Here is a 124,209-nt window from a genome sequence, read left to right on the forward strand (position 1 = left end):
TCAGTGAAACTGTGTATTGCCTTTTCAATACATCAGATTTTATGCCTTTTGATTTAAAACACTTGCTCCTGTGTTAAAAGTACATAGAAGTGCAAGATTTCTCTTCGGGTCTCTAAGCACATCCCCTGCATCCCCTCTTACCTGTACACTCCCTGCCTGCCATTTGTCTGGCTTATCTCTTACCTGCTTCTCTCAGTAGCTTTTATTTTAAAAATCCTTCTGCAAACAGAATTGAATGTTGTGCTGCAGGTGAGGCTGTGATGTGGATCTCTAATAGGACATGATTACATTTGCCATGGCATTTATCTGGATCATTATCTGTCTTCTCACATTTTATGACACGGCCACACTCTGATCAGCTTCCTTTAATTTCATCCTGGCAGGTTTACAGATGCTTCAGGTTTCTTTTCCATTGTGGGTTCTTTTTATCAGCCTTAAATTTTATCTATATTGTGGCTTGGTTGGTTAGGTTCATCTGAAATCTTTAGGTTCTATCTTTTAACTAAATTTCTCCTTGAAAACTGTGATATGAGTCATTCACATTTATTTCCTTGCCCTCTTTGCTTTAATGCCTTCTGTAATTTCTTCTGTTACAGAGGTGAGAATAATTAGTAACCAGCCTTAATTTTATAGCTTTGGAGTGTACTATTTTTGTTAGAATGAATATTCCCCTTCTTCTGAAAGCATTTTAAGACAGCTGGAGGTAGGTGAATTGATCTGAATAAATTAACAACTAAACTTCCCTGAAGAACAGACCAAGATGTACTCTGAAGTTCAGGGAGTTAATTCATTCTTTCCCATTCTTTCTGGAAGCTGGTTTTGACCCCCTCAGTGGAAACAGAAATATTTAACAATAATCACACAGGTCACCTTCCTTAAACTGCTGAAATCTCAAGGACACTTGAGATGGACTCCTCTCCCTGGCAGCAGGCACAGCCATCCTCGACCTTACCTGGGGACAAGCCCTCCCCACCAGACACAGAATTCCCTTTGCCCAGGTCCCACCATCCAGGCAACCAGCTGGAACTCGGCAAATGCACCTTGTCCTTTTGTTAGAGGATCTCTCTCTACATTTTTCACTTGGGTGGTTCAAACACCTTCTCTGGGGAAAACACATCGCACAGAAGAAGCTCCCAGCAGAACAGCAGAGGCATTTTCCTCATTAAAGCAAATAGTATTTTGAGACCCCCAAGACCTTAACAGCTATAATAAAAACAAGCATGATAACCCAACACTGTCATACCTGTGCACTTGGGATAAAATTTACAGTCTCTCACCACAAAAGGACAGAAAGGAAACGCTACCCAAATTCCTGTCAGTCCTGCAGTGGGTGTATCCTTCACTGACCCAGGCTCACCACAGCAGTGTGCAGGAGATGGCCTGCTTGAAGCAGGCTCTGACCCTCGGTGACTAGCTGGTTCCTCACTCTCATGAACCAGCAGCTATGGGAAGATCTGTCAGGTCTGGCCACCTTTCTGCCAGGTTTAGATATTTCGCAGGGAAACAGGCTAATTCCAGCTGCTCATTCTGGAGGTGAAGTTAATGAACTTAACAGCAGTTAGAGACAGAGAAAAACAAGGAAAGACAGCAGGGAAACACTTATGTGGAGCTAAAAAAGCTTTGGGCAAGCTTTTTACTGGGGCATTATTTCTGCTGTCAAAGAGGACATACCTTACCAAAGAGAGACAGTTGGAGTGTGACTGCAGAGAGCTGTTGTTTTCTGCTGGATAAGAACTCACACCATCCAAAAACAATTCATGATCCCCATAACACAAACACAGTACATAGTGCACCACACTTTCAACAGCCTCCTGCTTTCAACAGTTCTCCAACTGGCTGTATGTTTTCATTAGGGCTTCATTGGCAGGCCACTCTCTTCATAACTCATGTTCACTTTCATCAGACCTTCCCTCTGCAGAAAAAGAGATTCTTCCTTCCTTGAACATGGCAACCCAATGGCATAGCTTCATGGACCAGGTTATCAGAGAGCAATCCCTGTCATATATCACAGCTAATCTGTGAGGGAAGCCTGGCTGGAGGATATTTCAGGGAGCTGTGCTTCCTCTTCCTGCATATTCCCTTCAACATGTCCTGAAACAGCTAAACATGTCCCTAAAACAGCTGGGTAAGACATGTGCATGTCAGAGATGAGGGTGCTGCATGTGTGGAGTGGCACATATGTCACATATATGGTTCACATCTCAGCTCCCTTGCCTCTTCTGGGTGCTGGGATACTTACACAGAATCTGAGACAGACCTGGAAAACCCTATTAAAAAAAAACATGATAGAAAAAGAATATCCAAATACAAATATGGATATTCTTGTCTAGATTATATATAAATACATATATATATATATATATATAATATCCAAAAAATCACAGTTTGATGGTAGTGGTTGCACAGTTCTGTGACTCGGGCTGAAAATGAAGATGGAGGCTGGAACTAGATGATGTTTAAGGCCCCTTCCAACCCAAACCATTCTGTGATTTTATGATTCTATGTCTTTTGTCACAGTTGTAACCAATAAAATCAAGTATCATGACACTAACCAGTTAACTGCTGATAGAGTCAATTTTAAGAATATTCTCTTCTTTATTATTAAAAGAAGACTGTATTAGTATGCACGAGGTAGTAAAGCAAAGCTGTCTTTATTAAAAACTAAGCAAGTATTTTCTTTTACTATATTTAGATGAGAGAGGGAGGGAGAGACAGAGAGAGAGAGTTTCTGCCTATTTTCATTACATTATTTTACACTGACTGCATTTTTAACAACAATGGGATACCCCAGGAAGGATATGAAGAGCTGTCAGCAGTTTTCACTGAATGCTGTGAGATTTCCACAGTACTCCAAATGATTTAAATAATCAAGGAATGTAACAACTTCTGGATAAAAACCCTGTTGGACAGTTACTAGCTGAACATTGCTTAAGAGAAACACCTTTTGGGGGTTAAATTGCCTCAGAAGGGAAGAAGAGAGCAGTGATTTTGCTACATTCCAACCCTGCCCAGACAAGGACTGGATCTGCTTGGAGAAAAAAAAAAATCCAAAAAAAAAGGGGAAAAGAAAAAGCATTTGGATCATTGATTCTGATGTACCATAACTTAATAGGGTCCATTCAAATCAGTCAGAATGTACTGAAACAAGCCACAGCTGTAACAGCACAGCATCCACCACTTCAGGTGTTGCATTTCCCAAGCAAATTAAGGCCCCACCAAGCTCTAGCTGGATCCATCATTCTAAGAATCCAAAGGGTCGTACATCGAATTAATTTTATTTTAATTTTAATTAAAATTTTAATGCAAGTTTCTCCTTATCATTTCTTAAAGTCAAACACATTGCATCTTTCGTGCAAACTCAGAAGGTTCTGAAGGTGTGGGACAGATTTAAAGAATTGCACCAGGCTTTCCTAGAGGCCTGAACTCAGGTTAATTTTCCAGATCCGGATCAACTCTTTTAAAGTTGTTAAATGAGAGGTTCAAAAGGAATTTAAGCAGATGGATCATCCTCCTGGAACCCAGCTGTATACCTTTGTCTTCTCTTTGTGTGTCCTGCATTCCAAGACCCCTTGATGGGTCTCCAAGTGTTCTCCAACAGGTCTCCAAGCTTGGAGCGTGGGCTTTTGGAGCACAGTGCCATGGGAACAGCACATGGGCTTTCCTCCTCTGTGCTCCCACTGGAGCTGCCTGTCCTCGCCGGCTCTGCAGTCTTCCCCTGGGGTCTGAGCCAACCTCCACGTCTCTATTTTCTCACAGACAAAGATAGAAAAAAATGACTTTTGGGGGCAAAACTTCAGAACTAGCTGGAGACGTTGCTTAGCTACGCACAGGCATTTACATTTGTGTTGCCTGTCAAGCAAGGGAAAAAGACAACTCTGTTGGAGTAGCAGGGATATAAAAGCACTTCAGAGAGGTCATCCAGCCCAGCCCAATGGGCTCCTCAGAGCACACACCGCTCCTGCCAAGTTACATGTTGTTCCAGCTTGCTTTTGACAGACCTCCAGTGGTGCATAATCCACGTCTCACAATGCAGGCCAGTGGCCAGGGCCGGTGGAGGATCCTTCTCTCACACCAACAATGGTCCTTTTTATGCTGTTTTGGCAAAGGCAGAAAGGGATTTCTTGTATCTCATATATCAGGCTAATTCCCTTGCTTGGTTGGTTTCTGTCAGCTGAGCTTTAAAGATGCCCAGTAATCCCACTCCTAGGAGAGTGTTACGAGCTGTTCTCTGATGAGCACATCATCAAGGACAACACTCTAATGGGTTTTTAAATTGTTTCTCTTAGTCATAGGCTTAAAATAAAAATTAAAAAGAGGTGGAAGAAACAGTACAAGCTTCAGACAAGTGTAACAGGAATGCTTAGACAGTGTGAAAACCAAGGGAGAACATAATTACAGATCATGTTTTGCTGAGAGCGTGACTCACTAGACAAGACTAAAAAAATGCTTTAAACATATATATATTTAACTGCTTGGCCAACAGTAATAATGATAATTAAAAACAAGAAGCCCAAACACTTCGGGGCTCCTTGAATCCCTCCAGAAATACAAATCAGAGCACAGGCTCAGATGGTGCATGGAGTGTGATGATTCCCCCCAGCTGCCAGCCTGCTGCTGCAGCTGCAGAGTGTCCACACCGAGCACAAAACACACCTGCAAACCCAAGGAGTGGTGGGAAAGGTGAGCATGTTGGACATATGGCTGATTTTTGAGTGGTGCATGACATCCATTGAGCTGGGCTGGCTGTGAACAGCCACACGCTCCAGCAATGCTGGCTGTGCTGGTGATCTTAGCAGTCAGCACAGGTACTGCCAGTGAAACCATATTTGAAAAGACCATTTTTACCCCCAGTACAATTGTCTGCACCTGTATGAAATCACTGTAAGCTCAGTATGTCACAGCACATCATAACCACATCACATAACATCATAACCACTTCAACTGCAGAAGTGGTTTAGGCCTGAGTTCCCAGCAACTTATCACAAAGATTGCAAGGAGCAGTGTTATTCCAGACATGCACAAAGATACAACAGCAGCATGCTCTGGGGTTTTTTTTTTGCCCAACTCCCCAGTAATGGGAGAGAAGAGCAAAACATGACATTTCTTCACCAAAAGAGTGGTCAAGTATTGGAACAGGCTGCCCAGGAGCAGCACAGCACCAGGGGTTCACCCCTGAGAAATGGGTTGTGCAGAAGAGCTGGTACAGGCAGAGCTTTCAGACATCTGTTTACTTTGGTCACAAAGTTGCAACCTTGACTTCCACCTTCTCAACACATAATCATAGAATCACATTAAGGTTGGAAAACACCTCCAAGATCATCAGGTCTGAATGGTGGCATTCGACTGAATGCCACCATGGCCACCAAACCATATCACCAACTGCCACCTCTACCCCTTTTTTGAACACTTCCAGGGATGGTGACTCCACCACTGCCCTGGGCCGCCCGTGCCAATGCTTAACCACTCTTTCAGTCAAGAAACTGTTCCTAATATCCAACCTGAACCTCCCCCAGCATAACTTGAGGCCATTTCCCCTTGTCCTATTGCTTGTTGCGTAGGAGAAGAGGCCGACCCCCACCTCTAAACTGGCTATTCCAAATTGCCTCCTTCTCCATCCTCTGCCCAGATACAGATTTCAAGGAGACTTGCTCCTTGATTTTTCTAAGCAGAAGTGAGGCTGACTAGCCTGATTTCCCTGGGTTGTCCTTCTTGCCCTTTCTGAGGATACATACAAGATTTGCTTTTCTCTGGCAGTCAGGGATCCCCCACCCAGCATCCACAACCTTTCACACATGCTGGACAGTGTCTTTACAATGGCTTTTCTAAAAGAGCTGTGGAATAAATAAGTGGTTCACTTGCAGAACAGTTATTAGGAGGTGGTAAATTGTTTCCTGTCTTTCCACCCATAAAGACCTTGTTCCTTCTTTTGTTAATACCAGTATTTTCAATCATACCTTTAAGAGTTCAAGGCTACAACAAACCAAAATTTTCCATTCTATTTCTGTCTGTTATAATGGAATGACTGTTTGAAACTCCCCCTCAGAAGCCAGTCACGTAGTAATATAGAACAACTACACTTTCCTAGCATCATTTTTCAGGACTTAGAGCAGCTTAATGCAGACTATTGTTGCTTATATGCTGACAAGCTCATTTATCAGCAAAATTACAAAGATGCCAAGCAAACACATCACATAAATATAAAGCCATCAAACATCAAGTGTTTCCTTCAGCAGTTCAATAGTTCAAAAGGAGACACAAGAAAACCTTAATTCAAGTTAAAGAGCAGTGGACAGCACTTGTATAAATATGTGCAAAAATGCACATATGTGCATTTTTATGTAAATACACAGAGCCAGGAGCAGCCTGAGCTGTAAGTGGAGGGGCAGTTATTATCTATGGCTCTTTGTTGACTCCATTCCCAGCACCATTCCTGGCTGCTTTGCCCTGCCTGATGATCAACTGGTGAACGTGGAAATGGATGTGGAGGGAAATCAGTGCAACACTGGGGAAAGAGCCTCCACCCTACCACAGCCTGAGGCATTAACCACGTCTTTAACCACCCTCAGGGAAGGTTGTAAAGCAGGAAAAAGCAGCAGCAACCCCAAAATACCCATTCCCCCAGCCAAAAACTGCTGGCAAGGCACGGACTTGCTCCTAAATCCTTTTGTCATGAGCTGCCCTTTGGCCCTGGTTTGCCTGGCAGCCAAGATCAGTTTGGGGCTTGTTCTACACAGAGATGACTACTTTTTTTTTCTTTATAAATAAGCAATAATATTAACATTACTCCAAATAACTTCATTTTGTGGCAAAACAATCTATTCCCTTATTAGCTGCCTGCCAGAACAGACTGAGACATCCTCAGCAATGCAAATGCTGAAGCCATCTCTGTAGAATTGCCTGGAGGTATTTGAATTAATATGACTCATGCTATTATGGGCAGTTAATTTTTGTGTCCAATTACTTTTTTTTAAAATGTAAACAAGTTTGTACATTGATTTCATAATTATTGCTGTTAATTTTCTACCCAAATGCAATGTCTTTCTTTCTGCCCATTTACATGGGATATTCAGGTGTACTACAGCAGGTAACAAACCACTTGTTATCAAGGAAATAAGGCACATTTAGCATGTGCTGAATGTTCTACATCATCAGCTGCATTCAGATCTCCTATAAAGAGGACAAAAATTTGCCACAAAGGATGCTAAAGTTTTGCCCTCTTTTTACTACCCTGTTGTACTAGGGTGGGCTTGGAACAAACACATACACACACACACACAACAATCAGGATTTTAAAAAATGTTCTCCTATTTGAACTTTAAACTTTTGAATTCTTTTTTTATTTCCCTTGGCCTGAGGGTTAAAGTTCCTGGTTTAAAATTCTACCTCCAGCAAGGCCAACAGGAAAGGAGTGGCAGCTTTAAGGTTTTATCATGTCTCTCTTTTGCTGAAAAAAGTGAAAGAAATCCCTTGATACCCAAGCACTGAACAGGTCTGTATTCCAGCTGGATTTACATGGGCACCCACATACACATAGATGTTGTCTGTACATGTGTGTAAATAAAGAGTACACACACAGATATAGGTATTGATTAACTCTCTCAACAGTTTAAACCTTCCAGCTATTAACAACTCCAAAAAAGTCGAATTGCTCAAAAGTTTATAGAAAAGCTACTTTTCAGGTTTTATTATCATTATGCATTCAGTCTAAGAGCATTGCAGAAGTCTCAAGGCATGGCTAGAGAGGCATCATCATAACCTCTAGATGCTTTAATGGAAACCTGTACTCTGGTGTGTCCCCCAAGTCCCATCGTCCTGTGAAGATAATGATTCCATAATGTAATTGCAGCTCCATGATGTTGCTGCTACTGCATTTTAATACCACATCTTTAACTGTGTAAGGGGATGAATGAAAAGCCAAGGCACAGTAATCGTACTCAAGGCAATTTTCTTCATAAAATTTGAAAAAAAAACCACACCTGGAAACCTGATTTTACAGAAGTTAATTGCAGAGGTGAAAAAGTTTAACGAGAGGCATTAGAATCGTGCCGCAGCTGAAGCACAACAGTCAGCAAGGCAAATTATAGAGTGCTTTTAAAATTAATATCAAACACTAGCTAGACAAACTAAATATGTAAATGTCTCAACTGAAATTCAGCTGCTTTCTAAAAATCAAATGCACAGACTCCTCTTTGGAGTGTTATTACACATCCCTTGTGCCTCTGCCTGGCAACAAGCTGCCTGGGGTTGGATGCTCTCAGGAGGAACACTCCTATTACTCACACCTACCACCTCTTTACATCTTCTGCTGGGTTTTGGGGGAATTCAGTCCTATTTCAGGTTTTCTCCACACCTGTCCTGCCTGAGAGGTTGGGTAAGGTGGGTAGGCTTCAGAGCTCTGATGTTAAGCAGAAGGTGATGGGCTGTATTCTGAGCTGGGGCTGGGACACTGTGACTGTGCTGGGAGCCTTGCAGAGGACATGGTGTTTGAGGGGTCCCTGATTCTGTGCCACCACCTCTGCTCTGCTGGACCTCACAGCACTGGCTGAAGAAGTCTGTATGTTGTTTGTGTCATCTGAACTTACAACACCTTTGAGAAAGGCAAACTGTACGTGGATCAAGTGTGGAATGCTGATCCTGGCAGAGACTGGCACGTCTGGGAGCTGACACTCCCCAGGACAGTTGAAGGTGGGCAGGCCCAGGGTTGTGCTGGGCTCCACATCCCTCATGGCTCCTGGCTCCATGTCACACACTCAGACCCCAGAGCTGCAGGACAATCCCAGCCAGTGTGGTGGAACAGGGGAGCAAGTGGGCAGCTCCTGCTCAGGGCCACCACTGTGCCAATCACCTGCCTTGCATTGCCTGAAAGCCCAGCAAAACATTCTCATGAGACCATCCTTTAGGAACAGACATTTTTCCCTTTTGGTAAATTACATTTTAGCTGGACTGACCAAAAGGGAGGGCTTCTCTCTGCAGTCAGCATCGGTTCTGCCCAGCACGGCGCACTAGGGAAGGTCAGTCCAGGCTCTGTCTACAATGCATGAATGTGGGGTACCCAGCACCTAAAGGGAGGTAAGATTTACTTGCTATTCGTGCTCCTCTTGTTATTAGAGCAGTTATCTTATTAAGCCATTTGTTGTCAGGCCTTTCTTATCAAGGCCCTGAGAGAACTGACTCTCTCATCTCCACCATTCCCATCCTTGTGCAGAGCAATAACCAGTGCAGGTAAGTAATCTGCTACTTCAAATTACAATCAACCCTCTCTCTCATCTTTATTCACTCACTACACATATTTACTATATTAAACTTGTAGTGGAAGCCAATTTTTCCTTTTCTGTCATTGCACAGTTGTACTCACAATTCCTGTTTCATACACGATGTGATTGTGTTTACTGGCAAAAGCTGTCTTGTAAATGATGACCAATGCACCTAATGGCTTTAATTTATTTATAGGACTGCACAAAGGCTTCAGACCTAACCTTTGCTCTCATATTGCCAAAGGCTATAATTAAATTTTAATTGACAACCTGAATCTGCCCAAGAGTTATTTCCTCATCTCTTCCAAAGACTTGCAGTGTGTTGTTCCCTGGACCTAGCTTGCATTTATCCAGAGCTGAAAAGTGCTCACAGGAGCACCGGGGTTTTACCAAGCTCATTTCAAACCTCATATGTAGAATGATGAGTAACACACCTAACCTTTGTCAGAATCTAAGGCTTCTCAATTTTATGTGACAGGTTAGAATTCCTGAGGGTGGTGATCATTCCCCACAGGAGGGCTCCCAGCAATCCACAATGCACCTGCACTAATGCCTCCTACAGTTCCAGTCTGAGCACAGAAACCCCTTGACTAGTTGCCTCTGACCCTGTCTGTCAGTGGTGAGGTTAGAAAAGCTCTGTAAGGAGGAGACCTTTACTCTTGCAGCCTACACCTCAGCAGAAAAAGACCTTCCCTGAAACCAAAGGTCACCTTTGCAGCTGGGGTTGGAACCTGTGGAGTCTCCCCCAGCAAAGATGAAAGGAAAGCACTGGCAGAGGAGAGAACACACAAAGGTGTTTGGCTGTGTAGGTGTTCACTTAACTGAATTTACATTCTACACAGAGACCCCCTCTCTCTGAGTTGCCCTTGTCACCTTTACAAGGACACTTAGAACTTTCCATATTGAAGTACTGTCCCTGTGGACCATCCCAGTCACATTCTGTTAGACAAGCAGCAGAGTTAGCAGAATTGGCCATTATCATCCTGTAATGCATTCTGGTGCCTACCCAAAGGGGGATGCAGCCACCTCAACACAGATCCAGACATCAACTACAATCAGTGTTTCAGAATCAAAGATGGGAGTGTTCACTGCTGCCCACCACCCGCTGTACCTGTGCCTTCCATGGTGCATTCCTATCTCAGGATATGTATGAATAAACAGAGAGGAATGCAGAGAGCTATAATACTGCTTCAATAGTGCTTATGCACTCCCATTTTTCATTTGAATACTAAAATGACTGTATTTACCAACTGCAGAGAGAATGTGACACACATGCTGGCAGCAGTAAGCACTGCCATACCCTATTTTAATACAAGGGATCTTTCCACAAGGATAGTGATACAAGAAAAGTCGTCACTGGTGGTGCTATGATAAAGACTATGCTGCTTGCCACAAAGTGATAAAATCCTTACTGTGCAAGGCAGATGGGCTGAACACAGCCAAGTCTTCATGCAGGGCTGCAGCACAGTCCATGTACCATGTAAGCACAGACCTGCTGCTTCTGCCTCAATCTACAGCTCCCTGATCTTGAAACAGCAAGTTTTTTGTAAGGAATAAGGAATTCTGCCCTGCATGGTAAGCTAGCACATGTGCTCAAAGAGCAATGACAGAAACACTTGCACAGATCCTACAAAAGGGAATTGTTCTCTCTGCACATGTAGTACTGTTGGATATGCTCCAGAGGATCAACGAGACGTTAAAACATTGGGAAGAGGGAAGATACCATGGGAGGATGGAGCAGGCAAAATAGTGAGGAAAAGGAAGAAGATGGAGAAAGCAAGATGGATGCTCTACTGAAGTACCATCACCTTAAAAAAAACAAACCAACCAAAATAATCCCAACCAAAACCATCCCAACAAAACCCCATAGCAATACAGACTTCAGGTAGGCTTTTTCTCACTCAGGCTCTGAAGGCCAATGGGATGTTTGATACAGGCAGTACATTTTTATTCTGCTTCTCCCTCCTGCCGGTGTATGTTATTCCCACAAAAGACAACCAGCTAAGAAGAGAAACTCACAGCTACAGACTCTGTATAAACTGAAAGTGAGACCTAGAAAAGCTAATCCTGAGCATATACATGGAGAGATAGAATACTTTTTTAATCTTACTCTCCTTTTTTGAATTCAGTTGCATAACAGGAAAGCCTGTTCAAAAGGCTATGACTGTATGCTAGAATTATACTTTGAAAGACTAACCCAAAGTATCCTCAAATGTACTGTCTACAGGTCTGGTTTACCTCTATTAAGAAGCCTTTTGTGTCCTTTGAGTAATTTCTGAAGGCATGTTTCACCATACTCTTGATTTTTTGGCTTCTAAGTTGAGCTGGAAGCACTGAGATCAGCTTTCTTGTTTCAGTGCAGACCCAGGCTCCTCAGAGGGCAGAAATATCAGGGTATCCGATGGCCTCTGCACACAGGCAGCTGATTGTCCTGGCTCTCCACAGCCCATCCAAGGTGATGGCATGAAAGGTCCTGCTGGGGGAAAGCCTTGCACACCACAGCACAGCTCACCCCTGAGCTCAGCACCAACACCTGCTGCCAGGCCCAGGGCTGTGCAAAACTCTCCCATGGCAGAGAGGCAGCACCTTCCCCCCCAGCCTTCCCAAAAGGCCAGAAATCCTGGACCCCAGCCCTGACTCAGTATTACCTACAGAAACAGTTTTATGAGTTTCTTTGCTTGCAGCTGCTCAGCCAGGGTTTAACTCATGATGTGACAGGGCCCCTTCCTCCAACTATTCAAGATACCTTCGTTAAAAGCTTTGAGAAAAATGTAAGTTAAACACACCAGCCATTTTCAAATCCTCTCAAAGAACCAAAGCAGGTTCAGGAACTGCAACATGCTCTTGGTTGGTTAATTTGTGCTGGTTTGGCTCTATGGGGCTGGGGTTTTTTTCAAGCCTTTTGTAACAGTCCTTAATTATAATTCCAATTAATTTCCTGAATGGACAGTAGTGCTGTCTACAGTGAGGCACACTGCTTAAAGGCAAAGCAAATACTTTCTTGGGATCATTACTACTACACAGTAACATAAGCATGTATTTTGTGCTCTGAGCAGCATCAGAACAAACTGACTCAGACCACTGACCAAAGATATCCTTTTCTTCTGCTTTTGACAGATTTATTAAAAAAAAAAAAAAAAAAGGAGAAAACATATTGTGGGGGAGATAGTCAGATAAATGGACAGGCAAGCTTTGAATATACTCACTGGATTAAATTTCCGTTAATAAACTGGAGCTGTTTTAATAACAATAGTGGAATCTTAGATGTTGGTTTCCCATAATTCATCCCATATAATAGTGCAGCCTCCATTTTGCGTTGTTTTCTCTACGACTTGGATAAATTCCACCTGGTGGCAGGGTTTTGGGAGTGTTGGGAGGATTTACATTGTGAATTTACCTTCAGATTTTGCCCTAAGGTTACAAAAAAAATGTTTAATTCCTGGAAAGCTGCATTGGTCCTATCTCTCAGTGAAAATGGAATAAATATCTCATTTCTTTTCCTAATGACCTTGTAGTTCTGGAAGATGAGGACATGGTGGATCTTGTCACATGATAGCTCATACACAGACCTCTTATTTTATCCTATTATATAGCTGCTTTTAAACCTCCACCATAATGAATAAAAATGTACTTGACTATGTCTAGTCTGAAAAACAGTTAAGAATATTCTAAAAAATCAGTGTGTTTTGGAACCAGGATGTTAAAGTCCACCTTGGTGTCTGAATCTGGGCTTTAATACTGCCAATGGATCTGCCATAAAAGTCTCAGAGCTGAAGCTCTCTTGAGTTTGAATTCTGATCTTTTTTTCATACATTAAGACAAAATTTATTTGGAACATATATATAATCAGAAACTGGCATCTCTCAAATTGGGACAGTTGGAAACCTTAGTTTTCCTACAATATTTTCAGTCAAATGGTTTGGAAAACAGCCCCAGTTCCAAGCTTTCCACCCTCATGCCAGGTGTGCTAGGCTTGAGAGAAATGTGTTTTTAGGAGGTAAGTGACCGACCAGTAGCATCAGAGCAGTTTTATTTCCCACACTTTGCATTTCTCCTGACAGCAGTTCTTTAGAAAGGTCTATGTTCAAGCCATCGATGTCTCACTTCCCATCCAGCCAGCACCACTGCAGAAGGATCTGCCACAGAAATCTGCAGTGTTGCTTATCAAGAAAGAGATTAACCACAATTGCTGGCAATAATTTCAATATTTACACCACCCATGAACCAGGGCTTTAGAACACAGTGACAGGGAACATGATGCAGCCAGGCTAAGGAATCCACATACGGATTTCTTTCTCATCTTCCTTGTTCATCTTTTTAGGCCACCAATATGAAAAATGCAGCATTTTTAGGCTAGGCTGAAATTTTGTGGTTTTCTTCCTTAAAAATGTGAAAGTGGCAATTTCTGTCTTGGTCAAACTTTTTTTTTTTTTTAACCTTTTCAGAATTGCTGTTCTGTATTGTGAGTCTGTAGTAGCAACGCATTTATGAGGGTTCTGAGACTGCCCAGTGTGGTGGTACAAACATCCATTACTCTTAACACTACCATTAAAGTTTCTCTTCTGAAATAAAACCCAAATGCCTAGAGATGCAGCACACAACAACATCCAAACCACAGCTGCCCTGGCCCCAGCATTAGGATGTTTCCTGTCTCTCAGTCATTGATTATCCCTGGTTTGTATAATAATCCTGCAGAAAAGCAAGGGCAGGGAGAAAGATAAATTCATATCTCAATCCTCCTGCCTACTTAGGAAGTCAGAAAAATGGGTTGGTGGTGCTCCAGAAGGAAATCCTCAGAAGGGACTAATGACTTCCCCTCGAATCATAACCCTTTTACAACCCATCACACTGATTTAGGGCCTCGCAGTTCGCCCTCCTGGCAGCCAGCGGCACTGCAGAGTGATCCACATCAGTCCCGCAGCAGAGACAGCTCCAGCCCAAAGGATTCAATTCTGCCTGCATCCGTGCCTTCAGCCCAGCCTTCCCTGGGACCTTGGAGGCTGGCAGTGAACAAGAGCACAGCTGTGCAGATGGGGACACCTGGATCCTGCTCCAAGCACGGATGTGGCCTGTGCTTAGTCACTGGAAGCTCCCTTAGGAACCAGACCCAGCACAGAACTTGCATTCAGCAGTGCTTCATCCTGCAACAGCCGATCCCCAAACAGATCAGGGCATTCTGTGCTGGTACCTGGCGGGTCTGTCACCACGGGCTTTGACACAGCCAGCGTTCATGACCTCCTTTGGGGCTCACTCTCATTAGCATGCCTGGCTTGCCAACATTTTGAGGCAACAACTTCTTCTCCTTCTATCCTCAGTGTGAGTCACTCAGTGTCACTGAAGTTCCACAGCCTAGAATGACTTTTTTCCCCCCTGCAGAGACAGGTGAAATACTTTACTCTAAAACGAAGCAGCAACTGTTTTTCCCTTAATAAATTGCAGCAGTCCAGCTGCCAGAGTACTCAGCTAATTCCTTTCCCAACAGGAGTGGTTCAGCCCTGTGCCCCAAATACCATAACCATGGCTTTGTCACTGTGCTCAGCACCACTCACGCCAAGGTCATGCCACCAGTCCTGGAAAAAAAAGTAATTTTGGATTGGCTTTCCCTGTGCTCCCCAAAGCACCCACCGAGCAGCTCCACGCTGGGCTGAGACCTTGGACCTCCCACTTCTGGGCATAACCCCAAATTTTTATCTGGAATACCAACTTGCTTCCTCTAAGGCCCACGTTTTAAAGTTAAGTTGCATCTTTCCCCCTGCAGACCAGAGGGACCTCAGTCCTCAATACAAACTGGCCATTCCCTGGGGTGGAGGGGGAGCAGCTCCATCCTCAACCCCCCGGGGAGGTGAATTAACACTGTTTAGCTTTCAGGCAGCTTCAGCATTAAGATGCTCAATGTGAGAAGTTCTTTAGGTAGAAGCACAACTATTGATTTTAATCTCCAACTAGACAGGGATTTTAAAAATCCTGTCTGTGGATCTAAACCCCATTTATCTCTGGGTAATTTCCTCCACACCCCAGTATTTCCGTAACACTGGACTGATGTTCAGCTCCTTCCCATGAGTAATGGGAGCATTAAACAGAGATGTTGGCAGCACAGCTTGGCAACAGCAGAAATTGCCATAGCAAAGTTTAAAAACTACAATATGCATCTTAATAGGGCAGTTACCCTAAATTTACAATTTATATAAGTTCCTACAAAGCTTTGATGAAAACTGGTAGGAATGAATTACAACAAATACCCTGTAAATACAAAGGTGTTTTTAAATCCATGGCCTATATAACTGACATTATGATATTCTTGATAGCTTTTGTATTTATTTTATGTCCTATGTCCGTGATTATTACATTCTAAGTCAAAGAAAATTACTCACAAATAGTACAACCATCAAGATTTAATGAGAACACAAGAGTCACTCAAGAAAATAAAAGGAGAAAAGCCAGCAACGGGAAATACTTGCAAGTATAAGCACCTAGTGAAGTGAAAACATGGCAACACAGTGCTAATAAACTGGCTGTATAGGATTTTTTTTTTAACACATTGCACCAAATATTTGGTGAACGGGATAAAGACAAAGCCAGATGGCGCTGCTTTCATTAGGCAACAGATCTCCCAAGAAAAATCTCATGTGTATATACGTGTTTTTGAAGGTAGAAACCAAAAGAAAGAAACATTTATAATGTATTTCTGATAGTCTCCCAGTAAAACACCAGGAAATCCGTATTTTTACCGACAGCCTTCAGTGCAACTGCAGAGGGGAATGCAGGTCACAGGCAGAATGAACATGTCTACAAGTTCTGCTGAGGCCACTCTGCACTTCCAGGTCTAAATTGATTAAAAAAACTTCCTTATGTATCATATTTAATGGTTTCAGTCTGGTCTAGTGTATAGGCTGATTGTTTACCACATCCCAAAGCTGTCAAGTTCCTTCAGTGTCAGTTTTAAAAGCAATGCCAAGGACTTCAACAAAGCCAACTGTCCTTCTAAAATACATGCTCTGGCTCGACCACAAGCTACTGGGCAAACTGTGAGTGGTGCTGCACCAAGTTCAAGCAAAATGATCACAATAGTAATTTCTGGCCTTGAAGTTTTCTCTGAGATGGAATTTCCTCTTGCTATTTTAAACTGTGTATCAGTAATTAACCTGTGTTTGGTACCCAGCTGGTTTATCACAATGGGATTTGAAGTAGATACCATTTTAAGTGATCCAGACCTAAAGATTTCATGTGGTTTCCTTAAAAAAGCAGACAAACAACTGAAAAATTATACTGTCAAATTTCTGGCTTTTCAAAAAACTTTTGTTTCCGAACCTGGCAAGGAGAAAACATGAAAGGGATATAAATTGATACTTGTAAATATATATATATTGAAACATTATCATGACAAAGAAACTACCAGCTTTGGAGGTTTTCAAAGGCAGGCTGAGGTAAAGCCCTGAGTCACCTGGCCTGACCTCACAGCTGATCCTACTTCAATCAAAATGTTAGGCTAGCTGACCTCCCGATGCCTCTTTCAGCCTGAATTATCCAGAGAATCTAGGAACAACTTCCAGAAATTCTGGAAAAACCAACCTCAACTAGGAACTCTTTCTAGGCAACAAAACCAGCCCCACTGCTTGCACACCCAAGGCGTGTGGCCTGCCTCCTTTCACACATTAGTCACACTAATGAGCTTGTTCTGCAGTATTTAAGGGCACATGTAATGCACACAAACTTACCCCACCTCACGCAGTGGAACATGAACTCGGGCCTTGGGAGAGCCCAAATGAGACCAAAGGGGGTCTGGCCCTCCAGCTGGTGCAGCCTTGCACAGACACAACCCTGCTGCTACACCAGAGCTCTGAAACTTTGACTGATGCTGCAAAACTGGGACAGCTGGCAAGGATCACCTTTTTTTTTTTCTTTTTTAAGGCATAGTAAAATTGATAAAGGACATAACAAACGGGGATGGGCTGCACCTTGGCAATGAAGTCTACTTTGCTTTCTTCATTCCCTCCCTCTGGCCCAGGCCAGGGTGGGCACTCAGGGCCTCAGGGACCTCACCACTGCCATCACCTGTGGAGCTGCTGCTCTGCCTCTGGGGAAATGTTCTGTTCTTCTTCCTCCCTCCCTCTCTCCTCTCCCCATACATCTTGTGAGCTGGGAACTACTCTGAAAAGTATGAGTCTGGGATACAAAAGAGTCCTTTGAACAGCTCATTTATTTCCTTTTTTTCTTTTCTCTTTTTTTAAAAAAAACCTCAACACTTGAATAGCATGCATTGTTCTGTGAATTATGTTTGGGAGTAATTCCATATACAAAGGCCTTTTCATTTAACTGGATCAGTCCTTTCATTGAATCACCCTTTGCCAATAGTAGCTCTAGGGCCTGATTCTTCTCTTATTTACCTGGTTGTTGACAAGCTGTGTAGGGACGTACAATTCAGATTCACACCTGTACTGAGACCTGGCATTTTAAACAGGTGCATTTTTTACTCTGGTTTAGAGATAACCTCCTGCCACTCCCTCTTCTGGAGCACTGCTCCACCTCTGCACACATCTTAAAAGTATATTAGGCTCAATTTTTTTTTTTAATTTCTTGTTCTGGAATTTATTACTGATAATGTGTCATCTCTGACCTATCACTGACCATACATTTGATGAAAAATGTTAAAATTCACCTTTCAAAAATAAACATTAAAGCCCAGAGTTTGCACAGAGAGGTATTTAAATAATTCTCCATCTATTTGATATAATAAAATCTATAAAAAGAACTTAATGATAGTGAGAAAGTTCTGTTGGCCAGAATAAAACGATAACAACACAGTTTGGAAATTTAAACACAACAGATTTCTGATCTCATATTCATTACCTAGATGTAGATCCAGCACCTCTGAAGTGAATAACCAGTACATCCTCTAAAAACACACCACCACCTCTTAAACCTCTGTGTTGTTTGTATATTTTGCAACACAGTTAAGCAGCTCCAGTCATAGGCATATCTGATTTTCTTAGCAAGGCACTTTATCATCTGAGAGAAATCATTAACACACTTCACAGCTTTAGAAAAGACAATGATTAAGCTCAGCAGAACTTTTAGACTAGCCTCATAATGCCAATTTGCAACTTTATATGCCATCTCATTTCAGCTCTACAATTTTCTCAACTCTTGCGTAAAAATCGCACATCCTCTAATTGTACAAGTGTGTAAATACACACACAAATACATGTTGTAGTTAAAAAAGGTGCTGTGATTCTACTAGGACTAGTTAAAGGAGAAATTAATATACAGAAATAGACTTAGCTAAGCAATTTCAGCCAGAAAATGTAAAAGTTACGAAGTCTCTGAGACAGGGGATAAAAATAGGAGCTTTATTTTCTCCTATTGAGTCTCTTCTATCCAAAGCCTTTATTTCCTATTTTAAGCAAAAGGCTGTACCTAGTTTCTCAGATATCCTGTGTAGTAACACTTTCTGAAGCATGAATCCTGAGCCCTTGCAGGAAAGGCAGGTGCAGCAGTGGAAGCACACACTGAAGGAGGATGGAGGCATTCCAGGATGGTGTTAATAGAAAACTTAAGCCAAGAGTGCCAGATCTCCTCAGAAAGTGTGCTCCAGAATTAAAGAATATCAGAACCACCTGACAACCTCGCTGGCTGTCATCATCATGTAAAAACAGGTGTAAAAAATGTCTCATCAAACTGTTCAGGGAGGAATGCCAGTAACTTGTGTAAGGGCCAGGCTGGGGGACCACACCTCTCTCTCTGTACACGTGGTTTGTGGTCAGCAGGTGCCATGCCGTGCCAATCCCAGGCAGAATTCTCTGTTTTCCAGGGGCTGTGTGGCCATGCTGCAAATTTAGACTCCACATTAAGATGAGATGCCCATGAGCACTCCCAGTCACCTCCCTTCCACAGGAGCCCAAGGCCACCGGGTCCCTCTTCTCCCTGAAATGACCCCGCTGGGCACAGCCTCGCTGACATCTGCACTGCAGGCAAGCTGGCTGCTCACCAAACAACCCCAAGCATTCCAGACTATGGGAACATCTGCTTGCACAAGGCAGAATAGAGCAGCTAAGAGGCTGATTTGAGTGCCCAGCTGATTTGCTGTGTGCTGTGAACACAGGGCACTGCCCAGCAATGTGTGAGTGTGTGAAGGGCAGCGAGCCCAGGGGAAGTGAGCACTACAGCACGGAGGAGCCCTTTATGTAACAGGTAGTACATGCTCTCTGCTGAGAAAATTAACTGCCTGACACTTCTAAATGCATGAAACATTAATCCAAAAGAGTGCTGCTAAATCATATATCCTGGGTCAGATCATTTTCACAAACTCCAGATGTCCCTATTTTAATGCTAAACCACTTGTGTAGATGTTTCTGCTTATTTCTAGGTAGGAGCTTACTCATTTCCTTCTGGCATGAGTCCAGCACTGCTTGAAACCTTCTCTTTCTCACAAAGTCTGTTCCAAGCGTGCATGTGCCAAGCAAGGCAGCACATCTTAAGCAAAAGAACATATTTAATCACTAGTTTCACAGATTTTAAATCCAAAATGGACAAATGGGATTGCTGAATCTGATCTTCCCAGTAACAGAGGCCAGAGATTTCCCTATGTGCTTCAAGTATTAAGGCTACAACCAGTTCCATCTGAGCAGGCAAAATCACAGAATCACAGAATCATGGCATGTTTTGGGTTAGGAGGGGCCTTAAAGATTATCTTATCCCACTCCCCCTGCCATGGACAGGGAACCTTCCACTATGTCTTTCCAGAATGCCTGGAAAACATTCCAAAACATCCTTCCAGTACCTACTTAGGAGGGAAGGGCACCGTCCCTTGCCTTGATCATTTGCCTTTCATGAAAGCTCACAGTAAATCAAAACATTCAGGTCACTTCAGAACTTTGATATTGTCACAACCATCTGTGTATCTTCATTCCTGGGGCTGCCAGGCAGCCCTACAATTTAAGGTATCCTGGAGCAATTCCAGCCAGTAGGCTATTACATAGTGGATTCAAAAACCCTCCTTACCCTGGGTTATGCAATGGTAATCATTCCCAAAATGGGTTCTGAAGTAGCAGAGAATTAGTCCTCTGCCTGCAGTAGAGAAAACTGCTCATTACACCGATATCGTACACCCACAAATGTAACCCCCTCTCTCCCAGACACGTTACAGCACCTAAAAATACCCTAATGATCTGCTGCTCTGACTGTGTGCCTGTAGTAGATCACTGAATCATAGAAGAGATTGGAAAAGACCTTTAAGGTCACCAAGTCCAACCACTAACCCAGCACTACCACCATGTTCACCAATATACCATGTCCCCAAGTGCCATATCTACAGGTCTTCTTGAACACTTCCAGGGATGGCGACTCCACCACTGCCCTGGGAAGCCTGTGCCAGGGCTGAACAGCCCTTTCAGTGAAGAAATTTTCCCTAATTCAACCTAAACCTCTCCTGGTGCAACTTGAGGCCATTTCTTATCCTGTCACTTGTTACCTGGGGGAAGAGGCTGACACCCACCTCACTACAACCTCCTTTCAGGTGATTGTAGGGAGCAATAAGGTCTCCCCTGAGCCTCCTTTTTCTCAGGTTAATACAGATGTACTGCTACAACTAATTCTCCACCTAAAACTTCACTTTGACAAGTTTCAGCTTATCTAAGCATCGTTCAGTGTGCGTGCTCAACCAACCCCTCCTCTCACAACCCTCTCTAATATTAGTGACTGCTGTAGCCATAACCCAAAATAGTTTTAAGTCTTTCTTCCTCTTTCTTTCCAACACATAGCCTTGTCCAGATAGCCAGTTTAAACTTTTTTGGGTACATGCTTGATAGCCACAGTCAGACCAGACTTGCAGCCTTACCTTCTAAGGTAAGTCAGTAATTTTGTAACATAAATGTTATGGCTCCATGGAATTAATAGTGTCACTTAAATATAGTTTTACTAAAGATCCAGGGTATGCAACAGGTCAGATCTAAATTATGTATCACGAGTCCTGGACACAAAATGAACTGCAGGAGATAAGCTTGCGGTGTCGGTTACCTGGCTGGGCATGTCCAACCCAGACAAGTAATTCCATACTGGCCACCATTCATTATAGAGAAAAGCACCGTTTTCACACCAATTATCAAGCTATTTTAAACAGGTAGCCTTGCTGGGAACAAGCAGACAGAAGCACATGAAGCAAAGGCTGATTTTGGAGTGATGAATGGAAGATGTTGGGAATTGTGCAGTTCCACTGGCAGGCTGTGTTTGTCAGGCCCTTCTCTGATTTTTCTCCAAATTCATCCTTTCATTTTCTTACTCACCCAATTTTTTTTTTAAGGGAAAGTGGGATAGGTCTCTTGTCCTTAGGTGAATATCTCTCTACTGCATCATGGAACTGCCTGTTTTTGTATCTCCTCCCAACCCCCAAGCACTTCATGTAAGCACAAAGAGCAAGCATCAAACAGGAAATTATGACAGACATCACAAGAAAACAACTAAATGCATAGCTCAGGTGAGAATGTAAAGACAAAAGTCAGTTTCTTTCCTGAAGCTCACACCTAAGAAGTCATGAACTAAGAAGACATCAGATACTAACAGCTAGTTAATTTTATTAATGTTATTTTCATTAAAATCAGTCAAGCATTCGGAACAAGACTGCCTAGATTAAGTATTTACCTTGAAGATTATTTTTCAAACACCATGATTTTCTGCAGGGTATAATGCCAGGCTTGCAGGAATAACAGGAACCCGAAAAAGGAAGAAAGCACAAAATGATGTGGTTTTGCTCTGAGTAGTTTCAAAGATATGATGCACTTTCACCTCTTCCAGAACAAAGAAACAATCAAACTACACATATCTTAGAGTAAGAAAAAAAGGGACTTGGGGTTTTTTTTTGAGAGTACATGCCAGGGCAAGGAACTAAATTTTCATACATGTAAAGTAAGATGCCAGCAAAACAAAAAAAAAAAAGTAGGATGTGCTGAGGGAGATAGGAGGTGATTATAAAAGGTGATGCAGTTGTACCTGATGCAAAGTACCAGTTTGGGAATTTCAACCTCTATGTCCATGTTAAACACCTCAAGTAGCCTCATTTTTCATCACCAGCACCCTCCTCCTTAGTTCCCTCTCTCCTGCATCACTGAATGACTGATCCATTTTTCCCACAGGGAAATTATACAAAATGCCAATTTGTTTGCTTGAACTTTTGCTCTAGTTCAGAAGCACCAGTTTGCATCACAGCTTGTTTTTATAGTGACCACAAATGCCAGGGAGTACCATGTATTTTTTCATTTTGGGTTTCTTCAGGTTGTCTCTTCGGCCACATAAACAGTACTCAGGCAGAGAAATTTAATTCCTAGTAAAATAAAAGGCAAATCCCTCCCCAAATGCAAGTCAAATCAAAAAACTCTTGAAATTTTTGTGAATGCAAAGTGCTATCCTTTCTAGTTAGATGTCAGGAGTGTTTTAGGATCATTTGGTGCCTGTCCCATAATCATCACAGCGATTTTGAGGGGAAAAACCACAAGAGAGTTAATAACAATTAACAGCTTGAGAATCTGTTAGAGACTGGAAATTCCTTTCATGGCTAAGAGGCAAAGATGCAGAGCAGTTTTGGGGGGGGGAGGGGGTTGACCCAATATTCCCACCCGGATTTCAAGGGCTGTTCTGACAGTGATCCCAGGGGCCCCCTCTGAAGCCTCCAATATCTGCTCTGCAAAGTACTCACCAAAACCCCTGGCTCAGACTCCTGTGACAATTCTTGCAGAGTTCTCTTTCTATAATTCACATGCAAACAAGAATGACCACGTAGTGTTGTCTTGTTGCTTCACTTCTTGGCTGCAGAGTGATAACATCACCAGGCTGTATCTCTCTTAGTTTGAGTCTGGGGCTGCTTTCCTGCAGGGAGAGCCGGGCCTCTCTCATAATAAACAAGAGATTTATTTTCTTTTTCAGATTCATACAACAAAACTAACTCAAAGGCTGGATAACAGGAAATTTCATTGTTAAAGAAATTGATGCTGCACTGATAAATGCAACAATACAACGTTGCAGCAGAGAACTGACTTTCAGAGCATTTGTGAATCCTGGCTCACAGGCCACAAGCTTGGACTAAGCTGTTTCCCAGTTCCACTGAAATCCCACAGGATTAACATCAGGTCTTACTTTCTCAGGTCTTTTTGGTATGTGACTGTGCAGCACAAAGTAAGTTAGCACAGAGAAGGAATAACTCAGCAAGTGTCACGTAAGACTAAGGCAAAATAATTTCACTAGAGCACATCAAACCTTTACAACTGCCAAGTGAGTTTCACAAAATGCACTTTCAAGGAAGTACAGAAAAAGGGGCCAGAAAAATACAGCAGCATCTCTGAAAATACCCCTGGGTGCTTGCAACCAGAGAGGGCTCTGACCAGGTTGTCTTGGGATCCAAACACAGTAGCAATTATGGTCCAAGCATATTTAATGACTGCTAACAGAACAGATAATATGCCTGATAGCAGCTGGCCTTGCTGAGTGCATTACTGAAGTTCAGCTACCACAAACCCAAAAATTAAGGGAAGCAATGCGCTTTTTCAAGCCTTGGGCTTGGTAAGAACTGACAACAGCATGGTTTATACACATATACATATATCTGTGCTCTCGTAATACATGGTACATGGTTTCTTCCATTTTCTATGATTGATAATAATAACAATCTTTATTTCTCTCTAAGTTAGTGTTTCCTAGCTCACTGCACTGAAGAGGCAGCCAAGGAATCAAGATAGATGAGGATTTCCTGTAGAGTCTAATTAAATAAATGTTTTCTGTGCCATTTGTGGAGGCAGTGAGTTGTGAGTGTACACTGTGTCAGGGGGCTTTGTGTGACGAACGTTAATGATCAGTTCAGCACAGTGGTGAGAACAGTGAAATGAAATCTTCAGCAACCTTCAGCATGAAAAACAGAAGCCCAATGTGTGCTTAATTTGTACTTTGCCACATCTGGTTGTCCATATGCTTCTGGAAATCCAAAAAATGGATTCAGTCACCAATTAAGTCTGCTTTAGCAAAAAAACCACTGTGAACTCCTAAACAGAAATTGGCTACGAGAAGTCAGTGTAGTTTAATGTCAAGGTGAATATAAATTTCCATTAAACCCCACTGGAGAAACTCCAAAGGACTAAACAGAGACACATAAAATTTTAAGGTGGTTGTCACAATTCCACTCTCCTACCTGCTAAGTAGTTACTGGATGTCAGAGAGGTGAGTTCTGCTGCTGCAAGGGAAAAGCTGCAGGGATATGGTATACAGGAGAGATATTTATTTGATGTGTCACAGTCCTCAAGCCTCAGTCTGAATTTTCATTTTTTTAATATCAACTTAAAAAATTCGAATTATATTTAGATATATTTACATTCTGCATGTTTATTTATATTCTATGTGTTTGTTTGCATTCTGTAAATAGAATATCCTTTAGTTCTCTTTAGAGAGTGAGAAAAGTGATTCCCAACAGTGGATTTTGAAGGAATACACTTTGGACACCACACATAGGAAGTGGCCTGTTTGAACAGCTACTCAGGAACATTTTCAGGGCAGATGAGCAGTTCAGGCTTTAAAAGAAGTCACCTATGGCCATATAAACCAAATTATTTTTTTTTACGTTTATTTTCTACTCTGAACACTGTAAAGTTTAAGTGGTGGAGGGTTTGTGCATAACAGTAACATTTTAAACTGCAACTTGAATTATTTTGTGCTGTTTCATACTTCACACTTACTGCTCTCATTGCCAGTTGTTTCTATGCATGCAAGTGTTCCTCTGATGTCCCATCACCATCAAACCTGTATGTTAATTGTTTTTATGTGCATCTTTTGCCGCAGGACAGGTGGGAAAATAAGCCTAGGGAGAAAAAATATATAGGACAATGAGAAGAAAAAAATAAAGTAGTGAAACTGAAACCCTAAAACACTGATGGAAGTTCTCTTAAAATCAAACCCCAGCCTTCCAATTCATCAGGACAGAGGTCACTGAAATGAGCCACTTGCATCCATTACCGAGCACCAACAGACCACAACACTACACACGGCCAACACTGGGGCTCAACCCCGGCCCGGTTGGGCTTCATCGCCGGTGACCATGCGGGGCCCGGGGATGCAGAACCTTCACCCCTTTCACCGTGCGGGGCCCGGGGATGCAGAACCTTCCCCCCTGTTCACCGTGCGGGGCCCGGGGATGCAGAACCTTCAGCCCTGTTCACCGTGAGGGGCCCGAGGATGCAGAACCTTCAGCCCTTCTCACCGTGCGGGGCTCGGGGATGCAGAACCTTCACCCCTGTTCACCGTGCAGGACCCGGGGATGCAGAACTTTCACCCCTGCTCACCGTGCGGGGCCCGGGGATGCAGAACCTTCAGCCCTTCTCACCGTGCGGGGCCCGGGGATGCAGAACCTTCAAGGCGCGGATGCAGAATCTTCACCCACGGGGCCCCTGGGCGCTGGCCCGGCTCCTCCCGCTCGGAAACCCCGCCGGCGGCGAGAGAGGGAGGGAGAGGAAGGGAGGGGAGGGATTGAGGGAGAGGAGGCGGCCCCTCCAGCGGGATCCTCCCCGGGCGGTGTGCGGGGACACCGGCCCGGCTCCGGGAGCCGCCGCCTCCCTGGAAACTCTCTCCCCGCGGCCGGGCCCGCCCGGACAGGAGGGACCCGCGATGGACTCGGGCAGCGAGACCCACGAGCTGAACGGGCAGGCGGAGGGCGCGGAGCCGGCGGTTGCCGAGAGGGTGAGGGCCGGGAACGGGGCCGGGAACGGGGGGACCCGCGGCCGTGCCCGCCCGGGGGCTGCGGGAGTCCGGGCGGGAGGGAGGGCAGCCCCGGCGATCCGTCGGGGCTTCTCGGTTGTTACTGTGTTTTGCCGTGTCTGCCGTGGATTCGGCGCTGTTTGTGTGGGGAGGCCGCTGCTCGGGGCCCACCTGCCAAGGCAGGGCTGAGCGGAACGTCCCCGCCGGCCCTGGCAGGCAGAGCCACTGCTCCGACACCTGCCAGCCCCAGGTCCCGGGTGTCTGTCCCCCCAAGGTCCCGGGTGTCTGTCCCCCCAAGGTCCCGGGTGTCTGTCCCCCCGAGGTCCCGGGTGTCTGTCCCCCCAAGGTCCCGGGTGTCTGTTCCCCCCAGGATCCGGGGTGTCTGTCCCCCCAGGGTCTCGGGTGTCTGTCCCCCCAGGATCCGGGGTGTCTGTTCCCCCCAGCTCCCAGGTGTCTGTCCCCCCAAGGTCCCGGGTGTCTGTCCCCCCAGGCTCCCGGGTGTCTGTCCCCCCAGGATCCGGGGTGTCTGTTCCCCCCAGCTCCCAGGTGTCTGTTCCCCCCAAGGTCCCGGGTGTCTGTTCCCCTCCAGGCTCCCGGGTGTCTGTTCCCCCCCGGGTGTCTGTAACCCCCAAGGTCCCGAGTGTCTGTTCCCCCCCGGGTGTCTGTAACCCCCAAGGTCCCAGGTGTCCTCCCTGGACATCCTGGAATCTGCCCGGATCTGGCCGCACCTGGAGGGGTTTCCCCCCCCCAAGTGATTTGGGAGAGGATGGTGAAAGTTACTCCGGGATATCCACACAGTAGTAAGCAATTACAAAAGTAGGAGGAGTTATTGAAGGGGTTGGGCTTGTATTTATTTAATTTAATTTTCCATACGGTAATTCAAGTAAAAACAAGAAGTGAAGTACCTGACTCTTTAGTACTCCATGTAGTCAAAACACGACTGGAGATCCTCGCTGGAAAGCATTCATCCCATATTCTGTTTATGTGTGAAGGATGTTTGCTGAGCATGCTACTTATCTGGAAAACCAGACTAGTAAAAGAGCATCTTTTATCTTGTTTTGGAGAGGACTAAACTCTACAGGCAGCTCTTATTCCAACCTAAGGCTCTGCCACATAGAAACCGTTGTACTAAACAGTGTCACTGGTAAAACTTTGTGGTTACAAACAGACTGGGCTCATTGTGTAGCATATCTGTCCTTCCTCCCTTCCTCCCTCCGTCCCTGACAACCCCTTGGAGTCATGAATATCATACCAAGAAAACTAATAATCTGGTTTTAATAAATCCTGGAAATCCTACCTGAAGTGGATCAGGGCTGGGATATACGGGTCAAACTGCTGGCCTGGAGTGGTTTCCTGTAAGCCTCTGACTTCTCAGCAGTCCTCTCATTTTTGTGACACAGTGTTGTGATTACATCACAAGTACTCGTGATAGGGTTTTTTTTTTCGGTATGGTCTGCTCCAAGAATTTTTCTGAAACTTTCCTGTTTTACTTCATCTTGGGTTTCAAGCAATCATCATTTTGTTATGTCTTTCCCATCAGAACTCAAGTTCTCTGTGAGTGCCATATAAAGAATAAGCAGTGAGACATGGTATTATGTTGTTTTAAATGTATACAGTGGCACTTCAGAGAACTTTATAGAAACTTTTTTCATTTTCTCTCACACGCACAATACATGCAAGGTAAAACAGTTGGGGACAGATTTCTCAAAAACCAATCTATGAATAGGAGATACCTTAAAAAATCTGCCAAAGTTCACAATTCACACAAACAAAAGAACACCCCAGCTCAGCAGCCAAGTAAACCTGGAGAGACCATCTGTAGGTGCCTAAATCTTGGAGTCAAAAGTGTGTATCTTCTTTTAGGAATGGTCACAAACACGACAACATGGGCCACCCTGGTTTGCTCCTTGCCCACCCCACCACTTGTCCTCTCCTCAAAACAGACTCTCCTGTACATCTTCACCACAAACCACTGCCTCCTCCTGCAGAAGAGCTGACACAAAATGCAGGTGTAGTTGTCTTACCTGCAAAGCAATTAAAGCACTCAAATTATTGAAAAAAGACCAGTTGACCCCTCTGTAGTTCTGAATGAGTGGTCACACAGTGGTTTGATGTGGTTGATTTTAACTCCATCATTAACTTGGATGACTGTTTTAGCAGCTGTCAAGCTTTTAGAAGCAAGACATTCCTTGTTTCTGAGACTGGGCTGGCCTGGCACACCTCACTGACTAATGTGTGTAATTACAGCTGGCAGAAGTGTCTGCCTCTCCTGCAAAGGATCTGTTCACACAAATACAGATTGTAACTGTTTTTTCATCTTCCTCTAGTTGCTCTCCTTGTTCATGGTCCATATTGAAACACTCTAATCCACCGTGCTGTAAAATCTAGTTTAGTGTTTCCAAGATGACAGGACATTCTTGATGTAGGAGTTAAAGAAGAGCTATGCAAGAGGTGAAAAAGAATTGGAGAATAGAAATGAACAGCTTTAATCATGTCATTCCTAAAAACATATTCAAGTCTGTATAGTAATTCAAAAGTAATTTGGTACGTGGCAGTTTCTTGGCATCATACTGCAAGTAACCAACCTGTAGGAACTTGAAATTGTGTTCTAGACCATTACTCATATCAAACTGAATTTGGAGTATTTGATATACTGCAAATATTGATGCTGTTGGTGATAAGTTTTTGTTTGCCTGTTTTTTAAGTAGCCAGAGTAAACAGATAGTGTTTTAACCACACAAAATAGGCAGCCCACAGCCCAGCTGTGAGAAATAGTACTGTAAGACCAGATGACTGGAATGAGCAGTAATAATGCAAGGCAGAAAAAAATCTACAGGAACAAACTTCTTTAAAGTAGCTGTGGGAACAAGTTTAAGTTACTCCTTCATTTCACAAAGTTAGTCATGAGGTGTGCTGGTTATATTTAAGCCATTTAATGAGTATTAATGAGAAATATTCTAACTGGATCCTGGAACCAGTACAGCTTTAGGAAAACATCAGCAGACTGTACTTTTCTTTTTTTAAATATTAACTTTTTTAGCTCTCAGGAGTCAGCATGATTGCCACTTTTTTTTATTTCCTGTCGTCATATTTGCATTTTCTGTTTGCTTAAGAAGTGATTTTTCTTAAGCACAGGGTTTTGAAGCTGTTAGAAAATCATGATGTCTGTGATATATGAGCACAGGTTGAGTTTTCCCCTTTTTTCTTTTATTTTCCTGCACCCACACCATCCCCAGATGTGATTGCAGAAGTCTCATGAATTAGTTAGTGTTAAACTTGAATTGACATCTTGGATAGACATCTTCCCCCTTTCCTCAAGGTGGAATTTGCATGGGAAATGGAACTGATGATTCAGTCCAGAGCCAGAGGAAGGTTTTTTTTCTCTCTGAGTCAGTGCTAAGCTGAACAAGTGATCTAATGTTTTACTGAGAGGAAAAAACCATGAAATATCTTCTGAGGAGGTGTACAAAGGACCTAATCATCCATTGCTTGACTGATATGGCTTAAATTATTTTTGGTGGGAGAATATTTTTTTTTCTTTTTAGAATATCTTCCCTGTTTTTCATAGATCAGCAAGATCTCTGAGATGGAGGGGAAGTCTGACTTCAGCCTGGCCACATATGGCCCTTTGCAATTTCAGTGTGTAGGTGATGGAGATGTGGACAGAAATTCCACATCTATGAGGATTATTAAATACTAGTATAAAGTTACTAGTGCAGTTTTGTAACTTTAGGGTTGATCTTGGAAAAAATAAAAGTTCTGAAATTGTGCTCTGTTTTAGTTCTGCATTATTCCTTTCATGTCTGATCCTTCTCTTTTTTGATTTAACTGGGATTTTTTCTGAACATGAAATTTCACCTCAAAGATCTGGAAAAGTTTGCCATGTGGTATTTCTCTTAAACATGAATAGTTCAAAACCTTAGCAAATTGCTTTTTAAACAAACAAAGGAAAAATTTAGCATCTTTTGAACAGTTCTGATTGGGAAGGCTATTGCAAGACACATCAGAATGGCTCTGCTTTAGCTCTGCACAGCTCACGATTACATAGCAAGTTTCCATTGTTTTAAAATTCCGATTTGTCCCTGAACATCAGGTTTTCAGGAAGCTTGCTCCATGGCATTGCAAACCCAGAGGTCGTGCTGGTCCAGCCTCAGTTCCAATGGAGGCTGTTTTCTCATAAAATTGCAGTAATCACTGACCCAAAAGAGGAAGGATTAGAGGGCAGGAAGGGTTAGAGCAGGCCAAAGACAACGAAGACTGTTCCAGAGTAAATATAAACTGTATTCAAGACTAAATGTAACTGAAGGCAGAGAACTTTCTGACAGCTTCAGGAAGGTGTTATTAATTAGAAGCAAAGTTATGGGAGACCTTGTTTGGAATATAAAATTAATAATCAGCAATATTTCTCCAATTATCCCATAGAAAACTGTGGCTCTCCTGTATTTAATAAAGACATTCTACTGCATAATGGTTGAAAGTTAGAATACCATGGAAGTGTTGAGTGCTAATACTGGAGCAATATTAAAAAATGTATTTGTGTGTTTTCAGAACCCAGACATGAGACTCTGGGCCTGACATGCAAAATGTGTTGAGCTCTGGGTCCTGCAGCCGCAGCTGATCTTAAGTAGCTGCAATTACAAATTGCAAATTAAAATCAAAGCAACCCAGGTTGTATTTCTGGCTTGTACTTTGCAGGTTTTGGTTCTAAGTATTCATTCTTCACCTTGCTAACTGCAAAATACTGCTTTGCTGGTGGGATTTAAGAAGAAAACGGGAACAAGTCTTGTGCTGCTGCAAATGTGTGTTGACTTCTGAACAAGACCAGGACATTCAGTGTCCATAACAGATCTGACTCTTGAATTGGTGATTTCAAGATCCTATTGGTTCAAGCAATACTTGCCTTTTACAGTTTCTGTGAGGCTTTAATTTTTGGTTTGGGGTTGGGTTTTTTTAGATTTTTCTTAAAACAGTCTCTTTAAGGGATCTCATATGTGGTGGGAGAAGCTGACTGAAGTACCTAGGAATATACCAGAAGAGAAGGAGTGAATCCTAAAACCTTGTATGCAAAATCCAAATGCTTTCTTTCCTTCTGCATTCATAGGGCAGAGAGACAGAAACAAACATAAGTTATAAATACAAATGCAAAATAAATGTCATTTTCTCCAGTTTTTTTTTTTCTCTGTGGATTACAGAAGACTGGCAGATCCAAAACCCCACCTTGTCTTCTCTGGACAGATTGAGAGGCACATTTTGGAAAGTTGGACAAGAAAAACAAATAACTTTTGGGCTTTCCTTTCTTTTTTTTTTTTTTTTGGTCAGACTTTCACCATGTGGGTTTGACCCCTTCAACAGTCACTAGTGTTTGATAGAGACTGTTGAACAAATGACTGCATAAATTTTGTCACAAGCAAGGATTTAAAGCTGTATTTAGCAAAGATACTTTATTATTTGTTTTCAAATGTTTCCATTTTCAGTGCTGTTTCCTTCCTGTTGAGTCACCAGGTGGGTCATAGCCCTGATTCATGAAACTCAGCACCTGAGGACATTTGCCTCAGAGCCACTTTTATTTATGTTTTTAAAAAATGTAACAGTTAAATCCTTTCTGTATTTTGAAGGGACTCACTTCTTCTGGGTGGACCATTGAAATGGGGAGTGAAGCAAAGCAGTGGCAGAGTCTGTGCCAACACAGTGAGACTGTAAACCCAGTGCCATGCAGTCTTGGAGGAGATTTGGTCCTACAGAGCCAAAAAAGTGCCAGTTTCTGATGCGGCATCGTAGCTTTATCCTTGCAGTGCTCTGGACAAGCAAACAGACCCAGAGAGGTACTGTCTGTGGGGACAGCACTGTGTCACTGGGAAAATAAGCTCTTCCAGTCACAGGTAGAGCAGGAGAGGGAAGCTTTTCACTGCTCTCCTTTGTGGAACCGTGCACAGACCAACGCTGGTGGGGTGGTTGTGCTCAGAGGTGAAGCTTGGTGGCACAGGGGACCTGAGGGCAGGCTGGGACTGCAGGGAAGGCAGTTCCAGCTGCACTCTGGCTCTGTTTTCTCTCAGATTCCTTTGCAGACACCAACTGAAGGGCTCAGCTTGTCTGCACCGGGTAATTTGAATACTGAATGTGTGTAATGAGGTGTTTTGATTACACTGAGACTGAAGCAGGTCACGTGGAATTCGTACTGCTCTTTTGCCAAGTGGCACCTGCAGGAAGAGCCTCGCTTTGCCTGCATCCTAGAAAGTCTCCAGACATTCCACTTTCCCTGCAGGTGATCAGGAGGTGTTGTTTGGTGCTGAGGGCTGCACGTGCTGCTACATGCTTGGAATCTCACTGAGACCATAAAGCCACATCACAAAGTTCCCCTGTAATTTCTGTTGTGCGCAGCTGTCATTATCCTGAGGTTAAGGCAACGGCTCTTCTTTCATTGCCTGTCTATATATTGCTGTGGAACACGTAGTCTGATCTTAAAAACTGCCTCTGTGGTACTGGGTGCATCACTTTCAATACCTTTGGCAGTGACCTTCAGCTTGCTCTCAGAAGGCAAGGCTAACTTGCTTTTTTGTTTGTTTTGTTTTATGGTTTTCCAGCATGAGTCAGGAGGTCCCATTCCTCGGTCAGGGGAAGGGAAGTGGCTGTTTCTGGGGCTTTCCTGATTACTGGTCCTTTTTCCTGGTGAAGGCCGGATGACAGGCCGAGAAAAAGCTCTGACATTTCACTTCTGCATATGCCTGGTCAGCTTTCAGGAATGGTAGCCTCTTAACTGAGTAAAATGCCAGCTTTTAGATTCTAAACACAGTTAATAGCTGAGTTGTCATTCCAGGAATAAGAAGATTTTTCCTTAGTTTGCCTTAGAAGCTCCCTACCTTGAAAAGTCTCCGTTTATTGGAGCCCAGAAGGGGCTCAGACCTTTGCAGTTCAAACACCAGAGCCTGCTGTTTCCACCATATGGAAAATTAGCAAGCAGCAAGGTCCTGAAAGTGCAGCAGTACATTTCCTCAGGGAAAAGAAAATACTGTGTTCTGTTGTTTATGTAGAAACTGCCTTACATCATGGAGTCACAGATGTGACTGAAAGGGAGATGTCACCCAGACTATTTACTCTCTTGTATGGATAAAACATGTCAAACATGTTCACATTCCTACATGGGGGGAAAACAAAGAAACCAGTCATCGTGTTTTCACTGCAGTCCCCTTCCATTGGGATTAAGAGCTGATTCACATATTCCCTGGTAGTTTGTGCCTGTGACACACTGCAGCCTTGCAGACCCAATAGAGATTTCAAAGTCAGTATTTTTGGCAAGAAGGAGTTGATTAGTTCCTAGACACAGGAAAATTCTCCTCTATTATGAACTTGTGACAAAATAGAAATTAATTCTGTAGTGTACTGAGAACAGTCTTTTATAATCCCTGCCCAGAACTGGAATTCTGATGTTACACACATAATTCCTCATCCCCTCTTACTCTGCTGCATCAGGTAGCTAAGAGCTAAATGTGTGTGTTTGGCTTTTTCCTGCACGATGAACAGTGAAAAATGTTAGTCTGGATTTTTCTGTTGAGCCCTGCCAGCATATATTCAATGCTGCTTTCTTTCCCTAAGGGAAACTTGAACATCTGCACCTGGTTTAGTGCTTCTGGTGGATGATATGCAGGAATTATGGTATTTTTTCCGAAGCATCCAAATGCTGTGGTGGTATAATGGAGCAGGGGGGTGTAAACAGGAGGCTCTTCTGGAGGAGAAAAAAGGGTGGCAAATGTGGGACAGATTCCCTAGCCAAATTGCATTTTTGGATTGTGGGATTTAGACAAAACCAAATGATTATCGAGTTCTTCCTGACTGAAGCTGGTATCTGTCTCAGAGCCATTTTCTTCCCAGGAGCTTGGTCTCAGTGAAGAAGCCTCTGCATGGAGCTGTGACTGCTTCCCTTTACAGAAAAAACATTTGCTGCTGCCCCATGTCGATTTACACTCAGTCAAATATTCAGGCTTGTGGTGAATTACAGCATGTCTGGTGAAAACAGGTCAAGTTTGGTGTTTAAATGCCCTGGAAAAACTGGCAATATGTGCATCAATGTTTGCCCTATTTAAAAGGAGGCTTTTAGGTCTGGACTGTGGCAAGCCTGGCTTTGGAGTTGGAAATGTGATCGTTTTTAGTGCTGCTGGGAAGAGTAATTAGAGGGCGTCTTCTACATTTGAAGTAACCTTCAAAGCCAGACTTCCTTCACAGCATTTTCTGGCAAGCAGGAACACATTTGGCCAGTAAAAAGGTCTCTAGGAAGCAGGTTTGAAGAAGTCAGCTAGAATGAGCTTACTCTTCATATAGTTGTCTATTATTTTTGAAAATAAAATCTCGAAGTAAGAGCAGAGAGAATGAAGTTCCTGCCCTATTCAGAGATTGCAGGATCGAGAATCAGCTCCTCTTCCTTCCCCATGGAGTCAGGCAGGTAAGTCTAACCTAGTGACCCTAAAATGCATCTAATCCATGGAGAAATAGGCACCTCTGGGAGACAAGCTGTCAAATTTCAAGTTGAGTCCCATGAGCCATCATCAGGAAACATTTATTTATCCCACTGGTTAACTAGCCCTGGGTTTGCCCTGCAGTTGGTTTTTATTTCCCTGTTTGCTTGCAGAGCAACTTAAAACAAACAGACCCCCCAAACAAACAAACAACAACAAAACAAACAAACAAAAACCCAAAAATACCAAAACCATCTGATGTGAAAATGGAAAAAGATTCCCTTGTAGCTGGGCAGTTCTTGGCAACCATGGATCATATGATTACAGTAAAGTGGAAAAACATCTGTATGTGGATGGCCCTGGATGGTGGCATGGAGGAGGAAGAAGCAGCAGGAAAAAGAGGGCAAGCAAAGCTCACACAGTGGCCAACTTCCACATCAATCCTCAAAATAAGACTTGTGAGTAATGAAGGAACTTTTTAGAATCATAGAATCGATTGGGTTGGAAAAGACCTCCGAGATCATTGAGTCCAACCCTTTAGATGTGCGATGAGAGAAAGTGAATTTAATAAATCTGTATTTTTAAGTGTGCCTTCAGGAGTAAATCAGTCCCAACGATCTGTTGTTTGCTGGATCGTATTACAGTGTTTTTTCCCTCCCAACTTTTTGTCAGGGCAAACTTTTCAGCTTTTCCAGTCTTTCCTTTTCCCACTGTTTAGACTGATCCTGCCAAAGGGCAGTACAGGCAGGCCCTGCTTTCTGCTCTCCTCTCAGCTGGGAGGACGGCGGTAACAGCTGTCCACATGATCACAGAAATTAGTGGGTGGGCCGAGGGATCTCTCACTCACCACCAGTTAACAGAGATGTGAATAATCACTCTTCTCTCCCAATTCCAGCACAGAAGGTTGCAGTTCTTCCAAAGGAACGGGCCCCTCAACATCAACCACTACGCCAACAAGAAGAGCGCGGCCGAGAGCATGTTGGACATCGCCCTGCTCATGGCCAACGCGTCCCAGCTGAAAGCTGTGATGGAGCAAGGACCCTCTTTCAACTTCTACATCCCCCTCATCGTTCTCATCAGCCTGTCACTCACACTGCAAATTATGGTGGGGGTGCTCCTGATATTCCTTGGTAGGTGGCCACGGCAAGAGCCATTGATGTGTTTTTCTTGCAGCTGTTGTGTTTGGAAGCCTTTACCTCAGAACTGATCAAAGTTAGAATCATAGAATCATTTGGGTTGGGAAAGGCCCCTAAGAACACTGAGTCCAGAGGTTAACTCTGCCCTGCCACGTTCACCCTTAATCCATGTACATGAACACCACCACTACACATCTTTTAGTTATCTCCGGGGATGGTGACTCAACCACTTCCCTGAGCAGCCTGTTCAAATGCTTGACAACTCTTTCAAGTGAAAAAATTTTCTTAAATATCCAAAAATATTGATTTTCTCTTGAAACCCTAGAAATAGTGCAGCATAGGCAGGAAGGGCAGATTTATGTGGAATCTTCTATTTTTAGCAATGTTCTTATTTCCCAGAGCATGAATGTTTTTCTCAGCAGAAAGCCTGAGGAGGAAGGAAAATGATGAAATATCATAAAAGAAACATCAGTAGGCCAGATAGGATCATGCAGCCTGCCCAGTTTCATAATACTGTTTCCAGCAAGACCTGTTACTTAATCTTATGACTGAAATATGTTTCTTCCATATCAGTCATATCAAAAAAAATTTACTGTGAATATGGAACTCTGAAAGAGAAGTGAAAGTCAAAATGCCCGTTTTCGTGTTGGTGTGGCACGTTGTCTTCAGCTTGGCCGTGTTTCTGCAACCAAACTGCATCTACCATTCCCCAGCTGGAGATCCCAAATCTCTAAGTGGGGACTGGTAGAAATATACTCGTTATTGTTAATTTTCAAATCCGTGTTGAACTGAAATTAAAAAGAAAAATAGGTTACTTGGAGCAGCGTTTCACCCGAAGAGCACATCTCATCTGTTATCCACATGAAGTCATAGTGACTTCAGTCCAAAATTTGAAATGACACATGACATCAAAATACAGTGTGAGTATAATCCTGGAACTTGCTTGGGAAACCCTTTTTACTTTCTGCCTAAGAAATGTGATGTGATACCATTAGCATATGCTGGAAATCACTCATTCAAGAGGATGAGTTCAGATAGGAGTTGTGTTAAATGTTGGGCACATTGAATGAGGCAGCTGTAGAATTAGTTCCCTGCTCCCTGCCTTCCCCTTCTCCCCTTTCTGTCTTGTTGAATTACAGACCTTCACATTCCTAGAAATTCAATGCAGTGGTTTTGCTGTTCTCAAAAATAGACATTCGATATTAACAGGTACAACACTGTGAGGCACAAGACACGGTATTTATCACTAAAAAATAGGTATTTTAAGTTAGTATTGCCAAATTAGTAGCACACTTATGTCCTGTACCCTCTACCTTATTCTGTCAGGCAGAATATTGATCTAAGTAGCTGTAGAAACAGACTTATTTCTAAAAACAATGTCATTGCTGAGTGATCATGAATTACCAAAAAAAAATCAACTGAAACTCCACCAAGAGTGGAGACACAGCACTATTCTGGAAAACTGGGGTTTCTGTTTTGACCTTAAACAAGCCTTCAGTACCTTTCCTTGCTGTCTTAACCTACTGTGGTATTTTCCCCCGTGCTCTTGTGATGCCAAATGCAAAAAGAATCCAGTGGCACTTTGCAGAGTTGCTGAAAACCTGTGATGTGAATGAGCAGCACCCAAAGCCCCAGACTATCCCTTTGGAGAGTCAGGCAAAGATTCCTATGGAAATCAGAGGAAATGTTGAACCACACTGTTCACTGAAATAAATGACATCTCCACTGGAAGGAAACAGCTGTGGATCCCTTCTGCTGGTCTTATGTGATCATTTCTTCTCATAACCTTTTTCAAATCTTGCTCTTTACCTTAATGAGTACAATAAGCCCAGTGTAAATGAAAAGCCAGAGATGACACATGGGTGCCACCTTTGGCATCCCTGTCAGTCCTTCAGTGTTCTGCTTTTTTAATCACAGCTGAAAAAACAAGGTTCTGTTCAAGGAGGAAGTTCCTGGGGATCCAGGATACGTGTCTTGTAATATTGATAAGTAGCTGATGTAGCTTTTTTCTTTCTTACAAAAGAGACAGAATACAGCTGTCTCTGCATTTGGTAGGGTTGGTGCAAGAGCAAAATCCAGGTCTTGGCTCAGAGGAGATTCCAGAAAGGGACTGGAAAAAAACAACCTGTTGATACTGGGAGAGGTGGGAAGAGAGTCATGGAAAAATTAGCAAAATACATGGATGTTCCTCAAGGCATCTCCCTGGTGGTTGTTTCAGCAGGCTTTGAGGCTGTAAACAAGTTCCCTCTCTTTTTGTTGGGCAACAATTTCTCAGTATGTGCTGAGCTATTGCTTTTTAGTGCTTGTTTCTGCGAGACATTGCCAAAATGGCTTAAATGCTGTCAGTTTTATCTTTGTCACACTGAGAGTGGCAAAGCCCTCGGCTTGTGGTGACACCCTCTTGGAACAGTGCTGCCCTGCTGAGGTCAAAGGATAGGAAGAAGATAGGAAGAGAGGAAATAGGACATGAAGGTACAAAGATACAGGCATGAGAGTGAGAACTTTCTTTTCCCAATGTATATTTGGCCTACAGGAACAGTTTACCTTTCTGCCCAGCCACGAAATTCTGCCTCTACAATCTCCAAACAAAAGTCTGTGCCACCATCCAGTTTCTTTCCTTGAGACAGGTTTTATCCTGGGAGCTACTAGTCCTCACAGTTTCTATGGGGGGTTAAAAGCTTTTCCTCCTTCAAAAGAGCCTTTTACAAAAACAATGTGAGAAATGTTCAGCAAACTTGTCCTTGAAAGTGATTTGGTGATCTTAACTTTTTGGAAGAAAGGCAAAGAATGTCTTGAAATAGTTTCAGTAGCATGAAATCATAGTAATCTAATCCCACTATAATAAAATACTTAAAGAATAACTGTTCTTAAGAACATTTTCACAAACACCCTCATCTTAAGCACTGCAATTACGAAGATAGGATTACTGCAATTCTGCTTCAAAATTTAGAGCTCTTCCTAAGCTAACAAGCATTACTTGTCTTCTCTGACCCTCCTTTGGACAAAGGGACAGCTCTGAAATTGTCAGCTTGCCTTTCAGCATGATTTCTTTCAGCATGATTTCTTTTAACTTGCATGACAGGTTAGGCCATTATTACCTCTCCTTTTTAAACCAACCATCTGAAATGCCTTTTTTCCCACATTTCAGAATTAATTTTTCCATTTCATTTATTCTGCTTCATTCACATGGCAGTTGCTAGAGTCCTTCAAGGTCCTGGTGGGATGCAAACATCCATGTACCTCCAGATGCTTTACAGACCTGTAAACTCACTTTTAGGTTGAGGTACTACTGAGGCTAAATTATTTCATGCCTACAGAGGTGTGCAGGAGCTTCTCAGACAGTTCCCCCCCACTGTTCTTCACTGCTTTGCCTGGCCTGTGATGTTTGACTACACTGCTTTAGCAAACAGGACTTGAACAGGTGCCCAGAATTCCTTGAAACCAGAACAAGCATTAGACTTCCAAATTAGGGACACCAGATGAACCTGGCTTTTAGTATTTCAGCATCATGAGTGTGTTTGCCACCACTCAACTGCTGCCACAAGCAAGGGAGTCTGTGGTTTAGCTCTGCAGTGCTGGCAGGGTCATTGAGTCACACAAATAACAAAGTTGATCTCGTGCAGTAGAGTCATATAAGCTGCACATCTTTGTATGTGCCTGTCAGAAGGAGCTCTAAGTTTTATTTATGTTGCTGCAAAAACTTGTCAGGTATAAACTTTCCCTTGCAGACACAAGCTCCAGTGACCTATGCAAAAACCATTCTCAAAACTTGTTCCAGGATTCCTCTTCACTCATTCTACCAGCATCAAAGAAATGTAGCTGAGGGTCTGAGCTGCAGAGCCCTTACTGTGAGGAAACAGTGGAAAATCTTGGGTATTCACATGATGTTTTAGTGGCTGTTTGCTGTTTGGGCAAAGTTTGGACTTGATGATCTTGGAGGTCTTTTCCAGCCTTAATGATTCTAAGACATCAGGCAAGCACCTCAGACTTCTCACTGTCCTGTACCAAGCCTATTATCAGCCCAGTGTAACCAATCTGTATGTTTTCACAAGGCCTGGAATCAAAATTTACGCTAAATTAATGCTATCTCCCTTGTGTGATCCTCCCTCACTCCCATTAGAAGTTCAAGCAAAAAGCAACTGCAAGAAACAAAGGAAAATGTTTACCCAGCTGATGCTCTCTGTAGGAAGGGCTGCAGCTACACTGCTCCAACATCTCCCTCTGTTTAACAGATAGAGAGCCCTTGCCTTCTAAAAACAGAGCCAGGGCAAAAGCAGGGAGTACAAGCTGGGGAAGGGCACCAGCACAGAAAAAAAATCCAGCAGTGGTGAAGAGATTTGTAGCATTTTAATGGTGGGAAATTTAGCTTCATCCTGTCAGGGCTTCAAAACTTCATGTATTCAAGACTGAAATAATTTTTAAATGCTTAAAGTCTGCAACAAAGCTAGGCTTCAAAAGATCAAGAGTTCAGAAGATTCCTAGTAATGTTAGTGCATCCATTACTTCCTATGTGCCTCCACAGAGATTAGATGCTAATTACTGGAAGTTAATAGGCTCCTTGTGGTTACAGACCTTCCCCTTAGCATTTTTACTGACACTGCAGAATATCTGACTTCCCTTTTAAATATGACTGATGCAAATAGCTCAGCATAAGAGAAATCCTTGGACTACATCAGTATGAAGACTTTTATTCTGGATTTTGAAATATTCATCTCACTAAACTTTTTTTTTTTCTCCTCTCTCTTTGAAGTAAAATATGACCTTAACAACCCTGCAAAACATGGAAAGCTGGATTTCCTCAACAACCTTGCAACTGGACTAGTATTCATTATAGTAGTTGTGAATATTTTTATCACTGCCTTTGGAGTGCAAAAACCAATTGCTGATTCAGCACCAAAACAATAAGTACCAGGTGAGTGTGGTCTCCCTGCACCATAAGGTAGCAGGGCATGGCATCCAGGAATGCAGGGCACACTGGGGCATGGCTTTAGGCCTTATCTATACAGTTCTAGTCCCTGCAGGTAACTGAGTTCACTTCAGATTAATGCAGAAGCAGCTGGGAACTGGTAAATTATGAGAGTGTTTGTAAATGTGAAGTTCGAAAGTTGATGGCAACCTCACCCTGTCGGGGGCCCCTTGCATGTGCCAGGTTAGGAAGTGTGAGGATTGTCCTGCCTCAGGCACTCCTTTTCCTCACTGCTGACTAAGACAATAAGGGAAAAAGTGTTGTTTGGCTTTCTCCAAATGCCTCTCCTTTCTTTAAGGAAGGTTTGAATCCAGTCTGTCCCGAGCACTGAAGACTTAATCTGTTTCCAAGTAAGCAGGTCTGTTAAGTCTGACATGTAACACTGCATGTCCTGGAACCCTCAGTTCCTCTGCACATACTGTGGCTGTTCTGTCCTCCCAAGGGCTGGGCTCTGCTTTGAGGGAGACTCAGCCCCCAAAAATTAGCCCTAGCACTTTACAATGGCCATTTAGAACAAGATTGTTGCTCTGCCTTCACCATCAGCTGAAGCACTAACCCCAAAATTGCACTGGCCAAGCCAAGGGAGCTGAATGAAGAGTTATTGGAATTTTAGCTGCCTTCACAGGGCAAAACACACAGAATGGCCAGGAACAGAGGCAGAGAGGAGAATCTGAAATAGGCATAAGGAAATAGCAGTGGTTTTGTGCCATGCCTGGCTGCTGAGCTGGCACCGGCTGGCAAGGAGGTGCTCTTGGCAGCATTTGTGTTGGAGCTTCTCCTCTGCTATTCCTTCTGCTCTCCACAAACTGTCAACCCAAAGGGTTTTGTGGCTTCATCATGACTGGGATTGTGAAGTGCCTAGCTAGAAAGCCAGGTTAAATGAGAAACATTGCTGCAGCATCTCTGAGATTGTCATGAGAGCATGAAACACAGTTCAGTGTCTCAGTAAAGAAGAAACAGTAGCTGGTTTATGTAAACTCAGGTAGAGTTTACAACCAGAGGATGTGTAACCAAGTTTTCCTATGTACCAAACCACCAGCTGTGGGCTCCTGCCTTCATGCTCTCAAACATGCAGGTCCCTAATAAAAGAGCCAAATGTGGTGTCCAGGACCTGTGTATCTCTGTGCTCCAGACTTGTTAAATGTGAAAGTTCTGTACTGCTTTGGAACATTACAGCTGTTGTTTGCTCATCTGTACACGTTGCCCTTGCTAAAAACACCTGGTCATCTGAATGTAACTTGAAAAAATGGGTGGTTTTCAGTCTGGTGCCACAGTCTTCTCAAAACCCCGAGAGAGGTGGGTGGCCACCATTTTCTGGCCTCACCTTTACTGTTATGCACTCTTTCCCACAGAAACTCAATTCCCCTTTAAAGTAAATGTGACATTTGTTATAATTCCTGTACCACTAATATCTCAGTATCTTTGCATTACAGAGACCTGGAGCATTCATTCCAGATGCCATTTGCACTTGAGCCAGTTGCACCTGGACACAGTGGGGAAGACAGAATTATCTGAAGGAGCTGGACACACTGAGCAGCCTTCTCAAGTTTCCAACAACCAATACGTTTGTGTACCTAAAATTTTCCCTTCTGTTAATATTTAAACTGTTTGGAATCTAGGAAAAGGTTGATTTTGCCCCAAGGACAGTGCTTTTCTGCAATATTGGCATTTCAATCTCTGTAGGAACTCGTTCTTTTTCAGAGAAGTGACATAAGCTCATCGAGCAAGGAAATATCATCTGGTAGCACTTCACAGGACTTTTCTTTTTATGTGCCTTTGGTTTTTGTGGCAATTTGTCGTTTCCACCATGGTAAGAAACGTCAGGCCTTGGATTCTGGCATGGCCACATTGTCCTTTATTTCACAGCTTGGCACCAAGCCCATGTACTCTGTAGCCCAGCTCTTTCTTTGCAGAGTGCAAAGGTAACTGTGCCTCATTTTCCTTTTTTAATTCTACTCTAGCTAAAGGAAAGATGAGACAAACAGAAACAGTCAGCTCTCTTTTGTCCAGTTTTGCTCACAGGTTTGTCTTGTTTCTTCATCTCTGGACACAAAGTTTCCTGTCCTTCATGCACAGACACACAAATAACCTAATTGTTAATAGTTTCTTACTATGAACTGCTATTCCCTGTATTCTGTGCATTGTATGTATTTCATGGAATCACAGAATGGTTCAGGGTGGGTGGGACCTTGAAGATTATCTTGTTCCACCCCCTGCCCTGGGCAGGGACACCTTCCACTAGCCCAGGTTGCTCCAAGCCCCGTCCAACCTGGCCTTGGACACTTCCAGGGATGGGGCAGCCACAGCTGCTCTGGGCAACCTGGGCCAGGGCCTCCCCACCCTCATTGTAAAAACCTTCTTTCTTATATCAAATTTCTGGAAACCCTGTTAGAAGCAGCACCTTTTCTAGGCTTAACTGGAAAACTAGAGGATCGAGGGTGAACTGTACCTGTAAACTGGTCCCAAGTGCCTGTCAGCAATTCAAGTGGCAAAATGAAAGAAGTTTGTCTCTCTATGGCTGAATTTTCCCTCTTCCAATCATTGATTGCTGCAATTTTGTTACTCTTATGAATTTATGGCTGAAAGCATAAGTAATTTTTAAATTTTTATTTTTAAGTATATATATAGAGAGAGAAATATCTTCTAGTTCTTACCTGCTGGCTCAGGGACTGATACTTTTTCTAAATACACTATTGCTAGTAATGGTGTGAGTTACAACAAAAACATTTCAGTCATTTTATTTCATCTGCAATCAGAAAAATCCAACTTTTCTAGGTTGTGTTTATGTGTAGATGCAGATTTGTACTAATCCATTTCCTTACCATTAATTTTCAAATGCTCCCTTGCACATAGGAATAGAAGTTTGACTTCCATGTGTTCATTTCATTTACAGTTTTTATTGCTCACATTTCTCTTTGGTTATGTCTCAAGGCTCACTGATGTACAAGATCTTCATGTACATGTTCTGTAAGAATTGCTAACAGAAAACAAATCAGAAACTTGTGTGATGAGTAATGGAATTATTTTTGATTTTTTTAATTTGTGTTTTGTTGCTTCATTTCCATTGTAACATGTATTTAACCAGCATCTGGCAGTCAGTGGTTTAATTGTGTGTGCTGTACCAGTTTAAACATAGCTCAGAACAAGTTCTGAATGAGGCATTTAGAACAATTTCCTGTATTAATGTTTTTACAAACCAGCCAACTGTTGAAGGACTGTTTATCCCTCCCTGTGCTGTCACACTGTTGATGCTGCAGTGCAGAGAATTCACTGCCCACAGAGCAGTGCTGAAAGTCTGAAAACCTTTCCTTTGAAGGAAATAAGTGACTGTAGGCAGAGCCCTTCCAGTATGAAATTTACCTGTAGCTCAACACTGGGCAGTAATGTTGATAAGATTCTTGGCTGTATCACCTTTTCTGCTTTCAGCATTCTTCTCCCTGGAATATTTTGCCTGTCTGCACATCTAATTTGGCTGGAGAGGCTTTCTGGGGGCAGCTGCCTCTGTTCTGTACAAGGAACTTTGTACCTAAGCCAGGTGTCTTGTTGCTTTGTGCTGTCCTAAACACATAACCTGTCCAAAAGTCACTCTTAAGTATCATTATTAGATATTTTTCATTGCCAGATTTGCATCCTTCTAGTTTTTTAACCAAGACATAAAAGCAGGAAGAAAAGTCTTTCTGGCACTTAGTTCATCCTCTCATTTATTGAGTTGTCCTTGCCACCCCAAGGGCAGGTGCAGACAGACACCCAGGCTCTGCTGATGTTTGCTGGCTCCATACTCTGGGGGATTGGGCCCACTTCTGATCGTGCTTCTTACTGCCACAGCCCTGTCCTGTCATGGAATCACAGACTGGTTTGGGTTGGAAGGGACCCTAAAGCTCATCTCATTCACCCCCTGCCATGGGCAGGGACACCTTCCACTAGCCCAGGTTGCTCCAAGCCCCGTCCAGCCTGGCCTTGGACACTTCCAGGGATCCAGGGGCAGCCACAGCTTCTCTGGGCAACCTGTGCCAGGGCCTCCCCACCCTCACAGGGAAGAATCTCTTCCCAATATCCCATCTATCCCTGCCCTCTGGCAGTGGGAAGCCACTCCCCTTGTCCTGTCCCTCCATCCCTTGTCCCCAGTCCCTCTCCAGCTCTCCTGGAGCCCCTTCAGGCCCTGCAAGGGGCTCTCAGGTCTCCCTGGAGCCTTTTCTCTTCCCCCAGCTCTCCCAGCCTGGCTCCAGAGCAGAGGGGCTCCAGCCCTCAGAGCACCTTCGTGGCCTCCTCTGGACTTATTCCAACAGCTCCACGTCCTTCTTTTGCTGAGGCCCCCAGACCTGGACTCATGAGGCTCCAGGTGGAGTCTCATGAAGGCAGAGTAGAGGGGGAGAATCGCCTCTTATGAGCATGATCATGTTTGTCTTGCAGTGAAACACTTGAAAGCAGTGCAGGGGTACAGTACAGACATACCTGGACTTTTTCCCTTTTATTCTCCTCTTTATTGGACCATAATTATTCAGGTCACTCAGGCAAAGAAGGTTTCAGTGGGTTTCTCCTGAAAAATGTAAAATTGTTCTTAGAGCATCTGCCCTGCTGAGCTGTTGTCCAGCACAAACTACCAGGGCTTGTGTATCCCATCACCTGGCAGCCTGTGGAGTTAACAGAATCCAGAGCAGCAGGGCAGGGAACACTCACCAGGCAGTTCTCAGCTGCAGCTTCTCAGCTGCAGATTCCAGTGGACTTGGCAGGACAGAGGTTCTGGAACTGTTAGAATGAAAGAAAAAAATACTTGAAGCTTGAACACATTGTGGGATGCCAAGAGCTGGATTTGGAGCTGTGCAGGGAGGGGATGGGTGCCTGTTCAATTGGAGTCTGCCAGAGCCAGGCTCAGAACCACAACAAAAACCTGTCAGGAATCCTTGTGCTTCCTGACCTCCTGCAAGTGGGACTGAAGCATCACAACAGAGAGAGCCTGGTCTCTTCTTCTGTTTCTAAACATACAAAACCCTGATCTGAGAGCCATCCATCGGCCTCTGAGGCTGTGTGGGCACCAGCAGCATTCAACTTGCCACTGGATGTCCTTTTTAAATAAAAAGGCTGCTGGTTTATTCCCATGTCTTTTATTGTCATTAAGATTTGCAAAACGCCCTCAGGCACGCAATCTGTATTTTAAGTCTCTGAAGCCTTCAGAGCTCATGTATTTTTCAGCAAACAAAAGCATCTGCAAGTTGGTTTCAAATATAAATAATTTAATCACGAGATCATTATTCTTTTAAGTCAGGTGCTGCTTTAAAATCCTGGTGAGAATCTCTGAGGGGAGGCAAACAAATCCATGGGTTTGACTCGTTCTTTGGTTTGCTGTGCTTCTCCAGAGTTCTTGGTTGGAGGCAAATACTTCCCTTAAAAAGAGGTCATCAATAATGAAGCGAGATGAATTTTCCAGGCTGTGTGGGGAGCGGTTCGTGCCAGGTCAGCCGTTTGCTCCTGTTTCATAAGCTGCTGGGCAGGGTGAGCATTGCACATGGTGCTTCTCATTAGTCTCTTCAGCATCCACAACTGCCTGGGCTGAGATTTTCAGCGTAGCTGTACTTACTGAAGCAGGTGACAACAACTATATTTACTGGAACTGACTTTTTAAGTGTTTGTCTTTTAAACCAGGTCACTGCTGGAGCTTATTCTGCTGCTGAGTCTTACATAAAATGGGCTGAAGCAGAAAGCATCATCCTGGTTGAGCTGTTTTCAGCTCAACTGCCATTCAGAAGGTGTTTTAATTTCTTCTAATGACTGCTTTACCCTCAGTAAGTTGGCAGACAACACTAAGTTGGGTGGGAGTGTTGATCTGCTGGAGGGCAGGAAGGCTCTGCAGAGGGATCAGGAGAGGCTGGATCCATGGGCTGAGGCCAATTGTATGAGGGTCAGCAAGGCCAAGAACCACATCCTGCACTTGGGTCACAACAGCCCCCTGCAGCTCCAGGCATGGGGAGAAGCAGCTGGAAAGGCAGGAAAAGGCGCTGGGGGTGCTGGTGACAGCAGCTGAATGTGAGCCCAGGTGGGCAAGAAGGCCAAGGGCACCTGGGCTATGCCAGCATTGGTGTGGCAGCAGGACCAGGGCAGTGACTGTGCCCCTGTGCTGGGCACTGGTGAGGCCACACCTCAAATCCCGGGGGCAGTTTTGGGAGCCTCACTACAGGAAGGACATAGAGGAGCTGGAGTGTGTCCAGAGAAGGGAAGGGAGCTGGGGAAGGGTCTGCAGCATCAGGAGTAGCTGAGGGAGCTTGGGGGGGCTCAACCTGGAGAAAAGGAGGCTCAGGGGGGACCTTCTCACTCTCTCCAACTCCCTGACAGGAGGGGGGAGCCGGGGAGGGGTCGGGCTCTTCTCCCAGGGACAGGATGAGCGGAAACAGCCTCAAATTGTGCCAGGGGAGGGTCAGGCTGGACATCAGGAGGAATTTCTTCATGGAAAGGGTTGTCAGGCATTGGAAAGAGCCATCCAGGGACGTGGTGAAGTCTCCATCCCTGGAAGAAATGACTGGAAATGGCACTTAATGCTGTGCTTTAGTTGACAACGTGGTGATTGGTCAAAGATGGGACTTGGTCTTGGAGGTCTTTTCCAGCCTTAATGATTCTGTAATTCCTTGTCTTCCTGCAAGTCACACTGGGCCCTGCCAGCCACACTTTGGTGTAGGTGCTGCTTGGCTGGGGCTCCCTGCCCTGTACCAAAAGTACCAGTGCACTGCACTCATCCACTTGGTCCAGGGCACAGGCTCGTCACTACATGTCACCTGAAAAGCTTGGGTGCTCTTTTATTGCTTGAAGAAAATGCAACATGATAATCTTGATCATTCAAGTATTTACAAAAGAGTTCTCACAAATGAGTGACAGAATCCAAACATTAAGCTTAGCTGATTTTCTAACTTACCAGAGGGGTTGCCACTAAGTTTTATCTGATTCAGGAAAAGCTGTATTTGGTACCAATTTATGCACCATTTTCCAGTGGGGACCTGAACAACAACAAGCCTTCAAACAGATTAAGCAGGAGATTGCCCATGCAGTAGCCCTTGGGCCAGTCAGGACAGGACAGGACGTGAAGAACGTACTGAGCCCAGATGGTCAAACACTTCTGACAGATAAAACCTCCATTCTGAATCGATGGTCTGAACACTTTCAGACTCTCTTCAGTACCAACCGTGTAGTCCAAGACTCAGCAATTCAGTCCATCACACAACAACGGGTAAAGAATGAATTGGATATTGCCCCCACTTTAGGAGAAACTCTTAAGGCCATACAGCAGGTGAAAATTGGCAAGACAGCTGGGATTGATGGAATTCCACCTGAAATCTGGAAACATGGGGGCCTTGCACTCCATGCTAAATTTCATGAGTTTGTGATGAACTTGTGAACTACCATCAGACCTTTGAGATGCAGTCATCATCACTTTGTATAAGAAGAAAGGTATTAAATCAGACTGTTCAAATTACTGTGGTATAACTCTGCTCTCCATTGCTGATTGAGAGCCATCCATCGGCCTCATTTTGCTGGCAAAATCCTGGCAAGAATACTCTTGAACAGACTAATACCTGCTATAGCAGAAGGAATTCTGCCTGAAAGCCAATGTGGTTTCAGAGCCAACAGGAGCACCACAGACATGGGATTTGTTCTCAGCAACTGCAAGAGAAGTGCAGGGAACAGAACAAAGGTCTCTGTAACCTTTGTTGATCTCACCAAGGCTTTCGATACCGTGAGCAGAAAAGGTCTATGGCAGATTTTGGAACGTTTAGGTTGTCCCCCCAAGTTCTTTAAAATGATCATCTCACATGAGAACAGGTTCTGCTGAAAGAGTATTTGGTTACTGCAGGGCAGTGGGGACCCTTAAAGAAAACTGATGATATGTTTTCATACATATGACTCACATCTCTGATAACCTGCACATTCAAATCCACCACTCCTTGAAAATAATTCAACAAATCTCCCATAAAGGTAGAGGCAGTGGAGGGTATTAAGAAATCAAAAAATAATAAAACCAGGAGCTTCTCCCAGCAGTTTTCTAGGCTGTGTGGAAGGAGATGACCCAGCAGAGCAGGCATAGTCCTGTTCTGGTCTTACAGACAACCCATTTGGTTTTACCACTGTTCAACCCATACCCAGGAAAGGATACTGCAGAGGGATGGTGGAGATACAACATTTCCCTTAGAATAGTCTGGAAACAACTGGTGCCCCAGATAGCACCAGATGGTGGCTATTTGTAAATTCTTTATTTTATTTTCCTAGTAGAAAGCAGCACAGCTCTTTAAGGTCACTTAAATATACACAAATTTAATGACCTCAAAGTGAAGTTCCCTCATTGTAAAGACCACCCCACCCAGTATATTCAGATGCAGATTTTGCCCCAAGGAACAGAGGACAGGATGTATCTTGGAAAAAACCTCCCACAGCAATGGGAAATGTTCTCTATGGAACAAAACTCAGCACTTCAATTTGGTTCTGGCAGCTTTCACACACCACAGGGCACCAAGTCTTGGAAAGCAGGGAATCTCTGACTCAGGATGACTGCTAAGCTTGAGCTAACTGCCCTCTTGGAAGCATTCAGAAGGGAAGAGAGTTTGCTGTGTCCCAAATTCCCACCCCTTTATCTTGGAAAGCAACATGGCTGAGGAGCAGATGCCTTTTTCCCATGGGAAAGGGAGAGGTCTCTGCCTTATAGCTGAAATACATAAGGAGCAGGAGAGGAGCTGCCAAATCTCATCTCCTTAGAGGGAGGACTCCACCCCCCTGGTCTTGTGTAGGGGTCTTGCCACAGCCCATTAATATTCACAGGTGATCAACAAGACTGAACCAGAGCCAGAAGCTGAGACATTACTAGAGCAAGAAATAAATTAAAATAAATGAGAAAAGGCACTTGAGGAAGAGTTAAATATCAGCATGGCCACAGCAGAGTTTCCATCAGAGGCTGGGTTACATCCAGATGCTGCAGGACGATGTGTCAGCTGTACCCAGAGTTTCATCCTTCTCCCACCACCAATTATTCCCATCCTGACCCTTGAACTCACCCAGCAGCAGTGAAGGGGGCAGGGAGGGCAGAAGCATGGCAAGAGCTGACAGAACTGCTCCTGCTGAGTGATGGCAGATGGCTCTCGGGCATGTCAGAGGGCAGGAACCCACTGTCAGAGGCACCTCCACAGCCAAAGCACTGACAGGAAAAAATGTGGTGTATAAAGGCTCTGCTGGCACAGAATCACTTAGGTTGGAAGGGATCTTTGAGATCATTGAGTCCAACCTTTGACCAATCACCACCTTGTCAACTAGACCAGAACATGCCCAGTGCCACATCCTCTCATTTCTTGAACACCTCCAGGACTGGTAAATCCACCACGTCCTGGGCAGCCTCTTTCAATGCCTGACAACCCTTTCCATGAAGAAATTCCTCCTGAACCTTCCCTGGCACAGCTTGAGGCCATTTCCTCTCATCCTGTCCCTTGTTCCCTGGGGGCAGAGCCCAACCCTCTCCGGCTCCCCCCTCCTGTCAGGGATCTGGAGAGAGTGAGAAGGTCCCCCCTGAGCCTCCTTTTCCCCAGGCTGAGCCCCCCCAGCTCCCTCAGCCTCTCCTGGTGCTCCAGACCCCTCCCCAGCTCCCTTCCCTTCTCTGGACACACTCCAGCTCCTCAAGGCCTTTTTTGTCATGAAGGGCCCAAAACTGCCCCCAGGATTTGAGGTGTGACCCCACCAGTGCCCAGCACAGGGGCACAGTCCCTGCCCTGGGCCTGTGGCCACACCATGGCTGGTACAGCCCAGGTGCCCTTGGCCTTCCTGCCCTCCTGGGCACACCTGGGCTCATGTTCAGCCACACCAGCACCACTGTCCAGCCCCTCTGCCCCCCTGGGCTGTGGGTGCCCACACTCAGCCTCACCCCCAACGTGCCATGGTTGGGTCATTGGGCTGTGTCACCAACACATCATTGCAGGACAGGCTGTGATAGATGGTGGAAGACACAGAATACAATCTTTTCAAGAATAATATCCAACCAGTAATTATCCAACTTCCTAATAGGGTGGTGACAAAAAATTACCCGCCCTGCTATTGGGTGCTATGGGTTATTTTGCACTCACTGTCCTCTTCCTCCACAGTTTGCTGAAGATCTGTTCTCATGGTTTGTTTTCCCGCCTTGGGTTCTCATAACAAGAACTGTTTACTGACCTGGCTACCTTCCCAAGGAGAGGGAGCCCCCAGAGCCATGGCTCCCAGCTGGGAAAAGAGATTACCCAGCGACTCCTCATCAGACAAGCTGGGCTTTGTCCAGTGGAGATGGCAAAAACTCAGGTTCCTTTTTCTCCCACAATGGTTTTTCCATGATCCTTCATGATGTTTTCCACTCCTCCTCTTCTTTTTTCCAATCTTCCAGCCCAGAGGCTGTCCCAACCCCCTTTATAATGGTACAAGTTTTGATTAGTTGGGAGGTGAGTGGTAAATCTTGTGCCATGGTATGAAGCACCACACCAGGACTCCTGAAACATTGCCAACTGTTTTCATCAGTGCCAAAAACATTCAGGAATGAATCGGTTTCATCACCACCCAACATTACCCCAGATTTCTGGCATCGAGGATGAAATTTAAACTGTTGGGAAGGCCTTATGTTTCAGATTTGTTTGGGATTTGTGGACGCTATGGAGGGAGACAGCTATGTGTCTTTATCCTGAAATAGGATTTATTTTTTTCTGTGTCAGAAACCATGAATCACCAGTCATGCCAGGGAGAGCATCACTCACTCAGGAAAGAAATTACTCTATTCCCCCCAGGCCTCTCCATCCCTCGTGGAGATTCAGATTCTGGGAATGTGACTTAACAAAGCTGGATGCATAAAGTGCACTAAACGGGGGGCATTGGGAATAAGCCTGTGTGGGTCAGTGTTCTCCTTCACACTCCATAAAAACTCTTTCTTCTCCATGCTGTTAAAAAACAGGTTTGAAAGGTCCACATCCCACAGCCACACTGGTAGGACTCATCACAGTGCCTTGAAGGGACCATGGTCATCACACAGAGGTGCTGGCACCTTCAAACCTGATGCCACTGTCACTATTTTCCTTAACTTGCACATCCCCTACACTTTCAGAGACAAGGTGTGATGGAATTATGAGTCTTGTTCATGTTTCCAGAGTCAGGACCAGCCTAGACTCATCCAGGGCTGAATTTCATCCAGCTCTCAATGAGGAATTTACTTCCTACTTGTTTTCTTATTGACACAGTTCATCAAGACTAGTTTCATCTGCTCCCAACAGCACTCCCAGCCTGAGGCCAGGGTCCCTGAAAGATGCCTTTGCAACTCTTTCATAGAAAACTAACATCTGAATTATTATCATTAAAAATTATTATTATTTTCTGCTATAATATTATCTGTTATACCTAGACTTTGAATTTCATCCCTACCTGCCGTAATTTATCTACCTATCTCCTGGCAGAACAGATTTCTTCCAGAGCAGTGATAAATCAGGGTGACTCTGAGCCAGCTCCAGAAGCACAGGTGGGGCCTCGGAGTGAAGGATAAGCTTCCTCACCTCTGGAGGCTCTGACTGCACCTTGCTGCTTATAAAACTAAAGCAAAACAGGCATGGGGTGGTGTGTGATTCCAGAGCAGAAGGAAAAGCTCTTGTACCTGCCTTACAAACCCTCCAGGTGAGAGGTTTAGATGCAGGTCCAGCCCAAGCTCACAGCCCCCGCAGAGCCCTGGATCCACCAGGACACAGCAGTGTGGGTACAGGCTGAGGCGGGAGCAACAGCTCCCAGGAGCATATGGAGGTCTTTTTGGTGTCTGCAACACGTCCAGAAGGATCCAGCAGAGCCTCTGGTTGGTCAGTCCTCATCTGTGCACAATGGGGTCAATTTTGCATTTGAAAATAGTGATGAATTTCCCCTCTCTTGGGTGTGCAGGGGAAAGCACTGCAGTTGGAGCTATCACAGAATGATAGAATCACAGAATGGTTGGGGTGGGAAGGGACCTTAAAGCTCATCTCATTCCAACCCCCTGCCATGGGCAGGGACACCTTCCACCAGCCCAGGTTGCTCCAAGCCCCGTCCAACCTGGCCTTGGACACTTCCAGGGATGGGTAGTCCACAACCCTCTGGAATCTGTGCCAGGGCCTCACCACCCCTCTAGTAAAGAATTTCTTCCCAACATCCAACCTAAATTCTCTGTTCACTCCTGGCTATTGTAGCATGGCACTGTCTCCCTTGTGCCAGCCCATGTTTCCTCTGTGCCAGCATCCCCAGCATCAGCCATGGTGTGGGTCACCTTGGAGTGGGGCCAGGAATCTGGGCCCTCCTGCCAGTTTGGCTCATGGAGAAAGGGGCAGGAAACACCAGCAGCAATCCTTTGGTTTTGACATCTCCAAGTTTTAAGATGTGTTGTCCTTCCAAGCAAGGATAAGTCCCCAGCTAGAGTTGGTAGGATGGAGATGGCAGATTTTTTGCCTCTTCTTCCTCCCTGAAAATACACAGAATCTGCTTTGAACTTGGGAATGTTCTTAAGAAATCTTTAAAAGTGAAAACACCCAGGCAAGTGGAAAGGTCATCGAGGACACAGGAAGGGTGGGAGAGGGAGCTGAGCTCAGTAAGGCAGCCATGGGAGCAGGGAACACACCTCTTCCAAAGATTTCCAGTGTGCTTCTCAGCCCTGTGGGGATTTGGAAATCTCAGTCTCTGCGGGTGGGATTTTTCTTCCAGAGGGAGATGAGGAGCAAAAGCCACCTGTCCACAACCATTACGGATTGGGAATATTTAAGGGGCACAGGCTTCCTCTTTTCAACCTCTGCTAGGAGCTTTTAAAATGAATTAGCTCAGGGCCCACGGAGGAAAAATGCCCTCAGATGTCCCCCTTTCTGCTGCTGCAGAGTGTTCAGCAGAGCAGCTACAGAGACCCAGCAGTGCTGCCATTCCAGGCCAGCGCTGGAGCCACGGCTGTGAGGCACCGCTGGATGGCACAGAGCATCTTCTGGAAAGGGACTGAGGGGAAGGGCACTGACACACCCAGGAGAGCTAAAACCAGGGCTTAGAAGGAAAAAACCAAACCATCCAAGTGTGATGAAATATTTAGCTACTGAAAAGAGAGGGTTTGATGTAAATTGTGCTGTGAGGACATGTCTTGCCAGTGATTTACTCAGTCTCCAGGAGCTATGACACTCCAGCTGCTGGCACCTGACTTCCCCTGTCACCAGTTCATGAAGCACAGACCGAGACTGAAAGGGTTTTGCTTTACTAGACACAATGTTATTAAAGATTTATCCACAGCACCACGGCAGAAAGCTTTTCCTTGTGACCACAGTGCATAGTGGCCTGTGCTCCAAAATAGAAAGGGCAGCTCAGGATTCACCCAAAATGCTCTTTTATGCCAAAGCAGTGGCACTGAATTAACCAGAGCAGCATTGCTGCAGGCCTGCCTCATCTCCTGCCTCTGCTTTCTTTGCATTTGGCATTAGTAACATCCCAATGAAGTGGGTGAGTTGAAGATATGAACAAAATTACCCCTGCTCCAAATCCTACAGTGTTGTAGCATCATCAAGCTGTTTTTTCAATCACATCCAACCCCTGGAGATGCCCATGAAGTTCTGCACTGGTCCCTTCTGGCACCTGGCACGAGGCCACTCCTGCAGTGGCAGAGGGTCGGGGCACACTGCTCAGTACAGGCACAAGCACAGCCTCCTCAGCTGCTCCTCCTCCTGAAGGGCCACAAACCAGTGGGAAAGGAGGGGAGAGGCTCTGGTTCCCACTCATCAGGGAGAGAGTCCAAGGAAAGGCACGGGATGATGAGGATCCCTCCTGCTGATCCAGTTATCTCAGCTGGAGATCCTCCTCCACCGACACCACCCAGGGCCTGTTAAACAGCATCCAGCGCCAAGGCTCTGGGGCTCCTCTTGCCCCTCAAAGAGTGTTGCAACAGGGGATACAATCCTGGTTGTGGGCCAGCGACTCCCCCTGAGGCTTCAGGTTTGTCAGGGGAGGTTTAGATTAGATATTAGGAAAGATTTCTTCGTGGTTGTCCAGCCCTGGAAAGCCCAGTCATGAAGTCACCATCCCTGGAAACGTTCACAGAACGTGTGGATGTGGCACCTGAGCAGTGAATGTGGTGGTGGTGCTGCGTTGATGGCTGAACTTAATGATCTCAGATGTCTTTTCCAACCTTAACAATTCCATGATCCTATGATTCTCCTACTACAGCAACAAGTTCCTTTGGTGGGATCCTTAAGACAGCTCATAGAGGCACCTGGGCCAGCAGATCCCCCTTCAAAATTTATCCAAAAGAACAGGCCAGTAACAAATCTGTCTGTATCTCTTTCTTACCTGAAGGCCCTTTTTGGGTGGTCAAAGTAGCCCTTAAAATCAACCCCGTGTCAAAGTCCCTTTGCAACAAGCACAGGAGGGGCTCCACACAAGCCTTTGTGGGCAGTGACTCACGAGACTCCCAAAATGACACGAAGTCAAGGCTCAACCCAAAGACACCCAGCCTTTGCATCGATGAGTCCTGTTTAACTCCAGATCATTAAACATGTTACGCAGAAAAACTGCAAAGAATTTTGAAAGCTGATGAAAACATTAAAAATCTTGCCACAAATACCCAGAAAAAATTTTAACCATGAGAGGGCAGAGCCCAGGAGGGGCCGACAAGAGGGCAACAACTGAGGGGCCCCTCTGGAAGGAAGCACATCACATTAACTACAAAAAAACCCAGCAGCATTCTTTTCTCAGAACAGATTTTATTTCAATTTAATTGCCAGCTTTACCCCGTTAAAAAAAGAAATTCATGAATTTCTACAGGATTCAGGGAGCCGTACGTTCAGAGACATTATTACAAGGCACAGGATCTGCAAAGTGCAGCAAACTGCTCCTTGGTAGCACTGCTGGGGCACAGCTGAGGCATGGCATAACATGGCATAACATGGCATAACATGGCATGACATGGCATAACATGGAATAACATGGAATAACATCTGTGCACACAGAATAGCAGGGAAAAGCACCCACAATTGCACATTTGGACCAAACATGTTTCCAATTTATTACAGTATGAGAACAATAACAACAAATGAAAGAAGCAAAAGGAGTTAAGTTTGCCTCAGGAGCTTTGTGAACTCCAGCCAGCAGCTCTGGAACAGCCCAGTGCATCCCAGAATGAATCATCACTTCATGCCCACTCCGGATCGCAGGCACACCATCCTTCACCAAGTCCTTTAAATAGCACTCTGGCTCTAAATGGAATTGTGCAAATTCATTGTAGGATCTGTCACTTCACTTCCCAGCTCTCTGCACACATGGGCCCATCACTCTGCCTTAACCATTTCCATGGCTCAGGCCAGCACCTGCACGTCAGCCTGGGGGTTACCGCACGGGATAGCTCTTGTCCTGGGACAGAGACAGCCCTAACATCACCACCAGGACAGTCAGAGGCAGTTCAGCTTTACCTTAAATTAAAATGCCCATTCATAGGAAGAAAAACAGGGAAGATGATGATTTCTTTGCTAGGTATCAGGAGGTCCTGGGGCTGAAGAACCCAGAGCTCATCCTCCATTCCCTACCCTCGTGCCCCCGGGATTTGTGCCCAAGTCTCCTGGCAGCAAAGGGGGACAGTCCTTGATGGGAGCAGCTGCTGCAGAGCAGGATCTCCTTCCTGACAGCCACATCCAGCCCTCCAGGAGAGCATCCCTGTCCAGCAACCATCTGGCTCCTTAGCCTGGAATGCCACTAAAGGCACAATGCTGCAGGGATACGCAAAAACTTCTTCAGGGAGCTGCACAAGGTGAGAGAGGGTATGCTGGAAACACGTCTGCTTTTCCTTAGCTCCTGTGAAATTCCTGCCTGCAGCACAAGAACCACAGCACTCACAAGGAAGCCCCCCACCCTCTGCACATGTACCCACCTACAACCTAGCCAGGACAACGTCCCTGCATGCAGAGTGAAGCATAGTTATAAATAAATACCAGCACAGTTTCAGCAGCAAAGGCCAAGATATTCTAGACTTGCCAGGGAAACTGGAATTCTACAGCTAAGCAGCCTCATCCAAGACCCTGTTTGGTTTATTCCCAAGTCCATAACACTGGTTGCCAAAAAGGACCTGACTCCCACACAGGTACACACAGGCTTCCTCCAGGAGCTGAAGATAGAACTATCACTATCTGCATGTGCTTGCAGAGAAGCTTCTGAAAGAAAAATCTTCCAAGAATGTCTCTCAACCTATGCACATGGCAGTCTTATAGGCAGCCTCACCTTCACTTTTGGAATTAGTAACTGGCCCTCATAAAGGAACAGATTATTTTCTATTCTTTGTTGTCAGGTCCTTTAACACTGGGATGAACCAAGACTCATCTTTCCTCTCTCCTCCCAGCTCTAAATCTTGGCACAGCTCATTCCAGACCACTTTTTTTCCCCCCTGAGAGGCATCCTCATCTCAAGCAACCTCAGGAAGGGAGAAAATACAGTTCTAGCCTTTAGTAAACTTCCCTGTACCATATTGGGAAGAAATTTTTCCCTGGGAGCCAGGTGAGGCCCTGGCACAGGTTGCCCAGAGAAGCTGTGGCTGCCCCATCCCTGGAAGTGTCCAAGGCCAGGTTGGACAGGGCTTGGAGCAACCTGGGCTGGTGGAAGGTGTCCCTGCCTACAGGGTTGGAACAAGATGGTCCTTAAGGTCCCTTCCAACTGAGCCCAGTATATGACTCTCTGATTCCATGTGGTTTCCATGCCAAGAAGGCATTGTTTAAGGCACTAGGAGGACCATGTCCTGCTGCACAGGGTTAGATTGACCCAAGAGGGCAGTCCAGCAAGTTCTCATCTTCAGATTCAGAAAGGCACTGATAACTTCTGCAAGTCTCAGCAGCAGCTCACAACAATTTGTAACCTGTTATTCCATGGGGGGTAAGCTAAAAAGAAAGAATCTGCCTGGGAGCAGTAAGGCCTCTGCTTCTGCTTCAAAATAAGGTGTGACTGTATTATTTGGAATAATGATTTTTGTGTGTACAACAGTATACTGCTCCTCTAATGAGGTTTCAAATTTTGCTTCAAAGCAAAGATTTAAAACCCCTTCAGCTTTCAGAGGTAGTTCTAGTCCCTCAAGAAGGGGCAGCTAGACGAGGTAAGCAGCAGTGGAGAGAGGGATGATTTTAAATGTTATAAACTAGATCTGCTTTGCTGGAGAAAAATACAATCTGTTTTCACCTTAAAGACAAGGCAAGGCAGGGAGAAAACAAGAGACCATGATTAAAGCCCTCCCCAAGCTGGGAGGCAGCACAGCAGCAGCCGTTGTGTAACGGAAGCAGCAGAGCCTCGTGGCTGCCCAGTTCTGTAGGAAATATGATGTCTTCTCCCTAATAAGAGTCCTCCCTGAGATGGGATCAAGAGACACATGAGCTGGTGGGGTGGGGGCAGGGGAAAGGAGTCAAAAAACCTTCTCTGCTGGGTGTTATTTTGTTCCATGGCATTTGCCTCGTTCCATGTTTGCAGCAACCAGGATTTTATATGTTTACAGCATCCCTTGGCCCACTGCTGATCCTGGGGCATGTCTGCCTGTGGACACAGAACACTGCTGGCACAGGGACATCAGGGAGCTGGGAGATTTGGCCACCCAACTCCTCCCCTGGACTATATCCTTGCTGCTCTATCAAGAGAGTGCTGTACTGGAATGAAACACAGTCATTACAAGATTTCCTTTGGGGGAGATCACAGATCACCTTCCACCAGACCAGGTTGCTCCAAGCCCATTCCAACCTGGCCTGGAACACTTCCAGGGATGGGGCAGCCACAGCTTCTCTGGGCAACCTGTGCCAGGGCCTCCCCACCCTCACAGCCAAGAATTTCTTCCCACTATCTAACCCTGCCCTCTGCCTGTTTAAAACCATTTCCCCTTGTCCTACCTATATAAAAAGTCCCCAATGATGACATTTTAATAGCATGAATAAGGTTTAAAGCTGAAAGACAATTTTCAGTCTGTTTTGAAAAAAACACTTGAAATGACTGAAAATTTCACATGTGATCCTCCAGTGCTTGGTAACTTGTGCTGTATCTGTTTATTCAGATGACATTTGATTTGATCTGGAAATTTCCTGACTGAATGAAGAGCCACAAAAGTGTCTTTCTCACCAGGTACAAGGTCATGGTCTCCCCAAGCTCCTGATGCTCTTGAGCAGTAACTGAAGAACTCTCCACAGCCCTTGGCACTGACTGAGGCAGGAGCAAGCTCAGAAACCCCCAGCTGCTTCACTTGCAGCCCAACTCCCTGCCTCTCCCTCAGGAATTTTATCTTACAATGGTTTCTGCAAGTTTCTCAGGTTTCAACTCACAGAAAAGAAAAAGAGGACATCATCACATGACATATGAACAATCCCAGAGTCTTCAAGTACTTCTGGCCATAAAAAAGCCCCATGTCATGACACTTAAGTCACTGCAAAGTATCTTGGATTAGTTCCATTTCTTAGCCACAGAGTGCAAAGCACTTCACTGGGAAAGGGAGAACTAAATAAACCTTAAACATCTTGGTAGTCTGAAGTGCTTCAGGTCAGACATTCCAGTCCCTGGGACCCTCTGTGGGCCTGGAACCAGTCAGCACCAGCTCCAGGGCATTCAAACCAGGGCCAGCAGGGTTTGACCAGGAACAGGCCGGGATGAGGCACCAGCGGGGAATCCAAAGACACACTGAGTACAAGGCAGACACAAAGAGAACTGGCACCCATAAACTTTTCACACTTGAGCTCAGGGCAGGGAGTAAAAAGGATCTAGACAAAACAGTTCTGAAATGGAGATCCATTTCTTAATAAGGCTTTGAGTGCATGTGTTTGTTTGAAGTACTTTTCTTAAATTAATTACCACAAAAGACAGGCTAGCATTCTTCAAACAGTTGTGATCCTTCGTTCCAGTATAAAACACATATGCAAACATGGCTTCAGACCCTCACTTAGGAGATCGTTTTAAAGCTTGTATTAAAAAATACCTTTTTTATCCAAACGATAAATATTTTAAAATAAGCATTTACAAAAATAAATGGTCCGTTCCCAGAGGGAAGGACATTTATAGCTGAAATTCTGAATACATCTGGAGGCAAGGCAATTATTGATGAAGCTAGTTAATAAAATCTTTGGTATGAGTACAGGAGATTAATATTGATGCACCGTTGGCTTCCCTTGGCAGGTTACTGCACAGACAGGCGAAGAGGCAGCTCTTCCTTATTCTCTTGATATGTCTTCCAAATACAACATACAAATATTTCTAACATGTCTTCTTATGATAATAGGAGAAAAGCCCAAGATTCTCCTGGCTCTTCCTATGACTTTTGTATCTAAAAGAGAATGAAGACGGGAGGAAAAAGAGGAAGTCAACACAGTTAAGTTTCATTCTTAGCGGGGAAGCAGCACCTGCAAAAAATTAAAAATCAATTGAAAATAACTAGAGGAAAAATTTCCTTCAATGTTGTAGAAATCAACTGCCAAGAGAGGAGAACAAGGGATCTATTGGGATTCATTGCTGCAAGTTCAGACAGGAAGAGGAGACTGGTGAGTTAGGGAAGGGGCAGCTTTACACCTGAGCATGGCACTGGACAGTGCAAGGCTGGACCACCCCATCCAGGGCTGCTGGCCCTGTTACACACGGGGCACTGGGATACTACAGAGAGTCAGGAAACAGCCTCACAAACCGGAAAAAGCAGCCTTGCAACAAAACACTTGTTGAGATTATTTTTGCTAAAATTACTAACTAAAGACATAGAGATGACTTGAGGCACAAGGAGCTCTACAGGGAGAAAATATGCCAAGTCAGCTGGCACAGAAACAAGGGGCAAGGGGCTCTGCAGTCTGGTAGAGAAAGGCTGAACAAAAATGTTAGGCTGGACCTGAAGCCACTTCAAATTGGGAGTAAGATACACACTTATAATGCTATGGACTAATTGGGATCAGGGGAAGTGATGAATTCTCTGTTTTTTTGGTATCAGTCCCTGAAGAGTTTTCTGAAAATGCTTTTATTAAATGTGGATGACTGAACCTGATGAGGGGAAGCAATGGCATCTAAGGAAATACATGGGTTTGGCTTGAGGGTCTAAGGGTTCCCTCAGCCTTAAACTGTGACACCATGGACAGTCCAGTGAGGGATTCTGATCTGGGAATGAAGCACAGAGCCCAGACTTCCACATCACCTGAAAAGTCCATTGACTGGTGCTACTAGAAACCTACAACTCTGTGAAGGAAACCAGCAGAGAACAGTGTAACTGTAACTGCTGTGTCTGGGGCACAAGGAGCAGAAGGCACTAACCACTAAAAGTGACAGGTAGAGCCAACACCCAGAGCCAGCAGCAGGGGCAATGGCTGTAGCTGCTTGGGCTCAGCCAGTTGAGCCAGCATGGTCCAGCCCTGGCACTGGCCAAGCTTACACCAGCCCCCAGGGGCTGTGGGAACCAGAGGCCTTGGGTCTGTCTCATGACCCATTGCTATAGCAACAGGAGCTCATGTGACCACTGCCTTTAAAAAGAGTCCCTATTTGTGGCATCCTCTCAGGCAAACTATCCATTATTTATACTGCAGCAGGTCTGCAGTGCAGTTTGTATCCTGAGCTCATCGATGAATGGTGACACCTTGACCCTCCCCGCTAAGACCTGGCAGATCAGGAGCCCTCTCTGTCCCGTGCTCAGGGAAGGCAGAGCCTTCCAAGGTGTTTCCTTTCCCTTTCCAAGAGAAACCCCACAGAGCAGCTCACCTGAGTTACAGCAATACCAAAAGAGGGCAAGTCCTGCAGCCACGCTGAAACAGGCCAGGAAGAACACTGGGCCTGGAGAAAATGTGAAAGGGAACAGATTAAGGGCAGCAGAAGTTTAGCTTGGTTCATAAATCATCAGTTGCTATTAATATGCATAATTAAGCATATTCAAATGAAGCTAACACATTCACAATTCTGTTTGTTCTGTGGCTAATGTTCTATGAGGCACGTTTAATGAACAGCAATTAATTTTTACTACAGTTGCTCTGCCACCCCCCTCTGTTCCCCTCTGCTCATCTAGCTACAGCCTGTAGAATTTAAGGGAAAGCTTCCTTGGATGCTTCATCACTCTCAAACTTTGTGCAAAGCCCCTTTAAACACCACAAGAAACACTAACCAGCCTGCAGGGCTCTCACCACACAGCGTGGCACTTCCATTCACAGCCCCTGCCTGAGGGTAAGAGACCACAGCCCCTCAGAGCTACATTTTTAGGGGTTTTTTCTATCCCCCACAGGTGTTCCACAAACTCCACTCTCATGACAAGAGCAGATATTCTTGCTCCTGTTTGCAGCTTTCCTGAGGGATGAGATGAAGAGCCACACGTGGGCCTAAAACAAACCTCCCCCTGGAAACTGCCTGCCTGGAATTACACATTTAATGCTGATGGTTGGTATTGATGTTCAATAAAACCTTTCTAATTCATACTTAGCTACTGACAAAACCTCGTAAAGATTTATATCTACTTCTTTATTGCCCAATATTCTATTTGTATTTACCACTTCACTAGGAATAGAGCTACAATTAAACTACATCTGTCAATTTAAGGACAAGTGTGCTGCAGACTAACAAATTCCTGGAGCTGACACTGGAGAAACAGCAAAGGAGCAAGGATTTGGTTGCTCCTTGGGATGTAACCTCCCAATGAGGGTGGCTAGAGGCCAGACAATCTCCAGCCTGAGGACAGCTCAGGGAAAAAAAACTTTTAAAAAGTAAAAATAAAGTAAAATAATATTTCATTTTCTTATTTCCAAGCACTTTCTCTGCTCCTCCTGTACTTTTATGATGCAGACAGCAACAGCAATGTGAAAAATCTGAAGAGCAATTTGGTTCCATATTCAAAGAAACACCACCACAGGCAAAAGTATACATTGTGCTACACTGTGTTTCTGCCCCTTGTTTCAGTCTTCTCCCAGAAAACTGGCAAAAAGGCATAATTTACAGAAAGTGTCTTGAATATCTCATAATTGTATCCAAAATTCTAAATAAAATATTAATTAAACTTAAATGATAAAACAGCTCATTATAAATTCAGAAAATTCTTCATCTTTCTTTCAGCTCTTCCTTTCCAAAATATCCTACAGTGAATAAATAATATTTGTCTGTGTAATCTGGCATTGAACAGAGGAAGGTGAAAATAATTAACATGTTTTCCTAAGGAAAATATATTTAAGTACATCTTTCCTTTCTGCTTTTGCTTTCAAATGATTTGTACTTAAATTGAGAGCTCAAAAAAATGAAAAAAATTGAAAGTCATATTAAAAAAAAAACTGATGGCCTTATGCAAAGTGATAGCAGCATCTGAATAGCCCTTACTGTTCAAGCACTGAAGAAATCACAGGAAATGAAGAGTTTAGCTGTAACAGTATAAGTGAAAATACCATTGCAAATATTGATTAAACTCTACAGTCTCTTCAATTTCCTGGCACTGGTTTCCTCAACAGCAGCTCAATACATTTTACTCCATTAATTCTACTTAACTTGTAACAGTAAAGACATCATAAACCAAACTAGTTGTTACATGAAATGCAAATTACATGATAAAATAAATTGCATCGTAATCTGCAAAGCCATTCCATCCGGTGACACTGTATGGTTTATTTACCCCTGTCATTTAGCATATATTGCTCCTTGTCAGTGTCTATCTCTGTGGGATCTGGGGTTTCTAGAAATAAAAGCAACACATGAGAAGTTAGTACTCAGCTCAAGCAAACAAACAAACATAATCAGCACGTGCAAAATGGTGCAAAACAACACATTTCAAAAAAATACCCAAGACTGACATAAAGTTTTAACCCCTCCAAAGGCAGATCATCACTAGAGTCAAAGTGGGGATATGCTGATCAAAAGACAGGCACACAGTCACCTGAATGCAACCACAAACAGCTGCAGCCCCACCTCTGATCTGCTTAAGCAAACTGAGCACATAAATAACATTACACTTGTTTCCCAAGTGAGGAAAGCAGGAGCTAATTCTTCCATAATGCCAGCAATTTTCATGGTAATAAATATAAACTATTTGTTAATAGATGCACTAATCTGAAAACACCTTTATAATTCGATGTATCGCCATTCTCTGTTCTTGAGCAAATCTCTCTGGGTATTGATGTATTTAATGGATAAAGCACTTGGAAAAAGCCTCTTGGTGCAGATCATTTACCTAAATTCAGGTCTTGGCTAAAGACACGCTCAGCTTCTTTGAAAATCTGTAGGTTCTACGTGCTAACCTTTGGCATAAATAATTTTTGCCTCTATCTTTCTGCAAATTCAAGTAGAAAAGGAGGTTGGCCTTAAGACAGGGTGTTCAGTAGTTTCCACTCTGGGCAGAAAGACCATTTTATAGCTGCCTTTGCCACACAGATGTGGAGACAACACTGCAGAATGGGTGTGCACGCAGCAGTCACCAGACATGGCAGAGGAGTGACTTTCCTCAACACATCACCAATCTCCATAACAATTTTTTCAGCCAAATCTCTTTGTGGTCATAAAAATCACAGAATCATAAAGGTTGGAAACGACCTCTAAGATCACCAAGCCCAACAGCCAAAGGGTTAAAAGGGTTAAAAAAAGGAAAGGAGAAAAAGTGAGAGCTCCAAATATGGCTGTCAATAGGAAATCATTTGAGACTGACTGGTTTCAACTGATCTCCTTCTCCTACACGACATCTGGAGCTCGGTGAGGTGCCTTGGAAAACTGCCCTGCACACCCAGGCAGCAACAGGACCTGCTGTCAGGGGAACAGCCACCTCCCCTGCTAAAGACGTGTGGGAGCAGCACATGGCACTGGGGCAGGACAGAAACCCCTGCAGCACTTTGCTTTGGGAGGCCTGAGAGTCCCTGAAGCAGGAAGAATTGCTGCAAAGCCTCCATGGAGCACTCTGTGTCACTGGCAGCCTCACCCAGCCTGCCCCTTTGAGGGGCTGATGTCCTCCCTAGGAACTCCAGCTGGAAATCCTCACTCTGCACAGGAGAGCACAACCAGACCTCTGCACTTCTCTCAGGATTTTGCTGCCTGGGGCTGGTCTGAGCCTTTATCCTTCTAGTCTATGTCAGCACTGAGGGAAATAAAAACATTTTCTGAGTCACTTGGAAGCTCCTGTTTGCCTTCAGTAGCTCTGAGGCTGCCCCAATCGTGTGCCTTACCCCCCCTCTAGTGGGAATGCTCCGACATTACCAGACACTGCGCTGGCAATTTACACTTCAGGCAAAGAACTTTTGTTCTAGCACAATTTTTAAAGCTGTTTTAAAAATGAAAAAGATATATTTGAAAGGATTTCCTCTGTAGAAAACATTTGTCATATGTACAGTATGTAAGATATTACAGAACTCCATCCTGGCCATGGTTCATCCATGTCCTTATCAATAACTTCTCCAGGTGTTTGTAATGCTGTTTGTTTCAGCTCAAGCTACACTCAGAACAAACTCTCCATGTTAGGGATTCTCCTTTTTCTTCACATTTACAAATTCTAGTGGCAATTCTGTAAATGCTCTGTGCTAAATTTGACAAATTTAACAAGTACTTCTAAGAGTATTATAGAATCATGGAAAGGTTTGGGTTGGAAGGGACCTTAAGGACCATCCAGTTCCACCCCCCTGGCACGGGCAGGGGCACCTTCCACTTGAGCATTTCTTGACCATTCAATCCAGGCTGCAGACATTCGTTTTAATTACAGAACTCATAAGAAGCAGCAAGCATATTAACACAGTCATCTCAGTATTTCCTTCTCAGGTCAACAGAAGGAAACTGCAGAATCTCGGCCAATAGTAGTGTTTTAACCCAGATATTTAAACTATTCTCATCCTTCTGAGGATGGTTAACATAAGAGAGTGTGCCAAGATACGGAGAATTTAACAACTTTTGATGGTTACTGAAGTCCCTTGGCATAATGCTGCAGCAGCAAAACAGTTCTGGGGCACCACAAGCAGCTGTATGTTTAACATGAAGCACTTCTAGCACAGGTACTTGCTATGCACAGTCTGCACATGAGAAGCTCTAACCCTGCCTACCCTGCCACCTGAGGAAAGTTCTGAGTCACCACATAAATCAAGTGCAAGGATGAGCACACTTCTGCTCTAGCTAAAAGTGAAAACACCCCACAGACCTTACCCAAGTCTCCTTGCGAAGACATATTATCAGAAACAGCTTGTAGAAGGTGCTATTGAACATTAAGCTTGAACTCTTAAACATCAAAACAGTCTTGAAATTCCATTCTTAGTGACTACACTAAGGCTTTTTAAACTGCTCTTAATTTACACAGGCTGTCTGCTGACTTCTAGTCAGCCTGGCAGAAAAACCTGTTGCTCTTGAGTTCTACCCAAGTAAAAACCATAGATCTAAAACTAAGAGCCTGTTTCCCAAAGGGCATGACTTCTACAGGGTGAGTATCAGATCATAACACTGTCTTAAACCTTCTGTGAGGCTCAGTCAGTTGGGATTGGTGCTCAGCTGAGATCCTGAGGCAGGGATGGGCCCTGAAGTCCCCAGTTCAAAAGGATTCAGGTATGGATGCAGGGTAACTCTGCAGCCTCACAGTGTTTGTGCTGGGTAGATACAAATCCCTTCCTTCAAAATGAAAGCTGAAATTAAGCTAATTACATTTTTACACGATATTTTCACTGCAGAAATAAAAGAGGTCAACCTACAGACTTTTGCAGTAATGGTTTGAATCCCACTGGAGTTTGTCTCACACCTGTAATTTGCCCTGGCACCTCACTGTGGAGTTTCTTACAAGAAGAAATCAAGTGACTGGTGAAGCATTACTGCTGGGATACTTCATAAGGATTTCTTAAACTGCAGTCCTTTTGCAGCTTCCTTAACATAAATGGGGGAGTTTTCCCTCAAGCTCCTCAAGTCATTTCAGTGTGCAGGATGCCTGAACCGATTCCCATCCACTGGCAACAGTGTTCTTTCCTGCACTTCTTAAGTAGGGAAAAAAAGAAAGACCAACACACAGTAGACAGCATTATCACATGCTGGCAAGTCAGGCTTGAAATTTTCCTTAAAGAAATGAACTCCTTTGCAGTACAGAATCAAATCTGTTTGAGCCTCAGCCCTTACAAAGTGCATACAAGTGTATTTGGGGGGCAGCTTTATGGACATCAGTCAGGCCTGTCAGCTGCACAAAACAAGTCCTAAGTGATTTTAATATCACAGTCCATCAGTGCAAGGGCCTATGAATTTGTGCTTCGTGTTAAACTAGACACAAGAGGAGATTTATGGACTGATGGAAAGCCAAGCTCCTGGGCCAGCAGACATTTGAGCTTAACAAATTGGAGGTTTGTGATGTTCCCCTGTGCTGCAAGTCAGAATAAGCACAGAGGAAATAAACAAGCCATTATGAAGCAATGGCTATGAAAGAGAAGCTGTAATTCATAGGAGTTATACTGCTGACATGTTGCACTTAAACTGTTTTAAAGACATATTTCGTATTTCAAAAGAATCAAAGAGTTTTGCCCGCTCTAATCAGCAAATAACAAGAAGTCAAATCCCTGTATGGCTTTTGGAAAACTCCAGTGAAAAGGCATTAAGGTATATCCCAACATTTTTTTAAATAATCTGTTTATTTATATTATTTATAACCTGTTTAGGTTGTCTAAATAACCTAAACCTCATCTGAAAGGAGGAAATTCACTGATGAGGAAATTCACAGCTCAATCAACTTACAAATCAACTTACTCAAGATTTTCCTACTTGGCAGGTCATTAAACAGCTGTTCAGCATTGATCTGCAGAGCCCTGTAAAACTCCTGACAGTGTCTGTCTCCTTTCTTTTGAAGGTGCTTTAACAGATCTGAGAGTCTGGTATGGAGTGATGCCTTTGGATTCCTGAACTGTAAGAGAAAAGCACTCATCAGAAGACAGATTACAACAGCTAGAGATCAATTTTACATCACTTTCCAATATGCCAGGGAGCAAAGATTTGGAGCTTCTTTGATATTTCAAAGGCCAAAAAAAATAAGCAGAACCTATAAAGGACACACATGCACTGCAGAGCACTGAGCTCCACATGGTCAGCACTGCCTGATGGAGAGGATATTGCCTCTGCTTCCCCTCATGCTTTTTTCCATCCTGATCAAGGGAAAGCCACTGCATTTGATGTCTTCCCTGGATCCAAGCTAACATGGTACTTGCTATTCTACAATTCTATTCTGACTGTTGATAGAAAACATCGTCAAATCTTATAATAATGCTTGATGTTTTCAAATTTGCTCTTAGATGTCTAGCAATGATCCCCAAAAAGGCACTTTATACTCCTTATCCTAGTCCCAGTATTGGAGTGCTCATCATCCCAAGATGACATATTTCATTGTTTTTCTTTGATTCCAGCACAATTAACTGCTGAGTGCCCAGTTCAACAGGCACAAATTCCCATTACTCAGGTGACATGGCAAGCAGCTGCAGAGGAAAATCACCTCTTTTCTGTAGTGCTGAATGTGATAAGTATTAGGAGACCTTACAAAGAGAAGGAAAATGCATCCCTAGGCTTACACATCAAACTGATTTCAGCTTATTTGGAAAATGTCCAAAGCCATTCTCAGCAAAGCATCATATTTCATCGCAGCACAGTGGATAACCTTTGGAGCACACTGAGTTAGGAACAATTCCTGCTCAAGGGGGGCAAGAATGCCACAGACCTTACACAACACTCCTTATTCTGATTAAATTCCCACAGGGTCTACCAGATACAGCTGAGATTACAAGCTTCCTAAACACTCAACAGAGCTGACACAAACTTGCCTGGACCCATGCAAAAGCAGCTCACTGCTGTCTAAGTGCAGAACTCACAAATCACATTTCACAGTTTCTTTATGTATTTCTGTTGAAGCTCTTGAGGGAATGAGATGATCTTGTCTGGCACATGTCACACTGGTTATCATAACTGAGTGGCAAGACTGGCTCAGCTGATGATCTAGCTCTGCTCTACACCACAAAACACTAATTGTCCCCATGGGGTTTGATTATGGCAGAATTAGACCCATTTTTCCTGAGGTTATGCCAAAACCCTGAGCCTTGTGCAGACAGGAAGCCAGCACAGGGCAAGTACAAACTGTTACAAGTAGGATCAGGGAAGCTCTTTAACTTTGCCTCCACACAAACTTAGAAGCTCTTTCTCTCTAAAAACACCTCCCATTTTTGAAAGATTCATGCCAGGGAGGATGGCCTTTCTGCACACCTGGCAGCACCACTGCAAGATGTTACTAACTCCATCCACCTCCCGTGGCTCCTGCACTTACTGATGGGACTGACACCCTCTCCTTCTCTACCAATACTCGGAGTTATTAACTAGTTACTAAAACTGATTAAGCTAAAAGAGATGATTTTGTGGACAGAGCTGGATGCAGCACAGATCACCTGATGTGACACCCCCACACCGCCCCATGTGAGGAGGAGGCACGTGGGGCACTTGGTCACAGGATGGTGAACTCCTGCCCATGGAGTGGCTGTGAGGGTGCGTGCTCCTGGTCAGGGCAGGGACCCTGGCACTCAGCTGCTGCTGGGAGAGTGTCCTCTCTCATAACCACTTGGCACGGGGAATGTGCCAGCCCTGTGACTGCTCCTCTCACATGAGATCCCAGATACAACTGGCCAGCAAGGAGGAGGTGAGGAAGACTGGCTGTCTGTGGGGGAGAGCTAGGCTAAAACAACACAACAGTCAGAGACACAGCAGAACTCATCAAATTACCTTTTCTGCTTCTTCATTGGTAAGAATTTGGGGATAGACTCTGTTAAGCTGAAGAATAATTTTATCAACCACTTGCTCATTCAGTCGGCTGGTGCTTGTCAGGAAATACATGTCGTGCTGCAGCCGATGACAATACGACTGATCTGGAGAAAAAACAACACACAGAACAAACCACAGCAGTTCATTAACAAGCCATTTTTAAATTCTGTAAATTTCATTTTCCTACCAGTGATTAAATACCTAAATTAAAATTACCATCACCACCTAATTTTAGGAAACTGAACTATCTGTTAGGGAAACACAACACAGCCATTTGCTTCCAAAGACCCATCCACTTGAAATGACACACATCCAATCTCCTGGCTGGTCAGTCCTGCTACCTCTCTCTTTCCAAAGGGAGATGGTTCTAAATCGTTTAGAAGTCAAGCACTGATGGGTATTTAATCAAATACAGCCCTAAAGTTAATAAATCACTGAAAATAAATTTTCTATCATATAGGAAGCCAGATTATGACATTTAAAACTGATGTGTTTTATAACAGCATCTCTGCCAAGGGGTCATTAAGTTTTTTAGGAAAGGATTTCACACAGGAAGGGAAGAAAGGGCATTCAAAAAGTAGTACATTTTTACAGGTAAGTACACTCAAATACACACACACAAATAAACCACATCCTTTTCTACTAACCCAAACCTCTGCAAACACACAAATCCAGATTTGCTGTTGGTTTAGGCATCATACCCAATTTGTCAGCAATGGATTTTGCAGGAGCATAGCTTTCCCTTTAGCTGCTTGTCTTAATCCCTAGATTAAGATACAAGCACAGACTGGTTCCACAGGTTACTGTGCCCTTATCAGATTTAAAAAGAGAACATCCATGACCGTGTCTGGAATGAGTGTTAAAATGCCAGTACAATGCTTTACAACTGAGCAGCAGAGAAAACAAACACAAAACACCCCCACACCCCCAGCACTTTCTCCGTTTAAAGTAAATGTGTAGGTTTTATGGTATTCTGGCTACCAGAAAATACAAAACCATCAGCCCCTTGTGCCCTGCAATTTAGAGAAGACAAACAAAGGAGTGAAAGAAAAGAGCCAAAAAACTTTGCCCTGATGCACTGCACCTACCCTTCCTGTAGTGTCACTGGTTTGGGTACTACATTGTCCTTTTTCTGTATCTGTGTAGCACTGACAGCATTTACAGGAAAGGGTTCAGGAAAACCTCCCAATGTGACCATCACTTACTTCTGCAGTGCCAGTGCCACTCCTATTCAAACAAGAACACACCACTACTTATGTGGCACAGAGAGCTGTGATTCTAGGGGCACAACAGGATTCCAGCTACATTCTTACTTTTTATGCAAACACCATTTTACTTCATTTTACTTCCACGTCTTTCTAATGCCTCACTTTTCCACAGCTTGCTCCAAGGCAGCTGTAGTGCACTGTCACAAACACACTGCCATGAAATACTTCCTGTGCTGAAATACTTCCCTTCTGCTGCGAGAAGTTTCAGGTTCTCCTGGATTCAGAGCTGAGATCCAACTTCTCTTCAAATCAACACACTGGCATGCACAAAGGGCTGAGGCAAGGACCAGGAAGACCTTAAAGTTGTGCCTGTTCATGCAAATGCTTTCTGTGTAACTAAGCTCCCCGAAGCATCCTCCCCCTCCTCTGCCTCAGTGACATGATTTGTAGTGATTCTCAGTGTCACCAACAGCTCTGTACCTGCACTTGGACAGAACATGCATTAAACCAGGGTCTTACAGCCGAGCAATTAAACTTCAGACAACACTGTGACAACCAACCAACCACAGCCAGGGCTAAAAGTCCAAAAGAATGAGTATCCAAAGTGAAATAAAAGCAGGCTCAGAGTGTCATCTCCTCTCTGTTGCTGCCCCGTCATTACAGTGTCCAGACACAGCAGTTACACCAGCGAAGGGAACTGGGACCAGCTGAAGATTCCACTTAAGCCAAGAGCACTTTCTGAGCAGTCCCAAGTGCTCCCTGTCCTCCTGGTAGTTTCCATTTACACACACTCAGCAAACCATCACCTTACATGACAGTTTACGAGGTCTTACCAAGGCCTTTTGCTGCCACCTGAAACCCCCCACCCGGGGCAACAAATTACAGGGCAGAGGCCTCTCCAAGATTTCAGGGGCTATATTTCCTTACCATCTGAGCCAAAAGACAGGAGCAGAGAATGGGACCACGCTCTTGGCCTCTCTGGCTACTGCTAAACTGTGCCTGCCAAGGACATGTTTAATGCCTGGCTTATGCACCTGCAAGATGCTTCACCCATCCTATGGGATGCTCCGTGTTTAAGAAGCCCCCGTGAAACATCCCCTACAGACACTTCCCCTTTGTGCACCTGCACCTCCTCCAAAGTATGTGAGCTCAGTATTTAGGATCAGGAGCAAGGCTTAATATTTCCTGAAGAGCACTTACCAAGCTCAACACCAGCTCAATGAAAGCAGAGCAAATGTATCTCATCTTTCCGGTATCTCACCTCTCTCTTCCAAAATCTTCTGTCTTTTCTCTTGTTCTGAGAAATCTCTGTCCAAACCACACAAGGAACTGCCTTCAGACCAGAGAAGGGAAACTTCCCACACTGACACCGCTCACCAGTGCAGAATTGTAGCCCCAGCTACTAAAATTTAAAGAAAACGAACAAAAAAAGCCCCACCAATCCTAGCAGCTGGAATATGGCACCCTGCTTTGGAGTGATAAGGATATCTGGACAGCACATGTGTGCATTTGAAGGCTCCTGGGCCCAGTTTGCCCCAGGAGCTCTGGCAGCTTTGTCACTGTTCCTGTGCACTGCCAGTCATGGCCCAGGTATGGCTGTGCTACAAGGTTTTATGATCACTGCTCACAAGCAGCAGTTTTTTAATAGAACATACCTATTATGAACATTTTTAAGTAACAGGAACCCCAAAACAGGTGACTTCACGACTGCAGCAAAGCTACTGATGTGAATTAAGAATTTAGGTCTTAAGAATTTAGGGAGGGATGTTTTGCATATCCAGCTTTTATCTCACTGCCTCAAAGACACAACAGCTATTGCAAGAACAATTTAAAATCTTTATGCTAAGGAGACTGTTTTTAAGCAGGACTCACCCCAGCATTAAAGGGACAGTAATGCTGTTAGTCAGTACTTGCCTAGAAATTTCAGGGCAGCAAAACTGGGAGACCAGGTGAGTTTACCACAGTTTAGTGCACAGGTGTGCCATTGCCAGGCATTTTAATGCCCTCAGACTGCACAAGGATTGACTATAACTTCAAATTTGAAATGGAACATACTACAGTTTCACCTTTCCCTCTACCAGAACATTAAGCTAACTGGGCTTAATCCTGTCCCACAGTCTTTGGAGCCAAGAGCAGGTTTGCTCAAGTGTGCAAGTGCTGGGGAGGAAGTGGAGGGCTGGCACTGAGCTCAGCCCTGCTGAAGAGCAAACACAGCTCAGATTGGATACCATAACACTGAACCTGACCTGCTTTAAAAAAGTTGGTATTTTCCTTACTCACAGGAAATGTAAACTTGCCAAAGAGGCAAACAGGAAACTCAGGGACTGTCTCTGATAGTTGGGAAGGAAACACGACTAATGTTATTGATTTATAATTACTAAAAGCCCGTGACACACCACACACAACCACTTTTTTCTGTTACCCGAAGTCCAAGCAGCCTCTGGCACACAGCACAGGCACCCACACCAGCACACACACCTTGCACCTGAGGAAGGAAAGGAAGGACACATAAAACTAGAAGATACCAGAGGAAAGCAGCCAGCAGCTCCTCAAACAGAGGATAAAATAGATTATAAAATAATTATAACATATATCAAATTTATAATTTACCAAATAGATTATAAAACATCATCACTGATTTAGTGATGATAAATTCACAAGCAACATATGACAGTAGCAAAGCAGCACACTCACCATTTTCCACCTGCAAGTACAAGTCACCCCCACTGAAACCCTTCATAAAATGGCATCTCTTGATCCTTCCCTCCAAATGGGCAACTAGGTTTCTGACAATAGCCACTACACAAACTGCTGGTATTGTAAGGCTGCTGAAACATATTCTGCTCTTGGAAGTAACAAAGCTCATAAAAACCCTGACCAGATGTGACCACAATGTGCCAGGCTGTCTGCTACAGCACCTGCAGGAAAAATGGCACGAGTGACAGGGACACAGCTGCTGAAGTTCTTCCTGATTTAACAGCAGTGTTCACAGGGAGTTTGTCAGAGACAATTCCTAGCCTAGGCATGGGCAGCAGCCAGGATGTTGGACAAGCCTTTGCACTCCTGCTCAGCCTGTGCTGAAGTGTCTGGTCCCTGAAAGCCAGCCACTGGCACAACACGAAGCAGGACTTTCAGGTTATCTTGGTTGTCAAAAACCCTTTTGTAAATTTGGTTCTGCCTAACGTACCATAAAAGACTCCATGTTGCCTTCTGTACCAGGAAGATAAATGGGATTTTGTCTCTTGCAGGAGCACATGCTCCTCCACCATCTACTTCCACTGCCCTTCTGGATAAAGCCACAAGGCCCTATGGACTTGCCACTTTAGGCAGGGTCTGCACTGCCACTTGTATTTATCACAGTAAATGAATGAATCCAGCTGCATTCAAATTCAGAGGCTGAGATCAGCCCCTCCTTGCCACACTGCAACACATAACTCCTGTCATCCAGGCCTGGGAGTGTAAATGCTGCCAACTGCCTTGTCAGGCAGGTGCACACACCCAATTAGCAACTCCACCAATATTTACATAAGGACTGTTGAGACTGCCTCTGACACCACTGTATCTTTAGTATGGTTCCATCTTTGGTTTGCTTTCCCCTTAAAAGCCTCCTTCAGTTTACCAAACAGACAGGATCATCAGGCAGATAAATTTAAACACTGAGACACAAAACACAACACAAGACACTCGCCATAACAACACACAGAACTTGCAAACATCCGTTCCAGAAACCTCAGTGGTGTCTGCAGTGCAAACACAAGCTGCCACTTCCTGTAAAACTCCTGGATGATTTTCATAAACTTTATACAGGAAAGGTGACAACCAAGACCTTGAAAGTTTGGATCTGATGATCAAACCATTTGTACGTCTCCATGCAAACTCCTTGCTGAAGCATTTCAGAAAAGAGACGAAAAAGCCTTTCTAAACAAACTGTTAGCTTAACACTAATTTAGTTCTGGCTTTTCCCTTTCAAGAGCCCAAGAAAGGGATGCTGAAGATTTAGGAAGGAATCTCTGGCTGCAGAGAAATGGTCTGAGATGATCAGATGGCACCAGCTACTCAATGCACCCCCGACGACGAGCAACTGCTCTGCTCCTCTGGGCTGGAAGGGCGATACAGAGGTGAAAGACAAGATGCCACCCTCCTCAGCCACGCTCACCCACTGCCACGTGCTACTGGCAAGTCACCAGAAGTCAAGAGCGTCTGACAGCAAGTCAGAGAATCACAGAATCATTTAGGATGGAAAATAAGCTTAAGACTATTGAGTCCAACCATCAACCCAGCCCCACCATGGTCATCACCAAACCATGTCCTCGAGGGCTACACACACACATTTTTTGAACACTTCCAGGGATGGTGATTCGACCACTGCCCTGGGCAGCCTGTGCCAGGCCTTGACAACCCTTTCAGTGAAGAAATTTTCCCAATATCCAACCTAAATCTCCCGTGGTGCAACTTGAGGCCGTTTCCTCTCATTCTGTCACTCGTTGCTCGGGAGAAGAGCCCGACCCCCACCTGGCTACAGCCCCCTGTCAGGAAGCTGCAGACTTCAGCAACTCATTTCTACCTGAAACATCTTTTAAAAACAGAAGAGAAAAAGTAATAACAGCGAGCAAAATAAGCCCTTAACCCCCGAGTGTGACACCAGCTTACACACAGCCCCCAGGACCCCCAAGCCCGCGGGCAGCCCGGCCGGAGGACGGGGGTGGACAGAGCGGGACACGCCGGGCTGGGGCCCCGCACTCTGCCCTGCGCCTGTCACCGCCCCAGCCCCAGGGACCGACGGCCCCGACCCGCGGCCGCGCAGCCAAACCCCGCGGGAAGGCACCGAAACCCCCCCTCCCGGTCCCGGGGGCTCGGTCCCTCACGGCCCGGCCCGCACTCACCGGCCATGGCGGCCCCGGCCCCGCCCGGCCCGCGGGCTGCGGCCTTCGGCCCTGGGCGGCCTGCGGGCTGTGCCGGGCCGGGGCGGGGCGGCGGGGCCGGGGCGGTGCCTCCGGGAGGCGGGACAGGGAGCTGGGATGGGCTGCGGGGCCGGGGGGACCGGGGGGACCGGGATCCCAAGGTCGGCACCCTCCGAGCCCACGGCGGGTTTCCCCGCGCCCTGAAAGCCTCGGGGCGCGAAACCGTGAATGTACACCCGCACAACCACCGGGGTTTGAAACTCTTCATCGCACAATTAGTAACGCCGCGATTTTCTTTTCCCACTCGTAATTTCGCTGTCCGACATACCCACGGCTACACCCGCGCAATATCCGTGTTCTCCTTGTGCCGCAGCAGCTCTGGCGCGCCTGCAGCGGGTAAGGCACATTCGGCCCGAGCAATTAATGCACCATTGGTAATGCCACAGTTTCCTTTCCCACTGCTGATTTCACTGCCCAAAACACCACGTCTACATCGCCACAATACCCACGTACAGTTCATGTTTTCCCTGTGCCGCAGCAGTGCACATTTGGCCCCCTAGTTACTCAAGTCCAGGGGCAGGGGCAACACATCTCATAGAAAAGGTTGCAGGGAAGCATCTAATTAATTGGGATATATTAAGTTCATGAGGGAAGAAGTACAAGCAAATCTGTGGATTTTAAAAAATCCGATTTGCATTAAATTTCACCAGCACTAAATTTGACCTTTTAATTGCCCAGCAAGGTATGGAGGACGATATGCCTTCCTAGGTATAAATGCTGCAGAGGGTTGAAAGCGAATCTCAGTTTTGAAAATTGTGAAGAAAGGGATATGTTATTTATTATTGCAGGGGGGTTTTGACTGTAAAATCTGGTATTTTTTTTTTATTGTATAGAAAAGGTGGATTTCTCCTGTGGCAAAGACACAGGGTTATTTCTAATTATGACTGTGTCAAAACCATGAAGAAAATGTTTTAGAGGGACAGAAATCCTCCAGAGGGATTAAAATCACAGTAGGCAAAGCTTCCTCTAGATTGGTACATAAAACACTTCAACCACACAACTGCCCTTGCACAGACACTTCTTATTTAAAATTTGCTTAAGTAACAAGTCCTCAAGCAGCAACATATATGCTAAACCAGGAAACACCCATTGCATGCATGATACTAGTCCATGTGACCCTGAGAGGTTTGCCCTCGTTTGCCTCTGTGCCATTTAATAATGGAATCACAGAATGGTTTGGGTGGGAAGAAACCTTAAAGCTCATCTCGTTCCACCCCCTGCCATGGGCAGGGACACCTTCCACTAGCCCAGGTTGCTCCAAGCCCAGTCCAACCTGGCATTGGACACTTCCAGGGATGGGGCAGCCACAGCTTCTCTGGGCAACCTGTGCCAGGGAAGAATTCCTTCCTTATATCTAACCTAAATTTCCACTCGTTCGGTTTGAACCCATCGTAACCCAAGTGTGTGGAAAAGCTGTGCCAATACACCAGGAGTGGTTAAACAGATAATAAATCTAATAATAATAATAATAATAATAATAATAATAATAATAATAATAATAATAATAATAATAATAATAATAATAATAATAATAATAATATGGCTCCATGCTCGGAGTGGTGTAGTGTCTTGGGAGCGTGTAGCACTGAAGCTGGAAGTCAGTCAACATGTCCTGACAGACAGGCCGGGGTGTCTGAAGCCCTATGGGGTGGGCACGAGTTGCCAGAACGATTTAGTGAGGACATGACTTTGTGCTTGGATCAGGAATCATAGCTTGTCCCACGTTGGAAGAGGCCCACGAGGACCATCGAGTCCAGCTCCTGGCTCTGCACAGGACATGCTGTACACCCTCTCATGAGAGGCAGCTGCAGCTAGCATGGCAGTTAGTAAAAGAAAAAAAAAGAAAAAGAAAACAAAGAATTTGCTTGCAGTTTGCAAGTGCTGCCACTCCGTGGTGTCACAGGGTGAGTGTTACACCCAGCACAGCCGCAGAGACCGGGCCTGGGCCGTACCTGGGCAGGTCCTGGGGCAGCATTTCGGCTGGCAGGGTTACCCACACCATCCTGACGCTTTCTTCCGCATCATTTCTCTCTCTGATACTCTCACCTCTGCTTTCAGAGTCTGCCCTTCCCTGCCAGGGAGCAGTTCCTAGTGTGGCACAGCTCTCCCAAGAAGGTAGTGTCCCACCCTGTGCCATATCACAATTTGAGGCACCTCCATTAAGAAACGAAACACCTGCAGCCCCACATTTACCCTCTGACATGTTGATCTCTACCTCTGTACAAGAAATGAAAGCAGCTTCATCCCTAGAAAGTGTAAGAACATGGGGAAAACACCCCACTGAAATATTTTTAGTGTTGCCAAATGCTGTGACATTCATGGTGCATGTCCTTGAGAAGATCAGTAAACATCCCAAGTTTATTCCATTTACCCTCAGGAATCCAGATCTTTATAACAGCATGAAAATAGATTTTTAAATTACTATTATTATTGCACATGGAGGCCTTGCTCATGCCTGTACCAGAGTGATTTTGGCAATGTATTTTAGTAAAGAAACAGGAAAGGAACTTGTCACTTTATAAATCCTTTCATCATATATTTTTAATATTATTTTGGTTGGGGCCCTGAGCTACCTGGTGTAGTGGAAGGTATCCCTGCCCATGGCACAAGATGATCTTTAAGGTCCTTTCCAAACCAAACCATTCTGTGATTCTATTTTATTTCATATATATATATATTAAAATATCACAGCAAGAGGTGTTGCCTAGTACTAAGAAGCAATGGCAGAATGGTATGCTGAGGATTTGTTTTTATAACTATTCTATAACTTTGTGAATTCATTGCATTTTGTGCTCTGCTATAAAGTTTCTCTGGAAACTTTTAGAAATTTTAGAAATTCCTAATTTAGAAGCTTTTAAAACTTTTCAAACTACCAGAATCTAAACCACCAAACTGAAGAGCTGGTCATCTTAATGTGACGTAGACTGAAATCTCTAACATAAATCTAAAATGTTTTTCAGCACACGGTGAGTGAAATGGGAGTGAAAATCAACCCCTCAGGAGTGCTGCGATGCACAGTGCCACACTGCCTGGAGATATTTTTGTCCTGCAGACTCGGATAATGATACAAGAAGCAGAGGTTAAACATATCTCCTCCTCATGCCTGTGGCACGCAAGACCTCTGCGGCAGGACTGCTGTGAGGTTTGCCTTGGAAAGGCATCCTGGGGGAGCCACATGGCCACGGCAGAGGCAGCAGCCATGGACACCCTCCCTGGGAGGCACGGACTTGGCTGGAGCTGGGCACCGAGCCCCTCCCGTGGTGTGACCCGTGACATTCAGAGCACAGCGGGCATGGAAGCCACACCTCGGGCCGGTCACAGCCCCACAGGGGCTGGGCACGAACAGGATCCTCAGCTCCTGCAGCACAGGAACGGGGGCTTTCCAACTGCTCCCAGGGCAGGGAGCTGTGTGAGGAGCCCCCACCTCCTGACAGAGCCCGACGCCTTTCCAAAACTCTGATCCACTTCGGAGTTCTGCCTCCTAATTTAGTGGCCAAGCGAAGTGAGCTGCCCAACAATGTTTTATTTCCCAGCAGATCCATTTCCTGGTTAGCTAATCTCAAAAGCCAGCGCTGTTTCCCCTCGCTAAACGGACTGATTTGTTTATTTGAGTGAATTACTTGACTTACTAAATCTCACCCTTGTCCTGGCAGCATCGCTATGTAGTGCTTTGTTTTATCTGTTAACTGTTGAATCACAATACAATTAGTTATTTTCCCACAGCCCAAGAGGGCTGAATCTCTTTAGCAACAAATTAAATCCAGATAGTGCAGGGAGTTCCTGTAATAAAGTCTTTCTTTGTGTTTAAGAAAATACAATAAAATATTTCTTGAAAGCTCAGATTACACACTAAGCTCCCTTCAGCACATTTTCGTCAATAATTTATAAAAACAAGCTCCAAGAAGCAAGAAAACTGGGAAGGCAGTGTCGGGCTGGCCACTCCCGTCAGAGCCACTGCCCCTCCGGCTCCGCACTTCTGTTCCCGCAGATTCGGGCTTTCCAGCCCGTCGTTTTGCCCAGGTTCCCCGTTACAAACACGCACTTACATCTTCTGTAGAGCATCATCCATCGGTTTCGGGGGTTGTGCCGTGCCCGGCACCCGTCCCGCGCGGGGCGATCCTCCTCCTCCTCCCCGCCTGGCTGAGCAGAGGTCACGGGCTGCTTGGGAAGCGAAAGTAAACGGGGAGGGAGCGAGCACGGCCAGAGATCCGGCACAGCTCCCGGCCACCCGCGGCAGCCGCTGCTCCTGCGAGCCAGCGGCAATTTGCTGATGGTTTGAGCCCTGAAAACCATGTCTGCTTTCTCAAAAGGGGTTTTTTTTTTTTGTGTGTGTGTGTACTCGTAATTTCTACGGTTGCTTTGCGTATTGTTGCCGTGGAATTTTGATGCTGAAAAAATCTCCGGAGCGGTTAATTAGGGGTGAGATAAGAAAGGGTTTATTTTGCCAAGGCTAAGATGTTACAGGACGCGCCGGCTGTGCCTGAGATGTCACATTTTATAACACCATCCATCCAATCCCAGATGTGTCCACCCTGTGGCCTTTACTCTGGTCTGCCCCGGGGTCCACCCCCTGTAAATGGGTCTGGGGGTTTTTGGGACCCCCTGTTCATCCCACCTTCCTCTTCATCAGAGCACAAAGGGTACATAGTTACCTAATTCTTGCCAGTATTCTGTGGTTTAGCCCCTGATATGCTGTTCTGCCAACAATCTAGGCCTTGCCTTGACAAAAGACTAAACATCTCTGCTGTATTCAGGGGTAGGATTGATATAGGGAGCATAGAATGGGGTAAGAGGGTTAAGGAATGTGTAAACAAAGGTGCTAGAGAAAGGAAAAGGGACAAGGGACAAAGGAGGGGGGGTTGCTGCTTTTAAAATCTACTTCCACTACTTATAAAACTTACAAGTCTTACAAATATTAGAAAAATAAAAAAAAACATTAGGGGCTTAAGGCATCAATATAGAATGGATTACTTTCCAGTCTTATTTATGTAGTCATAGTATTATTATTGGTATAATTCCTTTTATTCCTTTGTTGGTTAGAAGGAGATGAAAAAAAAAATTCTCTGACTCTAAACAAAGGCAGAAGCTGTGCTGCAAGTTCCCAGTGCTTTATTTCCAGCCAGTTAAGCCAAACAGTTAAATGGGAATAGAACTGACTTGGATGAAATCATCTTCCCCCAGAGGATAGTCGGGCACTGAACAGGCTCCCCAGGGCCCAAGGCTGCCAGAGCTCAAGGAGTGTTTGGACAATGCTCTCAGGAAAAGGGTGGGATTGTTGGGGTGTCTGTGCTGGGCCAGGAGTTGGACTTGAGGATCCTTGTGGGTCCCTTCCAACTCAGGAGATTCTGTGGTTCTGTGATAGCCTGGAGCACCCACAGGTCTGGAAATCCCTGCTCAGCTTTAACTTCCTGCATATTTACCTGGAGAATTACACCCATCCCCACCCCCCCAGTTCTGCTGTATGACACCCTATCCTTGGACATTTTAGCAGCATTAGTAAAACAAGACAATGTAGATAATGGAAAAATTGAGTACCTCTTGTTCCTGGCAAAAGGGAAAAATCAGCATGTAAAATAAGACCATCTATACTGATCATAAATCGTCCTGATAAATATTGTAGAAGTTACTGTGTTGGCTGTTAGGTTGTCCACAGGATAATGAAGAGCCAGCTTCACAAACATGTTCAGTACCACACTTGGCTCCTTATCTGATCCCTTGTAAAGTGCAAATCACAGGAGAAAAAAATACTTTTACACAGGAGAAAAAAATACTCAACTGATTATTTAAAAATCCCCAAACAATTGAATTCTTTGAAGGCAGGAAGTAAATAAATCTGTTTGAGCATCCTCCCCTTAAAATAGGTGTGTAAATAAACAGCTGACAGATTTGGCAAACTGACATACCACAGAGCTCTGGGGGAGGGAACAAAGACATTTTGTCTACATGTCCTCACATGTAGAGTCATCCCTGTGCCAGCTCCTGGCCTCACCTGAGCCCCACAGGCCAGGGAGGATGGAGAGGATGATGTGCAGCCAGCATGCAACCCTCAGGCTGTGTGAAGGAAAGGTCAGCACTGGGCATGGGGCAGAAGTCACTACAGACTCCAGCTCATACATACAACATGCATCCTGTGGGAAACACTGCTGTAAGCATTTTCAGTATCACCTTGGCCTTGAAACATATTGAACACCAGAAATCTGGGGAGCAAGCTTCTGCTGCTCTGCTTTACACCAGAAGAACTTTCCCTGCCTCGCTTGCTGCTGTGCCAGAGCACCATTCCATCATTGCAGGAACATTGGCTACCAGGAATGGAGACTGGCTTTTGAAACACCTCGATGTGCTGGGGAACTATCCAGTGTTCCCACCAGCTGATATGCTTGGGCTGCAGTGACAGCAGAAATGGCTATTGCTTGAGGAATAATTATACAAGAGCCTTTCAACACTGGCTCTTGTCAATCATCTCTCTCTTCAAAATAGTTCTTAGAAGTAAGTAGAAAAGATCACCTGCTCATATTGCTGAGGGAAGAAACAAGAGAGGTTCCACCCCAGTTTGGGGTGGACAGGATTTGAGGTTTCACATAGTCCTGTATTATGAGGTGTAACTGCAAATACCACCCTAAACTGGAAAGGCACTGCTCCACCCCACAGCAGGAGTTTATTAAAATGTCACATTTAATTAAAGTTATTAAAAAGCTGAGTCATGTGACATTTTTTAAAAAACTAGTCGCAAAAGCCTTTTACATCTGACAATAAGTGCTAACAGATTCATTTAGCTCCTCTCCTTCCAAGACATCACTAATGACTGAGATGTTTTGGAAACAAACTTGTTAGAGGTGCCTGCATCCTCTCCACCCATCAGTCACTTAGATCTTGTTCAGCTGATGTCTGGTGTAACCAGAGGGCTCCTGCTTTCCTGTGTCCTCTTGTTTCAGACTGGTGGTATTGGCCACATTCTGCAGGTTGTCACGTTCCATGAATTTTACAGCTCTGCCTCTTTTCTGGGTCTTGGGCTTCTCAGAAACTTTTACCAATACTATGCCATAACCCAGTTAGATTGACAGCAGCAGAGTGTGCTGAGGAAACAGCATCTTTAGAGACTTCCAGGCTGATACTCAAGGGGCAGGGGTCCAGGAGAAAGCCTGCATGGCCAAAAATCCATGTGGAGGGCTCCATGAAAGCAATCTTAACTCTGTGGTAGATACTCTGGTGTTCCTACCAAGCTTCACTGTTCCATCCAGATCAAAACATAGTATTTCTCTTTCTTTCAACCACAGAAGAGAGGTCATACATACATTTGACAGCTTCAATTATTTGTGAATCATGAGTTAGGCTTCCCCTAAACCATGTCGTTACCATCAAAGAAACTTTAGAGATGTGTTTTTTCTGTTGTTTGACACTTCATGACTGAGACTTCTCCATTCAAAGACAAGCATGAGACGCTGATTTTTAAATAGAAGCTGTGATTTTCACATAATCATCCAAATCTACCATTTGTGGATTAAGAAAATGAGAAATATCATGAGACTTGTGACAAAAATCACAGGTTCTGGCAACACTGTACTCTGCTATCCCACAAATCTCAGAGATTTACTGCTGCAGGGGGTTCCCATGAGAAGCACTGGGCACTTTGCAGGCTGAGGCACTCCAAGTTTCCAGTGTGGCAAATGCATTCTTCCCCTTGTCTCAAAGAATGAATTTTCATTTCAAAGAAAGTACGATCACATACCCTCTATAGCTGCCTTAGAAACCATTCCCTGTTTGGCATTTCACATAAGATTGCAGAACCATATAATCATTAAAGTTGGAAAGGGCAGGTAAGCTCACTGTCCAACCATTATCCCAGAACCACCATGTTCACCACTAAACCATGTCCTCAAGTGCCACATCCACACATTTTTTGAACGCTCCCAGGGATGGTGTGTTCAAACAGCCTGTTTCAGGGCTTCTCAACCCTTTCAATGAAGAGTTTTTTCCTAATATCCAACCTAAACCTCCCCAAAATTTACAGATCTTAAAAACTGCCTTCTAGTTTTCTGCAAGCAGGCAAAGCTTCACAGCAAAGCAGAGCTGCTGCTGCAGGAAAACAGTTTTAAAGTACGAGGTGAGAAAAATGCAAAGAAGCAATTGGGCTGATAAATACTGTCATCAGTTTTAAAATCCACGAAGAATTATCCCGTCCTGCTGGAATGTACCTCAATTAAATTTTAAGCATCCATGTGGGGAGGGCTCTGTCTTGGGCTTGTTTCTGTAGTTTGCAGCATTTCTACTTGTTCTTTAAGTGCAAGCCATCAGTCCCCTAAAATATACAAGGAAATGCAAGTGTTCTGTAGCAGAATCCAATTGGAACCACTGGCTGGGAAACATTTAAGGGTTAATGTAATAAACACGAGGTTTTAAAAGTCTATTTTATATTCTCAGCTGCTTTCATCTCCTTCCTGCACAGCACTTATTTCCCTTCTGACAATAAATCATGTTTGCATGAGCAATAAGGCTGACTCCAGGGGGTGCAGCCATCAGAACTAAGCACAGTCCCAGAGGGAGCCGAGCCAGAAATCTTACACAAACAGTTTGGGTGTTGCTTCCTTATCTTGGTGTAACTTTGCTGCTTCTTGTGCCCAAATAAATGATAGTGAGCCAGTGCTCTGGCACAGGGCACAATGAATTGACCTGCTTTCTCTGGTGCTTCCCATGGCTGCCAGCATCCCTGCCATCTCAAGGGGGTACTTTCTCCCATCCAACATCTCAGCTTGGCCTCATGTGTAGAACAGGTTCCCTGCTCATGTGCTGTGCTGACCCAGACATCCCAACAAGGGAATTTATTTCACTTGCAGCCATGTTATTGCATTTTTAAAGCCACATTATAAAATTAAAACACCAGGGAGCTAAATTACGAAATTCAGTTAACATAATCATAGAGAAGGGGAAGAGAAAGGAAATTCAAAGGAGATGCAGAGAGGCAGGATCAAGGATATCTGAGCCACCCTTCACACATGTACCTCAGGCATGATATTGCCAGTAGGACAGAACAACTCCCCCCCATGCATACCACTCTGTTTAAATCCTAGGTTGAGATGTGCCTTCTTTGCAAAGGGATTGTTTAATCATTCGTCCTGCACTTTCTGGGGATCAGAGAAGTGCCTTCATTCTGGTACTTCCTGAGGTTCTCTTTTCTCCCCTTATTAAAGTTAGATTTGCCCTTTCCCATTTTCTAATACTTCCCCTGTCCCTTCACAGTTTTCTGAAGCTGTATCAGTACTCACATCTTGAGTCCTGTGTCCAGTTCTGGGCCTCTCATTTCAGAAAGGACATTGAGGGGCTGGAGCGTGTCCAGAGGAGGGAATGGAGCTGGGGAAGGGTCTGGAGCACAAGTCTGATGAGGAGCAGGTGAGGGAGCTCTAGGGGGCTCAACCTGGAGAAAAGGAGGCTCAGGGGGACCTTCTCACCTTCCACAACCCCCTGACAGGAGGATGGAGCCAGGTGGAGGTCAGGCTCCCAGGGAACCAGTGATAGGACAAGAGGACATGATCTTAAGCTGCACTAGGAGAGGTTTAGGTTGGACACTAGGAAGAAATTCTTCACAGAAAGGGTGATTAGATATTGGAATGGGCTGCCCAGGGAGCTGGTGGAGTGACTGTCCCTGGAGGTGTTTAAGGGAAGACTGGACTGGCACTCAGTGCTCTGGTCTAGTTGACATCGTGGTGTTCAGTCACAGGTTGGACTCGATGATCTCTGAGGTCTTTTCCAAACTAAATGATTCTGTGATCAACGTGGTTCAAGTATTGCTTAGCTAATTCTTAGTGCTTTGGGATAAAATTCATCATGGAATCAAATTTATCTTAGTATTTGTGATCCCTTTTTTGCTTTATTTGAGGTTGCAATCCTAGTCCTGCATTAAAATTCTTTGCAATAACCAGTGAACTTTCCAGTTAGGCCTGATCCAAAATAGACATTAAGTTCTTTTCTGAACAGCTCCACTCGCTTCCCTTTGTGCTGCACCTCAGTTGTCTGCCACATTTCCATTTTTTGAGTTTTTCCACTCTGATTTTCATGTTCTCAGAGTTCCTGAGGCAGTTGTATTAGGTTTTTGCTGTCCCCTGCATTGGGTTGGTCTGGTGTGCCTTTAATCAGCCCCTGCTAGTGACAGCTTGTTTCTCCACAAGATCTTTGTACTTTTTAGTTGGGAATGTCAACATTTGTCTTTTTGAAGTCCATTCTCCTTTTCCTGTTGCTCTCCTTTTCTTAAAAATGTGATGTCATATATTTTCACATTCACCCAAATGTCCCTTTTGGTTTTTAACAAGTTTTCCCCTGCTACAGTCAGAAGCAACTGCCCCCCCCCACTTCACACCACCTTCAGAAATTAAGGTGTTGCCAGTAGACTTGTCCAGATTCCTGATGGTTGTACACTTCTCCAGCAGAGAATCAGACAAAATCACCCAGTTTTAAAGATGCTTCTGCTATTTTCCCTGGTGAACTCCCACCAGCTTCTCCTGTAACTGCAGAGTCAGTGCTGGACGCCCCACTGCCCATGTGCCACGTTCTTTCACCCTTCATCCTCCCACCACAGACACTAATCAATGAGCATTTCACCTCCTGCTGGACTTCAGAGAATGCACAGGCCTTTCTTCTCATGTGTCCTACCTGGAACAAACCCTTGTTTACTATGCCAAGACCCCAATCCTAGCATTTGTCCCACAAGCACTAGTCATTCTTATGAAGTTTCGTTATGGGGTTTCTTTGACATCTTTGCATTTAATTCTAATGTTCTGGCCACATGTTTAGGAGCATCTCAGATGTCTGGCTGGTTTTCCCAGCCTTTGTTCCTCCCTTGAGTCCTTTCACACTTTTTGGTTTTTATTGTCATCCCCCTGTGGACTTTCACCATAGATGCTATTGATTCTTTGCTCCCAAACAGGACCCAGGAATGCTTCTTCTGGCAGATGGAGCCCAGCCATTCCCAGCTGTCCAGCCACAGAGCCCCCTGCCAGCAGTGAGGGAGTGCTGCAGCCAGGAAGGCTGGACTGCACAGCTTTGTGCAGAGGTTTCACATCCCTGCACCCCATTTTCCACTCAAGGGCACCCTGAGCTGGCCCCTCAGGGGCTGCCTTATGCTGAGACTTTATAATCCACCTTCTTAAAAACTTTCTGGCCCCTCCCAAACATTGGCAGCCACCGGCTGAGCTGCCTGGCACAGCTGGAGCTGACGGGACAGTGCCAGTGCCGGGCACAGACAGAAGCAAATGCCACACATGGGATGCAAGAGTGCATAGAATCATAGAATCACAGCATGGTTTGGGCTGGGAGGAAGCTTACAAACCTTCTTGTTCCACCCCCTACCATGGGCAGGGACACCTTCCACTAGCCCAGGTTGCTCCAAGCCCCATCCAGACTGGCCTTGGACACTTCCAGGGATCCAAGGGCAGCCACAGCTTCTCTGGGCAACATGTGCCAGGGCCTCACCACCCTCACAGGGAAGGATTCCTTCCCAATATCCCATCTAATCCTGCCCTCTGGCAGTGGGAAGCCATTCCCCCTTGTCCTGTCCCTCCAGGTCCTTGTCCCAAGTCCCTCTCCAGCTCTCCTGGAGCCCCTTTAGGCACTGGAAGGGGCTCTCAGGTCTCCCTGGATCCTTCTCTTCTCCAGGTGAACACCCCCAGCTCTCCCAGCCTGGCTCCAGAGCAGAGGGGCTCCAGCCCTTGGAGCATCTCCGTGGCCTCCTCTGGACTCAGGTCCCCAGAGCTGGACACGGCTTCAGGTGGAGTCCCACCAGAGTGGAGCAGAGGGAGAGAATCCCCTCCCTTGACCTGCTGCCCACCCTGCTGGGTACAGGAGCTGGCTGGGTCTGGCAGGGGACCAAAAACTGCAGGCAAAATGGTTCACAGCACAACTATGGCTAGCATTAACTGAATTAACTGACAACTTAATTGGGTGGAGTGATGAGAAGTACATCCATTCTCCTTTTTGCAGCTCATCCCAAGAAGTGTGCTGCAGGGTGCACCATGGTGTACTGTACAGAAGAACTGAGCTCATTAGCAACAGTAAAAATGGTCTTTTGCTGCAACTTCCATGTTACTGAATTGTAAGCACGTGTTTTTGATCTCTGCAGAGTATGACCAGGATAGAAGAGGGCATTCCTAGGCCTGCCAGCAAGCTACAGTAATTTGAATTTCAAAACTGAAGCTTCAAAACTGAGGGTCTTAAGAGGATACCTGATTCATAACAAGGGGATATGCCATAAAACAATTACTGGAGCTTGCTATAAGGTCCTATTTCCATCATGAGAGGGATGTGACAATACCCATTAGACAGCTGATGACAGAATAAATAAGGCTTCAACTTGGACAAAAATAACTATACTATAACTACAGGATATACATCTATGTGCATATAAACAGCAGAATAAGAGCCATCCATATCAGTTAACTATTCAGAATGGACAAAACAAGAAAACACACCACCTTTTTTTCTCACACTAGGAATAGATCAGTAATAGGAAAAGAGGCAGGTTTCCAACAGCTCCCTCAGCCCTTTACTTTGAGTGCTCTCACAGGGATGCTGCAGTGATCCCCCGAGCTCTAGGAAGGCTGCACTGCTCCCACACCTGCAGCAGCTACAGAGGGCCAGTGGTGTGGGACACAGCAGGGCTGCACATCCCTCTGTGTGCCATCCCCTCTCCCACAGGCTGGCAGACCTGGAGATGGGCCAGTCTCACACGGTCTCTAAAAGCAGAGCAGATGAATTAAAGAAAAAGACCTTCCTGACACAAAACACGGCGTCCCATTAAAAACAAAATTTTATTGTAGTTCTAGCACGTTACTGTGTAAAAATACAGGGGACTTTTCATTCTGGAATGCTTTACAAAACCCAAGGGTCCGGAGAAGGCTGGAATCAGACGGGTGCATAATTATCATCAGCGACTTTGTAAGAGGTAAATATACAAACCTGGTACCACCTCTCCAGCTGTACAGAAGGACACTGTGCTTCTGCCATGGTCCCACTGCACAGCAAACTGTAGAGAACAGCTACAAACTGCCAGCCCCAACGTTCATGTTTTTATTTGTCTCAGACCTTGAAGCACTTCTGTTAAACAACCATCTTGGAATATAGAAAACTTTCAAACGAATAATGAACTCTCTGTGTTGTCTTTAAGGCACATATTTCTATCCAAATTTTGTTTTGGTCCAGAGGAGCAGTTGTGTTTCAGACACCAGTTATCCAGGGATCTGGCAGCTTGGTTTGTTGTAACTATCTTTATGGCCATAGACTTCAACAACGTGTGTGGAATTCACTGTCTGCACTGTGGTGCTGTGTCTGGGCATAGCCCGTGGCCCAGGGGCACCACTGCTCTGCTTCAGCACCTGATCATTGCCTTTACAATGCCCAGGAGCCACCACATCACGAGTCCACTCCTCCTGGAACCTGTAAGCAACAGAGGAAAAAGTTATTTCTGTTCCATCAATTCTGGTGAGGAAACAGAACTTCCTAATCTGTTTTATTTGCACATCAGGCATTTCACAAACCACTTGTACTGTACCATAAGGAATTGCTTCTCCCAGCATCAAAACTACTTGGCAGCACTGGGGCAAATAATCACGTTTTTGTAAAAGCTGATGCAGACCTTGAAAAGACTTGTGAGGTCGTTTTTTTTTGTCATTGGGGCAGATGTTTTTTGTTTGTTTGCCATCAAACGAGTCCCCAGCTTCAATGTAGTGCCATGCTATTGGCAGAATGTGACTGAGAGCACTTGAATGCTGAGCCTGGTGCAGAAGGAACATCCTTGCTTGGAGTGAAGCACTGCTGGGAGCACAGGAGCCAGCTGTGCTCAGTGGGATCTGAGGTGTTATTTGCAGAGCTGCCAGTGGTTGCATTAGGGCTCGTGGTAGCTCTTGGCTGCCTGCCCTGGTACTGAAGGGACTTCAGGCTGTGTTTGCAGCACTGGCAGTCACTGATCCATCCCACTCCCCACCAGGAAGGAAGGGTTTGCCCAGTTGTGGGGGAAGCCAGCACGGGCCACTGCCCCAGACAGCAACACCCCAGCAGTGGATGGTGCAGAGCAGGAGCAGTGGCAGATGGAGATGGCAGAGTTGCTGAAAAGATGCTCAGTAAACCACACCCCCTTCGTTCAGGAGCGTGGTGGGGATGGGATCAGCTCGTTCCTGAACTCTGCTGGCAGATGCAGTGGGCTGTACACACACGGTCTGTGCACAGGAGGCAGGTAAGACCCTTTGGGGCCAAACTACTGCAGCCTGGGGGCTTCTGTAAAACATCAGCAGCTCGTGCAGGCAGGGGGAAGGCTGAGGGTTTCTGCCCCACATTCACTGCAGGTGAGCCAACTCCTCCAGCCTCCTCTGAACCCTCGGTGTGGCCTCTGCAGGCAGCACCTGCACACCCACGGCCACGGTCTTACTCCTTCAGACCTGAAAAGCTGGTCAGGAAACAGAAGTTGCATTCTGCAGTTATCAGTGGCAGGAACCAGCAGAAATGCTCATGCACAAAACGTGCAAACACAGAGGAACCGCAGGGAAATAACAGAACATAAACCTAAACAGCTGAAGCCTTGTTGTCCTGGTACAGAGTAGGTCTGCTGCAGATACATCTCTCCTGTAAAGGAAACTAAACCTCGCTCTTCCCAACTACAAAACTAGTTGGGGCATGAGCTACAGTCAGATAGTGTATAGGCATCTCAGAACTGCTGTACTGGGTGTGAGAGGACACTGGATCAGTGTAGGCTGCACATACTCATCAAGGAGGTCCTCAGAGGAGCAGAATTCACTCACCTAAAATTCAGACAACAACAAACACGTATTTCTCAAAATACCAATCTGGCAACATCACCTATGTTGTATTGACCTCACTATTTTAACTGTGCCTTTTAATTCTGGGGCCTCAACAAAGCTTCAAGTATCTTTGTGTTGGGCACCAGAGCACCTGTCTGAGCACCCCTGTGAGCCACTGTCAGGGAACAGAAACTACCTGGAGTAACGCTGCACACCTCACTGCCAAAAGAAATCTTTTGAGATACTTGCTGCTGTGCATTTCATTATTTTTTTATAGTATGAGGAACTCAGTTCCATCTTTTTGAGGTGGTGATCAATGGTGAAAATAAAAATCAAATCAAAGCAGCATGACACTGAGAAGAACTGGGATAAAGTTTTGCATGGGCCAGCAAAACTGCCTTTGCAAAAAAAAAGCCTTTTCAAATTGCCCTGCCAGGATTATAGCTCAAATCTAGGTACTCTGGTTATGGTGCAATAAATACAGCTCACCTGGGCAGAAATCATCCTGCTCTGACGTTTCCCCTCTAAAGCTTCACATTGTGAAACACTGCAATTACCCACAGTCCACCACCAAACTGGCTAAAACTATACTTGGAGGACAACTGTACTCCTGGCTTAGCAATCCCTTTCTCCCATTTCAGGAACTATTAAACTTCCATTGGCTTCCACCAGCACAGGTTGCCCAGAGAAGCTGTGGCTGCCCCATCCCTGGGAGTGTGCAGGGTTGGACAAGGCTTGGAGCAACCTGGTCTAGTAGAAGGTGTCCCTGCCCATGGCAGGGGGCTGGAACTAGCTGGTCTTTAAGGTCCCTTCCCACCCAAACCATTCTATGATTCTGTGATTCTATAAGCATAGGAGGAGGAAACAGTGGGCACCCTCCCTTGCCTGTAATATATTGAACCCTCCCCATCAGAGGGACAGCGAAGCCAGCTCACCAAGCTGGGGTTCCACCTCAGCAGAGGACAAGAAGAGCTATTAAGGGGGTCACAGTGTCACCAAGGGACAGGTAACTGTGCACACAGTGGGCTCTGCTCTCTGTGCATGTCTTCAGCCAGACACAGCCTCCACTTTGCTCTCTCAGCCTTGGGAGCTCTGTACTTTGTCCTGAATAAGTGTGACTGTTTCTTCAAGCACTTCAACTTCCCTTAACTCCAGTTCCCAGCTGGGCTACTCCAAAACATCCTGCTAATAGGGTTAGAAGCCCTCCCTGTACCTTTATGTGGCAATGCAAAGCCACCCCAGGACGCTGGGTGCTGCACAGCCAGGCTGGGTGCACGGCACATTTGAGAAGGACAGCCTTCATCTGGCAGATAAATTCAGAGTTCCCATCTGGGGAGAAGAACAGCCATCACAGCATTTATCAATGGGGTTTAGAGGATTCACAAGAATTTTGTTTTGTGTGACTTGAGAGCTATTCCTTGCTGGAGGGAAAATGCTGTTAACGGGACACCCGGGACGTGTGAGAATGCAGAGCAGCGGGGCTGCCACAGAGTGCCTGGTGCTGGCACTGCCTCTGAAAACACATTTTATACTGGAGGAAGGGAAGGGATTTTTTTTTTTTTGTTCCTGTATATCTGGTGGCTTTGTACAAGACCCTGGGGTGATCATGAAAGTATTTTGAAAACAATAACAGCAGCTCTATTGAAAGCACATGTTGCTGTACACGCCCCCTTCATGCTCTTGAGATGACAATTAAGATTGAAATTCAGAAATGGGAGTAATTTAGAAAGCAGCTATCCTACCCCTTCTGACAGGGCCCCAAGGTGAAACCACAGCTCACTTCCCCTGTCTCAGCTTTCTTTGAAACCTGCACGTCAAAAGGTACAAGGAAGATTTTAGTCTCTGAAAGGTGGCAGTGGGGAACACAGAGCACAGGAAAAACAAGAGAAAAAAAATAACAACTTCATGAATAGAGAAGCTCAAGGTTGGACAAGTCACAGGGAAAAGCAGGGAAAGGAAATCTGCCCCTCTCCTATGCTGGATCTCCTCCCCTCCAGTCCTTGGTGCCACACAATCAAACATCTCCTGTAGGGAACCGTATTAATTCCACGCAGTTGTATCAAACAGGTCATTTGCCCTTTGCAGCCCTTTCACTGGATGCTTCATGTGGTGCAGTATTAAACCCTGCAGTGATGAGGGGTCCTGCAGTCATTCCAGGTGTCCTGATGCATTTTTCTTGTTCTACTGACATTTTCCATCAAGCTTTGCAGCAGCTTGTCTCACAAAATGGGTATTTCTCCAAGTGTTGTCCCCTTTCACTGCAGTAAATCCACACCACACTACCCTGCTAATGGAAGGGCATCAGATCCTTTACTTAGGTGTTCAGAGGACAAGGAGATGCAAAAGTGCCCTCAAGGGGACAGAGGGCAAGGCAGGAATGTAGCCAGGTGTCCCATCCCATCCTGTTCCCACTTCTAGAAGGTCCCTTGGCTCACAGCTGAGCTCAGCAACATTTTTCAGAGCAACATGTATTTCTGATTTGTGCCTTCCTCACAACTCCTTACACAAAGTAGTGGAAAATTTCCACCATTATAGCCACTAAATCAAAGGAAAAAAGAAAACTTATTTAATTTTAATGCAGAGGTCAGAGCCACGAGCTCATCTCACCAACCTTGCATGTCACTTCGTGGACTGCCCGAAAATGCCTCTCCTAAGAGCATGCTGGCTTTGGGTTTTTCTGCAAAACCTTTTCACTTGGAATTCTTTGTTGTTGGATTGTCCTTATTTGCTTTTTGCCAGGTACACTGGTAAAGCATCTTGTAGTCAGAAAGAGCTCTGGTACGAACATTTCAGCTACTAAAAATATCTTCTGTGGGAGAACACAGTAGCCTGCTTCTCTGCAGAAGAGATTTTTTCTTCTTGGTAATATGCTCCAGCTGTGTGGATAGCTGAAAGGAGGACTTTAAACCTACTGAGACAAGGGCTTTTCCATTTGACTCGCTCCTGCAGTCAGATCAACCACTTCATAGAGAATGTTTTATAACTTGGTCTAGAGTTGTGTAAAATAATTCACCTCTGAAAAGCCCAAACTTGGAATGCACAACTTCTTCCAAATGCTTCCACACCAGACAAAAAACCCCCACACCAAATTTCTTTGACACTTTTTAGGTGTATTTTTGAGCTGGTCTAATTTCTTTCTGGTTGTTATCTTAGCTGACAGGGGATGAAGAGGAGTTAATCTACAGCTAGACTCAGTTCTCCCCGAGTGTGGAAAATGCTGGACCATCAAGTCTCCCTTACAAAAAATCAGCACATCTCTGAGTCAAGGGAGTATCTATTCCAGGACAGGTTACAGCACTGTTATGCTGAAAGAGCAAAGCAACAGAGCCAAGGTGTGGCTATTTCTTACCATCATTAGGAAGTTGATGCACACTGAAACGAGTTTCCTCAGCATTTTTTCTACTGGCTATTTGTGTTTCTCCTGGGAGAGCTATCTTCCACACAGGTTCATATATAAATAGGTTCCAACAGTGGAGTACCTGGTTCTTTAATGTCCCTTCATGCCAGAAGGGTTTACTGTTTGCTCTCACTATGTTAACACTAGATTGTGCATATTTTACCTTCCAGTGGTTCCAGTTGGATTCAGGCTCCCCTTTCTGCTACAGAACACTTGCATTTCCTTGTGTATTTTAGGGGACTGATGGCTTGCACTTAAAGAACAAGTGAAAATGCTACAACTACAGAAACAAGCTCAAGATAGACCCATCCCTGCATGGATGCTTGAAATTTAATTGAGGTACATACAACTTAAAGGACAGCCACCTTTAAGTTTCTCTTTACTGATATTTTACCCTGTGCCTGTCACGGGGCAGAGGACAGAGGACAACCTGCCTGCTCAGGCAGCTGCCTGATCCAAGCTCTCCCACGAGGCTGCTTGCTGGGATGGAAGAGGACTGTTCATCTCAGGTGGTAGGTGCCCCAAGCAATTATTCCAGAGAAGAATTACTGCAGGATCAGGTATCATTCTTCATCAGAAATTAACTGACTCAAACCCAACATATCCTGGTACATCCTGCAGGCTGTGAGAGCTATTCCCAACACACTGACAAGCCCTCTGCCCAGCAATCCTCCTGGGGGCTGCTTTGGAGGTTCAGGGACATTGTTCTCCTCTAACTACGTGGCCCTGAGCTGCAGCTAATCTCCCTCCCATAGACACAGACCCTTTTTTCAGCTAATCTGGCTCAAACCTCTGCACCCCAGAGCAACCTGCTATCTCTGCTGGCTGCTCTGAACTTCTGAGAAGCAACGTTGGGGAGACACCTCCCTCCCAGCAGCCCCATAATCTGTAACTTGTTTTTCCCTGCTCAACATTATTTAGCTCTTTAAATACTATAAAAGAGCAAATATGCTGTAAATACTTACAGCACCTGCACATAAGACTTTCTGCTAAAAATTCCTCATTGTGATTCCTTACATCCAAATGAAAGAGGAGGCATCAGCAGTGACTGCACTCTGTAGTTAATGATCCCAGGTATTTGTACACATATTTCTCAGCACTTTAAAGCAATTTGTTCAAGCAGCCAGGAAGTCAGAATGAGGCTCATTATAATTAGTGTAGTTGCAACTAAAATTCAATGTTTCCCTGCAAAATTACATATTCATCATGTTTGTTCTATGCTTCAAACATGAGGGCAAAAAGATCTTGTTTTGTGGCAGACAGGTCCAGAACAGCACACTGGAGCCTCTACTGTCAAACAGCTGGGCTTCTCCATTATTTATAACTTCTATACATCAGCATTGTGCATCCACATCATGTCACCTCATAGCAGCCAAAATTATCTCATCAGCATACTAAGGCATTGCCTTAACTGATGTTTCTTAATCCTAAATTTCTCCGTAAACCATAACAAACACCTTACCCGCCTGAAAGAACTGGCTTTTTATTTTATCTCTACTTAAAGTATTTTGATCCTTAAAGTGGTGAATCAAAAGGTTAATCTCTAAATCTATTTCAATTAAATGTGAAAAGCAGCATGACCTACATTCTTTTCTAGTCAAAAATAAGCTAAGATATACTCAAGAGGCTCTTCTTCAAGCGTGGAGGAGTTTTTACTCTTCCAGATACTTCATATGCTGCAAGAAGCAGCAGAGTAGTTTTCTTTAAAAAAAGGAAACACTGTCGTAAAAATGACTGAAACTGTCAGGCCTCCACCCACTCCTTCCTCAGACATGGGAACCCCTCATCTCAGCCTCCCCTTCTAAGTGGGTTGCAGAGCCACTTCCCATGGCTGGATGGCAGAGAACAGCACGTCCTGCAGCCCTCAAGAAGGCAAGGACAAAACAATTTACCTCCTGTGCTGCCTAGGACAGTTCCTGACTAGAAAAACCAAGTAGGATTGCTGATTTGCTCAGAGGTCCAGTGATTTACTTCACAATTCCTCCCAGTGTCTGAAACATGAACGAAAGAACAGGATAGGGAAGGACAGAGTAGGGTAGGACAGAGCAGCACAGACCACACCAGGCCAAACTAGACTGGATTAGACTAAAACCTCTCAGTTGGAAGGGACCCACAAGGATCATCCAGTTCAACTGCTGGACCCCTTTAGGGATAACCAAAAATTAAAGCACATTATTAAGGGCACTGTACACATGTCCCTTGAGCACTGATAGTTGGGGCACCAGCCACCTCTCCAAGAAGCCTGTTCCAGGTCTGACCACCCTCTCGGTACACAAATGCTTCCTCATGTCAAGGCTGAACCTTCCTTGAGGGGCCTTGGTTAAATTCTCTTTTGGTTTGTTCTTGACCATGGCCGTGCAGCAATATATGGAATGTGTCCTTTGGGATTGCCTGCCCTCAGTCTTGCTGCTTTTTTCTAACCATGCCATGGGCCTGTATTTATTTCCTTGGACAACCAACACCGTAACAGCCCCACCACTACAGCAACACCTACAGGGTTAGAGATCTCCTCCAACATGTCCACCTCACATTAGATGGAGAAAGGTACCTCAAGAATCACCCAGGCAGGGAACATGTCCTTTCATGCTGGTCTTCCCAGCACATGTTTGCCCCTCCCCAGGGATTTGCCTACACTGTCCCACTGTTCCCAGTAAGCTGGATAAGCACAGGATGAGGAAACTTAGCCTAATTTGCTACACACAAAAAATAAGACTTGCAAGTGAAACACAAAGCTGACAGGTCATTTTTTGTCTTCAAGAGACCCGTTAACAGAATTCCCACATCTCATCGTGCACATATAGCCATTTAACTGAATTAGGGAGTAGAAATCAGCATCTTTTACTAATGTTGATTAAACAGCTCTTATTTGAGTGGAGAAAGGGAACAAGGTAAAAATAAGGAAGGGTCACATCTGTTCCAAGAGCAATTCTAGGACAGCTTTATTCAGAAACACTTCCAATGCCATTTCCATCTCTGATCAGAAGTAGCACCCGCTCTCCACGGGCAAAACAGCCAGACTTGTGGCTGAGGGTGCACAGACTAATACACCTCCTCTCCTAGCTGGTTTTAGCTCTGGCTGGTGATTAGCCAGGATCCCATCACCTCTGCAAGCTGGAGATAAAGCAGACCTTGATTACTAGTTGACCTCCTGCACTGAGAGCCAGGTATGAGCACTAGGATTTCACACACCATGTGCATTGCTCTACCTAGGAAAAACACAACTCCCAGGCTTTCCTCCTCCTGCCTCTGCCATTCCCCACTGAAGTTTATACATCTTCCAGTTTTCTAAAGAAATAATAAACTTGTTCATTTCTGGCCCAGAGAAGCTGCTCATCCAGATCAGTGGCATATTCCCTGCTACCCTCAGACAAGAAAAGGTGTGCAGAATTCAGTACACACAAGCCTCTGGGTCCTTACCATGAAGGTAAGGACCCAGAAGGAGCTCAAGGCTCCATGACAGCTCTCACCTCTGCTTACAGCCCTTTAGAAGTTTATCCATGCTATTTTAAAAGCAGATAACACTCACACAAAACATTAACATCACAGCAGATTGAAGTTACCCAAAATTAAAAACTGCATCTTGAGTCTTCTGAAAATCGTTTAGGTTATAAGCAGCACTTAATTGCCTTTATACATCTTTCTGAAATCACACAAAGCCAGAAGTCAATTAAGCAGCCATCAGACTTTTGTGCATGATTTGAACTCCATTTGAACATGGTTTCCAGCTGCACTGTGACACAGAACCAGGTTTATAATCTGCATAAGACTGTTCTCTGCAGGTAAGCACTAGAAGTCACTGATACTGCTGCACAGAGAGGCTGTACAGTTGAGCAGTGAATTAAAGGCAAACAAGGACTGTGCTGTGTATTATCATACACGATGACAAAGCAGAACCCAGAGGATGTAAAAGACACAAGGACGTGTGTTATTGAGCAGTGTTAGTAAAACAGTAATTAGATTTTAACACATACTCATTTTTCTGTTTTCCTTCTGTTGGCACCACCACAGTCAGTGTAACACAGAGAGCTGATTCTGAACCAGCACAAAGAACACCTGTGCTCACCATCCACACACCCACAGTATGTGATGTACTGTCTTCCAGTGAGGGCAGGTCTTGGGGCTATCCCAGGGTCAGGGTTCCCACACTGGAATTCTTGCTGCCTTGGGGATGAGGATCCTGTTGTGCTTGCTCTGCAGGCCCTGACAACCAGTTCTCAAGGGAGCTTTCCTGCTCCCTGCAGGGTGAACAGCAGTGCTCGGGGCTCACCTTGGGCCACCCTGCAGCCCCCGGTGTCCCAGGCTGCCTCTGCTCCCACAGCTCTGGGGAAAGAAGCACTTTGATCCCACTGACCACCACAGAGCAGAGACTTCCCTGCTGCAGTTTAGCATCAATTTAACAAAGCCAATTAAAAACCTCTCTCCAGCTAATCTGATGCAACCTCCCCTGCAGACCAGGCTCAGCCAGACACTGCTGGGGGAGGAAGCAGCTGTGAGAGGGGAGGTCACGCTCAATCCTCTGCTGTCTCACTTTTTCACAGCATTAATTCCCCACATGATGGGCAAGTTCAAGGACAAGCCCTGACAACCCGCCTGCATCACGTCCTTTCAGGGGCCTCCTTTTAAAATGCATTTTCAAGGAATCCTCCCTGTAAAATCTGTTCCACAAACCCATCCAAACCCACCCCATTTTACCAGCCTTGCCTGTAGAAGCCTTGGTTGTCGTACGCCATGGGAGCCACGTCCTCAAACACAGACTTATTCCGGAGTTTCTTATTGTTGTTGTTATTGTTTCTTCCCTTAAAACCAAAGTAAGCAGCTTGCATGTGCTCTAGCTCTTCAGTTCTCAGCTGGTACCACAGCTGCATATCTCTGTGAATACAGCAAGGGGTAGAATAGAGTATGGTGATATATGGCTGTATAGCTGAGCTCTTCTCTGACCATAGCCCTGACTTCTAGAGTTTAAATCTAATTCCAGGTTTACTGAACACAGCACTTAAACACATGGTGTTTAAGTTTAAGTTAACACACTTAACTTCACGTGTAAGTCAAACTTCTAGAGACTTAAACAATACCTTACAGTGGGGAGTTATTAAATAGCATAAATATTATTCTGTAAAATAGTGCTATTTCAAGGATTGTCCAGCACTCCTCAAAACCCAGCAAACAAATGAAAAAAAGGGCAATTTTCTTATAAGCATCTGTGGAGAGTTCAAAGGAACAAAACCTCAATAATTAAATCAATTTCATACAGTGGTTTTTGAGACTACAGGTAATAAAAAAAGTCCCATAAAGTGGGATGTGCCAACGTTCTCATGGACCTTCATCAGTGACACAAGTCAGGCCACATCTTGTGTGTGAAAAGACTATGGACCATCTCCATTTTATGGAATAAACTATTTCAGGGGAAAAAAAAAGGATTTTCTGTGAATTTTTGCAGCACTGCCATTCCTAAGGGTTCCAGAATCACCAGGCAGGTTGAAAAGATGAATTGACTTAAAAATGGAGGAGACAGGTAATGTTGCCTTTGTTAGGCACAGGGCATATTTCCTTGCCTTCAGGATTCCCTTTTGGAAATGCTCAGGGTGCTTTTCATGCTGGTCTCTACAACTCTGGGGCAAGAAAAAAAGAAATCACAATTTCTTTTCCTGTTTTTTAAAAGAAGTCTAAGATTTACAGACATTTTCACTAGCTGATGGATCAAGATTAAATTGTGAGAGCTGATAACACTGATTTTGGTGCCGTTTCTGTCCTCTTGGGTTGCAATCCTGCTCCTTCCAAAGAAAACGGCAGTGTTGCTCACTCAGTGGGACAAGATCTGTGAGGAGGCTGAACAGAGGGAGGACTTTCAGCAGCCTTTGTCCTTTTTCTCTCCAAAAAACATGTGGATGTGGACATGAGGACATGGTTTAGTTGTGGACATGGTGATGGTGCTCTGTTGACAGTTCCACTTGATGATCCTAAGGGATTTTTCCAACCTTAATGATTCTATAATTCTATAAAACACAAGATGGCACTTCAAAGATCATTAGACACCTTGCAAGACAGGTTTGTAGGCAGAGGTGATCTCTGCCTTGAGCTCTGAATTCTGCCTGTCTGCTTTTTTTGGCTCTTTTAGTTGGCAAAGTGAGGATATCCTCCCTACTCCAAGGTACCTTGTCTTTCAGAGATGGTCTAAGAGATACTTATTTCACTATTTCCACCCCCAGGAGTTCTCACTTCGTATCAAGTTATGAAGCCTACAGCTTTTAGTCAGATTAATGCTTTGTGCATCCAGAAGTCAATCCACTTTTCCACCTCCATCAACAACAGAGATGCAGCCACCGCACCTGGCACTCCTGCAGGGTCCAGAGAGTTTCACACAGGGCTGTGTTACCCTTTCTCCCATGGCATGGACAGTTTGTACATCACTTCAGTTCTTTCTGACAGAGGGGATAAGCCACACAATGTCTGCAGTGCCCCCAGGTTTCCCCCTGGAGCAGGGCTCAGTTGTTGATGTGATGAAGCAGCTCCTTCAGGAGCCTGGGAAGGGAGCACAGAGGGCAGCAGAGAACTGGGAAGCTCCCACCAAAGGGAATAATTTTACAGCCTGATGACAGAATCAGGTCATAATATCCAGTGTGAAGGGCTTTTCTCTTGTAAGAGAAAAATATCAAGTCATCACAGTCACGTGAATGGCTAATTTTGACAAAACTTCATTGAAAATAAATGAAAAACAAGGCTTTTGATACGAATAGTCTTATCAAAAAGAAAAGTGGTGATTCCAAAAGTGTCAATCAACCCTTTCATTTCAAAATTTATTTCATGCTATCATGTAAAACCCCAATATTATGAATCACACTAAGGACTTTCATTTTTTGACTCACAAAATCCTTTCCAAGGAAACAGAAAATCCGTATTTTGGATACACTCGGATTTCAAATGACAGAACTTCCCCCCCTCAGCTGGTTCCCACACAGCTGCAGATAAAGCACAGCTTGGAGCAGAGAGCTTCACTAGTGTCTTCCCCACTCTCCCTCCACTCCATCAGACAGACCAGTGGGAATAACGAGCAGGAAAAGTGAGAAGGCAACAGAGACCATGCAAAATTCTCTGCAGCAGTGACTGTGAGTGGATGTTCTTGTGAGCAACAGTGGCTTGGCTCCAGCCTCCAGCCTGATGTTCTCCTGCTGCCACTCTCCACACTGAGTTTTTACAACGGACTGATTGAAGATTTGACTTCTTCCCATTCCTGTTTATAATCCTGCCCACTGACTTTCACTCTGTGCCAGAAGACAAAATCCTCCATCCTTCCAGCACCGTGCTGTGATAGTTCTAAGGATGCTCTGCAGATAGGGAGGGGTTGGATGGCTGTGACACAGAGAGATTAATTTTCCCAGCAGTGTTCAAGGAAAGCAAAGGAAAAAAAGGAAAGAAAGAGAGAAGAAGGGGAAGCACTGCCAATCTTCAATAACTTGAGGAGAGAAAGTCTGGGCCAGAAAACAATACTTGGGTGTTCAGCTTCTGCATAATCTTGGGTAAATCCAGATCTGCCCAGGCCCGCTGAGGTTATCTGATATTAACAGACATCAGGTGCTTAAATACTCTGGAATTCCAAGTCTTTCTATGCCTAAAGCCTGACCTACTAATTAAGGATTTTAAGTAATTAACATCATTGCAGTGCTGCAATCAGCAAATCCTTTGAAGCTGTCTGCTATCACAGCAATGGGGTCTGTATGATGAGCACTCTTACACTGTTCTGAAAAATCTCTTCTTGACATACCTTTGAGTCCTCCTCCTCTCACTTTTCTTCACACACTTGATCAGACAACACGTTAAGAAAGCCATGGACATCAGCAGAATGACAGCACAGCTCACAATGGAGGCAACTACTGCGACCTTAAAGCCAAAAGTCTCGTATTTTGGTATAGCTGCAGCAAAGCAAACACAGAACCATGGTTCTAAGATCAGCCCACAAAATTTATCATTCACATTTTCATTAAACCATGCTGAAACCTACCTGCTTCACACTTCTCCTCAGTGAGGACTTTCACTTTAGTATGTGTCAAGACACCAGAGCATCTTGGCTTCAGCTTGGAGCTATGCAAGCTTCAAGCTGGATTATTGAAAAATCTCCTGTTTATAAGTTACTAATTAATTGTTCACAAGCGTTTCACCACTGCAATTAATTAAACACAGTGCCTTTAGTGCTGCAGTAGCTAAAAAGCACAACTCTGTTGGCAGATCAAATGCAGATGAGCTGCAGACTCTCATTAACAAGAACTGGAGCTGCAAAAACAAATACTGATGGGGTAAATGGGTTTAAAGAAGCCCTTTAGAGCAAGGTCAGTTCCATGAAAATCACATCCTATCTGGCAGGCAGCAAAAAACAGGTGTTTGTCTGTTTGGGGAAGGATGTGGGATAGAAGAAATGACCTGCAGGGCTGAGTGTTCACAGGGATCTGATGCTGGAAGTGAGTTATCCAGACAAAAGGAGTGGGAATGTGGTGTGGCACAGCTAATGCAGATCTCTGCCAACTCGCTTGGAGCAGTAAGGATGTCTTGCTTCAAAACTCATCTAGTTCTCCCAGTGTCACAATGCCCAGCACCACAAAGGGCTCAGCTGAGCTCCACGCAAAGCACTGCATTCTGCAGGGAATCCTTCCTCTGAGGGAAGGATTTCTCTCATTTTTCTTTTATGGGATCTCTCAAACAAGAGGTAAGAATTACTGAGTGTGTGAGAGAACACTAGGTGTCTGTGAGAGCAATCTATCCACCGGGGATTTAAGTGACACGAGGTCTGAGACACAAACTGAGGTGCTCAAAGCTCAGAGGTACCACGTTTTGCTTGGGTCTACTTCTAGTCAAATTAGTAACAACCTTGTAACAAATAAGCAGAAACACAGCATGAAAGGTAGTTAATGTTGTTGCCATTCAAACATGATTTGTCAATGTGGTAACTTTCCCCCGTGTCTGCTCAAAGGCAACAACCCAGAATTGTTCAAAAAATATCACTGTGTTTCTTTTACAGCAAAAACATTGTCAGAAAAGACTGTCAGGAGATTAGAGGTTTGCACATATGCTTGCACATTAGTTGGTCATACCCATATATTTTCTAAGGAAGGGTACAGCTTTTAGCTGGAGCCACAGTCATTCTGGGGGCAGTGATGTGAGGTCAGGGATGGATCCAATCTGTGTCACAATAATGACTGATGTCAGAACACATATGGAGTGTGATTACCATCAGGGGGGCAACTCTGAAGAAAACTGAATTTGTCTTTTTCCTTGCACAGATATTTAGAATGAATCCTAATGTTGCAGGAGACAGGCAGGGCAAAACAGGGAATGGTTTGGGAAGAACCTTACGCTTGCAGGAGGGCACTCCGGCTGTCCACTGGGTGCTGTTCCCTTTCCAAACGCAGGTGATGATGCCTGGTCCCTCCAGCTGGTGCTCAGAGGAGCACTGGAACATGACCACAGTCCCCACGTCTGTGCCATTGCCGTGGACAACCTGGAGTGTGCCCAGCTGGGGCGGGAGGAGGTGGCGGCACTGCCCTGCGGACGCAAACACACAGCCAAGAGTGAAGGTCCACTGAGGTTTTATTGATGCCAGACTGAATCAGTGCCAGTTCACGGCCAGAACAAATACCAGACCTCGGGGTGGGCGATGCTGGCTGCTCTGCCAAGCACCAGCCCACAGCCAATCCCCACCAGTGCCATTCAACAGCTCCTCTGCCCCGACGCCCAGTGCAAAGCAGCTCACATTGTGACATTATCTGCTCACATTGGTACATACTGAACACCAAAATGCTAAAAAAAGAGTAATATCTGAGTGGTGTGGTCTCCTACAGATCCCAGTCTCGTTGGACACTCTCTAATTCAGCACTCAGGCTGGCATCTTTCATGCTGGGAGTATTCATTACACATCTTCCCCCGTGTGAATTTCCAAGACCTAATGGATTGATCACATACTTCAGACTACTTGGTAGCATCTTGGCATGATCCTACAGAAAATTCCTATCTTTAAGAGCACTGTACCTCTGTTTGGCTTGGCTGAAAGGTGTCAAGGGGGTCAAAACCACAGAGAGAGACATACTCATACAACTTATCTTCCTTTTCAAGTGAGAAACTCTGCTTTGCAGTAGGTCATTAAATTTAAGTATATTTTTATTCATTCAGCTTTTTTCTTTCTATTTCTTTGTTGTTCATACAGCTGTCCTTTGAGCCATGGAGCTGTTCTCCCCTTGGCCACCTAATGTCAGCCACTAGCTTTATACACTGAGTTTTACTGTCACAACATTCCTTGTTCACGCTCATTTTAAACACAAACTTCAATGACGTGTCATTAAGACAACACAAAACATCCAGATAACTTCAAAGGTAACAGCAGTAAATATATTTGCTGGTTCTGCACATGTGCACTGACAGAATTTGGAAACTGTTTTATATAATCTTCATGGTTTTTTAACATTTACTAAATGCCAGCACGGCCTATGCATCAGAGCCCAAGCTCCCTATTTTTGACTGGATTTCCAAAGGACTTGAGGGGACTTAGAGGCAACTGCAACTGCAGTTGCAAGGCCAGGCTGCAAGCACTGTGATGACACACACAAAAATATTAAATGGGGGAAAATACACTTCCCAAATGATAGCCTCCTTGAGAACATCTTGACAGAACCACATGTTGTTAGCAAGTCTATTTTATTTTTAATACTAAAACTCCCCTGTGTCATCAACCCTTGTTAAGCTCCCAGGATGACACTACAGCAGGCAGGCTGCCCACCTCACTGTCTCCAGTTCATGCTCTTAAAACCCCTGCCCCTGGCAAGCAAACTCAAAGGAATCTCAGCAAAAGACCAAACAAAAGCCACAGAGGCAATTCCTGTGCTAATCTACTGAATATATATGAGTATATATGTACCAAGCATTAGTGTTTTAAACCATACCTCTAATTCCACGCAGATTGTTTCTGTTTGTTTTGCCACTTCCTTCAGTAGCTTACTATGGCAGCAATTTGCTGCAATGACAGCAAACGTTTTCTAGGGGGTGGTTTCTCTTCATCTCTTGTCCTTCCCGCCCACATCTCATTCCTGGAACGCATGGGATGCATTGGACAACTTTCCTTCTCACTCCAGATGAGTGTCAAGAGTTTGGGCTTTTTATTTTAATCACTCGGTGACTTACCACAAAAATACACTGTCCTAAATTGGAAAATGAAGATTTTACATATAGATATAGGTTTGGGGTGGGGGTTTTTTTTCCTGCATTTTACAATTTCAAGGCTGATTTTAGAGATCACATTCTTAGAGTTCATGAGATGCAGAAAGTAATTCAGAGTCGAATTTGACTCAAAGCACACCCACTGGGCCACCACAGCAGCCTCAGGAGAGGCATTTAGCAGACTTGCCAGTTTACCTGGGCTTGTTACTCACCCTCTGCTCTCCAAAGAACAGACTATTTGTCCCTGGATCCTTTCTTTCAAGACATATTTCATTGAATCCAGCACTGACCATCCTGAGTAACATGTGCAGCTGTGGCTGGTTGAGGCTGGTTGACCCTTCCCTGCCCTATCCTTGCCCATGACAGTTTATGCCAGTGGTAAAACCTCTGGATGTCAGTGACCTTGTCAGCATCATTCCTCAGCCGTGGGCTTTAAAATATTTTTCTCCAGTTGACCACTACAAAGATTTCTAACAGCCCATGTCCCATGAAACTGTGGGTGTCTCCTTGCTCTGGCCTGGGCTGCAACAAGATCATGAATAATTCCCAGAGGATCATTCCTATATGAATATAACTGGGGCCAGAATCCCAGAGGGTCATCTTAACAATAGCTTAACAGAAAGCTACATGCCCCAAAGCTTCTATACCTGAGCTGAAAGTTCATCAACAATGTACCTGCATTTGAGCAGAGGAGAGACACCATTTCTTCTTCTAAGAGCTTCTCAACACCATTTCTTCCCACTAAAGTCAAAGCATTAAATGTGCTGTTGCTTTTTGCTCTTTACAAATGCCTTTACTGAAATGCCCAGATGGAGTTTTGCCAGGATGATTTTGTGAATTTCATCCAAGTTGAGATTTAGCATCTCTGGATAAAATTTGCCCTAATTTTCAAGAGCAGTTGCCTTCTGAAAACTCATTTGGAAAACCCTTCCTGTTAGCTCTAGCATCCTTCACTATTAACTATCTGTAATATTTTTGTGCTCAAACACTGCAAACATTTTTCTGCTGGGTTAATTTTACCTTTCCATCTCCAGAAAATCATGTTTAAGTAAGCCTCCATCCTCATAATTATGTAAGCAGATGTTCCACATAGTCTTCTCCTTTGCATACTCTTCAGGCATGTTTATCTGACTAAATCTACCACAATCAAGAATATTATTATTCTTTTTATTAATATATTTATATTTTTTATTTCAGCTGAGACAGGTGTCTGAGGCTGCATTGCTGCCTCAAGCAAAACACCAACATTTGTGCTGACCAGATTTACATTTTGATTTGCATTTCTTTTATAAGTATTTAGGAAATTTTATGTTCAGATCTTGGTTTGCAGTAACTGTTAGCACCCAGAAATGTAAAAATTAAAAACTGTAAAATTGAATAAACCCTCGAATTAGAGGGCTGGAGCCCCTCTGACAGCCTGGGAGTGCTGGGGTTTTTCAGCCTTCAGAAGAGAAGGCTCCAGGGAGACCTGAGAGCCCCTTCCAGTGCCTAAAGGGGCTCCAGGAGAGCTGGAGAGGGACTTTGGATAAGGGCCTATAGGGACAGGACAAGAGGGAACAGCTTCCACTGCCAGAGGGCAGGGTTAGATGGATATTGGGAAGGAATTCCTCCCTGTGAGGGTGGGGAGGCCCTGGCACAGGTTGCCCAGAGAAGCTGTGGCTGCCCCATCCCTGGAAGTGTCCAAGGCCAGGCTGGATGGGGCTTGGAGCAACCTGGAATAGTGGAAGGTGTCCCTGCCCATGGCAGGGGGTGGAACTGGATGAGCTTTAAGGTCCCTTCCAACCCAAACCATGCTGTGATTCTGAGGTTCTATGATTCAAGTTCCTGCAACTACTTCTGCAGCTTCTTGTAAAGTAAGAGCTGTTTTACGCAAACCCATTTCCCAGCTTGGCCTCACGCCGAGAGGATATCCAGTGTTCACAAAGTCCCTGAATCTGATGCTGCTGTTTGCCAGCACACAACAGCACTGGCTACAGCAAACAGATTATTGCATATGACAAATAACTGTCCTCGAAGCAAAGACACTGAGGCACAGCATCCTCCACAAATTCTTAATTCACCCCAACCTCTGCGGTTAGAAACAGCCACACACATAATTTCCAGGCAGTGAAAAACAGAGAGTAATGCAAGAACTAAAAACAAAATAATCCAAAATATCTCCTCTCGTGCACAGCCAGGATTATCTGTATTGCAAAATCAATTTGTCAAAAAGAGGAACCATATGGTTTCACTGTCAGCAAGCTGTGGGTTTACGGCTCTGTTTTGCTGATAAGAAAAAAGAAATGAGAGAGCAACCCAGGCACACCTGCCCCGTAAACATTTCCTGTGCTCCTTCCACGTGAAACAGAGACTGAAAATCAAATACATTGCATAAGTATCTACCAGAATTATCTAAACTACAGGAGTAATTATCTGGAAGCACGTCAGCAAGGCTGCCACTCGCTGTCTCTGCAGAAAGGGAGTGATCCATGCCTTTGCCTCATTATTCCCAAACACACATAGCTCACCCCTTTGCATTGCTTATTGTTGGCTACTTAATGTCACTAAAACATGCTAGAATAACCAGATGCCAGGAAGAGACATTAGGTTCTATCAACCCTGCAGAAAACAAACACGCCAATATTATTTCTGCGAGTCCCTTTTCCTACAGAAACACACCTCAGAAATCAGTGTCCCTGAAATCACAGCCGTGATGTTGAGCATGCACAGCAGCCTCACAGAAGAGCTCTAGGAAGAGCTTGCCATGTGAAAAAGCAAAAGAAAAGCAGCTAGAAGTGAGATGTGAAATAAAGCAGATGCAGCAAAGCATCTTTGTAGAGTGAAACCGCCTGGCCCTGGCCATGCCTTTGCTCCCTTGCAGAGCTGGCCACGAGTCCTGCCAGGGATGGGCTTTTAAAGCAACAAAAGGCTACCCAGGAGATGATCCTCCCACAAGAAAATCCAGATGCTGGCATGGCTTTTTAAGAAATTAGTGTTAAACATGACACCAGACCAGCAGTAAAAGAGCAGGGGAGATTGAGGCTCTTGAAGCTGCAGAGATTGAACAAGGTCCCCAGCTGTGCTGCAGCCACTGGAAAGTTGCTGTGGAGATGTTGGAAAGCTCTTACAGACCTGTTTGCCTTCCAACACACAGGGACAGCCCTACAAAGTAACTCCCTACGGAAGGTTTTGGAGGTCCAGGGGTGGTACCCTCCTGATGTAAGCACTTCCAAATGAAAATACTCCCAACAAAACATTCCAGGTTTCTATTCATATAATTAACTTTAAAATTGTGAAAGAGGGGACCCAATTTCTGATCATTCTCACAGACCATTTTGAAAATGCTTTTTCAAAAAAAGCTTATTCTCCCATTAATGAGGAATTTCCGAGCAAATAAGAGAGAAAGAGGGAAGGAGAGCAAAAAGATATTTGAAATTAGTTTCTTTCTTTCTGTGTTTACGTATCCATGCTCAAATAAGCTCTCTGCTCACACCTCTGTCACAGCAGACACCTCAGGCTCACTCCTCCCCATTGCCCTCATTTTATTTTGTGGTCTGTTTTGTGGGTAAAGCAACTTTAATCCCTGTAAAATCCAAGATACCTATCACCCAAGTGCTAGATTAGGGCTTGATGGCAACATGTGCCACCCACTCCGATTTCAAACATAAATAATGGGTAGGATTGGTGCAAAGTGATTCTTACCAATGTGTTTATGTTACTCTGTTAGGACAGGATTTGTTCCAGTCACCATACTGTCCTCACCATGATTGATTTATCTTGCCAATTTACATCAAAGTCAGGTTATTCTCATCTGTAGATTTTACTTCTGGATTTAGAAATGAGGGCAACACTTGAGTATTTCTCTTCTTATGGCACCAACTGAATGACCAATAAGAACTAATGAAAAATGAGGTAATTTTTAATCTAAATCTATCTATCTATCTATCTATCTATCTATTATCTATATATTATCTATATATCTCTCCACTATGGAGCACACCAGAATGATGCTTAATTCAAGCTGTTCCCAATTAAAAATGGCCCATGGAAGTAATGCCAACAGTTCTTTTGTGATAGTTTAGTGAATGGAGCTATTAGTGCTGATGGTTCCCCTCTTTGGCATTCTAAAACAGATAATAAATAAATTACATATTTGTACAAAGCAGAGTCTGTGGTTTGGTTTCTAAAATCAAGACCCTAAAGAGAATACAATTAAGAGGAATAACTTGAAATGAGCTTTTCATTTGCACTTCAGCTGAGACCCTGAGTGTATCAAGTGTCCCACAGGTGATCTCAGCAGGATGCCACCAAAGGCCAAGGCTCCCAGAGCCCAGTCCCAGCCAGCATGCCCAGCAGGCAGCCAGGGATCAGCCCTGGCTCCTGTTGCCTCCAACGCCTACTAGCACTGCTTCTTGCATAATGAGCATTGGTATTCACAAGAAGGAGAACAGAAGTAACTGGTTACACAATACCACAGTCTTCTACAGATGGTCCTCAGCCTCCCCCATGCATCTCTACACCCGCAGCCTCCGAGAGGTTCAAATTCAAAGCAACATGCAAGTGTTACCCCAGGATCTGCCACCCCATCTTCAGGGAAAGCCAAGCAGAATCAGGGACATGAGAAGCACAAAGCAAGGCAAACGAATCCATCAGCTCAGCTCTGAATTTGGAATTTGCAGGTCAGGAATGTTTCTATGTAATTTTCCTTCTCTCCGGGGAATAACTAAGAGTAGGAGCATCCCTGCACCTTCCCTCTGCCCCCGGGTTCCTCTGTCCTCAGCCAGGTTTTGAGAGGCATGTCGTTGCTGGTGGAAGTGTCCTTCTTTGGGCTGGTGAAGTCTGTAGTTTATAGTTTCAACTTTCACCATTATTTTTGCCCAGTGCTCATGAATAACCTCTCATTTGTTAAACCTTGTGCAGCCAACTGCAGATGGTGCAAAGTGATCCATGGGCTCCATGACCCACACCTCGTATATTTTCTAATGGAAAGTATGATGGTCAGAATTTTCCCTTTTCCACAGTCGAGACAAACATGATCTTGGGCCAATGCTCAAAGCATTTTTCATCATCACAATAACTGCAAGAAAACAATCACTGCAAAGATTAATAAAAGTTAAACAAATATGCTAAAGAAAGCCAGTGACTTTGGAAAATACAGATTTCAGCAGCCAACTCAATACAGTCCCCCCAGCAATTTACTGTGAGGGTGGGGAGGCCCTGGCACAGGTTGCCCAGAGAAGCTGTGACTGCCTCATCCCTGGGAGTGTTCCAGGCCAGGTTGGATGGGGTTTGGAGCAACCTGGGCTAGTGGAAGGTGTCCCTGCCCATGGCAGGGGGTTGGAATGATGGTCTTTAAGGTCCCTTCCCGCCCAAACCATCCTGTGATTCTTTGATTTAGCACCTTGCTAACATGGATCAGGTATCAAGAGGAAAGCAGGCAAGTGTTTGCCTGGGGCAAGCCCTTCTCCATGCTTTTAACAGGAGCTCAGTATGAGAGAGAATGAACAACAGCTTACAAGAACAAACTGATTTCAGCACTCTCCCTTCACACGAAGATGACCCTTGGGCACGCAGGGTCTAGGGAAGGCTGCAGGTGCTTGCTTGTAGGAAACCCAATTGGAAAACCTGACCCTTTTGTCTGAAAGGGTATGGTCTGACACAATCCACCCTCTTGCTTTTGTTCCCTTTAAAACACAGAAAGAAGAAAAATGTCAAGCCCACCTTGTCTGGCCAGTTCTAATACAAACATCTCACCAGCACCCATCCTATCAATGGGCCTAGAAAAGGGCTCACTGTCAAGAAAGCTTCAGCTCTGTGGATTTCCACTTACTGAATGGCTTGGCACCTCCAAGGATCTCTGCAAAACCCTTTGGCTTTTTCTCATTATAGCACATGATCTTCTGTAACACCTAAGTGGATCAATTTACATTTAACCCAAAAGCCAACCAATAACAAATCCACCATTTTCTGGCCTCCCGTGATAATTATTGAAGTTTTGTGGCCAAAATTAAACATTTTAAGAGATTTTTGATAAACTGAACAGGATTTTACTGTTTCTTGCAGATGGGGAAACTAAAATAGAGATAAATCAGCAGCAATGTTGTCCATTAAGCTCTGGATCTTCAGGTTCAATATATAAACCACCGGTGCCTCTGGTGACCCTCAGTGGGCTGCACAGATGAGCAGTGCTAAGAATCTCAGGTTCTACAAGAAAACAATCACTGCAAATGTTAATAAAAGTTAAACAGGTATGCTAAAGAAAGCCAGTGACTTTGGGAAATACAGATTTCAGCAGCCAACTCAATATTGTACCCCCAGCAATTTACTGCGAGGGTGGTGAGGCCCTGGCACAGGTTGTCCAGAGAAGCTGTGGCTGGTAAGGACACAAAGGTAAAGGACAGAAAATTATTATCTGAACACACCCGATGCAAACCTGAGTCTGGATATGATCAGACATCTCCTGCTTTTAACATGGTTTTCAATGTTCTATTTAATTTTCAACAGGCAGGGCTGAAATCCAGCACTCCGTTGGAAAGCCAGCCACCAGAGAAGACAAAAGAAACCCCCACACCTATTTCCACAGGGAAAATGCATGTCTGTTAGGACCTACAGATAGAGGAAGGATGGAGGATGCCCCACCAGCCAACAGGCAGGGCAGAGGCTGCTGGTTGTACCCTGCAGCAGCCGTGGGGAGGGCAGCATCCCTGTGCTCCACCACCTGCACCCCAACACTTCTCCACTCTTCTCCACCCCAGTGCTCTTCTCCAGCTACCCTGGGCACTGCAGGACACAGAGCTCAGCCTGGCTGTGTATTTGCCCTGCCTGGCCCCAGGTTATCTGCCTGCAGCAACTGTTGGGTCTGGGTCGTGCACCGCGACGTGCAGCGAACGGCACCGATAAGAGCAGATGTGCCCCGGAGATGCAGCCAGTGGCCTCTCGCTCCTGCCTGACGTTTGCCACCCTGGGCACAACCTCTGTGGAGGGCAGAAAGCCCTGTTGGTTGGGGGATATTGCACTGACTTGCCTTGGTCAAAAAATTCTCAAGTGGGAAAGGTCCAGAGCTGGACAAAAAACACTTCGGGCATTAAAATCCCCCCCAAACCTGAAGTTTTAGGTGGATCAGAACTGCACCCTATTTGATGGTGATACACTCATTTTTTTGCCAAAAAGCCCCAAAACATAGGAATTGCATTTGGGCAGAACATGCATATGTAAAGAACATAGAAACTTTTCAACTTTTCTCTTTGAAGCTTTCCTGTTTTAAAATGGACTATGGAATACAGATTTGTTAGTTTTCATGGACAATTTCCAACCACACTGTTAAGCAAAACCAGCCTGAATGCTACAGAGCTTGCCTGCATTCACTCCCTCTGGCTGGCCCACTTTGGCTTCTCCAAGTCCTTCTTCCTTCCCAACAGCAACCTCAAGCTGCTCCTGCCCTTGGTTTGCTGCGCTAAGCTGTGAAATGCAAAAACAACAAAGCTGTGACCTGGCACCCACAAACTGTCAGCAAGGATTTCTGTGAATAATTGATTTTTTTTTAGACACCAGTCTGAAAAAATTAGCAATAGCACGCCTTCCATTATGGTGACAGAAATCATTCATGGGCTGAGAAACTAACAGCCAGATTTAAAACCCTCCTCTGCAGTTTTATCACTTTTCATTTTTCTTCTCTCCTGGTTGGTCCTGATGGGGTTTGGCTCTGCCATTCCTGGGCTTCACCCAGAGGGGGGTGCAGCCAGTGCCTGGCCATGGACACCAAAGCAACCTGCAAACTGCATGGTGTGAAAGCCATGCAACCTCCTGCCAGGACCAGCAATGATTAACAGCATGAGTTAATAAGCACATCTGCTTTCAGCCTCCCCAGCCACAGGAATTGGTGAAAGATGGCATGAAGATTGACAGGAATGCCAGTATAAGGACAGGGAACAAGTCCATTGTGTTTACTTTTTCCCATTAAAAAAGTCAATGATTGCAGGTGAGTTATATGCAGAATGACAAGTAGCTCGAGAGAGCAGAGCAGAGGACAGCAGCCCCATGCCCTCCCCTTCCTTTGTACTGCACACAGCTAGGGAACTCAGACCTGCACCTGAAAATTCAGCTAAAGCACTGGCAGCTTTTGGGCAAACAGATTAAAATGAACGAAAAACTTAGTCCTAATCTGAATTTCTGCATGTATTAATAACAATGGGCCCAAACACCAGAGCTCCCTTGCCCATGCAAAACTGCCCCAGCTTCATGGGGCATCACTTTTAGAGCAAAGCAGAACCTGTGTGCCCAGTCCAGATGCCTCTTTTGACCCAATCAGCTACCAAAGGTCTTGGAAATAACTGCAGCTCTGGGTAGAAACCCTCCTGGGTGTAATTCTGCTCTTGTACATGAAGGCACAATCTTCTGCTCTTCTGAACAGGAGGAATCAAAAACCAAAACGTGCTCTTTTCCCCCCTCTGAGCCACCGTGGCCCAAATCACCCTTCCACACACTGTTCCCAGCCCACGCATGCACTCAGGGCATTTTGTACATCATCTCTTCCCTTCACCCCACTTGACTTCTGCCCCCATTTTCACCTCTGCTCAAAACCATTCCGAATCAAAGCGCCTCCACTTAGGAGTCTGGCACACATGAGCAGCATTGTATCTGGCTTTATTTCATCCCAGAAATGATAATGGAGTCATCACTCCCAGGTCTGCTGGAGGACAGGCAAGCAGTTAACCCATTCCTTCCCCAGCAGCTGCTGCTCCAACTGGGGCTGAGGCAGCTGTGAGCACTGCCTCCCTTAGCAGCTACAGACCCCCTAAAGATGCTGCTGAGCCACGGGGGGCTCTGCTCTGCTGGCAAAGGATCGTACACAACCCAGGCACAGGCTCAACCCCATCCCCGAGACCCTCAGCAGATACAGGAATTGATTTATTCTGGGGAGCTCATTCTGCAACTTCTGCATTTCTCTCTGACATCTGACAACCAAAATGCGAGAGAGGCAGACTTCCATGCAGACTGCAAAATCATGTCTCTGCCACTCCTGATCCACTGAGCTAGTCAAAACTGTTCCTCAGAATAACACGCCTGCTCATCTACGGCCGCATTTCAAAGACAGCGTGTCAATAAAATGCCTAAATGAAAACTAGCAATTGTCCTACACGTTGGCTTGTCCCCATCACAGTATTGAAGGCAAGACTCTGCAGTGCACATCAAAAGCCAGTGGCAACCATGATTAATAAGCTAAATCATGCTAATTCCAGCACAGTTACAAATCTCTTTGCTGTGCAGTTACAGAGGTGCATGGGGAGGCTCTGCTTTTTCATGGGAAAGGTCCAAGGATCTCCTGGCTCCGCCACGGTGGGAACAGAAAAACCATCAGCAGTTTGGCCCTTTAGAATAGACCAGATCTGTGGTCACAGCTAACCCAGAAAGTCCTGGTTAACTGCTGGCATTGGGGTGTTCTGTTTCTGTGTTTTAAGAACTGACTTGTGATTTCTTTAGATATCAATGTTTTGGGTCTAAAGCATTCAGCTCACCTCATTCCCTAGCTGAAATTCAGAAGCCTAATCATAATCTGTCTCTCTAACCCAGGTAATTTCAGAGTACCTAGGACAAAGCATTGGAGAGCACCATAGGGAACAATCTTGCACTGTGGAGGACTCAGAAAACCCAACAACTCTTTTCCTTCTCTATTTTGTACTGTTCCTAATGACAAGCACAGAAATCCTTCCCCTTCCTACCCTCAGTATCAATGCCTGGTGCAAATGTCTAACTACCCAGATTAAGATCTTGCCTGTACGGGAGATAAAACCAATTAGCTGGCATTGTGCAACTGTCACTTCTTTTACTTTACTTAATACAAGGTTTGGCCTTGATTTCATGGGAGAACAAGAAAGGAGAAACAACCCTGAAGCAATTACAAGCCCATATATTCCAAGTTGTGTCACATTCTGCCCTGTGGAAGTAGAAATTCGGGATCAACATTTTCTTCCGAAGCCTAAAATCTGAGTCCAATGTCAGGGTGGCAGGGACAAGGTGAGAAACTCCCTGTGCAGCCTTTCTGCAGAACAACAGTGCTCCTGGCTTTGAAGAACAACTTTGCCTTTGCTTTCCTGGAAGAGAAACTGTAAGTTCTTAGCAACACAGTTTCAGTTTCTGCACTGGCAAGGAAACTCACTTCAGAAAAATAAAGTTCTCATAAGATAAGAACAGACAACACCTCAAGTCACACCACAGATACATCCATCCTGGTACCTGCACCCCCCTATGACAGCCACCAACAGCCATCCAGGGGACAACTTAGCCAACACGTGGTGATCCCTCCTCCATCCTCCAGCAAACTGCAGTTTGTGTCTGTCCTAAGCCAGAGACCCTTCAGCCTCTTCCCTTCAGCAGTGTGTGCTAGGTAATTCCTTCCACAACTCGGCCTGGAGGGAGCATTCACAGCATCCTGCAGCATGTCCCACCTTGAGAAACCTCTCCCCCTCCCTGGTTTGGGAAGCAGAGGGATGAGAAAGAAACACAGCTACAGACAAGAGCCCAGCAGAGAGACCTACTCATTTATAACCTGTCAAAATGAGTTGTCCTGCATTTCTTTTCCCTTTGTCTGTGGCTGTAGTTGCAGATGCCTCTCTATGTTTACAGAAGTATGTGCTGCCTGGTCTGAAAGAGCTACGGGATGGCATAAGGAACAAGGGAGGAATCACAGCAAAAACAAGGTACCACCCTGGCAAACCAGAGGGCCAGAGCCTTCAGCTTCAGCAACATGGAGACTAAAAATAATGATACACCTTCGTTACTCCTTCCTATTTCACCCAAAATGCCCCCAGTATAACCTGAGCAGCTTCAGAGGCACCAGTATCCCAGTGGCAAGGCTGATGACAGCACCCTGCTCCACGGGTCCCACCGGGCAGGAGAGTGCTGGGGCACCACTGACACAAGCAGTTCAGAATGCCAGAGGCTTTTTTGGAGAATTTAACGAAGCCTGGCAAGCTCTGGTCAATGAGTGTCCATAGTGCACTGCTGCAGCAAGGCAATAACACTGGAACGCTGCTGTGACAGCAAAACCACCACAGTACAGTAGGAACACACAACAGCATCTGTGTGGCTTCAAAATGTAAGAGGCTGAACTGCAGAACCCTCCTTCTCAGCTTCCAGACGTTTGCTGTGATCTTCCCCTGCCCTGTGCTCCCACCCTGCACGTTTGCTGACAGCTCCTCTGGGAGGTGCCCTGATAACTCTCCCCAAACACAGGGTGGGATCGTTCTCCCTGCTCCTTGTCAGAGGGAGACCAGGAAAAGCAGAGGGTGTTTGAATCTCACAGCTGTGTCTCAGGAAGCTGAAAGACCCTCTAAGTGCTACAAGGCATCAAGGGTGTGCCAAGGAACTTCCTTTAATTTCTCTCTCATTCACACATTAATTCAAATGGAAATTCTGCCGTATTTTTTTTTTCATCCTCTCAAAAGGAACACGTGAGGGAGTTTATCCACGCAAATCTTTATTATCACCCTATTGCTCACAGCCTGTAACAGTGGAAGGGGGCACTCAGCATGAAAAAGGATCACCAATAATTACACGATGCAACAGAAGATATTGTATAAATACAGTTGGCAGCAAACACTGATGCATAAATAACACGGTCGCATTTAAATGAAGCATCCTGAACAAGAGTCTATAGATACCTGAGGGATTAACTGGGGGTGGATTTCTAATCTGAAAGCCAAATATTTTTTTTGGATCCCACACTTGTGGCAGTTTTGCCACAGACTAACCTATAAAGAATCAGTAAGACCGAGTGTAACACAGCACATGCTGCTTCCAAAACTCATCTTAGTGTGGGCAAACCCGTTCCCACAAGACTTTGACACAACAGATAAAAGCAGCCAAGTATACATGCTTTCAAAAAAAAAAAAAAATCAATAATTAGCAACATTATCAAACTAGAGCAACAGAGTCTACACTTGGGTTTGAGTTAATTCTCTAAGTAGGTTTCCCATAACTTGTTCTGCATTTTCAAATGAACTGCTCTATTAAATTCAAATTAAATGCACAGTTAAGCACATTCAGAGGATGCAATTTAAAGCATCACTACACGGGTAGCTCACTTCTATGGGCACAACAAAATCAGGCCTTAAAGTCTGTTAGAACCTCACGAGCAGATTCAAGCACAGGGATATGAGGGGACAGGCTGCACATGAGAAGGAGGACCCTGGACTTCAGGAGTGCACAGCCATGCTTGCACTGAAGCCAGGGGAAAGCCCTGCGATCTGCAGTATGGGGGAAGAAACTCCAGCGACCGGGAGCTCCCCGCAGCTGCACCAAGCTCCAGCATTCCTCCCTCCCACCCTGCTCCCAGGCTCCAGAGCCGGCTGTGGCTGGGACCAAGCACTGCCCGGGCCAGCGGGTCCAGGTCACGGCTCTGCTCCCTCCGGGCACAGACATCTACCAAGGCCACGGCCAGTGCAGTAGGCATGTCCCACCAGGTTAGGGGCAGACCCTCTGTCATCTCCCACTATCCCCAAATTATTGGACCCACTCGAGCCAAAGAGGTTCTGAAAGGATGTTATGGTCTGTGCAATCGAACTGAGTACCAAAACTCAAGGGAAGAGAAAGAAAAGGAAGCAAAACGCTTCGATCGGTTCCTCATTCCACCCCTCAGTACATTATCATATCCCATTAAAACACGGATATCTTCATTTCCTACTCAGACAAGCGACATGTGCCCAGGGACGATGTCTCTGAGGACCAGCAGCTCCCATCCCGGGAGATTTCCCTCCGTACCCACGCACCCGGCCCCAGTGCCCGCAGCCACCTCAGCGAACGAACCCCAAAGTCCCAGCAGTGAACCGCAGCGCTCCCTCTCTGACAGCAACGCTCCCCCGGGGCCCTGCCTGCTGCCCAGCCCCGCTCCGACCCCCGGCCCTGGGGGTGCCCAGCCCCGCTCCGACCCCCGGCCCTGGGGGTGCCCAGCCCCGCTCCGACCCCCGGCCCTGGGGGTGCCCGGCCCGCTCGGCCCCGAGCGCCGCCCCGGCAGAGCCGTCCCAGGGTCGCCGGGACCCGCCGGGACCCCCCGCGACCGGGGCGGCTCCGGGACACCCGCCCCGAGCCGCTGCGTCCCTGAGAGCTCCAAGGTGCGGGTGAGTCCCCCCGGCCCACCGCGACTGCGGGGACCGGCCCGGAGCCGGCAGAGAGCGGGACGGGAGGGAGTCTGGGTCTGAGCGGGGGGCACCGCAGCCCCGCTGTCTCCCGCACCCCTTCCCGGGTACACACACCTCTGTCCGGGGGCACCGCATCCTGCCCCGGCCAGCCCGCATCCCTGCGCCGGGGGGATCCCGCACCCTGCCCAGGCTCCGGCGCTACCCCCGCCGGCATCCCCCTTCCCCTCCGCTGCGGCGGGAGCGAACTTGTGCGAGGAGCGATGCGGGACCGCGCTCGTACCTGCGTGTCCGCGGGGGCTGTCCCGCCCCAGCGCGGGGGTCCGCGGCGCGTCCAGCGCGGGCGCCGTGGCTGCCGGCATGGCCCCGCCGAGCCGAGCCGAGCCGAGCCGAGCCGAGCCGAGCCGAGCCGAGCCGAGCCGAGCCGAGCCGAGCCCAGCCCAGCCCAGCCCGGCCCGCCCGGCAGGTGCACCCGCGCCGCCTCCGCCCGCCCTCCGCCGGGGCCGGGCCGGGGCAGGGGGGCCCGTCCCGCGGGAGCCGCGGCCTCGTCAGCCCCGCCGGGCGCCCTCCCCCGGCCCCTCCGCGGCCCCCGCGGGGCGGGGAGGAGGGCAGGGCCGGGAGGAGGGGCCGGAGCACCGGGCAGGGCCGGCCCTGACACTCCCGGGGCTCGGCCCGGCCCGCGCGGCTCTCCCCGAGCGGCCTGGCGGGGATGCGGCACTGCCTGTGGCACCGGGCAGGGGCTGCCTGCCCCTGCCGCTGCCTGCCCCTGCCTGCTGCCTGCCCTGCCTGCCCTCCTGTCCTGCCTGCCCTCAGTCCCCGGGCTGGTGCTCACAGCACCAGAGCCTCAGGTCCTCTGGTCTGGTCTCATGGACCTGGTCTCTCAAACACGCTGTCTACTGCTCTCTCTGCTGTTATATTCCCGGAGCTGGATCTCTCGCATACATCCAGCTCACGATCTGCAAAGTTGTGTTTGTTTTCACTGGGATCTGCAGTGAAACCCACTGGGTATTTCCCAGATCCATCATCTTCCTGCCCGGAGCTGGGCAGCATAGGCTGCTCAGTGAAACCTGAGCGCTTCGCATGCACTGCATGTGTCATTTTGGGCTTGTCACATCCCGGCCGTGTCACCCCCTGTCACTCGCTGCCCTGGCAGCGTTACTGCAATGAGGCTGGGGCTCAGCAGTGTGCGGTGAGATCCCTGATTTGCTGACACAGTGGGTCCAGAAAAGGCCTCCAGTGGTCTGCACCATGTGTTCAGGAAAAGCAAGAGGAGGAACAACCTGCTCTGCTGAAGGAGCTCTGTGTGTTGGTGCCGAGCATATGGTCTGGGGCCCACACCAAGCACTGCTGCTATTAACACACTCTCCACTTGTTTTACCCTCTCATTATTTTTTTCACATGGAATTAGAAGGAAAAAATAGTCCACAGAAGCAGACCGCAGAGATGAAATTCCAAGATGCACCAAACCCAAATAGACTGAAAAATCTCTTAAGATTCTTCTGGCAACATCAAATGGAGCAGGATTGTGCCCATGGGTAATGGTGACACAGCTCACTGTGCTCCTGGCCATAGCACTCTTCCCTGTGAGCTTATCTGGCAGGGAGCCCACAGAAATATTGTAGATATAAAGGACTGCTATTTCCATCTCTACAACTAAACCACATTTTAGAAGTAAAGCTTGGTCACATTATAGCAAAACCCCAGCATTTTTGAAAATGCAACAGCTTAGGTTTGTATTTCCAGTAATGCCAAATACTCATCAATCTAATTAAAGCCAACAAGACTCCCACAGTCAAGTCCCTCATGTCTGTGAAGCCAGAGGAATACCAAAGATAGAGAATTAATTTTTTCTGTAAGCCACTACCCCTGCAGCTGCTATTATGCAATTCACGTTGAACACAACTGAGTTACAAGTTAAATCTTTCCTTACAGGCGCTCACAGAAGCAAGTTCAGCAGCAGCATCTGGATCCCACTCACCTCATGGCAGCATTCAGTTTTGCTTTGTAATGGAAAGTGTAACCCAGCAGCAGTAGTTTTCTCTGCATGTCCTGGAGCACCACTGGCAGCCCTGGCTCTGTCTGTGACCCTCCAGGAGGTCACTCACCTCCCTGGCTGCAGCTGAGTGCTTTCATGGGAAAGCTGTGGGGGTTCAGTGCTTGCCATCAGCAGAAGTCTTGCTGATGATTTTAACGGATAAGGTGGCCAATTCCATTGTCTCAAAGCCTACAACCCCTACTTAAAATCCAGCTGTCATAAAATGGGGTTTTGTCCAAATCAGATGCTGTCATCTGCCATCATCAATGGCAGTGACATGATTTTGCCTTTAAAGCCACCTCTCCCATGGAAATAAGCTTTGAATTTAGTAAAAAGTATCTCACTGGTATAGTGGAAACAAACACAAAGAAAAAAGGTGAGAGGGGAAGGAAGAGAACAGGGAGAACATCTTAAAAAGTTTTCATTGGGCTGCAGCATAGAGCTGCTCATAATCTTTAAGGCCCCTGGTTTCACCTTCAGTGTCAGGAAAAGCCCCAACCAGACACTTGCTGCCTTTGCTTAGGGATTGTTTAACTGTTGGATTTCACTAAGCTGCCCTAAGGCACTGCCTTTCCTTAATCCCAGTTATTAGGGCTGGCTCCAGGCATGCCAAGGGCACAAGACTGCTGAAGCAACAGTTCCCTGTGGAGCTGCCTGGGTGACTGCAGGGCTTTCCTGGCTGCAGGCAGGGATGTGCTCCCTGACTCCCAGCCCAGCTTTCCAGCCCTCCAGCAGCAGCAAGCTGATCCCCTTTCTCTTCTCCCAGCCAGGTCTGCTTCTACCCCCTTCTTCCCTGAGCCACAGGAGCTGCCTGGCTCCAGCTGAGCACCAGCCCCTCAGCCCCAGGCAGTGATGCTCGGGTTTGCCTACTCTGCTCAGAGCCCCGGGCAGATCCTGCTGCTTTTTTTGTGCCTCTTGAAAAGGAGAACAGTAGCTCTCAGCCTCAGTTCCTGTTTAATCAGATCACACATGCATAGATGTGATAGCTAAAAGCTCAGCAATCTCTAAAGAAAAACCTGACCCTTAGAAGTGACTGGGAAATGATCTGTTGGGTTGTCAGAGCTGTTCCCATCCCACAGGGTGCTGGATCAGGGGTGTGCTGCTGCCCCAGGGAGGTGGCTTCACTCTGCCCCCTGGCTTCTCCTCTTCCTCCTCCTCCCAGCCAGAGGTTTCACCTCTGACCTTCTGCTGGCTCTGACAGCAAGGTGTGCACTGACACCTGCTTCCCAGCAAATCCAGAGGGGGAAAGTGGCCCCCCTCCTTTCGGCAGGGGGCTGTTATCGCAATCCAGGCTTTGTGGAACTGGAACCTGAAGTTTTCCCCCTTTCCTTTGAACTGCAGCAGTTACTGATGGCCTCAGCACCACCCCATGCATGGCTTAGGGCCTGCCTGCACTCTCAGGGGCACTCAAGGAGACTGCTGCATGGGACAGCTGTTGGAGGAACATTCCAGAGGAGAAGGGACCCAGAGCACACCGTCTACCTGAGTCTGCTGCCTGTGGTATACTCTAGATCCAACCTCTTTGCAAGAGAAATGAGCCAGACAGTTCACCACCACGGCACTGACCTCAGAAAGGGAACTGGCCAACAGGACCTTGTTAGAAAACTGAGGAAGAGCCAAGAGAGTCAAATCCTCACGGAGAGATCAGAGGCTGTTGATGGCCACCAGGCTGGAGGTACAGGACACACCTGCTGATCAGTAAGGACTTGAGAAGGGTTATAAAGAAAAAAACTGGAAGATCAGGCAGCAGAGAGAAAAAGTTGGGATAGAAAGTAGCTATCCTTCTGGAAATCTGAAAATGTGCCCAAATGAGGAAAGAATGATAGAATCATAGAAAGGCTTGGGTTGGAAGGGTCCTTAAAGATCATCTAGTAAAGTAGAAAGATCTAGAAAGTAGAAGATCTGGCAGATGAAAGGCGAAAGGCACAAGAAGCAAAGGCCAAAAAGTGGAAGAACTATTTGCAAAACAGATCATAAATTTGCCTCTGGATGACCCAAAGGCAGGAAGTCTGTCTGTCAGAGAACTGGCAGGGTACTTGGTCAGGGTCTGAAAGAAACATTTAAAGAAGGTAAGGTCATGGCAGAAAGGGTAAATTAAGCCAGAGTCTCTCTGAGAGGATGCACAGGATAGTCCCTGTGGTGGTAGAGGATGCTGTGGAACATGCAGACAAAGGACTAGAGCAGGAGGCATTCAGCAAGAGTGCAGAAGAGACTCAAGATGAAACAACCAAATTAATTTTAAACAGTAGATTCATGTTGAATCTACTTGATTACACAAGGTCTGAAATAGAAGAAATGGGACACTAAGTTTTTTGAAGCATTCCTTTCAGATTAGACACCAAAAACCTCACGTTGGTAAGCCTGAAATCAGCCTGTACCAGCTAGGATTACAGAAAATGTTTTAGCAAATAAGATCAGAGAACACATTAGTACATTTAATATATCATGGAAAAGTCAACATGGGTTTTCTGAAGGGAAGTAAATTATATCTCAAAAATCTTCTGGAGATGTTTAGAGGCATCAGTAGGCCAGAAGATAGGGGAAATCTAGTTGATATTTTCTACATGGGTTTTCATAAAAGGGATTTCAACACAATCTCTTCTCAAATGACCTTGAACAGCTATGGCATAACAGGAAAGGACCTTGCACAAATAAAACAGGCTAAGAGAGATGTGGTTGTTCAGTCTGGAGAAGAGAAGGTTTCTGGGGGACCTTAGAGCCCCTTCCAGTGCCTAAAGGGGCTCCAAGAGAGCTGGAGGGGGACTTTGGATAAGGGCCTACAAGGACAGGACAAGGGGGAATGGCCTTAAGCTGAAGGAGAGTAGATTTAGCTTGGATATTAGGAAGAAATCCTTCCCTGGGAGGGTGGGGAGGCCCTGGCACAGGTTGCCCAGAGAAGCTGTGGCTGCCCCAGCCCTGGGGCAGGTTGGACAGAACTTAGAGCAACTTGGGACAGTGGAGGGTGTCCCTGCCCATGGCAGAGTTTGGAATGAGATGGTCTTTAAGGTCCCTTCCAACCCAAACCAGTCTGTGATTCTATGAGACAGGTGGGAATAAAGGATTGCTTCTCTCAGGGAGGGGTGATGCTGGGAACTCCTCAGTGCAGGGCAAACCAACCTGGTCCTGGGGTGAGGAATGCTGCACACAGGGACCTGGAGAGTCATTTCTGCCAAGGACACACTGTCTGCCCGTGCCCAACTCCATTTTGGCTACCCCTTGGGGTATCAGTGGTGCAGAGCTCTGTGGTGCTCATGCAGTGATAACAAGTGACCTGCTGCCTGCTGCAAACCCCCAGGGTGTTTTCCTTTTGTCTAGTAGGTGTTGGGGGGTGGTGGATTCAGCTTGGAGCCACAGCTCAGGAACTATTTTCTTGTACTACTATTAGGTGCAGTGCAGTGCAGTGCCACCCCATAGAGAAACACAGCTCCATTTATCCCATCAGAGCCTGAAAATGTTAAGCTAATTTGAAGAGGGAACGTTTTTGTTCAGTGTGACAGGCCAAGTGGCATCAATACACATACCATTTTGCCAGTAGCTTGGAAAAACAAATATTCTGAGAACAACCATTTGTGTCTTCAATCCAAGATAAAACTGTGAACACTCACAAGCTATCTCCTCCAGCATTGTTTGGGGCTAATCAGCACAGTTCCAGTTAAGGAGACATGGCCTTGCAAATTCATGTTTGTTTTGGGATTTGGTGCCTGTGGTAATCTGGCATATGTCACACTTTCTTCTCCAGCTCCATTTATTAGCATTGTAATAGAAAGCAAATAATGATAATTCTGTTTCCCCATGTAAATTGCTTGTGCTGATTATAGGAATCACAAAACAAAATGAATGGCAAAACCATGCAAATCCCTACATTTAGGGATTACAAACATACAAGCTGCATCACACTGTGGGTTTGACAGCCCTAGGCCCTTCTACAAATATGTGAGAGCATGCTGCAAAGCTGCCTCGGGTTTGCTGATGTCCTGGTCCTGGCCAGGACAGGGTTAATTTTAATCACCCTCTCTCTACACCTTTGTTATTAATATTGTTGCTGTTACTGCTTGTTTTCTTATCTCATTGCCATTTCCAGTAAACTGTTCTTATCTCAACCTGTGATCTTTACCTTTAGTGCCTCTTATCCCACTGCAGGGGTTCCCTCACCCCCATCCCCTGGAAGACCAACATTTCAAAGCAGAAAGCTGTTTGCATTCCCACAGGATTTGTAATAGAGCTAGATTCACATTAGGTATCCTTTATATGAACACTCCAAAAGATGGGACATTCAGATACTGGGGTACTGTTCAGACTGAGATTTGCA

The 124,209-nt window shown here is 45.4% G+C and overlaps 3 protein-coding genes and 2 long non-coding RNA genes across 8 annotated transcripts; 2 read left to right on the forward strand and 3 right to left on the reverse strand.

Moving 5' to 3' along the window:
- Positions 1 to 21,813: 21,813 nt before the first annotated feature.
- Positions 21,814 to 25,712, reverse strand: LOC135420529 (uncharacterized). The gene is made up of 2 exons (XR_010433584.1): positions 25,360 to 25,712; positions 21,814 to 25,083 (listed from the first exon to the last, which is right to left on the reverse strand). It is a non-coding gene; the product is annotated as an uncharacterized LOC135420529 (long non-coding RNA).
- Positions 25,713 to 25,755: 43 nt separating this feature from the next.
- Positions 25,756 to 43,564, forward strand: NINJ1 (ninjurin 1). Its single transcript, XM_064668111.1, has 4 exons — positions 25,756 to 25,958; positions 35,319 to 35,553; positions 40,310 to 40,471; positions 41,959 to 43,564. The coding sequence occupies exons 1-3, from the start codon at positions 25,887 to 25,889 to the stop codon at positions 40,462 to 40,464; spliced, it is 462 nt and encodes a 153-aa protein (XP_064524181.1). The 5' UTR covers positions 25,756 to 25,886; the 3' UTR covers positions 40,465 to 40,471; positions 41,959 to 43,564.
- An 11,661-nt stretch (positions 43,565 to 55,225) lies between these two features.
- On the reverse strand, positions 55,226 to 79,691 carry CARD19 (caspase recruitment domain family member 19). 3 transcript variants are annotated; one of them, XM_064668113.1, is made up of 6 exons: positions 79,430 to 79,691; positions 69,176 to 69,318; positions 67,169 to 67,322; positions 63,099 to 63,158; positions 61,217 to 61,288; positions 55,226 to 59,810 (listed from the first exon to the last, which is right to left on the reverse strand). In XM_064668113.1, the coding sequence occupies exons 1-6, from the start codon at positions 79,674 to 79,676 to the stop codon at positions 59,698 to 59,700; spliced, it is 789 nt and encodes a 262-aa protein (XP_064524183.1). In that variant the 5' UTR covers positions 79,677 to 79,691; the 3' UTR covers positions 55,226 to 59,697. The 3 variants fall into 3 exon arrangements, with proteins under 3 accessions (XP_064524183.1, XP_064524185.1, XP_064524184.1); XM_064668115.1 differs by lacking the exon at positions 79,430 to 79,691 and adding an exon at positions 75,306 to 75,404; XM_064668114.1 differs by lacking the exon at positions 63,099 to 63,158.
- Positions 75,464 to 79,225, forward strand: LOC135420531 (uncharacterized). The gene is made up of 2 exons (XR_010433585.1): positions 75,464 to 75,719; positions 78,344 to 79,225. It is a non-coding gene; the product is annotated as an uncharacterized LOC135420531 (long non-coding RNA).
- An 8,469-nt stretch (positions 79,692 to 88,160) lies between the features above and the next one.
- On the reverse strand, positions 88,161 to 118,383 carry SUSD3 (sushi domain containing 3). Of its 2 annotated transcripts, none has more exons than XM_064668116.1 (5): positions 118,149 to 118,383; positions 102,900 to 103,088; positions 101,317 to 101,464; positions 98,259 to 98,426; positions 88,161 to 88,802 (listed from the first exon to the last, which is right to left on the reverse strand). In XM_064668116.1, the coding sequence occupies exons 1-5, from the start codon at positions 118,225 to 118,227 to the stop codon at positions 88,595 to 88,597; spliced, it is 792 nt and encodes a 263-aa protein (XP_064524186.1). In that variant the 5' UTR covers positions 118,228 to 118,383; the 3' UTR covers positions 88,161 to 88,594. The 2 variants fall into 2 exon arrangements, with proteins under 2 accessions (XP_064524186.1, XP_064524187.1); XM_064668117.1 differs by having other exon boundaries at positions 98,250 to 98,426; positions 118,149 to 118,329.
- Positions 118,384 to 124,209: the final 5,826 nt, after the last annotated feature.

This window comes from Pseudopipra pipra, chromosome 11 (assembly GCF_036250125.1).
Source record: "Pseudopipra pipra isolate bDixPip1 chromosome 11, bDixPip1.hap1, whole genome shotgun sequence".
NCBI classification, from domain to species: Eukaryota; Metazoa; Chordata; class Aves; order Passeriformes; family Pipridae; genus Pseudopipra; species Pseudopipra pipra.

Excerpts from the sequence above, each read along its gene's own strand:
- NINJ1 (XM_064668111.1), top strand. The coding sequence starts at position 25,887 with ATGGACTCGGGCAGCGAGACCCACGAGCTGAACGGGCAGGCGGAGGGC. Across the intron at positions 25,959-35,318 it reads AGCCGGCGGTTGCCGAGAGG|CACAGAAGGTTGCAGTTCTT; the intron begins GTGAGGGCCGGG and ends TCCCAATTCCAG. Across the intron at positions 35,554-40,309 it reads GGTGCTCCTGATATTCCTTG|TAAAATATGACCTTAACAAC; the intron begins GTAGGTGGCCAC and ends CTCTCTTTGAAG.
- CARD19 (XM_064668113.1), bottom strand. The coding sequence starts at position 79,676 with ATGGTTTTCAGGGCTCAAACCATCAGCAAATTGCCGCTGGCTCGCAGG. Across the intron at positions 63,159-67,168 it reads GCCAAGTAGGAAAATCTTGA|AAACCCCAGATCCCACAGAG; the intron begins GTAAGTTGATTT and ends TTTTATTTCTAG. Across the intron at positions 59,811-61,216 it reads TTGGTATTGCTGTAACTCAG|ATACAAAAGTCATAGGAAGA; the intron begins GTGAGCTGCTCT and ends ATTCTCTTTTAG.
- SUSD3 (XM_064668117.1), bottom strand. The coding sequence starts at position 118,227 with ATGCCGGCAGCCACGGCGCCCGCGCTGGACGCGCCGCGGACCCCCGCG. Across the intron at positions 103,089-118,148 it reads CAGCCCCCGCGGACACGCAG|GGCAGTGCCGCCACCTCCTC; the intron begins GTACGAGCGCGG and ends TTGCGTCCGCAG. Across the intron at positions 98,427-101,316 it reads GAGAGGAGGAGGACTCAAAG|AGATATGCAGCTGTGGTACC; the intron begins GTATGTCAAGAA and ends CTGTATTCACAG.